General features: G+C 45.0%; 2 protein-coding genes across 11 annotated transcripts; one reads left to right on the top strand and one right to left on the bottom strand.

The window, feature by feature from the left end:
* Nucleotides 1-29,199: 29,199 nt before the first annotated feature.
* On the top strand, nucleotides 29,200-50,629 carry Noct (nocturnin). The gene is made up of 3 exons (XM_021158077.3): nucleotides 29,200-30,014; nucleotides 46,569-46,838; nucleotides 48,463-50,629. Exons 1-3 carry the CDS (start codon nucleotides 29,831-29,833, stop codon nucleotides 49,296-49,298), a joined length of 1,290 nt encoding a protein of 429 aa, XP_021013736.1. The 5' UTR covers nucleotides 29,200-29,830; the 3' UTR covers nucleotides 49,299-50,629.
* A 3,357-nt stretch (nucleotides 50,630-53,986) lies between these two features.
* Elf2 (E74 like ETS transcription factor 2) lies at nucleotides 53,987-137,852 on the bottom strand. 10 transcript variants are annotated; one of them, XM_029474865.2, is made up of 11 exons: nucleotides 137,626-137,852; nucleotides 122,463-122,549; nucleotides 119,724-119,953; nucleotides 118,796-118,859; nucleotides 106,439-106,604; nucleotides 65,775-65,888; nucleotides 63,903-64,076; nucleotides 60,036-60,122; nucleotides 58,157-58,349; nucleotides 56,165-56,515; nucleotides 53,987-55,736 (listed from the first exon to the last, which is right to left on the bottom strand). In XM_029474865.2, exons 3-11 carry the CDS (start codon nucleotides 119,741-119,743, stop codon nucleotides 55,118-55,120), a joined length of 1,788 nt encoding a protein of 595 aa, XP_029330725.1. In that variant the 5' UTR covers nucleotides 119,744-119,953; nucleotides 122,463-122,549; nucleotides 137,626-137,852; the 3' UTR covers nucleotides 53,987-55,117. The 10 variants fall into 10 exon arrangements, with proteins under 10 accessions (XP_029330725.1, XP_029330729.1, XP_085692030.1 ...); XM_029474869.2 differs by having other exon boundaries at nucleotides 63,903-64,040; XM_085835904.1 differs by lacking the exon at nucleotides 137,626-137,852 and adding an exon at nucleotides 123,943-123,963.
* Nucleotides 137,853-144,179: the final 6,327 nt, after the last annotated feature.

Raw genomic sequence — 144,179 nt, 5'->3', positions numbered from 1 at the left:
CAACCCTCCTGCTTTGGACTCACAGGGGCTGTGGTTACAGGTGCACATGAAAACTCTCAGCTTGGAAATAGGTTTTCCCCCACCCCGGGGAAGAGGAGGCTGGGATTTCATTTTGTTGTTGTTGTAATTGTTATTGTGTGGGAGCTGTACTTATTGTTCTGAGACAGGATTTCATGTCGTTTACGCTGGCCTGAACCTCACAGCGGCTCTCCTTCCGCAGCTCCCGGGAGGAGGGGGGGCTGGAAATGCCCGAGAGTGCCATGAGACACCCAGCTTTTGAAATAGCTCCTCACACCAGCTCCCTTCCACTTCCTCTCAGGCCCCGGCCTTTAGGTTAAATCACAGTACAAAAATTACATCATGACCTTTTTTTTTTTTTAACATTTCCAAACTCTGCTTTGTCGTTTGCATAGAAATCCAAAAATAAATGTAACCCACAAACAGTTTTCAGAACAGCCATCAAGTTCCGATCTGCTGATGCCATTAATTATAAGTGAGTCAGAGGCAGGAGGAGGTTCAACAGCAGAGCCTTTTTAAGGAAAATGGAATCCTTTTCGTTCCAGAAATTCTGTGGAGGAATTCCCCCCTGCATTTCTGACTGGTCATCTCCTGGGGAATTCTCTGTAACTGGAAATGATCCCGGAAAACCAGGAACAGCTGCATTGTAGGTACTGATGGCCTCTACAGTCCCCAGCTGCACCCAGCTCTCCACCGGGCCAATCAGGGGCTCCCAGAGGGGAGGCTGGTCCAAGGCAAACATCATGGGGCCCTGGCTTCCATTTTCAGAGGGCCTGTGTTAATCACCAGTAAAGCACACTGCGTTTTCTACAGAAAGGATGTTACTGAAAACAATTAGTCTTGATTTGTTTTTTCTTTTTGCTGCTTCTAACCAATAGCCAAAAGGTTGACAACCAATTTAAATATACCCACTTCACTGGGAAAATACCCAAAGGCACCTGTATAGAGTTTGGATCTCAGTGGGTCAGAACATGAACTGCACCTCCAGAGAACCCAGTTTGCCAGCAGCGCCCACAACGGATGCCCTATAAGGGCCTATGACTCCATGGGAGCCAACACCTCTGGGTTCTGTGAGCACTTGTATTCATACTTAAAATAAATAAATACATCTTTGGAATCAAGGCTTAGTAACTCCACACACAACGCCTGGCCTGGTATGTTTCCTGAAATATGCTCCGACGAGACAGAGGCTCCATAGTCTTTTCTCAGAAAAATAGAGAAATTGTCAATAATCAAGTCTAAGCCACACTGGGGAGGCAGAGGCCGGCAAATACCTGAGAGTTCAAGGCCTCCTAAAGGGACAGTCATTTAACTGTGGACTTGTGACTAGCCCCTCCCCCCATAACAGCCCACACATCCCCTTGTGTTGTTCCTATTCAGGAACCTTGTGTGTGGTGAGAGTCACCATCTCCTCTAACTTTTCATCTGCTCCTTAGCATTTCCCGTGTTCTAGGCACAGCCCTCCAGCTCCAACCGGGAATGAGCAAGCTTGGATGTCTTCCCATTCCAAAGGGAACAAAGCCACAGATTCCATTACACTGCAGTTCCTCTGGGTGGCAGAGGGATAGAAGTGCTAAGTGAGCCCAGGAGAGGATGTGTGTTAGCTGTCTAGACCAGGCTGGCCTTAAACTCACAGAGACCCACCTGCCTCTGCCCCCCAAGTGCTGGGATTGCAAGTGTATACCCAGCAGCATCCACAGTTTGCAAAGGCTAGCCCTTCTCTAAGCCAGCAATGCACGACCTGGACTAGTCTGAGAAGAAACGGAAGAGAAGGAAAGAAAGGGGGAACAGGAAAACCCCCCAAATTCCAGTGAACTTTTGTCCTAAGGAATGGTTTCCTTCTGCCAGCAGAAATGAGGGTGGACAATCTAATTGAATTCAATTAAGAGAAGCATCGACATTTCGGCACTTTGGCACATTCACATTTGGGCATGTGTATGTGTCAGGGGAGGGGAGGGGAGGACAGAGAGGGAGAGACATTCCACAATAAAATAAAAACAATGACAGGGAAATTAACTGCTTCTGTTGATTTTTCCGAGACAGGGTTTCTCTGTGTGGCCTTGGCTGTCCTGGAACTCACTCTGTAGACAAGGCTGGCCTTGAACTCAGAAATCTGCCTGCCTTTGCCTCCCAAGTGCTGGGATTAAAGGCGTGTGCCACCACTGCCTGGCTGATTCTGTTTTTTGAAACAAAGCCTCTCTGTGTAGCCCTTGAGTTCTCACCCCTCTTCCTCTGCCTCCTGGAACTGAGATTACAACAGCACCACCCCCAGCTTGCTCTTTTCTTCTTCCTAACTATTCCACACAGAGATGCTTTTCTTTCATTAACAGGAAACAGAGTTGTGAGGAGAACGTCATGTGGTTTCTTATCATCCCTGGCTCTTTGCTGTGTTTCTCTTTTTCCCACAGTGATTACACCGAGGTTCAGGAGCGCACCAGCGCACAGGACTCCTTCAAACCCAGTTTCCGGGATGGAAGCTTAGCGCAGTGGTGGAACCCTTGCCTCCAGATACAAAGCCTTGAATTGATCCCTGGAGTCGCGCAAGAAAAGGAGGGGAGGGGAAGGGAGGAGGAGCAGGAGAAGGAAGAGACGTGAGAGGAAGATTCAGCTCCGTTGCTGCCCAAGCCTTCTTGTCCCTTTCTGATACTGTGATAAAACACTCAGGAAAAAAAAAAAAAAAACCTCACCCCCCAGGACCCACAGAGTGGAGAGAACTAAATCCCACAGTTGTCTTCTGATCTCCCTGTGCGCGCGCATGCGCACACAGACACACACACACACACACACACACATCACCCTTAAAACACTGTTTTTGAAACATCTGCCTTAGTGGTCCTTCTCCGGTCCCTTCAGTTCTTCATCCTAAACAACCACTAATCTCTTTCCTGTCTCTGTGGGCTTGCTGATTTGAGACGTTTCCTTTAAATAGACGTTCGTGATGTTTTCAAGCCTCATTCACATTATAACACCTATCAGGCACTTCATTCTCTGTGGATGGCTTAATAACGCTCTATTGCAAGGATAGAGCACATTTCCCCTTCACTAATCCACAGACATTTGACTCGTTTCTGTTTCTGTGAGCAGCCATGTCCACATTTTGTATGGATTATAGGTTTTGTTTCTCATGGGTAATTGCCTAGGGTTAGAATTGCTAGATCATCTCTGTTAGGTTTCTAATTTTATTTGTAATTATGCTATGCTGGGTGGGTGCAGATATGCAGGTGAGTGCCGTGCCAGAGGAGGCCAGAAGAGGGCATCAGTTCTCCTGGGCCTACAGTTACAGGCAGTTGTAATCTCCTTGCTGACCATGGGTGCTGGGAATTAAACTGGGGTCCCCTCCAAGGGCAGTACACCCTCTTAACCCCTGAGTCACCTCTTCTAGCACTCGTGTATGGTACTTAGACTCCCTATGTCAGCCCCATTCCCTTATCCACTCTCTAATGACTATGTGTGTGCTCATTTCTGAAGCCAGCTAATTTCTCACCCAGTAATGTCTGAATTCCATACAAGCAATGGAGTTTCCACCCTAAGCTAAGCTAAGCTAAGTTTCCACCCTAAGCTTCTCTTGTGCTGCCCTGGAAACCGCTAGTGTGCCAAAGCTGGCTGCTCTGTCCTGGAAAACAGGTTTGGTCACCGAGAAAGCAGGGAAGGTGGGTGCCCTCACGTCACCCACAATCCCACACAAAAGGGAGCAAATGTCAGTGTCAGTCCACCCTCCCTCCTGCCTCTCTCTAAGGAAGGGTATTCAACCCAAACTCTGTCCCCGGGAAGAAAACAGAATTTTGCTTTTTTTTTTTTTTTTTTTTTTAGACAGAGTCTCAAGTGCTAATGCAGAACTCCATATATATGTGGGGGGGGGGGTGCGGGGGAGCGGGGGAGGGTGACCTTGAAGTTCTGCTTCTGACTGCCAAGTGCTGGGATTCAAACCCACGTTGTCATGCATGCTAGGAAGGGGCTCTAACCACTGGGCTACATCCTCGGCTCCCAAAAGAGCCAAGGGTTTGGTTTTGTTTTAAAGGAGGGGGAGCTCAGAATCACAGAACCGGCGACTCAGAGCTTGACAGACGTGTAAAATTAGAACTACCTACAGAGTGGCGTTAGTTTACCGTTTATGAGACCACACCGAGCTACGGCAATCATAAAGACGGGAAGGAATCCACACCTTCTGGCCACAGCCAAGGTGATCTGGTTGGAAACAAAGCAAACAAAAGTTCTCAATACAGCCTGTGCTGAGGTAAGAGAGCTGTGAGTAACCTGACCCTTGCATCTGCAGGGCCCAGAGCACCTCCTCCTCCAGCAGCCAATGCAGAAAGGCCAAAGTCACATATAGTACTAAAGGCTCCGGGCTGGACTGAGCTCTGGTCGATAGAAAATGCCATCAATGCGTAGTCGAGCAAGAGGGAACGATTGACTTGTATATCTGACAAGGCAGGGAGTGAGGTGTGTATTTCAATCGTGTCCGAGGAACATTTTACCAGCTCCGGCAGCCCCTGTGTGATCGGAAATAGATTCTGCTAGGTGGACTAGCTCACTCCCAGAATCCTTAGATGTCTGAGAAATAGGGTGTCAGGGGAGCAGAAACGCCCAGAGAGGGGTGTTATGAAGCTTGAGTTAGGAGAGAGATTCATGTTGCAGCGTTATAGAACAAAATACTCTGAGGTTCACAAGACAGGGGCCTGTCTGCCTTACTGGGAGTTTGTAACCTACAGACAAAACGAACATAGTAACAAGGAGTTTGACATTAGAAGCCGAGCATAGCTACCCTATCTGAAGAAACCAAGGTTGTACCTATTGTGGTACAAGAGCACAGACTGGCTGGGGACTCGCCAGCCTCATGGTCTGCACTATCAGATGGGCGAGCCCATCCCTAGGTTCTGAAGCCTCTCGCTCTGGCTAACCAACAATATTCTGGAGAAATCACTGAACATGCTATTTTAAGACTGAGACGGGGCTCGGGAGAGCGCTGACCTAGCATGCACGAAGCCCTGTGTTCCACTCCAAGCACTGAATAAACCAGGTGTGGTGGTGAACACGTGAAGTCCCAGCTCTCAGGAGGCAGAAGCAGGGGATCAGATCTCCACGGTCCTCCTCAGCTATGGAGAAAGGCGGGAAGGATGGAGGGAGAGAGGGAGGGAACGAAGGAAGAAGAGAGGGAGAGAAATGCCGTTTTAAAAAGAAAATACTCTTTAGAAAGAGTATTTCTGGGGATGGACGCAGATGTGGCATTTCATTCCCGAGTACGAAATCCATGAAATGTTCCATCTTTACCTTGGAGAAGGTTCAAGGTAAACTAACTGTGCTGACTCAGACCTGGCTCAGTTTTGAGAGTGACAGTCTCGTCCACAGCGGGCTGCCTATGGTGGCTTTGGGCTAACACTTGAGGGGGAAATTCAATTTTGCTCTCACTATGTTTCCCTGGGGAAGGTGTTGGAAGCTGAACCTAGGGCCTTGTACAAGCAAGCATCCACTGTGACAGGAAGCCTCACTTGAAACCCACTCAAGTTAGCATTTACTGTCTGGCTCCCAGTATGCTCAGCAGAAGTTGGGGGCATCTTGTATCTATAGGGCATGGCTCCATCTCCCTTCCCCATATGAGCTTCAAGACTTCTGTTTAATCCTCAGTCTGCTCAGCTCTGGTCCTCAGACCAACCACCCTCTGGCATCCTCCCTCCCACGCTGCGGTAGCTTTCGGCCTTTCGGTGAGTTCTTTATCAAAGCTACAGGGATAATAAATTGCATCCCAGCTCTGTAGTTCCTTGGTATTGGGCATCATATGTTCAGGGATAGGCTTCACGCCACCTCCTTATTCTGAGCCCTATAATTTGACCATCTAGATGACCAAGTAGGCCCTGCCTTTAGGCAGGTGCTGCCTGCCCCTTTGCCCTGTCCTAGGTTGCCCTTGCCTCTTGGCCAGCTGCCTGGATCTTGGCGGAGGTTGATATAGGGCCACTCTGAGTACTGGCAATCTAAGGGTACATGAGTCCACTGGGCAGCTGGCCTCTGACCTTGTGCTTCTGGGTCTCAGTTGCACCACTTGGATTTTTCTGACCTCTATCCTTCTTCCAGCCCCAGATGGAACATTCTGAAGAGAAGGAAAATCTTAGGGCTCTCCAGAAGAGCCAACCAATAGGAGGAGACACAGGGGGATCTCTGACGAGATTTACCAAGAGGTGTCAGCTTTCCAGCTGTGGAGAGTAATATGCCCACAATGTGCTGCCTCCAAGGTGGAGACCCAGGAACGCCAGCCCTGTGGTTTCAGTCCAAACTTAGGGAGGGATTGGAAGGGAGGAAAAGGAAGGGGAGGAGAGAAGAGCACAAGGGGAGAGGGGGAAGCAGTCTAACCATGTAGGGGCATCTAGAATATAAACATAAAACTCCCTTTCATGCCTCCTCAGACCTTATAGAAGTGGGACTCATCACTCTTGTATCAGAAGGGGACATAGTTAACAGCTCATAGTGGTTCTGTGTACATGTACATGCAGAAGTGTTTTGAATGCTGTAATGTGTGTGTGTGTGTGTGTGTGTTTACATAGATTTGTATATATTGTGCTTGTGTATTTGAATACGAGAGGGCCATAGAACAAGTGTGGCAATCGGAGGACAACTTATAGAAGTCAGTTCTCTCCACCCTCTCTGTGGCTCTGAGAATTGAACTCGGGTTATCAAGCTCCAAGCTGAGCTGTCTCACCAGTCCTTTTTCATATATTTTATTGTGTATATTGGATTACATACAGTGTTGTTCTTGAGGTGGCTTGCTGTTAAACCAGGAGCCCGTATGCCAGGGATCCAGGCACAGCCTTGTCCCCTTCAGCAGCACAGTGATGCTGAGGTCTCATCGGTGCAGCCTTGTTTAGGCTCCTGTCCCTGCAAACATGTTGCAGTGAGGACCACGTGCACTGCGCACATGCTGCCGGATGGGTAGGTGTGCATGCTGGTGGGTCTGTACTATAAAGTCACCGTCCCCCAGCTAGCCCATCACACCTACTGTGCTCTCTGGAAGATTTCACCCAGTCACTTTCCCTACACTACTACAAGCAGGAGGGCTCCCAGCACTGAATGCGAGAATACATTTTTTATTTTATATGGGGGAAATTTGTGAACGAATTTCCCTATTGTGGAGCAACCACTGGGGTCTTGCCTTTTTATGCAGCATAGTCATTCTTAGGGAGAGCTCCGGGCAGAGACAGCATTATGTAATGGTGAGAACCTGCCACCACAAGTCAGTATCTGGCCATGTAAGTCCAGAAGATCATCTAAGCCACCTTTGCACGCTTACTAATGACGTAGGAGCTGTTTTGAAATGCCCCACAGTGACCCTTCCAATTGAACTTAGTTCTTATACTTCAGTTCCACATCAAGTTTTTGCTAAGTGTCAAACAGTATTAACTAATCCACTTCCATATAAATGGGTGATGAAAATTAATCTTTTCACTAAAAACAATAATTTTTTATCTCAAATCTAATTTTTTAAGCACAATTACTTTGCAGCACATCTCAATTAGTATAATTCAAAAACAGGGGTTTCTTTTTCCCCCTGTAAACCAACTGGAATATAAATGAATAATTTTTAAATGTGCCTGGCGGTGATGGCATGTGTCTTTAATTCCAGCGCACCAGAGGCAGGGTCAGGCTGATCTCTGTGAGTTCCAAGCCAGCGTGGTCTACAGAGTGATATTACATGTTTGTGCTAAGATTTTTTTTTAACTTTTTAACTTTTTATTTATTTGTATGCATGCTGGTGTTTGCCTGCAAAGATGTCTGTGCAGTACCCATGTGTGCAGTGCCCAAAGAGGCCAGAAGAGGGCGTCTGATCCCTGAAACTGCAGTAACAGATGGCTGTGAGCTGCCCTGTGGGTGCTGGGCATCCAGCCTGGGTCCCCTGCTTTAACAACTGACCCATCTTTCTAGCCCCCATGAAATTTTTTAAGCTTAGGGGAATAAGAGCCTGTGTTGTTCCAGTCCCCACTATCGATAAAGATTCACTTGTGTGGCTCTCGTAAGAAAGCAAGCACTTTGCAGACTCGTGGAAACTCAAAAGCTCCCTTAGCTGCAGGACTAGGTGGAGGCTCTGGCTCCGCTGCTAGCACCATGATGTTTCTAAGGCCACCGACGCCGCCGCTGCATCAGTTTCAGAAGCCTGTCTGCTGCCGCCATATGTCAGTCACCATAAAAGTTCCCGGTTTCCCTAGAGACGGCCGCAACTGCTGACCACCTGTGCTGCTTATCACAGCACAGTTTCACAAGTCATCATTGAGCCGTCAAGCTCTGTATTTTTAATTAAAAATTAACCACAGTGCTGAGCCACCAGATAATTCGTTCCATCTATTACCGATAGACCTCCACGCTGAATGGTGACGAGTAATCCTTTCTCCTCAAACGCTAATCGCAAGCGATATCCTGACAAAATAACTTAGTTTTGGTGTTGGGGTTTTGTTTTGGTTTTGGGGTGTTTTTTTTTTTTTGGTTTTGGGAGGAGGGGGGTTGGTTTGTCTTTTTGAAACAGGGTCTCGTTTAGCCCACAATAACCTCAGGTTCATTATGTAGTTGAAACTTCGAATCCTCCTACCTCAGCCTTCTGGGTGCTCCGATTACAGATGCGCACTACTGTAGTTATTTGGTTTGTGTAGTATTGGGATGGAATTCAGTACCCACTGCACAATAGGGAAGTTCTACCAGCTGAGTTACATCCATCCCCAGTCCAGGGTTTTCATAGGTTAGTTGGTTGGTTGGTTGGCTGGTAGGTTAGTTGGTTGGTTAGTTGGTTGGTTTGGTTAGTTGATTAGTTGGTTAGTTTAGTTTGGTTAGTGGTACTGAGGATTGAACCACATGCTAGCAAAGTGCTCTACCACTGAGCTTAAATTGTTTTACATTGAAACAGGGTTTCACTGAGTTGCCTAGGCTAGCCCTGATCTCTCTTTGTAGCCCATACAGGCAATGAATTTATAATTCTCCTGCCTCTGCCTCCAGAGGAACTGGAATTACATACCTGTGCTAGGCCTAGTTCTGCTTTTAAAAGATTTGTTTCAACTTTCATATTCTCCTAAGTCAATGACTACTAGCTGGCAAAAAAAAAAAAAAAAAACAATCAGTGGTTCAAAAGTCAATATGCATAGCATGGTGTCACATGCCTTTAATTCCAGCACTTGGGAGGCAGAGGCAAGTGAATTTCTGTGAGTTCAAGGCCAGCCTGGTCTACAGAGCGAGTTCCAGGACAACCAGGGTTGCTACACAGAGAACCCTAGTCTTGAAAAACCAAAAACAAACAAAAAGGCAATATGGAAAATCTGGTGTGGTAACCCACCCTTATATTCTGACTCCTCTGGAGGTAGAGGCAGGAGACTCAAGAGTTCAAGTCCAGCAGAGGATACACACCTAGTTTGAGTCCAGCCTGGGTTACATGAGACCCTGTCTCAGAGCAAAACATAAAAACCAAAAATATCAATATGGAGCCTTTGCACAGTGACCCAAACCTGTAGTCAGTATACACAAGCTGAGACGGGGGAATCTCAAGTTTGAAGTCACGAGTCTGTGCCATAAAACAAGGACTTTTCTCAAGTAAAGAGATGAATCCAATAAAAATTTTAGTAAAAGAAACTTGGAGATTGATGAGTATGGTGGCAGGCACCTACCAGTGATCACCAGCATGGTGGCAGGTGACATCCACCTGTGATCACTGAGTATGGTGGCAGGTGACATCCATCTGCTAAATGCAATTGGGTGAGCGGGCACAAGGCTCTGCTGACCAAAATCTCAACTGCCCATTCGGTGGTCTTCTTCTTATACCCAAGTAGTCTCACTTGAGACAAACCATGGGCATCAGGCAAATTCCAGTTTCATGGGGGAGGGTTGGGCCGTGTGTCCTAGCAACTCAGGCAGCCAACAGGAATGCTTCCTGCGCAAAAAAGGTCATAGCCCGGAGCTCTGGTTAGAGCCGTGCAGGATCTTATTGCTGTTCTCAGTTATTTCCCCATAATCTCTCCCTAGCGGTCCAGCTGACGATAGCCTAGAATATTTGAGCACAGTAATTTGCGAGATTTATGGAAAACAATTTCTCAGGAATGTGCTCTCAATTTTCACTGGGCAAATCCCTCTTTCCCCTGTAAGTGCTGGAGCATATGGGACAGGTAAATGTCTTAATGGGTAGCATAAAAGTAACATTTTTTTTCCTGGCCCTCGTGGGTGACTCGAATGTAGGGCTTCCGATTCTGTTTTTCACTAGAACAAAATGTTCAGTGCATGGGGAAGGGGTGGGGAGCCCACCCTTCAACCTGGCTGTCCACACAGCTCAGTCACGGCTGCATCATTTCGCAGACTCGAGTCACTGCTTTCTGGTACATCCATCCTTGGGGGAAACAAAGTTTTATTAAATTTCTCTCCCGCAGGTCTTGGTCTCCTACCTGTCTCCTGTATTATAGACACTGGACATGTGCCTTTCTAAGACCTAACACAATAAGATGAAAATAGCCAAAGGCAGCGTCTCTAGGCCTGGGAAGGAAAGATTAATGATAGAAACAAACAAAAATGGGAAGTTACAGAGGATCAGAGCACAGGTAAACACTTTCTGAATGGATGCACATGGAACCTGCCTGCTCCTTAATTACATCTGTTATATATTTTTTGGCTTTTTCATGACACGAAGGAACTAAGCCATCATCTTGGAATCAGCCAGCGAGCAGCTTGAAGACAAAACACAGGCCATCCGTGTATTCATTTGGCCATATCTACTTATTAAGATGCTACTGTGTTTTACTCAAACCATGCATGCCTTGTGTCTTGTTTTTGTTCCTGGAGACAGCGCTGACCTTCAACTCACCACATACCCGGGAATGACCTGGAACCCCTGATCCTCCTGCCTCCACTCCCACCACTCCTAGCAACTGGCCCATTCTTAGCTTTGAGTAAACAATCCTTAAGTAGGATTAGATGGCCTTCTGTTCTCTCTTGACACTGAGCAAAGCACTTGTCATAGCACAATCAACCCTCAGCGCGTCTGTCTTCTTAATCACAGAATTGGAGACGGACACAGGGATTGGCATCGTTCTCCCCCGCCCCAGGGTTCCCCACCTAGCCCTGCTGCTTACTGCACGAGGAACAGCATGCCTTCAGTAAAATAATCCAGCCTCACGTGACTGGCGGCGTGAGCGCCAGTGTGAGGTCTGTGCCGAGCATCAACAGGAAAGACTGGACCTGTGTGCACAACAGTGAAGTTAAAATAACACCTCCCCAGCGCCCCTCTCCCTCTCATTTTGAGACAGGGTCTCATGTAACTCAAGCTAGCCTCAAACTTAGTATAGAGCGAATGACGACTTTAACGTCTGATCCTGCTGCCTGCTCCTCCCGAGCCGTGTTGACAAGCATGTGCCACCACCTCTAGCTTCACGCAGTGCTGAGGATGGAACCCAAGACATCACGCATGCTCTGCCAGCATCCTGCCAACAGAGCTATAGCCACAGCCCAGTGTCTGTCTTCTAAGGGTGAAATAAGGGACTCCTTAGAAACTGCCCTTAGGGCCAGCTCGATGGACTCAGCAGAAAAGAGCACTTGCTGCCAAGCCTGAAAACCTGTGCTCAACCCCGGGGATCCAGCCGTTGGAAGGAGAAAACCAGCTAACCAGGTCCAGCAAGTTATCCTCTGACTGCCATATAAGAACTGTGGCATGCACACAGTAAAAGACATTTTTAGCTGCTTATCATGCTGGCATGATGGCTGTCGGCTGCAATCCTAGTACTCTGAAGACAGCGGCTAAGGAAACTCAAATCCAAGGCCTGTGTGGACTACAGAGTGAATTCAAGGCCGGTCTAGACTACTTAGCGAGACAACCTTGGTTAAATAAGACCCTAGTTCCTTCACATGCCTCTTCTTACCCCAGTTGCCATGAGATTTGACGCCCCACCCCGCCATGGCATGTTCCTGCCATTTTATGCTCAAAGCAACAGGGCTCAGGTGAAGAGTGCCTGCCTAGCCAGCGTGAGGCCTTAAGTTTGAGCCTAGTGAGAGACAGTCAGAGAGTTGCCGTGGATGGCCTCGGTGCTGTTTGCATTTTGATGCTTCTTCTGCTTCCTCAAGAGGGGCTTCCCCACTCCTCAGGTGGTTTCCTGTGAATCTTCTCCCCATTGTAACTGGTCAAATAAAGACCAGAGCCTGTGGCTGGGCAGTGGGAGGGGAAGGTGGAACTGGAGGTTTTAGAGAGGGAGGAGAGAGGCAGAGGAGGAAGATGGAGCAGGGCCAGGTGGCCCAGAGAAGCCACGAGTAACAAGGGCTCTCATGGCTGAGTAATAGAGTTGTATAGTGGGAAATCTGCCCGATCTAGGTGTGCAGCTTATAAATATTGGAACTGAGTTGTGTGGGTTTTATGCATGGGCTTATTAGGGTTGGAGATTTCCTACAGCAGAGAGTTCTTCTGGCCTAGCTGTGAGCAGTCTCCGAGGACAGCAACTAGGAACATTTCACGGCTCCAATGTGTGGGGAGTCATCAGCGTGCCATCAGCGTGATTTCTGAAACAGAGGCATGGACAGAGAGCATCAGCCTGGAGTCAGACACAACAGGTTTGCATATTGGTTCTGACGCTCGCCACGTTTAAGTTTCCCTGCCCATTGACTTACGCAATCTCTACCTGTCCGTTGACTGACGCAGTCTCTACTGCTCAGGAATGTTGTGGAAAATTAACCCAAAGTAAGATGCAAATCAGTAAAGAGAGAATTGCTCTGTGACAGATGCTCAGCAGCTATGAACTCCATTCCTATCGGTTCTCACCTGTTGGGGCTTGCTGCGGTCAAAGACATTTCCACAGCGAGTGTGAGCGCACACACCTGTAATCTTAACACTTGAGAGGGAGAAGCAGGAAGGTGACCCTGAGTTGAGGCAACCAGGATATTTAATAAGTTCCAGGAGAGCCTAGGCTCAAAGGAAGGCTCTGTCTCAAAAAGGATGGGAGAGGCTGGATAACTGGCTCGGTGACTTGCCGCTCTTCCAGAGGGAGTTGAGTTCCCAGTATCCATAGCCACACTGCCTAATTCCACATCCAACACCCTCTCTTGCCTCTGTGGGCACCTGCACATAGATGTCACGTGCGCACATGCACACACACACACACACACAAATAAAAATAAATCCTTTTTCAAAGGGAAAGCTCTGCTTCATACTTAATGAATTATTAAACCCCCAAGCTAGCAGTGAGAGGACTCTTTCTGAGCCACTGGGTAGGGAGAGTTTAGAGGCCATCGTCCTTATTCTTGGCTGCCCATCAGAACTAGGAAGATGGGTGCTGTGACTGTAGCCTAGTGAGGAGGGCACCTGCCCAGCATACCAGAAACCCCTGGTTCAAACCGAGCACTGACTAGAACCAGAAAGTGGAAGCACGGGGCCCTTAATGTAACCCCTGCCACTCCAGAGGAGTCCATCTTCCCACTTGGCCTTAGCTGGCTAGAGGCCCAGCTAGGAGGGTTCCATTGGACCCTGTCTCAGAACAAGGGCAGAGAAGTTAGAGCCTAGGTAATACATCCCATGGTTGACCACACACACCCTGGCCACATGTCATGGAAAAGCCAAGTTGGAACTGTGCTGGAAACCATGAGTTCACAATGTCAAATGATGCTACCCAGGCTACTGGGGGAGAAAAGGCACTAGTGGCCTTCCTCAACTGTTAACTTTACAAACTCTACAGTACTGTCCTACCAGGCAAAATACATCGACATGCTCAGTAGTAGCATGGTTGTTGTGGAATGACAAGCCTCTCTTCACAGTACTGTAAATTCACACAAAAGTTCATGGTTAGGAAGGTCATGGGACCCGGGAGTCGGGGGCGTGGGGGAGGTGCAGGGGACACAGCACAACTTAATTCTGTTGTGTGGCTAAACTGACATAGTGTCGAACCACCCTGTAAATCTATCTTTATGGCCACAGACATAGACCATTGTGGAAGAAGGGATGGGATGATTGTAAGAACCGAAGACAAAGACCACAAATGCCGTTTCCTGGGTAGCATGCAGCAGTACAGCCGTGAGTTCTCAACAACTGCAGACGACTGCACCAAGCCTATGCAGGGATGGGTTCAGCAGCAGCCAAGCAGGGATGAAGCAGGGAGCCTGAGGCAGCCCCAGCCCTCACTGCCCAACTGTTTCCTAGAGGAAGATTCAGGAAAAGAGGGAGTCTCCGCCTTCAATCTTGTACCCACTGGAGTCCTCCTGGTTCCAAAGAACAGTCCACATCCAGTGGTTACAGGGTTGGCTGTGTCACACCCCAAACGCCATGAATCTAGAAAGGGCCCAGGTGAAGGGGAAGGAGTGAAAGGGTTAGGAGAGAGATGAGAGAAGGCAGAATGTATTACATACATGAATGAAACTGTCGAACGGCTTAATTTAAAAGAAAAAAAAAGAAGAAAAGAGGGTAGTATGGGTAGGGTGAGACAATATATTTGAAAAATATATCCTCGCATGAAAATGGCCCAGGTATTTTTTTTTAATTAGGGAAAAAAGGCTTTTCTCTAATAAGTGTTTAAAATACATTTTTGTTGTTGTTGTTTTGTTTCATTTGTTTTGTTTTTTGTTGTTGGTTTTTTTTAACTTTTCAAGAAAGGGTTTCTCAAAACCCTGTTCTGGAACTCTGTAGCTCAGACTCGCCTCAAACTCTGCCTGCCTCTGTCTTCCGAGTGCTGGGATTAAAGGCGTACAATGGCTACCACTCTGCTAACATAAATATTTTGCTAAATATTAGCTAAAAGGTTCTCAATACGCCTACCTGTTTTGTTTTGTTTTGTTTTGAGCAACAGAAATGGGCCAGTGGCCTTTTGCCTTTCGGTTTTTAATGTGTGTGTGTGTGTGTGTGTCCATGGAAGCTAGAGGTGTCTGATCCCCTAGGGTTGGACTTATAGGTGGTTTCCAGCAGTTGTGAGCCACCTGAGATGGGTGCTGGGAACTGAATACTATGAGAGCATCAGACACACTCCGGTGCTGGACCATCTCATCCCTCCAGCCATGCGAAGCCAACAGGCTTCCCATCACCACCTGAACCTTCCTCTACAGCCTCCTGCTGTTTTCTGCGAGACTGAAACCGGCCCTAACTAAAGAAATAAATGTGAATGTGAGATGGTTATCAGCCGTGTTCAGAGGCACGGCTGATTTCAGCTTGTTTCCGTGTTTGTCTAAATCTAAGCGGCGTGAACGAGTTTTAGAGCTCCTTTTCATTTCGATTTATTCCCTCCCTGCCAGCTCCTGGAACCCTGTAGCTACCAGGCAGCTGGGAGACAGACAGCCTTCCAACCTAGAAGCTACTCTGCTTGGGAAATACAAGTGAGAAAGAACTGGTATTTGCTGGGTGCAAAAACCTTGTGCTAAGCACTGCAGTTTTCAATTTAATTCTCTTGGCGTGCTACGTTCTCTCCGCCTGGCTTTCCAGATGAAGGAATGAGAGCTCACACCCGTTCGTCAGCCCTCCAAGGCTCAGCCAGCATCAGCTCTGCCCCTCTCGGGCTGCCATAAAAACATCTCTTCAGGATGTCTTTTCTTTTTTTTTTTTTTTTTTTTTTTTTTTTTTGGTTTTTTCGAGACAGGGTTTCTCTGTATAGCCCTGGTTGTCCTGGAACTCACTTTGTAGACCAGGCTGGCCTCGAACTCAGAAATCTGCCTGCCTCTGCCTCCCGAGTGCTGGGATTAAAGGTGTGTGCCATCACACCTGGCTTTTTTTTTTTTTTCATGATGTCTTTTCAACCCTCCTAATTAAATAAAGTTTATCTCGTGTGCCAACCTCTTGTCTAAAGTACCTGACTCTAGCTCTCCTGGATTCTCCCAAGGGAAACCATGTAATTGACTTGGTCCGGGTGCCTGACCTAACCGCTCACACTAGCCAGGCATGGTAGGTGGCACATCCCTTGGATTCCAACACTTGTGAGGCAGAGGCGGGGGGGGGGGGGGGGGGGGGGGGGGGGGAGGGGTGTCTCTGAGAGTTTAAAGCCAGCCTGGTCTACATAGTGAGTTCCAAGACATCCAGGGCTACATTGTGAGACTCTGTCTTTAAAAAACATAATAATAATAATAATAATAATAATAATAATAATAATAATAATAATAATAATAAACTACTTACAAGAAAATTTGCTATTTGCAAATAGCAGGTCCCCTTGACACATTTAGAAGACCTGCCCAGTAACACCTGTGGTGAAATGACACCCTTCCTGAACCTCAGGGGTGGGGCTGGGGTCAGGGAGAACGAGAACAAAGACTGCTGGACAATTCAAGGTACTGCCAAGAAGTTATGAGGGCAAAGCAAGCAGGCTTGATCTGTTGGGGTTTTTTGTTGCTGTTGTTGTTAATTGAATGTTTTACTTTGCGATAACTGTAGACTTACAGACCTTTGTAAGACTATTACAAAGAAAAAAGGAAATACTACAGAGTGATCCCAGGGACCTTTTGCCCAGTTTCCCCTCCCGTGGTAATTTCTTGCAAAACGATACCACAGAGGAGCGGGTAGATGACTCAATGTATAAAGTGCTTGCTTGCTCCACAGACAAGAGGACCTGCGAACCGACTCCTCAGCACCTCTGCAGAAAGTCAGCGGGATACACCTAAGCCCCAGTGCCAGGGCAGCAGTAACGGGTGACTCCCAGGGCATGCTGGGCTGCCTGTTCAGCTAACAGGCCAGCTTCAGGTTCAGAGAAAGAGCCTGCCTCAAAACAGGAGGTGGAGAGCACAGAGGAATGTGGAGGTTTGTATATGCCTGACACAGGGAGTGGCACTCTTAAGAGGTGTGGCCTTATTGGAGTAGGTGTGGCCTTGTTGGAGGAAGTGTGTCACTGTGGGGGTGGGCTTTGAGACCTTCCTCCTAGCCACATGGGAGACAGCCTTCTCCTGTCTGCCTTTGACCAAGATGTAGAACTTTTGGCTCCTCCCACTTCTGCCTGGACACTGCCATACTCTACCACCTTGATGATAATGGAGTGAACCTCTGAACCAGTAAGCCAGCCCCAATTAAATATTGTCCTTTATAAGACTTGTCTTGGTCATGGTGTTTCTTCACAGCAATGCAAACCCTATCTAAGACAAAGAACATACTTCAAGTTAACCTGTAGCCTGTACATATGCACTCAGATGAGAGCCCACCTCATGTATGTGTATACATACACACACACACACACACACACACACACACACACACACACGTAGCCTCCCCCAGCCTGAAGTGGGCTGGTACAGACCTTATAGCCACAGAGGTGGGGCCACCTGCGGTGCAGCTTTCCGACTTGGCTGGCTTCTTTTGAAGTGTCAACTGCCCTGAGATTCTGCTACCTGCAGAATCTGAAGCTGAACCTGTCTTCCTGAGACATTCCTGAATAAACAACAGCCTGGCGACCAAGTGCTCATGGCATGGCTGCACCAAGGATGGACTGGGGAGGGGAGGGGCACAGATATGGGCCTTCCTCCCTTATAAGCACAGTCTCTTACTAAACTCTCGGGCCTTGATCAGAGAAAAATTTGTCTTGACTTCATCATTCTTTTCTCACAGTCTAGTCTCTTTCAGCCCCAGCCTGCCTTCCAGAAATACCTGGTTCATGTAGGCCGTGGGCCGGCCTCCTACTACACACACACACACACACACACACACACACACACACACCAAAAAAACCAAAATTAAACAATAATTAATACCAAGAAACTAAAGATGGCTCAGCAATTAAGAGCACTGGATGCTCTTGCAGAGGATGTCAGGTACCTACATGGCAGCTCACAGCTACAAGTCCCAGGGGAACCAATGTCATCATGCAGCCTCCTTGGGTATCAAATACACATGGGATACACAGACACACATATAGGCCAATCACCCATACACAAAAGTCAAAGATTTGAAGTTACCACCCAAACCAGCCTACCAGTATGGACTACATGAGACCCTGTGGGGGAAAAACTGGTAAGGGTGGGGCAGGCATGGTAGTGAGGCTATCATAGACTTCAGGTTGGGACTTTGCACCAACAAACAAAAGTAAAGACAGAGAGGAAGAAATGCATATGAGATTGGACACAGTGACAGGGAGACATAGGACACTGGCATTTGAGCCAGTCTTGCTATGTAGACCTGGTCTGAAGTTCACACTGAAGGCTGAGTGGTGGGATTGCAAGAGCCACCACACCCAGCTTTCTTCTTTTATAATGTTTCCTGTTACCTAATTCTATGTCAGCTTCCACTACAGAGCAAATCTGAGGCCAACTGGGTTACTTGTGACTATTAAAACAAACAAACAAACATAACCATTGTTGTCATTGTAACAAAACCCCTAACAGAAGCAGTTCGTGGCAGGGTCCTGCGTATTTGGAGGATATCATGACTCAGAAATAAGAGGACATCTGTAGCAAACACAGAAGTGGATGCTCACAGTCAGCTATTGGATGGATCACAGGGCCCCCAATGGAGGAGCTAGAGAAAGCACCCAAGGAGCTAAAGGGATCTGTAACCCTATAGGTGGAACAACATTATTAACTATCCAGTACCCCAGAGCTCTTGACTCTAGCTGCATATGTATCAAAAGATGGCCTAGTCGGCCATCACTGGAAAGAGAGGCCCACTGGACTTGCAAACTTTATATGCTCCAGTACAGGGGAACGCCAGGGCCAAAAAGTGGGAGTGGGTGGGTAGGGGAGTGGGGGGGGGGAGTGTATTGGGGACTTTCTGGATAGCATTGGAAATGTAAATGAGCAAAATGCCTAATTAAAAAAAAAATAAGAGGACATCTGGCTCTTATCTGATCAACATGAAAAATGGCAATAAATAAATAAATAAGTAAATTTCAACTTCTCCGGGCAGTGGTGGCAAATGTGTTTAATCCTAGCACTTGGGAGGCAGAGGCAGGCAGATCTCTAAGTTTGAGGCCAGCCTGGTCTACAGAGTGAGTTCCAGGACAACCAGCGCTACACAGAGAAACTCTGTCTCGAAAAAACAAAAACAAAAAAAAAAAGTTTCAAAAAAAAAGAAAAAAAAAAATAAGAAAATTCAACTTCTCCTTGTCATGAGCTAATGCAAGAACTTGAGTATCTATTACTGATTGAAAGAAAACAATAAAAGATGCTTTTTTTATCTATTGTATTTGCATCTGTGTAAGCCCTGTTATTCCACAAAAGCCAAAAAGAAATCAGCAATGAAAGCTGAAAATACCCAGTCCACATAGGGTGTGCGAGCAGAACTGTACGATTCCAGGAGGCCCAAGTGAGCGCCCAAGTGAGCGCCTCTATTGAAAAACAACTCAGCAGAAACTTCTGCCCTATGCCCTCTAGACCCTGGCCTAACAACTCGTCCCTTGGTGTTTTCATCAGTCTCAAAATACCACGATATCTATCTTCCCCTTTCAAAATCTAAATAAAAGGAAAGAGTACAAAACAGAGCTGACCGGGGCTAACCAGAGAGAAGGAAGGAAGGGAGGAGACAGACTTTAGGCAGCAGTGTCGTTCTAGGAGAGCTCAGAAAGACTGTTCCACCATGGGGTGGGGGCAAGGTATGTCACGCCACTGGTAGAATGCTTTCGTAGCAGGCGTGAAGATGAACCTAGGCTTCATCTTATAAGGGAATCCTGCATTTAGAAGGTAGAGGCAGGAGGATTGTAAAGTCCATGTAGACTTTAGCTACAGAGCAAATCTGAGGCCAACTGGGTTAGTTGTGACTCTATCAGAAAAAAGAAAAACCCACAAGGGAGTTCTCTGGCCTACTTTGCTCCTTGGAAGAAGCTCATGTCTGGAAAGGATGGCCTAACTTAGTGTGTGTGTCCCTGCCAAGCTTAGTGAGTTGGGTGGGACCAGACGAAAGGAAGCATAGCCCAGGACCCACAAGATAAACATCTTAGCAGGAGACCTCATGGCACTACCATGACAGCCCACCTAGCCGAAGGGTCTTGAAGAGAAACCTGGGACGGCCAGGAAAAAGGGGACAAAGCAACTAAACAAAGATTTCAGTATTGCTTCACTTATTTTTGTTATTTGCCTGACAGGGTTTCTCTGTGTAGCCCTGGCTGTCCTGGAGCTCGATCTGTAGACCAGGCTGGCCTGGAACTCAGAGATCTGCCTGCCTCTGCCTCCCCAGTGCTGGGATTAAAAGCATGGGCTTCCACCACCCAGTAGGTTCACTTACTAAAAGCAGAAAATCTGTAAACTGTGGCATGCACCTGTAGGCCCAGCCGTGGGGAAGTAGCCAGGTCTGGCATGGCTACTTAAGGGGAGGTGTGGCACAGTTCCTGCCTCTGGAACATTACCAGGCTCTTGAGTCCCATGGTCCCCATGTGTGCTGATGACTGCTGTTGTCCTGAAACTGATCTGCTGTCTCTTCTATTTTACTTTCAATCTCTGTTTTGGGGGGATATACTTCCCCATCACTAAGAGCTAATCACCCCATAATAAATGAAACAGATACAGTTCTTAGGAATGAGGAACGGAGGTGGTCATGAGGCTGTGGAGGACAAGAAGCAGGCCCTCCGCTTGGCCATGGGGAAGGATCTAGACAACATAACCACAGAGGCCATAAAAGCCTACATGGTCCTTTGTAGAAATAATTCATTGACAGATTTGGCCTTGAATTTGGAATCATGAGGAGATACATGTATCCTCTGGCCCAATGACTGCTACATTAATTATCCAGGGAGACCTTGGGGACATAAAGGGTAAAGAGTTAAAGTGGTCTCAGAAAGAAAAGGCATGGCTAGGAAAAAGGGAATCTATACAACAGAAGCAAATGACGGATGGGCTCGTTTTATAAGGGAAAGCCTTGATTAGGATCTAGAAATAGTATTAAAAGGAGAGTACATGAGGCCGTGGATTGCCAGGATAGAAAACGAAGATTAGAGACCTAAAAGACAATGTACGAGCATATAAAAAGCTAGTACTTTTTCTCCTAGCCATTTGAAGAATTGGAGGTGACAGTGCCGAGAGAGATATTAGAGCGAGATCCCTGGTTTAGCTTGCATACATTTTAAAACTTTGTAAGAAATTATTTTAACCCTAGTAGTCTGTCACCTTTCTGCTCTTACATGAAAACAGCCACTAAAGACTCTGGTTTGCTGTGCCAGGAAACCGCAAGAGCTGTGGCCAGCTACCCATGAAGAAGAGGCTGTGTAAAAACTAAAAGAATATGCTTTTACTTGGTGTTTAGTTTCTGGTTTAAGGAAGCAGGGGGTTGGAACTAATGATTCAGAATTCATAAAATTTTTATGTAAATATAAGAACTTCTAATAATATTATTAACAGTGTTCAGAGCCTTGATGATGAAACTTTAGTAAATAAAAGACTGGGTTCAGGTTCTCGGGTCAGGAGAAGGCTAAAGCATGAGAAGAGAGAAGGCTGAATCTTGTGCGTGCCCGACTCGCCAGCAAGAACGACACTGCAACAGGATCCTTCTGCACACGTTTATTGGGAGAGCTTGATTGCAGAGGCAAAGAGACCCCAAGCCCAGAACTGGTGCTGCTTATATAGGCCTAGGAGAGGCGTGTCTCACACCCGGATTGGTTGTGCTTGGGTTATGCTTATGACCTCATTTGCATGCCTACATCTGATTGGTTAACTTCTCTCTCATCTGATGGGTTAACTTGTCTCTCATCTGATTGGTTAACTTATCTCTCATCTGATTGGTTAACTTATCTCTCATCTGATTGGTTAATTTTGGTTAATTCTCAAAACCTCATCTTGGCAAAAAAAACTTTACTGCCTATGTATGCGTGGTGGCCAGCGGAAGCCAGCTCTACCCTGCAACGGCACATGTGGCTTCCCACAGCTGAAGAATGAGAAGAAAGGAGAAGAAGGAGGAGAAAGGATGAGACTCCTTGGGCAAGGAGAGCACTTGAACCAACAGCTTGCATCCACTGCTGTTGAATCAGCACCCAGCACCGCTCCATGCTCCCCTTTCCCATGGTATTTGGAACTCAGCACAAGTAAAATCAGGAAAACTGCCACAGGCTTAAGGCCAAGGTCGGTTGGGATCAGAGAAGATCCTGCCTCAAACAACGGAAATAAACCTCAGGACAAAATCATGCTCTCCTCAAACTGATAAGTCAAGGCTCTAACCCCACAGTATGGCTGTGTTTGAGGTAGGGCTTTTGGGTTAAAGAAAGTCCTAAGGATGGGGCCTTAGTCCACTAGAAGCCCTACAGAAGGGAAACCAGAACCCAGGGTACAGTACAGAGGTAGGATGTGTGCTTAGCCTACTCAAACAGGATTCTAGGAAAGTGCCCCTGCATCACTGAAACAAACAGAAGGAAGCTGTCCCCTCTTACCTGCTTGACCCCCAATATCCCTCATGTTTGGAAAAGAGTCCTCACCAGGAACTGAACTCTCCTCATCTTAACTCCTAGTCTGGAAAACTGGGATTTCTAGCTTCTAGAATTACAAGAAATAAATAGCAATGTTTTGGGGGAAGATGCAGTTTGGGCTTTTTTAAAAATGGAGGGTGGGGTGGGGCTGGAGAGCTAGCTCAGCAGTTAGGGGCACTGACTGCTGTACCAGAGGATCCAGGTTCAATCCCCAGCACCCACGTGGTAGCACCCAACTGTCTGTAACTCCAGGATACAACATCCTCACACAGACACATGTACAGATAAAACACCCACCGATGCACATTAAAAAATAAAACGTTTTGAAAAGGGTGTGTGCTCACAGACGTGAGCTGTTATAAAAGCTCCATAGACTTGTTATCACTTTGGAGCATGGTATTTGGGACCTCCTGAATCCATGTGCCCTGGCCATGGTCACTGATCCATGCCTACAGACTGAACCTTCTCCATAAGAAGAGTTTTTTTTCTTTCAGTGTTGATTGGAGCTTCGGTAAGCAGTAGTCAGTCCAGCTCTGAGCAGCATCCTCACCCATTGCTCCTTCTTTCGTTCTTTTCATTCACGTAGACACTTCACTGCTGCTAGCATCTAAGTTTTGATTCATGTGAATTACTCAAAGTAGGCATCCCGTTGGCATGACAGGAGGATGGGAGGTGGCAGGCCTGAGGAAGGAGATCTATTGGGAATTAAGTCCCAAACTCATCCCATCATGGGGTTCATAGACTCCCAGAGACATAGTCTCCCAGAGAGTCATCATATATCACTTCCTAAAGAGCAAGCTTGCTCCAGTGGATCCCAGTTTCTTCAGGTCCTTAATGATGTCATCCCATGCTGCATTTTATGAGAGCTTGCTTCCCCACTCCACCAATGCAAATGACCTCCATCATTCTGCCTGGGGCCAAAGAGCCAAGTTCTCCAACCCAAACCCAGAAGTAACAAGGAGCAACCCATAGCTCTTGCACACGCCCAACTCGCCAGCAAGAACGACACTGCAACAGGATCCTTCTGCACACGTTTATTGGGAAAGCTTGATTGCAGAGGCGAAGAGACCCCAAGCCCAGAACTGGTGCTGCTTATATAGGCCTAGGAGAGGCGTGTCTCACACCCAGATTGGTTGTGCTTGGGTTATGCTTACCACGTCATTTGCATGCCTACATCTGATTGGTTAACTTGTCTCTCATCTGATTGGTTAACTTGTCTCTCATCTGATTGGTTAATTCTCAAAGCCTCATCTTGGCAAAATAACTTTACTGCCTATGTATGCATGGTGGCCAGCGGTAGCCAGCGCCACCCTGCAATGGCACATGTGGCTTCCCACACATAGCAGAGGCAGATGCTGCTTAGGGCCAGGCAGCCTTCAGCCTATTTTTATTCCATAGGGGTTTGTTTTTTGTTTTGTTTTGTCACCGAAGTTGCTAACCTGACTCTACCAAATTAGACCGCTGGTGTAGCCGGGAAGTGTTTGCAAGTGGATGAAGCTGCCGCTGCCTGCTAACCTGTGAACTGAACTGCTGATTTCCAGACAACACAGACGGGAGTTGCTCCAAAGAACCTTTCTAAACAGGTCCACTTCCCCTGTATCCTTTCTTTTCCACTACCTCTGGTGGGTGGTGGGCTACAAGAGAGGTTAAAGCATTTAAGAACTATCATTAAAAATAAGATTTGAAAAAAAAATCAAATCTACAAAGAGGGGCTTTACAGAAAATCTCAGTGAAAAGCACACATCATTAATAGCAGCACCCGCCTTTCACTGAAGCATTTGGGAAGTAGAGACAGGCAACCAACAGAACACTGGGATTCCTAACTTTCCTTCAAGGTCAACTTGGTCTACATCATGAGTTCCAGGCCAGCCAAAAGCTACAGAGCAAGACCCTTCTCAACCAACAAAAAAGATTAGACAAAGAACTGCAAGAAGGGACAAAATAAATAAAAGGAGGAATCAAAACAAACAAACAGGTCGTGATTTCACCTCCCAACTTGCTTCCCAAATAGCCCAACTGAGTGAAGTTGCCCTGGGTGCTTTGCCCCTTACTAAGTAGCTCCAGCTGCTCAGGAATGCAGTGTAGGCCATGGGAGCCTCGAACTCACAGCTGGCATTAAAGGCATAGCCACTATTCCTTCCCACACCCACGCCGTGGTGGAGCTCAGAGCTCCACACTTGCTACTGAGCTACGCAACCAGCCGCCTAGAGCTTGAACTGTCTCCTATGCTACGCAACCAGCCGCCGAGAGCTTGAACTGTCTCCTATTAGTTTTCAGAGTTTGTCTTGCTAGGTGATGTTTCCAAACAGCAACTCTGAGCCAGGCTGGGGGGCACAGGCCTTTAATCCCAGCACTCTGGAAGCAGAGGCAGTCAAAACTCTTATCACCCAGAGGCTAGCCTGGTCTACGCAGACAGTTCCAGGCCATCCACAAAAGCAACTCTGAGCTCTGAAAGTACAACCTCTCTGAACTGCCCTCTAAATCTTCATGCTTTGGTCAACACCCCTTCTTAGACCCTCCATACCCTGCTGCAGAACAGAAGGCTTTGTCCAAGCTAAGCTTATGCTTCTACCCAGCTAGAGCTGCAACCCTCACACTTCTTCCCAGTTTTCCCTATGGACACTCGGCCCTCAAGCCTTATTAATGTTCGGTACTTGCAGTCCTGAAACACAAGGCCTCCTCTCCTCTTTCTGTAAGCATCCTCCCTGGTCCCTTTCCACTTCAAATGTGCCATACCAGTACATAAAGCCTCTCCAGTCACTTAGGTAGGTACTTCCTCTTCTGCTTCCATGATATCTTCTCCATCCCTTGATCCTGCACTTACCCGGTAAATAAAACCATTTGCGATAAAACACAACAAAAATATTGTATTTATGCAATGTCTCTTCTACTAGACAAATTTTGTTCAATTCATTTATGGAATACACTAACAGGGGATTATATAATATTTGTCTATTCTGTCTAAGCAAATAATTGCTGAATTGTATGTGAATGTGTGTGTGCTGCTATGGGTCAAACTTAGCCTTGCAACACATTAGAGAAGCAAGGAGTCTGCCACTCATCTACTTCCCCAGTCCTTGAATATATTTTTGAAGTACATAACTTTTAATTTCTAGCTTTCTGATTGCTTAAAGAAGTTGGTGTTTAATACTACAGTCAGAATAGCATCCTCTTTGAAACCCTTTGTTTATGGGAGGGGGTGCTGGGGTATCAAACCTAATGCCTTGTGCGTGCTAAATATTTGTTTTATATTTATATACTTTTGTTTATTTAGACAGGGTCTTGCTATGTAGTCTTGGATGGCCTGAACTTGCTAAGTAGACCAGGCTGCCTTGAAGTCACAGAGCTCTGCCTACCTCTGCCTCTTCTAGTGTTGGAATTAAAGGCATGCACCACCATGACAGATCTAAACCTTGATTACATTGTGAATTTTGTCAACCCAAAAAGACAACTCTCATCTCAAAGGAGATAAGAGATAGCTTTATTCTAGACCCAAATGTAAGTGACTGTGACACAGGAACTCAGATTTAGGTTCTCCACACTCTCCATGTTCTAATGTGGGAACAGTCAATCCAGTGAACCTTTATGGTATAAAAACAAACAAACAAACAAAAGGAATTGGAAATCAAGCCACTTTTCAAATACAATGGTAAGAATATCAGATAGGTGGATCAGAGAAAGGCAGGGAAATGGGAGGCTTTGGCTCCGATGTTATCTGAATGGCATTCTTAGCCTTTGGGCTGTGGGGTGCTAGGAATGTGTCTGTACATTTCAGAGGGCTTAATGGTCACATGAGATTAGGTCAGGAGCCTGAAAATGACAGGAGGTGATTAGCTCTGGACTTGCATCACTCCTCCCTCTGCACGCCACGGAAGCTCTGGCCAGCCAATCGGGTTTGCAGACATTTCCTGTAAACTGAGGTTCTGTCCAGGAACTTCTGCTCTCACTATGCATATTTTTGTGTGCGATGCTTGGGGTCTTGTTCATGCTTCAACAGTACTCAACTTCAGAGCATCCTTCCCAATATGTGACTATGAACAGTGACAACCACGGGACAGCTCAGTCTCTTCACTCTCGAGGTTGCTGATACAATGGCTTCTTCATGACATGGTAATATTTTCATATATGTCCATGATGTATCCCATCATATCCACTCTTTCTCTGTTGTCTCTTGCCTCCTAATAACTGCTCCTTCTCCTGCCGTGTTTGTGTGCCTCTGTGGGTTCCACTGAGCCTCAGTAGGGTTGTTTACAGTAGCAACAGTTGCTTTGTTGCTGGAGCACAGGTGAGTGCCTCACCAGGACTCTGAAGAAAATGTCACTCCCTACCCCCATGAACACCTAACTGCCTCTCTGTTCTAAAGGAGGACTAGGACCTTCAAAGCCCCTTGAGTGTTGACTCGCCCTATCTTCTGCAAATAATCTGTGAGTTGCCAAAGTCGAACAACTATGTCATTCAAGGAGAGTTCCACATGCCCTCTCCCCCCACCCCCCTCCCCCTTTTTTTGAGACAGGGTTTCTCTGTGTAGCCCTGGCTGTCCTGGAGCTTGCTCTGTAAGCCAGGTGGCCTCAAACTCGCAGATTTCTCTGCTCTGTCTCCAAAGTGCTGGGATCAAAGGCGTGTGCCACCACGCCTGGCTACTCTTTGCTCTCTATCCATCTGCTGATGTCCCCTGGATGTTGGAGGACATGCGACAGCTGTCCTGTTTATGACTGGGCACTCAAGAGTCACTTAACCTCTGTACTTTTGATTAGTTATGAGTCTCTGCAGTCACCGCTGACTACTGCAAAAAGAACCTCCTCTCAGCAAAGCTGACGGCAGCAGTAACGGGCAGGAACATTGCTATTTAGAAGGTAATTAGAAAGGCACATCATGTCCACTTATCAAAACAACGGAAGTAGCTTACCTACTGGACTCTACTTCAGGCTTTGGAACAGGTTCACAATAGCAGAAATGAATTCCCTCCTATCGGGCAGGCCTCGATGCCAATCAGAAAATGGTTGGTTACCCCTGTAACAGTCCTGACACGTCGTACCAAGAGGTTGTTGTCTGGTCAGTTGATGTCGCACATAGGGTCCCCAGCAAAGGCTGTTGATGATAAAGCTCCCCACGCGCCACCACCCCCCACTCACCCCTGCTCCAGCAGCCTATATAATACCTTGTGTGCGCTAACTGGCAGGAACCTTCCAGTCCGGTTCCAGCTGGATCCCTCCATGTTCTGTGACTAACACATATGTTGACACTTCAGGGTCTTATCATTTATTTCTGGTAGGCAGCCAATAGCAGTGGCAATTGCCTATAGTGTTTTAATGGCTTCAGGAGCTACTATATGTACAGTAGCCCATAGCTGGCACTAGGCGCTCTAATAGCCTATGGCTTGGGAGGGGAGCAGCTTTATCTACCCAGGAAACTTCCACTCAAGCTACTTTTAAACTTGTTAATTAATTCGCTCATGGAGTATCTAATTTCCTTAAGGCTGTCTCATTCATTACAAGTTCTGGTTGACCCTCTGCTGTGCTTTCTTGGCTACTAACAAACTCTGCTTGCAGGAGTCAGAAAGGGAAGGGGGGAGAGAAAATGTGGTGTGTGGTGGGGGCTGGGGGAGGGAGGGAGTCAGCATCCATTACCTAAACTGTAAACCAACTGTTGTATTTTGTTCTATCTGCAAAGCACTTGCTGCCTTCTTATGACCCTTTGCCTTGCCTAATGACTCATGGGTGATTGATTGCTGTACAGATAAGAAAACTGAGCCTCAGATGCTAATAATGACCAGCTAAGGAGTTCCTGGCCCCGATGCTGTCATCGGCTTGTCAGCTGATTCATCCGTATCCTGTGGGTGTTAGGTGTTTTAAGCCAGGTCTGGAAAGCATTTTGAATCCTTGGTGATGATACGCATTCGAAGTTTCTTTTCCATTCCCGGTTAGGGTTAGTCACTCCTTACACAACCTACCTGAGGTATTTCTTCAACTCATTCTCCCAAAGATGGACACTCCCTCCTGTTCTCTCTCCTGCTTCCCTCCCCACTCCCCCCCCCCCATTCCCTCTCCATACCCCCTTAGGTGAGAATGTGAGTCTTGGGCCTCTCAAGTGCTCTGTAAGTGCTCCACCACTGAGCAACATCCCCAGCCTTTTCCTGGAACATATGACATCCGATTAAAACACAGCTCTGACCATATCCTAGCATCCCTGCAACAGAGCTGACAAAAATAAGGGTTTTCTCAAGAGATTGTGGGTGTGTGCATCTGACTCTCAGACTATTGAAACAATGGACCCCCCAAGAAATGGGAATTTCCCTCAGGAAACTCCTGCTGGGAAAAGGAAAAGGCCTTTGCTCGAGGGGGAATTTGTCTTTCAGGAAGCGGGAATTCACACAGTTCTATCTAGTCAGATCGCTTTGACTGCTGAGATGCGCATACCCCTGGCCTTCTATTTAAACTTTAATCTCATTTTGGGATCCCAGAGAGAGGTTAACTCTTTGTCCTTCTACCCCATGTGGGCATATTAAGTACATCTCCTTTTTTCAGTTTTGTTCGTTTGTATTCATGTTGTTTTGAGGGTTTTGCTTGTTTGGTGTTCTTCTGTTTCTTTGTTTTTATTTTGTGACAGAGCTTCACTGTGTAGCTCTGTTCAATTTGGCTTTTTCAGTGGTTTATTGGATGGATAATGCTTTAAATTCGGTAACAGTCCAAATTACGTCTGGCCCATCCCAAGCAGTTGTTTTGGGTTTTTTTGTTTGTTTGGTTGGTTTTGTTTTTCCCCCTTAATTCCCTTAGCCTTCATTTTCCATAACTACAGTGCTGTCTCCCAGGTGTGACTTCCAGCCCTCCAATCAGGGCCGGGCTAGCTCCAGGGCCAATTCCACCAGTCCTTCTGGCAGGACTGACGCTCTACGCCCTGCAGTCGGTATCCGCCTCCCGTGCCTAAGGGGCGGATGCTTGTCGCAGCCGCCACACAAGTAGTCAGCGCTTCCTGGTGCCTAATCTCCATCAGCACCGCAGAGCGTGGAGCCCACAGCTCGGGGAGGACGTTCTCCCAGACACGCGCTCGCACACACTCAGCGCTGGCACCAACCCGGGATTCCCAGCCTGTGGGCGCTCCCATTGCAGCCGGCGGGAGGGGACAGAGGCTCCCGGAACGCCTCTCTAACGAATCCCGGCGGTGTCAGCCATCCCCCAGCCTCCGCCCCGTGGGAGATCTACAGTCTCTGTCACTGATCCAAGCGTTCCATTCTCGGCCGGAGCTGTCCCGGTCTGACTGCGCCCTGGTCGTGCGTGCGGATCCACCCCTCTGCAGCCGCCGCGTGGTAGCGCCCGCTCCGCCGCCGCTCGCCGGTTGCTCCCCGGCGCTAGCTCGCTCGCCTCAGTGAGCCGCCGCTGCCGCCGCCGCCGCCGTCGCCGCGTCTGCCTCCCGGCACAGCTCGCCCGGTCGGCGCCGAGGGACGAGGAGGAAGGAGCACCCCGCAGCGCAGCGGTCCCGCGCCACCCCCACCCCACCGTCGCCCGCCCAGCTCGGCCCGGCTCGTCAGCGCGGCGGCGCCCGGCATGTATCAGAGCCCGCGGCGGCTCTGCTCGGCCCTGCTGCTCAGGGACGCCCCCGGCCTGCGCCGCACGCTCGTGCCCGGCCCGCGCCGAACGCTCGCCCCGCCGGTGCTCGGATCTCGGCCCACGTCCCCGCAACTGCAGGCGGCGGCGGCCTCGGGCGCCGCGAGGTCGCGTCCCCGAACAGGTGAGCGGGAGCGCGGAATGAATGGGCGCCGCGGGCTGGTCCCCCGCGCTCGCCCCGGCGTCGCGTCGGGAGGGAGGGAACGCCGCTCAGGGGGCCTCGCTTTCCGCGTTCGTGTCTGATCCCCCTGAATCCCGGGTGGCCACAGTGACCCCAGTCGCTAACGTTGTTTCGCTTTACCCCTCACCCCCACCCCCTGATGCAGGGCGGTAACGCTTTGGTTGCAGACTGCTTGTGGACATCCTCATGAAGGGGAAAAAATATCTAAAAGTGGCATGATCTTGGGTTTGCAGGGCCTACAGGGTCTGAATCTTCTCAAAGCCCTGGTAGTAATAGCACATGTTAACTCTTTACGCTCATTAATTTATGTTTTTTTTTGGGGGGGGTCTTCCACTTCGTCTTAAATCCCAGCGTGAAAATCAACCTTTCATGAAGTCAGTTCTGTACATCATCTTGTGTTTTTTTAAGTGTCTCCTTTCTGCCTAAAAGCAGATTGCGACGGTCACAAACTACATACAAATCAAGTATGGCTTTTAAATGAGTAGTTTCTCCCTCAAATCTAGCAATTACTTCATGTAGGCACTCCTTCAGAACCAGCAATTATTCCATAGTACTTTTCTAGAAAGTGTAATTTAGTTGTTACCTCAAACTAGGTTATTGCCGTCTAACATTCGGATGCAGTAACCATCCTTATTTTACTAGAGTACATTTTGAGAGTATTGGTTGAATTTAAGGACAGAGTGCACATTAGAACATACAGGTTCCCTGTGGCTGTCTTTTGTTGCCTTTTTTTTTTTTTCCAAGACATGGACATGGCTGTCCTAGACCTTGACTATGTAGACCAGGCTGGGTTTGAATTTATAGAGATCCACCCACCTCAGCCTAGCGGATGCTGGGATTAAAGGCTTGCACGTGGCGCCAAGTTTCATTAGGCTTTCTTTAACGAGTTATCGCAGGGCGGTGGTGGCCCACGTCTTTAATCCCAGCACTTGGGAGGCAGAGGCAGGCGGATTTCTGAGTTCAAGGCCAGCCTGGTCTACAGAGTGAGTTCCAGGACAGCCAGGGCTCTTCAGAGACACCTGTCTCAAAAAGGTAGGAAGGAAGGAAAGACTTGAAAGTCCAGGGTCGTGCCCCCACCTCTGGGTCTATAGAACCTTGGTGGGTTGTGGAATAACTGTTGGAATGGATAGCATCCCAGAAACACCATTGAAACCCCTTGGGTTTATGGGTGAAAACCCATAAATGGAAGGAGGTAGGGTAGGGAAGTGGTAGACTGTGGGCTTTACCATGCAATAGACCCTAGTAGCAAAGAAAGAAATTGCAGGCCTTTTTATGGTACTTAAACTATCTTAGACAGCACAGGGTATAGGCAGGTTTCCTGTTTCTTGTAGCTTTGGGGGGAAGATAACAGTCATTGTTTCGATGCTCATTCTTATGCCGTGTCACTCACTGTAGAAGAGTCTGTAATATATTAAATTGGTGAGTCTAAGCTTTAGGTTATTCAAAGAGCTTACTTCCCATTAAGAAGTGAGATTTGGGGCTAAGGAGATGATGCAAATGGTGAAGATGCTGAAGACCTAAGTTCAGTCCACGTGATGGAAGGAGAGAAGGAAGGACTTATCCTTCAAGGTGTTGCCAGGCATCCACGTGGCCTACACACATACAACAAGCGCATGGGATTTTTAGATTTGGTTGCTCGTTGTTTTTTTTTTAAAGAGGTGAGATTTAAGCAGATGTGGTGATCCAGGCTGGAACATTTCTTTTGTTTGTTTTGAGAGTCTCAGTGTAGCCCTTGCTGTCCTGGAACCCCTCACCCAAGTGCTGGGATTCAAAGTGTAGCCTGACCAGGAGCAGATCTTGAATTCAAGGCCAGCCTGGGGTACAGGTTATGGCTCCAGTCCTGTGTTCTTTAGTGGGGGGGGGGGGTGGTTCCTCACAAAGGTCTTTGTCATTAAATGAAACACCTTTTAGTCTCATAGTGACATTTTTTGCTGTGACAAGGTGGAGGCGACCTGTAGTGATAACTCTTGGTACTTCCGGGGTTCGCAGAGACGGTGGCAGCATTCGGGACTAGACTTGAAAGGCGGAAATGCAGCTTGAGGTGCTGACGCAAACCTTTAGCCCAGCACTCGGGAGGCAGAGGTAGGCGGGTCTCTGAGTTCGAGGCCAGCCTGGTTTACAGAGTTCCAGGAAACCCTGACTTAAAGAAAAAGAGAAAATGGTTAGGTTTGAAGGTGAACCATTCAAGGAAACAAAGTGGAAAGGAAAGGTAAGAAGGACCTCTAAGGCGTTAAATGAGGGTGGAGAAGAAGCCTTTTGCAGAAGGGGCGGCATTCTCCAAAGTATCTTGGAAACGTTTAATTTCTGCTCAAGAACTCAGATTATTGAGTTTGGTAAATCAAATCGAATACCCAGGTTCCACATATGAAAAAGAAATAACAAGTCCTCAAATCCCTTTTATTTCTTCCTTCTCACTTTTTAAATAAAGATATACATATATTTTTTGAGACAGGATTTCTCTGTGTAGACCAGGCTGACCTCAAACTCAGAAATCCACCTGTCTCTGCCTCCTGAGTGCTGGGGGAAAAGGCATGCTCCACCACCGCCCTCATTTTCAAAAAAAAAAAAAAAAAAAAATTGTGTGCTTCTCGTGCCAAGGGTGTGGGAGTACCTGAGGAGGCCAGAAGAGGGCGTCAAATCCTGGGGATGTTTGTTGGGAGTGCGCCAGATGAGGGAAGGATCCAGAAGAGCAGCTGTGCTCTTGACTATTGCGCTGTCTGTAGTCCAACACCTTCCCTTTTCTTTCTTAGGGTTAAGCCTAGATCCTTGCTCATGTTAAGCAGGTGGTAGTTGTTTTTCGTTCTTTCTTTTTTTGAGAAAAGGGTCTCATGATGCCCAGGCTGGTCTTAAGCATTCTTATGTGGCTATAGATAACCTCAAACTCACTGATTCTTCTGCCTTTGCAACAAAACTAGGCCTGGGCCATCAGGCCAAGCAAGCAGATTGTCTCTAAAAAGCCCCGAACTTGTTAAAAGGCCTTAAAGGAGCTGAAAGCTGTCCCACCTCCCTTGTGAGGTTGTGAGTACCAACACAGGCATTCACAGTCTAACCTGCACCTTGCAGTTCAGTGCTCAGGGGATGCGCACCTTCAGAGTTCTCACAGACTTACCATGTGGGCTTAAAAGGGAACCTTGGTGGCCCATCTCAGCGTTTTGCTTTCCTCTCTAAAGCCAAGACAGCAGCCCACGGTAAGGCAACAGTTGCCACAGTTACAGTGCGGCAGGGATGCAGGGAGTCGTCTGTGGGCCGGGAGATGCTCCTCCTCCTCCTCGGTTAATGAAGAGTTGGCTGGATCACGGCTCTCCGCCACTGGAACACGGTGCTTTTTCTCTTGGAACAATTTTAAAGGCAAATACCAGCTCAGTAGAAAAGACATCTTTATTTGTTAGGCCCCTTAACTGTGTGAGTAAGCTGTTTATGAGAAAGAAGAAATGGGAAAGCTTGTAATTATCAGGTTTCTCCAGAATAGATGTTTATCCTTACAGAGAACTAAGAGCTATCATTCTCCTGTAGTATTCAATGGCGACAGTTAAAATGCAGAGGGGGAGTGAGAGTGGCGGTTAGGTTAGGAACCAGGGCTCCAGAATGGAAATGGATGAATGAACTTTTACAAATCTTTTGACCTTGCTTGCTTTGTCTTAATGCCAGATGGCATCTAGAAGAGATTAACACATCAACTGATAAGGCTATATCCACAAACTTTGGTGAACAGTACACTCAACCAAGTGTTACAATGTTCCATATGCTGATGACAGCAGGAGTCGAGAAGAACGAGCCAGATTGGTTTGGCCAGATTGGTTGGGGGAAAACTTTGAAGGAGTGGGAGAGACAAGGTAGTGGTGGGGCACAGAGAGCAGTGTCATTAAAAACGAACTTCTTGGTGTCAAATGCAAATTTGGAAATTTGATTTCCTCAAGAGAAACCTGATAAATATTGACAAGCAAGCGCGTCTTGCATTCCTTCAGGGGTTGGGAGTATTCTATACACTTGAGCCTGCCTTTCCAAAAGGTACTTGGGTTTGTTTTTTTTTTTTTTTTTTAAGATTTATTTATTATTATATCTAAGTACACTGTAGCTGTCTTCAGACACACCAGAAGAGGGCGTCAGATCTCATTACAGATGGTTGTGAGCCACCATGTGGTTGCTGGGATTTGAACTCAGAACCTTCAGAAGAGCAGTCGGTGCTCTTAACCACTGAGCCATCTCTCCACCACCACCACCCCCCCCCCCACTTTTAACCACCTAATTTTATGTTTATGGGTATTTTGCTTGCATATATATGTCTGTTCACCCTGTGCGTGCCCATTAGCTGAGGAAGAAAGTAGCAGCCTCCCTGGAACTGGAGTTACTGGGTGGGTGTGAGCCCTGGGGAAGAGCATGGAGTTCTCTTAACTGCTGAGCCAGCTGCTTCTTAGGACCTTTGAGGAGCCATGGGGAGGCTCTGAAAGAATGGATTTTACTTGAAGGAGAATTAGGCGGTGCCCTGGTATCTTGGGATAAGGAGGGAGATTGACAGCCACGTGTTAGGAGTTACTCTTGACCTATCAGAAGTGGCATGGCCTCAGTGGTTATCATACCTCAGGAAATACTTAGAACTTAGGAGTGATGCGCCTTGCTGGAACCATCTGGTTAGCTAAGATGTCCTGGTTATCTTTGGTTTGTGCTGTGCCGAGGATTGACCTGGGAGCCTCCCCTTGCACATGCTAGACAAGTCCTGAGGCACTGAGCGACAGCTCTAACCCTTGTATTTGTTATGTTCTGTAGTAGGGAAAACAGCCTTCCTATAGAGAGAAGAAAACTACAGGGCCTCAAGTAAGGTTTGAAGCACTCTTAGGATGAGCTCAGCGTGTCAGATGTAGCAAGGGTGTTCAGGAGGAAGAAAGATACAGGATACAGATGTCTCTAAACTTTTTCTCTTTGCGCTATCAAAAGCCGTCAGGGGCCCTCTCTGGTTTTCTGACCTTAAGTTGAGCCTGGACATTTGGTATTCTGGCATGCCCAAGTGGATGATGTAAGGAGACTCCCTTCACTTAGGGCTTTAGAAGCCTGCCCTAATTTTTTTTATTGATGCATTTCTTACACCTTCAAAAATTAGAGATTGGTATTAGATGATGAGGTTTGTGCAAAAAGGGCAGCTTTAAAGTGCTTTCACTGCACCTTGAGGATGGGAAGCCCGTGAGAGGAGGCACAGTGTTCATTTTCTCTACACAGCCCGTCTGAGGCCAGCCTGGGAGGCAGAGGACCCTGCCTCAAAAAGTCAATAATACAATAAAGCCAGGGAAAGTAGCTTAGTGGTAGAACTCTTCCTTCAGTCCCCAGTACCAGCAAGAAGTACTGTGATCACGGGTCTAGGAAGTCCCTTGCTCCTAGATAGAGTACTGACCTCTCAGTCTTCCGTGTCTCCCTTCTTATCTGCCCTTTCTACACCTACGTCCAGTGGTGGGCTTTGAACCCTGTGTCGCTTGTGCATGCTAGGTGGACACTCCCCCTGAGCTACATTCCCAATTGTCGAGGCCCTAATTTGGAAGGAGGTCTGGAAAGTGGTTGGTAGTTAGGCCTGTCTGTAGAATGAGGAAGTCGATGGAGACCACTCTCTTTGCCAAAGGTAAGGAAGGCTGCCTGTCTTCTGTGCTCTCTTTCCCTGCTCAGAAATACCCTGGAAAAAATAGCAAGATAGCACAAGCTGGTAATGCCAGCCCACCCTCCCTCTAGAGGCTGATGCCAGAGGATTTCAAGTTTGAAGCCTGCCTGGACTGCACAATGAGGTCCTGCCTCAAAAACAACAGTGGCCAAAGTGAATCAAAGGGGGAAATCTACGTAAACATGCCCAGGGAGTTTGTTCATCGTCTGCTCCTGATCTGGCCTGCCTCACTCTGGGGACAGACCTCTCCAGGCCTAAGTTGTGTACTCACTTTCTTTATAGAGCTTTATCTGATTCTGTCCTGCAAGCAGTGAGAAGGGCAGGCTGAAACTAGTGCAGCTGTTTAAAATATCTTTTTTACGTAGTTTGTTTGCTCATGTGTAGGTTGCTGGGGAGGTTATAAGAGGATCACAGGGAGCCTGAGGTTGTAAGAAACCCAACATGGGAGCCAAGAATTTGCCCTATTGATGGTATAACTTCTGGCTTTCTGATTAATTCTTTACATTAAAAAAAATTTTTTTTTAGTTTTATTTATGTATAGGAATGTTTTGTCTGTTTGTGTATGTATGTATGTATGTATGTATGTATATGTATGTGTAACACACGTGTACCTGGCATCCTAGGAAGTCAGGTGTCTGACCTTGTGGCACTGGAGTTACAGATGCCCGTGAGTCACGGCCTTGTGTGCCAGGAGCCAAACCCAGGTCCTCTGTGAGAGCAGTAGCCACTCTTAACCACAGAGGCATCTCTCCGGCCCTACGTTTTTTGGAATGTAGGTGCTTTATTCTCAAAAGATCTTAGTATGTCCCATTTTGCTATCTTGAACCAGCAGACAGAGTGACTTATGGTATGCCAGATGAATAACCAGTTTCCATTTTTAAAAGTAATTTACAATTGTACGTTAGTTGTGTTTTATTGTTTGTGACAGATCTCATCAAATAGCCCAGTGGAATTTACTGTGTAGCCTAGGCTGTCTTCAGACTCACTATGTAGTAAAGGTTGACCTTGAACCCCGTGTCATCCTGGCTTCCCTCCCAAGTGACTACAGCCATGTGCTACCACCCCCAGAAGGTTCTGGAAATCCTTGTATGAAAATTGTCTTTCCTTGTTTTTTAAGTGACAGAAAACTTGGTTGATTTCATCATATATGTGCAAACTCCCCGGGAGCCGTGGGTGAAAGCAGGTGAGGAGACAGACTTAGAGGTCTATCTTAAGGTCTCTAAGACCAGCCCCGTGTTAACTAAGCAGCCCTGTCTGGCCTGGAGCTTACCAGATGGACGAGCCCAGCCTTGGATTCACGGAGATCCACCTGCATCTGCCTTCCCGGTGCTGAGATTAAAGATACAAACCACCATTCCCAGGGACGGTTTCATTTTAATAAAGGTTAAAACATGAGTTGGCAGACTGTCTCTGAAGAGCCTCCTAGTGAGTGTTTAGGCTTTGGCCCATGTCTAACCCCTGCAGTTGCAGGTGTGTATCCACAGGTGGTAGACAGTGTATGTACTTTTTATGGACATTGAAATTTGAGGGTTTTTTTTTCACGTGTCCTGGAATATTGTTCTCAACTACTTATCAATATAGGAGAAACTAATGGTGTTTCATAGATTAGCAACCGCACAAGGCCAGGCAGGGGACCAGTAGATCTGGACCATAGTTGTGGACCCTGTTCTAGAGAACCCTGCGTTGTCAGCAGACTATTCCTTTGAGCCTTTTCGCAGCTGTAAGAACAGGTCATTTTAAAAGCAACTCGGGTCTTATTAATTCAGGGATGTGATGGCACCAGACTGCTTGTGCCGCCGGGCTTTTCCACATACCTCTTGAGAGCATTGTTCTAGAACCCAGCTTAGGGAAACAGTTGGCCGGATGATAAGCAATTGCACACGAAACATGTTAAAGTCAGTCTTAATTTGTTTGTTTTTGAGAGCGTGTACTGGTGTGTGTAAAAGGATTTCTTGAGAGATATTTTCTAATAGGGCTGTCATGACTGAAAGTATGGCTCAGCCTCTTCTGGAACATGCCCTGGCTGTCTCGCCTCGCCTCACCTCTGACTTTCTGCCTGCTCTTCATGGACTGTGGCACTGTGTCTAGGTGTTTGTATTTTTAGACACATTAGACAGAGAGTCATGACCTTCACTGGCTATCTCTGGAAATGCCACTTGGGTCATGACACTGCTTTGTACAGTCTGTGCTGTACCAGTGTGTGTGCCTTGACGGCAGTGACGTCGGCAGGTGGAGGAGGTGAAACTTGACCTCTGATGACTCCTGGCACAAAGTCTGGGCTGCTGTGTGTGCCTGGCCCCTCCCTGCAGTAGTCGGCGCTGCTGGAGGCGCTGCTGTAGCTCAGCAGTCCAGGGTGCAGGTAGCTTTCTTCAGGGCCCCAGCTACAGTCTCCTAACATCAGTATCCACATGAGGAACGGTGACTTGGGGATTGCTGGGAAAGTAATGGGAACACATAGTCTGACACTGTAACAGCCTGCTTGCTCTTTAAATGTTAGAGAGCCGCGAATCATTCAGACAGGCTAGGTACATCTGTTCAGTCTCACAGAGCTAATGTAAGCATAGTGCTAGAGATTGAACTCTGGCTCCTGCCCACACAGTGCAAGCACTTCACCACTGGACTACATAGCATTGAAACTTGCGGAACTATGTCCTCATGAGTAAAGTTAAACCGAGGGCAGCCTGCCAAACACTATGTGCTTTGCTGATAAAAATTTATTTATTTTGCCATTATGGGTAAGTGCTGTACCACCATATGTCTCCAGCCCAGTTAGCATTTTCTAAAGCACTATACATGATGCACTGTCCCTGCCCTCACCCAGGATATGGTGGTACATACTGCTAATCCCAGCACTTGGGATGTGAAAGGAGAAATGGCTCAAATAGCCAAGGACAACTAAAGTTATAAAAGTATGTCCGGTAAAGAAAAAAAAGCTAGAAGCTAGACCTAGAGGCGGGTGCTTGAACATGATTCCTTCAAAGTATACAAAGTATGCAGTCTAGTTAACATCCGCCTCTCCCCTGTCATTTTGTGTGAACTTTCACTTACTTGCCCTGCAGGTGGCCACATTTATTCAGGACCCCACACCAGTAAACCACTGAGAGAATGAGGTCATCTTAACCTTTTGAGGGAGTTGAGTGCATGGCCAGCAGATGGCAGCATTGGGCTGTTGGTCCTTGTCATGCCATGTTGGTGTACATGTCATTGTTCCAGGTTTCCCTAGGTCTAAGGTTGATCAGCTTCCAAATCTCCCTAGGTGCGTGCCTAAGACATTCCTGGATTTTGCTTATTAGTTTAGCTGGATTGTGTTGTATAAACTCAGACTGACCAGATGTGTGTTGGCGAGGTGTAGTTGCTGGATAACTAGAAGAGAGAGCGTGGTGAGGGGCTGTTTCTTCTGATTGCTGCTAGGACTGTTCGGGAACTAGGCAGCACCAGTTTGGATCTCAGCTATGAGATTGCCTCCACTGATCTATTTAGAAATATAAAGCTGCCTTATTTAAAGTCACAGTCCCAGCCAGGAGCTGTGACCGCTCAGTCCAACACTTACCTAGCAAATATAAGACCCTGGGTTTAGTCTCTAGCTCTGAAGAGAGAGGTCTAGATAAAGCTAGATATGGTCTTTTATTTAATGTAGTGTGGGGCGATGGGAGACTGGGTCTAGCTGTGTAACCCCAGCTGGCCTGAAACTGTAAAGACCAGGTCAGCCTTGAACTTGAAGCACTCTTTACAAACGGGCCCAGTGATACAAACTTCATTAAATTCTTAAGGAGGATAAGGTGGCCGGTGCCTCTCATCTCAGCACTCTGGAGGCAGCGAGAGGCTGGGGAGCTCTGAGTTTGAGGCCAGCCTGGCGTCTACAGAGCTAGTTCCAGGACACCCAAGGCTCCACGAAGAAATCCTGTCAACAAAACCCAAATTCTCTGAATTTCTTTGAGACAACCCAAGTTGTCTTTGAACTCCTATCTGGGAATACAAAGTGGGTTGCTGTCGACCTTATGGCACTGCTGGAGCGCCAGGTCTTCGGAGGAACGGTAATTAGATGATGCATCAAGACAAGACAGGTGAATGCCATCCACCTGCCTCCCTGCCGCTTCCCACCCCCTGAAAGGTATACTGGCTGGTTTGTGTGTCACCTGGACACAAGCTAAAGCCAGCCAAGAGGAAGGAGCCTCAGTTAAGGAAATGCCTCCATGAGACCCCGCTGGAAGGCATTCTCTCAACTAGTGATCCATGGGAGAGGGCCCAGCCCATGGTGGGTGGTGCCACTCCTGGGTTCTATAAGAAGCAGGCCAGTAAGCAGGATGTGACCTTCCGTGACCTCTGCACCAGCTCCTGCCTCCAGATTCAAGCCATGTTTAAGTTGCTATCGTGACCTCCTACCAATAAGACTGATCTGGAAATGTAAGCTGAATGTCTTAGTCGGGGTTTCTATTCCTGCACAAACATCATGACCAAGAAGCAAGTTGGGGAGGAAAGGGTTTATTCAGCTTACACTTCCATGCTGCTGTTCATCACCAAGGAAGTCAGGACTGGAACTCAAGCAGGTCAGAAAGCAGGAGCTGATGCAGAGGCCATGGAGGGATGTTCTTTACTGGCTTGCCTCCCCTGGCTTGCTCAGCCTGCTCTCTTATAGAACCCAAGACTACCAGCCCAGGGATGGTTCCACCCACAAGGGACCTTTCCCCCTTAATCACTAATTGAGAAAAATGCCTTACAGTTGGATCTCATGGAGGCATTTCCTCAACTGAAGCTCCTTTTTCTGTGATAACTCCAGCTGTGTCAAGTTGACACAAAACTAGCCAGTACACTGAACCCTTTCCTCCACAACTTGCTTTTTAGTCACAGCAATAGAAACCCTAACTAGGACAAAACACAAACAAAAAATTTAGGCAATGTTTAGATCTGAGTCATTTTTTATCTTTATAATAATCCTGAACTTATAAAAATCTGAGATATAGCATATAAAATGTAGTTAGATGGTAGTGTAAACTAGATAATGTAATAACAGCTGTTAGCAATAAGTATTTGTAAAATTGGTTGCTAGCTAGTTGAGAAGGTAGGAGAAAGGGCAGGATTTCTTTAGGGTTTGCATGTTGGTGAATCTCAGCCTTGCTTGTAGAGTATTGTGAAGTTTTAGGTGGTCCACACCCTCGGGTTCTATCAGGAGTGCTAGGCTTAGCACCGGGGTATAATTTTGAAGCTCCCCATGATTAAACAGTGAGCCAGGCTGGCAAATCATGGGTCTGTGATGTCAGCCGTGTTTCGGGCTAGGGATAGATAGGCTGCTCTAAGGTGCACTGTGCTTAGGTGTTAGCATTGCAAGCGATGGTGCTGCAGGGCTGCTCTCTCTGCAACAGGCTCCTTCCAGTTAGGATGCTTCTTCACTAGGCTGTTGAAAACGGGCGTTTTCCTTTCATGGTGAGCCACTTACAAGCCAGGGGAGATGTAAGGGTCCGCTGTTGTTCACTTTTGAATATCCTATATCATTCCAGAACCACATAGCACATGGCTGCGAAAGTACTTGGAGGCCAAAGGAGACAATGGCAGGGTGTGCTTTTCAGTTGAAATGAAAGCAACACCATCTGTCTGCTTGTCAGCTCTTCTCGTACCTTGGAGGGATAGCTCAGTGGTAGGGCACAGGCTTAGCATGACAAGGCCCTGTGTTCTGTAAACACAATGGTCTGTATTTCATAGCAGCCTGTGACATACTTAACCTGTATTCAGATGATAATTCTGAGATATTCTTTTTAATCTTGGAGTCTTCATTTCTCTTGAATTGAAGGTAAAATTACTGGGCTAACCCGATTTTCACTTTTTAAAATAATATACTTTTCAAAGTAGCAATGCCATTTTAAATTTGCACTGTCCATAGGTTCTTAGGGCTCCAATTGCTTTGCTATGCTTTTTTAGTATTGTGTTTAAGAGCTCTTTGCCTAACTCACAGACAAGATTTTCTCCTGCACTTTTCTTACAAGTTTAATTTTTAGCTGAACAAGGTAGCTCATTCCTGTAACAGCAGCCTTTGGGAGCCTGGTGCCGGCAGGTATGGGCTACCGTGTAAGACTTTCCCTCTCTGTTGAGTTGTTTGCTGTACTGGGCCATGGAACCCAGGGCTTTGGACATGGTGTGCTAGACATATTTCCCATCGCCGAGTTGTAGTCCCTGCCTTGATTAATTTTACTGAGATAGGGTCTCACTAAATTGCTGTGGCTGGTCTTGAACTTACTGTATTGGCTACTCAGATATACAATTCACTATCCCCCTGCTTCAGCTTGGAGAGTAATTAGGATTACAGTTCTGTGCCAGCAGGCTTTTTCTTCTTGGGTGGGCTGGGGTAGTGGCACTGCAGTTATGGTGGAGAACATGATGGGTCTGGGAACTGAAGCCAGGTCCTTTCCGAGAGCAACAAGTCAATCTAACTGATAACCAAATCTCCTAACGCCACCTAGCTCACTCCCCAGGCTGGTTGGATGTCGAGACTAGCATTAAACATGTGTGCCACATATGCCATGTGTCTCAGCTCTCAGGAATGTATGTCAGTCTGTGCACACGCACACACCCCGTCATGCATCCATGTTTGCACATCACAGGAAGGCAAGCGTGAATTCCCACTACTGCTACCTACTCATCTTACAGCATCCCTGTCGGTCTCTTCTTCCTTCCTGTTGTTTTGTTTCTTTATAAGCCAGTGGTTTTTGGATTACTAGGTCCTTCCCTCTGAGAAAGGACTTTACCTTTCAGTAGAATACAGTACGCGTGACCGCAGTTCCTCTTTTTAGCCCCTATGCTTTGTTGTTGGGGTTTTCCAGAGATAATAACCCCCTTCTCCTAGGCTGCTCTGAGAGCTGGTCATTTTCCTTGGTCAAGTACTCTTGAAGTCTCCAACTGCCAGTTCGTATTTAAATTTACATGAATCGAATTCATTCTTTATGGCTGCTTCTCTGGATTTTGATATGAAAACCATGACCAAAGCAACTTCTGAAAGAAAGTGTTTAACTGGGTTTACAGTTTCAAAGGGCTAGAGCTCATGATGGTGGAGTGGAACATCTGAGAGCTTACTGCCCAAACCCCAAACAAGAGGCAGATAGGGCATGCTGGGACGGGTGTGTGTGTGTGTGTGTGTGTGTGTGTGTGTGTGTGTGGTTGTTTGTTTGTTTAAACCTCGAAGCCCCGCCCCAGTGGCACACCCCTTCCAATAAGGCCACACTTCCCAATCCCAAGGCTTTGGATGCTATTCTCATTCAAACCTCAGCCCATGTACCCACCACCCTCTGACTGTACAGACTGCTCTAGGAGTTCCCTGTCCTGCCCTAGCAGTCACCACTCCTGCAAACTCCAGTTTCCTGTTCTGTGGTTCCTCCAGGCAACCTCACAGTCAACTGTAGAACCGGACTTCTGACACTTAGAGAAGCATCTAAGATCATCCTCTTAGGAGTCGCTCATGCTCCTTTCCACTGATAATGTACTGTTTGCACACTGAAGGGGATCGTGCTCGCTAGTTACTAAATATAGTAAGCCTATTAAATTAACAGCTATAAGCCCCACTAAACCCTGTGTCTTTCAAAATAGTTAGCTACCCATGTACATAATAAAATTCACAATGAAGCCATCCGGACTGAGTTATGTGTGGGAACTTAATTAGTCTTGTTTCTCCGTGCAAGAATGTCCACCACTGTCCTGACCTGAACTTCTGTTGCTTTCATGAATAATATTGTATGCTCTTTGTCGTCGTTGAACATCGAAATAACTTTTTCATGGTTTGTCGCCATTTTTAGTGTCTTGGGGAGGGACGCGTGTTTTGTGACTTCCTGGGGCTGTTGTACCAGAAGCCCGAGAGTGCTCCTTAGTGTTGACCCACCCGACCTCGCTCACAAACACACATCTCAAAAACATCTCAGAAACAAAATGCGCAGACTAGTTGTACAGTTTTCTCCTTTTTTAGGCAAAATTTTCTCAAAGTAACTTCTTTTATTCCCTCCTCCTCTCATACTGACACCAAAAATAAGAAATTTCTGTTGTCACTAACATTTGCTGTGTTACTAATTCCAGACCTCTCTCCCTTCATCTGTCTTCAGATGTCAGCAGTGTGGGTTCCTCATGAAGTGTCTTTACAAGCCGTCTCCCCTGGGCTTACCTTTGTGAATTTTTAGCTTTCACAAGCTGCACCTCACCCTGTCCATCTCAGTCCATTGGTGGTGGAGTACCAGGCCTTGCACATTCCAGGCAGACCTGACTCCGAGCTATCTAATTCAACAGTCACACTGTCTTTCCAAGGGCCCATCCCTCTCACATGCACAGAGTTAGCCAAGCTGGCCTTAAACTCACTTTGTATCCAGACAAACCTAGAACTCTGGATCCTGCTGCCTCAACCTCCCAAGGACCTAGGGTCGCATACTCTGTGTGGGTGTGTGTGTGTGTGTTTGTGTGTGTGTGTGTTTGTTTGTGTGTGTGTGTGACTGTCCTTCCTCTGTCCTCTGATGTTTCTCTTCTATCTGTCCGTATTGCCCTACAATGTAGTAGAGTTTCTCTTTTGTTTTTGAGACAGCGTCTCACTGTGTTACCCTGGCTGGTCTAGAAATAATTGTGTATACCAGACTAGCAAACTCAGAAATCTGTCTGCCACTTCTGCCTAAGTGCTGGGATTAATTGGATAATCAACTCTGAATTCTCTTTTGCGCTTGCTCTCCCTCTGTCCAGACTGCCCTTCAGTAGATCCGTTGGGCTGGTTTTCCAGCCTCCTGTATCTTTGAAGACCCATCCTGGACCATCACAGATAAGCAAGCGATTTCTCTGCTACCCAGATTCCTACCTCACCTCTCCTGTTTTTCTCCATTAAAGTTTTCACCAAATGTACACTCTGAGACCCTTTGGTCTTCCCACTACAAGATATGCTGCCTGGGAACAAGGGGTTGGTCTGTTTGGTCACCAGTGTGTCTACAGGAGGCTAGGGTAGTGTCTGACACACAGTGGGAATTGAAACAGTGAGATGTTGATGTGCAAATGTGGGCTGTGCTTGTATGGGTGAGGCAGGGGTTGATGGACATTACTGTGATGGACTCAGTAAGTGGTGTGTATTCACAATGAGGGTTGTATCTCTAAGTCCCTCTTTAAACTTATTTTTTGTTTTTTGTTTTTGAGATAGGGTCTCACTACATAGCTCTGGCTGCCTGGAACTTGCCATGTAGACCAGGCTGACCTGGAACTAACAGAGATTGTCTGCCACTACCTCAAGCACTGGGGTTAAAGTTTTGAGTGTTCAACCATGCCAGCCTTTTAAAAGACTTTTCTGGTTATTTTTGGCACTTTGAGGCTAGGTCTCAGGTAACTCGGCCTCTCACTCACCTTGTATGCTAGTATGTGATATGCTGGCTTTCAGGAGAAACGTCGAGAAACTGTGATGACTAAGGGACAGTTAGGAGTTGTTTTTAACATTTGTTATATGTGTTTTCTGTGTATGTGTGCATGCATGGAAGACAGAACACAGTTCCTGGGAGTCAGTCCTCTTCTATCGTGTGGATTCCGAGGATCAGACTCAGGTTGTCAGACTAGAGATGAGAGCAGGGGCTCTTCCCACTGGGCCATCCTGCCAGCCTCTGCTTTTAAGATAGAGTGTTCTCTTCACGCTGCCTTCCTTTGTGTTGTGTTTGATCTTGATGTATTCCTTGTTGAGCAGTGTAGCTTTTGTATGAATAATTTCTTTCTTTAGGCTTGACTATCTAGGTGGACAGGACCAGATTGAGTTAAGGAAAATTAACAATAAGAGGATACCTGACTACACCAATTGATTTTTGATACTCAGGGACAACTGTGACCAGCCAGGGTCACTAATTTGAACCAACTGCTTGTTATCAGCCAGCCCGATTTTTTTTTTTTTTTTTTTTTTTTTTTTTTTTTTAAATAAAGATAACTTGGTCTTTGTCTCTCAAGAGACAGTAAGTTGGGACCGGAGAGATGGCTTAGTGAACAAGAGTGCATACTTACAGAAGCCCCAGTTTCAGTTCACAGCATGTGTGTTGGACAGCTCACAAGCCACGGGGAACTGTAGCTCCAGGGGAGTCCAGACCCTCTTCTGGCCCCCTCAGTTACCTGCACACACTGGTACACTCACAACTGGAAATCGAACTCAGGACCTCTGGAAGAGCAGCCAGTGCTCTTACCCGCTGAGCCATCTCTCCAGCCTCACCCTGTACTTTTTAATGAGAATATGTTCAATACTGATCACAGGATTCTCCAAGAAACCCCACCCCTGATTGGACGTCTGAAAATGAGAGAAGTGAAGGTTAAACCCACCACTACCAGGGGGTCCCCCCAGACAACACAGCTAGGACCTTGGCTTTCTACATTCACCCTTCAAAAACCATTGGAGTGTTTGGTTCTGTTGTTGGTTTGCTGAGACAGGGTTTCTCTGTGTAGCCTTGACTGTCCTGGAATGCCCACTGTAGCCCAGGCTGGCATAGAACTCATAGAGATCTGCCTGCCTTCCTTTCCCTCTGTGGGATTAAAGGTGTGCAGCGTGCACCACCACTGCCTGGCACAAAAACCAGTTCTTTAAGATAAAAACTTGGGAGAGGAATGTGTATTTGGTTAAAGGATGCTTGTATAAGACGGGGTGGGTGTGTAAACCCAAGAGGTTATCGAGGTTACGTGAATAAGCTTAGTTTTGCAAGAGATTAGTTAGCAGCAATACTTAAATTACATGCCCGTGTAAGACGCTGGAGGCCAGAAGCTCCCATTACTCACCCACCCCTAGAGATGGCGTGATGCCCACAGGCAGTGGGGCCCTGGCTCATACCGGAGAGGGACAGTGAAGGCCCTGACTGACAGCTGGCTGTGGGGCTGTTTCTCTCCTGCAGTGAGTTCCATGGGAAACGGCACCAGTCGACTCTACAGTGCTCTCGCCAAGACCGTCAACAGCAGTGCAGCTGCTCAGCACCCGGAGTACTTGGTGTCAGCTGACCCCGAACATCTGGAGCCCATTGATCCTAAGGAACTTCTGGAGGAATGCAGGGCTGTTCTGCACACTCGGCCACCCCGGTACCAGAGGGATTTTGTGGACCTGAGGACAGATTGCTCCAGCAGCCACTCTCCCATTCGCGTCATGCAGTGGAACATCCTCGCCCAAGGTAGGCCTGGTGCTGCTGTGCCTGCGCAGTGAAGGCTGCCTTGGCTTCCTGTCTGCTGCTGTGCATTCCCAGTCACTCCTGTGTGGAGCGATGAGTTATGGGTGCTTTCCGTTCAGCACCTCGGCGGGACAACCTTAGGCATTCTGTTGCCTACAGCCTGAGTCTGTGACAGCATGTACAGGTCACAAACTGAATGAGTGGTAGGGACAGCAGTTGAGATGGCCGTGGTGACCATGTGCTGTGATGACTGCCTGGAGTCTGAGGCCAGTTTGAGCTGTGATGTGAGGCCTTGTCTCAAAACAAAACCAGAGAGGGATTCTGCTTGACCAGTCCCTAGCACTTCCTGACATTTTTATTTGTGGCAGATGGGTGGAGGTGGCATCTGCCTTTAGTCCCAACACCCGGGAGGCAGAGGAGGAGAAATCTCAAGAGTTCTAGAACAGCCAGGGCTATACAGAGAAACCTTGTCTTGGGGGAGGGGAGAATTAAAAAAAAAATTGTGGCGTTAAAGGGCCCCTTTTATTATACCTGCTGGTTTATAAACTAGGCTTATCAGTCATTTATATGTGGTAGTACCTTTTATCTAGTAGTTGAAGTGTAAGCAAAGGTATCTGCAGGTGAAGGGATGGTTCAGTGGTTAAGAGCAGAACTAACCTCCCACAGCAAACGGCTTCAGCGGATGCCCCGCCTCTGGCCTCTGTAGACACCCGCACTCAGTGCTTACTCCCGTGCCCCATAGTTAGACATAGACAGAGGGTATTTCCCTTTGGGTTTTTGTTTTTGTTTTTCATTCTGAGACAGGGTTTCTCTGTGTAGTTCTAGCTGTCCTGGAACTAGCTCTGGACCAGACTGGACTCAAACTCAGGAATCCCATAGACTCTGCCGCCGAGTGCTAGAGTTAAAGGTGTGTGTCGCCACCACCACCCCCCGACTCACCAATCTTTCTTTTTAAAAAGATTTTTCTTTATTCTTTGGCAATTTCATATACAAATACCATGTATGTTAACCTAGATCCACCCACGTCGACCCTGAGCGGCTGCGCTTTGATTCTAATCCCTGGAGAATGGTTCTGTTCATTCGTAAGGAGAGAAAGCTGCTCATTTGTCCCGTTCATTCGGAGTACTACATTTATATCCATTCACCGGGCTTTCTTATAGTCGGGGTTACAACTAGTGTTTATTTACACTGACAAGTTTTTATATCCCCAGGACTGTTAAGAACGGTTTCTCTAAACCTAAAAGCAAAAGTCATATCCTAGAATACAGCTATATGAAATATTTTTTTGTATATAAAAACCCTGCTGCTTGCTTCAGCCGATAGTGAGAGGTTATTTCCTCTGGGTGTTAGCACAGCTTAGACAGACCTGCCCCAGCATCCAAGGCAAATGTCAGACAGCCAAGCTTCCACCCACTAGAGTTCTTTTCCTTTCTTTTCTTCCCTGTTTTAACTTTTCCTTTGTAGTCAGGGGCTCAGTCTGTAGCCTTAGCTGAAGTCAGGGAGACCCACCCGTCTCAGCCTTCGCAGTACTGAAGTTTTAAGGGTGTGCACCACCACTCCAGGCTTCCCCACTGTCTTCGAGGCCGTGGTGTGTAGCAGCTGACAGGTGTCTGGCTTTCCTTTTCAGCTCTCGGAGAAGGCAAAGACAACTTTGTGCAGTGCCCCGTGGAAGCGCTCAGATGGGAAGAGAGGAAGTGCCTGATCCTGGAGGAGATCCTGGCTTACCAGCCAGACATACTGTGCCTCCAGGAAGTGGACCACTACTTCGACACCTTCCAGCCACTCCTCAGTAGACTGGGCTACCAAGGCACGTTCTTCCCCAAGCCCTGGTCACCATGTCTAGATGTGGAACACAACAACGGTCCAGATGGCTGTGCCTTATTTTTCCTCCAAAACCGATTCAAGCTTATCAGCAGCACCAATATCAGGCTGACAGCCATGACCCTAAAAACCAATCAGGTGGCCATCGCACAGACCCTGGAGTGCAAGGAGTCTGGGCGACAGTTCTGCATTGCTGTCACCCACTTAAAAGCCCGCACTGGCTGGGAGCGGTTCCGGTCAGCTCAGGGCTGTGACCTCCTCCAGAACCTGCAAAACATCACCCAGGGAGCAAAGATCCCCCTGATAGTCTGCGGGGACTTCAACGCAGAGCCAACCGAAGAGGTCTACAAACACTTTGCGTCCTCCAGCCTCAACCTCAACAGCGCCTACAAGCTGCTGAGTCCCGATGGACAGTCGGAGCCTCCTTACACAACCTGGAAGATCCGGACCTCAGGGGAGTGTCGCCACACGCTGGACTACATCTGGTACTCCAGACACGCTCTGAGCGTCACGTCCGCCCTGGATCTACTCACTGAAGAACAGATTGGGCCCAACCGGCTCCCGTCCTTCCATTACCCCTCGGACCACCTGTCCCTGGTGTGTGACTTCAGCTTTAACGAGGAGCCCCACGAGCTCTTTTAATCACAAGCGTCTTAACCAGGGATGTTTTGGGAAACTGAACTAGGATAGGAAGTTGCCTGGAAAAGGACACCCAGTTTCTGCCACACCTCTCCATCATTTCCAGCATGCCCTTGAAAAAACATTGTTCACAAACCTTTCCAGCTAAAACCTGCATTGAAAAGGTGTTTGCACTCCAGCTCGAGCTTGTTGTTCATCTGTGTACCATCCTCTACCATTTAGGGGCATTAGTAGCATAGGCTTTCTTGTTTTTTAGTTGAGGATATTATAAAAACCCAGTTTGTAAGCCCTTCAGAATTAAAGTAAGATGTAGGAAGTTTTCTAGACATCATTTCAAGTTATTTATTTGTGGGATTTTTAAATGTCAGTGGAAAAAATGCATGGTAATATTTATTTTTTTATATCTTAATGTAAAATAAAGTGGATTATCTAGCATTGTGGACATTTTAGAACCATGCAGTTACAGTCTTAATTCCTTAAAAATTAAAAATGTTTTTATTTGCTGATCTATCAGGATGTACACTAAGGAACTATTTAGCCCTGAGGGATTGGTGACTGTGTGTGTACATTCTTCACAAATAATCCCTGTTTGCTATGCCTTTGACTTATCTGTTGTGTTTTAAAGAAATTCCGTAGCATTCAGTTCTTTAGTTTCCACTGTTTAGTCACTGCTAGGTACTTGTGCCTTTTCTGTTGTGATGATGTTGGTAGACTTGTGAAGATTACTCCAATCACTTCTGGGATGTGCTTTTTATAAGTAGCTTTAGGAACAGTTCTGGAACAGTTGCTAAGAATATTAGTGAGAATCCTTATCAAGACGACAGACATGAGCCCAACATTCAGCCGAGACAAGAAAGCCCATGTCTTGGAGGCCAGCTTGGGCTATATGTCAAGACCCTTTCTTGAAAAAGCCCCAGAGACAGCCAGATGACTGGGTTCAAGTTTTCTAGAAAAATTGTAAGAGTTCTGTTGAAGCCTCTTCCAAACAAAATAACCTACCAGTGGTAAGAAGGTAAATATCTTAATGTATGAGGTTCTAAATATTACTTAAGATTAATAAATGGACTTACAAAGAGTGCTTTTAATATCTTGTCTCTTTGATCTAAAAGGAATCTGGGAGTTTGGATCTTGTAATACTATATGGTGTTACACACTGTCCATTAGTACACTGAATTTTCATCTTGACAGTTAACAGAAGTAACTACACATTGGGTGTCTTGGTCCCAAGGATGGAGCCCTCCCTCCAAAATGGCTTACCCCTGCATTCCACCCCCAGGTCAAGCTCAAGCTAGTCTCCCCACTGTACTAGAGCACTTGAGATGTTTGTGGGCCTGATGCAGACACTCGCTCACCAGGGGCCAACAGTACTTTACCACAGGCCTGACTCGGCTATGGGGGAGCGGAGAGGGGGCACAAGTTACAGCCTCAGAGGACTTGGAGTAACTGAATAGTTCAAGGCCATGCGGAGCACCAGGAAAAACAACTACCAGCAGGACATGGTAGTATCCTGGGAGAGGAGAGGCAGGGTGGTCCGGAGTTCATGGCCATTCTCAACCACAAAGCAAGTTCAAGGCCAGCCTAGGATATTTGAAAGCCAAAATATCCTGTTTTAAAAGCCAAAATAAGAGATGGCTGTTCAACAGAGATTTACAGTCAGTGGCTCAGCCATTAGTAATGTCCTTGTTTCTTGCCCCTTATCATCTTTGGCATGTTGGCTTTATCCTCCTTGTTTAACCTTTTTTTTTTTTTTTTTTAAATGATACACTTTGTAGCCCAGGCTGGCCTAGTGCTATGTAGCCCAAGATGACCTCAAATTTGCAGCAGTGCTCCTGTCTCAGTGTCCCAGGGCGAGGATGACAGTGTGAGCCTCCACGCCCAGCTTTGCCCAGCCTGATTCTCCAAGACCAGACTTGGTTCCTCTTAGCTCCTCTTCCCAACATGCCAGTTCCCAGCCTCAGAGTAGACATTCCCCACCTGAGTAAGGTTTCCAATGCCTACTATGGGAATATTTATTTGTTTTGATGCTTAACTCCCACCCAGTAAGAAAAGATGAGGTGGGGGTGGAGATGCCATAGATATGTCTCAATGAGAAAATGTATTGACGCTAGCAAAGAGACAGGTGGGCAGGATGCTATTGAATTTAAAGAAATCACAATGGTGTCATGAAATCCACTTTTATTTATTTTGGCTTTTTGGCGCACTAGCTTCCTGGAATCTCAGCACTCCAGAGTCTGAGGCAGAAAGACGATGTGTTTTCTGACAACCTGGGCTACACAGCCAGACCTTATCAGAGTGAAGGCAGGCACGCACAAGATACATACCATCAACAGGACTTGGGAGAATGGCCAGATGTGCATGATGTGTCTGAGATAATCTTACAGGTCCCTGGCAGAAGTAACAGGGTATGAGAGTTTAATGCAGCCCTTGGGAAGAGGTGTGATGTGGCAATTAGATAAAGTGAGCCAGTAAGAGTCAAAATCTAATCTGGTCCAAGGTTTGGTAAGGAAAAACCATGAGCACCTATCTGAAGAACAGCCTTCACGACGGAATCCCTTTAATAAAACATTCAGTAGTGCCTGCTTGTGCACGCGAACTAACTCCTCTCATCCCTTCTACACTGGTAAGCCCTACAGAGAAAACCTTGGTTGGAAGTCAAACCAGACCCGAGGAGAGCTATTTAGACTGAGAATAAGCCAGAGGCATGTCATGGGAAGCCAAGTTAACTTTGGGAAGCAAAGCTAAGGCACAAGATTTGATGGGGGAGGCGAGGGTGAAGGTAAGCGGGTGGAGACACGGCTCATGGGTTAGGGCTGCTCCTGCAGAGGTCTCGGGTTTGTTTGGTTCCCAGCACCTACATAGCAGCTCCAAGTTTAACTCCAGTTCCGGGAGCGCCAACTCTCCTGGCCTCCATGGGCACCTCGTACACGTGGTACACAACATCTGCAGGCACATCAAAGTAAATTAGGTGCAGAAATGTCGTATGGAATGTTTGAGAAGCCTAGGTAAAGGTGCTTGTGACTGAGCCTCATGACAGGAGAGGAACTGACTTCTGAACCTTGTCCTTCATGCATGTACACGCTATATAACTTTGAAAACATTTTCAGAATTGTGTTTGTAAACGAGGCCACTGGTGGCCTTCAATGAGCACTGCAGGTCGGCTCCCCATTGAGGAAAAAAAGTGGCCTGGTAGAAAATACTGAATGACTGTTAACTACTGGGCCAGGGAAAGAGATGCTGATGGGTAGGAGGCACCTCGTCGTGAGACACACAAGGATGGTTGCTGAAGCGAGATCCTCTGTAGCAAAGGGTCCAGCCTGGGGTCTCTGAAGCTGTACACGGCCATCTGGTGAGAATGCTGAAAAGTCACCTAAGGAGTAAACACAGAGCGTTCATCACAGTGCAAAGGCCTGGAGAGGCTGGAAATGCATCAAGCCATGGTTTTGTGGCTTTTCTCCAAAAATGCTGGACACAAGATGGAAACACGTTATACTGACTTATCATTCAGAGGGCTGAAGTCCCAAAGCTGGAGTTACATTTGCAAATCTAGATTTTACACGTTTACCTGAAAACTTTTTCTGTTGCTTTTAGAAGAGAGTTCTAATCAGCTAACTGAATGCAGAAGAAAGTATCTGCTTAAAAGTTAGCCCCTTTAGCTGTTAACCAAAGTCTGTGTATGTTCTGTGTGGCTCAGGACGCAGAGAGAGCATGGACCTTTGAAAAGGAGTTTTAGGGACTTGACCAAAAGACAATACTCAATACCTGACAATACTCAATTTTGAAAGATGAAGTATGTAAGAGGTAAATTTTGAGGGTAACTCCAAAAGTAGTAATCAAATCAACCTAGTTTTTTAAAGTATCGTTAGCTAAGCTTATGGAATGAGACCTGGAGAGACGGTTTAGCAGTGGAGTGGTAACCGCACTTCCAGAAGAGCAGGTTCAAAACGCCAAGCGCAGCTCCCAACCATCTAGTGACCTGAGCTGCGGTGGACCTGACCCCTCTCCAGCCTCCTCAGGCACCAGTACACAAGTGTACACAGCCACGCAGACAAAACACCCATACACAGAATTTTTAAAATCAGGTTAGTTTTTTAAAAAAAGGCTAGAAAGGGTACTTTTATAAAAAAATCTTTGCTGCTATAAATAGCATGTTAAAGATACAAAGGCCAAAAAATATTCAATGGTTCATCTACATTTCTAAAAAGATAGACGTCTACCATGTACAGAAGGACCTAACTACAACTGTGTGACACTTAAGAAATTTGTGACTGTCTGGTCCTTCAGTCTTCACCTGTACAGTCACCTGTACAGGCCAGGCCACAGCTCTCTACCCATAAAAGGTGTGTCGGGAAACAAACTGAATAGAAGTGACTCAGTACCTGGGAGGTGCCAGGCCAGACAGGGCCTGCACACGCCACGCACGCCGCTAGCACCAGTGCTGAAAGTGTTTCACACGTATAGGTCCATTACGAGTGGCCAACGCTGTATTTCTTACGTGGTTATAGTTATAAAGGAAGTGGGAATGTGCAGAGAGTTGTCAAATATTTCTATAATGGGACAGAGACAAAACCAGAGTAGCATTTCTTCAGGTAGTCATTAAGAAAACACCAGACTTGTGTGGCATGACTGAAACGACAGCCTGGGCTGGCTTTTGAGCATTGTGAAAAATATCACCAGAGACCAAAACCACAAGATAAAGTTCACTTCTATATTTCAGAAAACCTACTTGAATACACTTTGAAACAAGAGTACAACAAAATAGAATATACTTCAAATGTTGAATATACAAACTATTATAGTTCAAATCTGAACACTGGTACTTCCCCTCTTAAATGTCAACTAAAAAAGAAAAAGAGAAAATTAGGGAGAAAAGGAAAAAGAGTGAGAAAGGAAACAAACACCAGGCACTGGAGCTACCTGGCAAGTTCATGCGGGCCTGAATGTCGAATGACCGAAGAACTGATACTGATGTGTCTGCAGACAGCAGGGCGACTTGAGCGACGCAGGTATGGTACAGTAAAGGGCCGGAGCCAACTGTTAATGTCCTCACAATTAAGAAACCGACAGACTTAAACTACCATAGAAAATGTTACATGGGAATTCTATAACAATACTGTGCTAGGTACAAGATTTTTAAAATTTTTCTTTTAATAAAAAAGCTTTACACAAACAAGCCATTAGCTTATTTCAAGAAAGGAAACCGAAAATTAGTCTAAGGCCTTTGTTTTAAAACAGCTTAAGCTATGATATATATATATATATTCAAAATCAAAAAATAAAACAAAACAAACAAACAAAAGCGCACTAGATCTTGCTATCCTCTGTGTGAAGCTTTTGGATCCACTCAGTTCACATTCTAGATACCTGTATTAGCAGAGTCTTCACATAGCACCAGTTAAGTGAGCACTGCCCAAGCACAGTGCTAATTGCTGGTATGCATATAAAATGCATCAAGAAATGCTCTTTGTAACAATGACGTCACCCATCCCAACCCCCCCACTGAAAACTATGTAACCTCTTACAGGTGTTAGTGTTCCAACTCTTAGTGTAACGTGATAGTGTAGTGAGCTGCTTGGTCCCTTTCAGTCTTTTCTTATTGAGGGTTCAGTTGTTCTTACTTAAGAGGCAGTTTTCTGTCAGCATCTCAATGTGTAGTTCACTTCCCACTGAAACATGGGATAGGTCATTTACTTCCAGTACTTCTGATTGCTTTCTTCTATGCACAGTTGTGTGAAAATCCTCCTCTGGCTTTCTTGATGACTTCCTTGCAAACGTCTGTCAGGACAACCCTGACAGTCTGCAGTGCCCGCCCGGAGCGTGCTTATTTATTTCTCACACGTCACTAGCCCTTCGGTTTTCATAGTCACAGGAAGGGCGATAGCAGACGGCGCACTGACGACCACTACGTGGGTTACTGTCTTATTGCCATCTGCCCCCTTCTCTTCTACCAGCTGCAAAGTTTTCACATCGTGTTCCTGCTTTTTGGCTTCTGATTTACCCTCGGGCCCTTTTATGACCGCACTGATAACTCGAGGAGGAGTCTGGCCAGAAGCCTGCTGAGCAGGCACAGATAGTCTCATTACAGGTGTACCGTGGGCTATTGAAACAGGGGTAAGCGCCCTCACAGCCAGTGGGGTTCCAACAATGTTAATGCTTCCTGATCCCGTCAGGTTTGACTTTGCCTGCAGTTGACATTGTGCGAGCTGGGTGGCAGGGATGGTGATAATCTTGGCAGGCTGCATGGTGATTCTGTCTCCATTTTCAGTGGAGGCTGGCATCACAGTCGGGACTGTCTGGATGACCACTTTTGGAGAGCTGGCCGTAGCTGGACTAGTGCTGGTTATTAACGGCGTGCCTGCATTGACTGACTGAACTGCCACAGTTGAAATCTTTTGGCCCAGTGATGTCATTACCACAGGGACTTGCATTGCCACACGAACTGTCCTGGTAGATTAAAAACAAGCTGGTTATATTCAACACTAAATGGGAAAATGAGTCTCAAGTTAAATACAAACCCAAATGCCTAGAATCAGCATTCCCAACTTTTACAGTTAGTGATGGCCCTAGGGTCTCCTGCACACTGTGTTTACCACTGAGCTACGTCACCAGCTTTTTGGGGCAAGGTCTTGCTAACTTACCCTTAGGTTAGAACTCATACTCTGTAGCACAGGCAGGCCTTGAACTTACGATTCTCCTTCCTCAACCTCCACAGTCCTTAGGACTCGAGGTGTGTTCCACTATATATAGCTAAAAGTATACTTAAAGACCAGCACTTTAGAAGTGTCCCTGTAGTGCTGGCCGACAGAGTCAACATTTGTTCCAAGGAGCATTCAAACACAAACCCTCTGCTACAGCTCTTCCGTCTCCCTCACCTTGGAGCTGCTGCTGCTGACACGGGTGCAGTGGTAGTAGGCGACCTGGAGGAACCATCATGAGTAGGGGAGGTGATGTTCACAACTCTAGCCACACCCTTCTCTGCTCTGGAGCAGTTCAGGGGAGATGAGTTTTTCCCACCTCGGACGGCAGTTGCTGCCTTCAGGAGACTTTCTGCAGATAGTGACACTCGTTCTAAAGACTTGTCATCAGCAGCTGCTGCCAAGTCTTCAGGGCAGGTCTCACTCTTATCATCATCAATGACCACTATGTTTTTGGGCATGTCCTTGAACTGATATACAAGCCTCTGTCCTTCAACCTTTGCGAGAATTCCCCTTTGGTAGTAATATCTGCAAGGGAAAAAAATGACTCAATTAATCAAATGTACTATCACATCTTACCCAATAAAACCACACGTGCATGTGACAGAAACATTTACTTATTCCTGTATATTAGGGCTCCTTCCACTTGGCCTACACCTAAGATTACAGATTTGGTGACAATGAAGTTGGTGTGTCACACCACAGGACCCTGTGATGGTTGACATTGACTGCTGATTTGACAAGATCTAGAAGCACATTAGGGTTGACTAGATTCAGTTGAGGTGGGAAGAACCAAGCTATCTGTGGGCAGCACTCTTCTCAGAATCTCAAACCAAATTAAAAGGAAGGGCAAGCTAAGTAGCAGCGTTCACCGCTGTTGTCGGGCTGGGAATGAGGCAAGTCCTACCATGTGCCCTTCCCTAAGTTGCCTCTGTCACATCAGTAAGAAGTAGCTAATATAGCTGTGACCTTGATGTGTCCAAAACAGTTGTAGCACCAACAACTGAACCTAGACTCCCTATTAGGGGAAGTGCTTTATCTCCAGCACCCCAGGGTCCCTTCTTTTTTTTTTTTGGTTTTTCGAGACAGAGTTTCTCTGTGTAGCTCTGGCTGTCCTGGAACTCACTCTGTAGACCAGGCTGGCCTCGAACTCAGAAATCCACCTGCCTCTGCCTCCCAAGTGCTAGGATTAAAGGCGTGCGCCACCACCGTTTGGCCCCAGGGTCCCTTCTCTTACAGACCAGGCTAGCTTCCAACTATAGACTGACCCTCCTCCCTCCACCTCCCAAGTGATGAGATCACAGTACAGTCCACCATGGGCAGACACCTTGTTCTCTCCCTTAAGAAAAGCTTAACGTAGACAGACTACTTTATTGGTAATAGAAGCAACTCTAATTTGTTACAAAAACAACCTGACTTTATCTGGAACAACCTGACTTTACCTGGAATAATCATGGAACATGTGAATACTGACTAGTAGCTCATGCCTGAAATACCGGCATTGGGAAGCTGGGAGAATAGATGCAAGTTCAAAGCCAGCTTGTTTACACAAGCTCCAAGCCAGCCTGGGCTACATAGCAAAAACTGCCTCAAATAAACAAATACTATCATGTGGACATTGGTGATTTAATAGATTTCTCGCTCTGATCAATATCAACAAAATTTTTTTCATCTTCAAGATAAAGTCATTCACATCATTTGCAGGGACTAAAAGTCAATTAGCTCTGGAAAGTGTGTTCTTACAGATCTCACTGTAGCTCAGGCTGGCTTCAACCTCACTCTGTAAAAGAGGATGACTTTGAACTCATCCTCCTAACTTCAATTTTCACGAGTACAACTGACTCCAAGGCACGGGCACTGTACCCAGTCTGGGTGTAACTTTTCCAAGGCCTACAAGGTAAACAACTTCTATTCTGTAACAGGTGTAAATGCAGAGTCACTTCCTATAAATAAGGAAGTCCCAATGTTAAAATACTAGGCATATAGACCAAACTTCTCTTTCCCCATCTATTTCCAAGTTTTAAAAATTCTTCTAGATTATTTCAAAGTTTTCAGTTATATCACGGGATTTGTCTTTTAGCTTTTCTTTAAGCAAAACTTTAACAACTAGCAGACACTCTAAAGAGACAGGTCGGTTCTGCTTAAGAACCACCCTGTGTTCGTTCTCACCTCAACGCTCGCCCCATGGTTTCATAGTTCATATCTGGTTTGTTCTTATGCTTCCCCCAGAGCTTCGAGACAGCCTTTGAGTCCACAAGTTTGAATATGCCCTTTTCTCTCTGAGTCCATTTAATATACCTGGGACAAGTATTTTTATCTTGAAGCAGATCTAAAAGAAACTCCCACAGATAGGTTGTGTTTCCTTTAAAAACAAAGCAAAAACAATGGCAGGCATTAACTTAAAATCCACTAACATGATTAAATGCAAATAAAATATCCTCATTTACAACTATATATTTGCTACTTCTTTTTGAGACAGGTCTGACTGTGCAGCCTTTCCAGGTCTGAAACTTGCTATGTAGATCAGGCTGGCCTCAAATTCAAGCGATCCCTGCCTCCTGAGAGCTGAATTAAAAGTGTGAGCCATGCCCAGTTCTTAAGATGTAAGGCCCTAGATTCTATGCTGTCATGAGTCCTGGACCCAGGTTTCAGGTTCGGTCATGGCGGTGACACAGTGCTAGACAATGTATATTCTAGGTATCTACAAAACAGGCACTCCTACTGGCTGTGTTCCATCCTTTATCCTCTCAATCTGCACTGAAAGACAAAACCTAACACAGTAGAAATGTAAAATGACCAAGGGCAGAAGAGGAAATCAAGGTCTGAAACCAGTTCCATTCCAAATTCATAAGAAAAGAACAGTGAAATTAGAGTTTGTCCTTTTTTCCTTTCAGATATAACTAATACCAAAATTCACTGTGGAATCACTACACAGTTATCAGTAGATTTACACAATAAACATTAAAAATAGGACAAATTTAAACATATCAATAACAAGTTTAAGATTATCAGTTTGAAAACATTTACCTATTAAATAGTGATAATTTGTTTATGGGATCATCAGACACATATGCCTAGTATTACTGGAAATCATCAAACACAACAAATTAGAAAGCATAGGGGCTGGAAAGATGGTTGAGTGATTAAAAACATTGACTGCTTTTAGCAGAGGACCTGGGTTTAATTCTTAGCACTCATAACTGCTTGTAATTCCAGTGTCAGATCTTTAAAAGAAAAGAAAGAAAACAAACAAAAACAGACAAACACACCAAAAAAAATTTAAAAACTCAGCCAGGTGGTGGTTGCCTTTGATTCCAGCATTCGGGAGGCAGAGGGAGATGGAACTCTGAGTTCGAGACCAGCCTGGTCTACAGAGTGAGTTCCATCCAGGGCAGCCAGGGCTACACAGAGAAACCCTGTCTCGAGAATCAGAAAATATGTAGTAGAAGGCCAGAGTAGCTTAAATAACAGTGCCTGTTGCCAAGACTGACACTGAACGCAATCCTAACAGTTCAGAGATACTGGCTCTCAGAGCCTGACTTCCACTCCCACACAGATAGACGGATGAGTGTAGCCTCTTCTGTGTGAGGATGAGTGTCACATACACCTGTCCTCTAACACATGGTCCCAAAACAAAGGTTTGCACTGCCCTGTGGACATTACCAAATACAATGGCTATCCCATCTCTTTGAGGCATAGCTATTTTGCTAAAAGCTCCCCATAATGTTGGTCCATCCCTAATTGAGAAATACTAAGAAATGGTATTCCCATATGTACATCTACTAGAAATAATCCTGCAAAAATGTCACCTAAAAAATTTTTTAAAAGCTTACTCTCATCTCTAACCCTCCTTCTCTCTCGCCCTTCCCCCCTCTCTCCACGTAGCCATGGCCGGCCTCTCTCCCTCTTTCTACCTTCTCTCTTTCCCCCACCTTTCTACAATAAAGCTCTAAAACCTTTAAAAAAATTGTTTTTAAAAATAAAATAAAATAAAATAAAATAAAATAAAAGGGGTATTTTATTTCCAAAATGACCATGCACAAATTACCTTTGCCTTCTCTGGCTTTCTTCTTGATTCCTAACTCAGGGGAGCCATTGGAAACTGGTGACTGCTGGGCCTTTGGTTTACGGCCAACTGAAAAAATAAGATAAAGAAATCATGAACTGAAAACAGAAATAAGCAGACTCTCTAAAAAGGCATTCCTCACTAAACTAGATACTAATGTGCAGACTGAAATCCTCAGTGCCAAGGAGGTGTGGTGGTACAAACCCACGGAAAGCTAGGAAGAAGACTGAAATCAGCATGGGCCACAGAGTGAGTTTAAGGGACAGACTCCTCAGCATGGTGGGAGGTGTGGCTCAGTGGCAGGGTGAAGCGCATTCCCTCACTCAGGACTAAGAATAGATGAGAGCTGCTTGTAAAAGGAGCTGTAAACACTTCTGTAATTTTAAATAAACTGGTAAGTAGAAATGACTACTGTACAAAACAAGTCAGGAACTTCCAACTTTTCTTTATGGTCAAGGACAGCATCAATCCTCAATTTTGGACTGATGTCCTGGAGCTCACAATATAGACCAGGCTGGCCTTGCACTCAAGAGATCCCCCTGCCTCTGCCTCCCAAGAACTGGGAATAAAGGTGTGAGCCACCATCCGATGCTGTTAGAAGAACTTCCTACAAGCCTAGACAAGGAAGTTTGCTCATGTTCTCCCTCTCCTCCTCAGTCAGCAACAATCTCACGTACGTGCTGCAGAGGCTCTGATCATCTGAGGCCTCTTTGAGCTCAAATGAACACAAATATTAAATACTCGCTCACACTGGGAGCCAGAGAGTTCACTAGAATTTTAAGCAAATGTTGAAATTTCCTTGTCAACTTGCAGATACACTGTGAAGTTTTAAAAAAGAAAATAAAACAACACACTCTCCAAGTGATTATGTCTAATAAATGCTTTGGTAACTCGAGTTTGTCCCTGCTTCTCCCATGAGGCAGACAGATTAGCAAGGGGGAGTGTGAAATGCATCCCACCGCTCCTCAGTACAAACAAGGTCTGGGGGTTGGCGAGACGGACGGCTCAGCTGCCTGTGCAGTTTCCCTGGGTCCTCTGTACGCACCACAGCACACACGTCCACAGTAAAGCCATAAAGACGGACCCTGCGCTTCACACGTACAGTCACAAACCACACGGATAATGGTATTCTGACGCTGCCTCCCAAGCAGTGGTAACCACAGAACCATGTGGGTTTGTAATGTTTTACTAGTAATGGGTTTTATTACCACGCTCTCAGACATACAGCATGCTTCCGTCATAGACACTGCTCCACACGACTCTTTGTGGCCTCTTTCCAAGCCAGGCCCCTTTTCTTTCCCTGAACTGCCTCCCCTTCTACTTCCATGGTCCAGCCTGGCCTAGAATTAATTATCTTCCTGCCTCAACCACCTGAGTATTGATACCACAACCATGTCACCTTACCCATCTATAACATTTTGTTTTCTTCAATCCTGGCTCCCTAAGAGAAAACATGCTGTTTGTTTTTCTAAGTCTAGTTTATTTTGCTTGGCTCCACCCATTCTCCTGCAAACATGATTCACTTTTCGCGGCTAAACATCTGGTGTGTGTGCACACATCTCATGTGCACACATACGTATATGCACACAGACACAGATCACATTTTATTTTTCCATTCATCTCCGATAGATACCTAGACTGATTCCCTGACTGAACACACACGGAACACGCTGACTTAGATCCCTTTATGGATATGACAGGTATGGCTGGACCGCACCACTAGCTCTATCTGTAGCTTGTTGAAAGCCCTGTGATTTACATTCTACCAATAATATAGGAGTGTGTCACTCCCTACCCCACAAGGGCCATTCTCAGAAGTACTTGCTACGCTGTTTTCTGTTTGTTCAGTTGGTGGGTGTGCTGTGTTTAATTACACTCTGTGTGTGTGTGTGTGTGTGTGTGTGTATGTGTGTGTGCGCCCCAACAGTGTTACACATACATACATGTGCACACAGAATAATTTGTAGGAATTGGTCCCTCCCCCGCCCCCGTGAACCTGCACTGAACTCGGGTTGTGAAGCTTGCTGTCACTGTCAGCCTCCTTTGTGCTAGGCTCACAGGCACGAGCACCGTGCCCTCTGTGTTCCTGAGGGTATCCACTGACACAGTGAAGGGGAACAGCCATGTGTCTTCACCTGCATTTCTTGACAGCTGACAATGGTGAAATGACTCACATGTATAGATTGGCCATTTGGACTCTCGAGCCATGTCTGCTCAGGTCATTTGCCTATCGGTGAGTGATTGTATTTTTGTTTTAATTATATTTGTTCCTTGAGCCAAAGGTTTTTAGTGGGAACTGAGAAGAGCGTGCCGTGTTTTAAGACATATTTAACCTCTGTGACCTCTGTATGAGCTGTAATGGAGAAAATGCACTGAGCTGAGGGAGCGCTGTGGCTACACTTCCCACCATGACCGATCTTCTCCCTCTGTAGCTGAGAGACAAGCAAACCCTTCCTTCTGCAAGGAGCTCTGGTCACGGGGTTCATCACAGCAATAGAAAGCAACGAAACAAGATTTTAACTAAGGCTTTCCTTTCTTTCCGATTTTACTCTTGATCTCACTAGGAAAGGATGTGTGCATGGTGCCGTGGAGGAGATGTGCTGGCCCACACACTTTACCACGGAGATAAGATTTAGTGAGTGGGAATTCTCTTTACCCACTGCTATGTTTATACTGGCAATCTTAAATGTTTGTGTAATGTGCACAGGTGTTTTTTTTTTTGTCTGCATGTATATCTCTGTACCACTTTGCAAGTCTGGTGCCCAGAAGAGGGCATCAGACCCCATGAAATTGGAGTTAAAGGCAGCTGTGCTTTGGATCCCTAGAGCTGTATTTGCAGAGAGCTGTGAACAGTCATGTGGGTGCTGGGAATAGAATCTGAAGACCAACCAGTGCTCTGAACTTCTGGGCCCCCTCTCCAATCCTCACCCTTGGTCTTTTAAACATCAGGACTTTAATCCTGGCACTGGGGAGGCAGAGGCAGTTAGATCTCTATGGGAAGTCACAGGAAGGGAAAGGGAAAGGGAGAAGAAAGAGAAGAAAACAGAAAGCAGTCTGAGAAGGAGGTGGTAGCAAAGAGAAGAGGAGGGAGGGGAGGAAGGGAGGACCCATGGCCCAGGGCAAGGTTGGGGAAAGAGGAAATAACAAGGAAGAAAGCATTTGGCTTAAGAAAAGGGTTTGTAGTCTTTGTGATCCTCCAACTTCATCTTCTTCAACAACCCACCCACCTTGCATGATCCAGGGCAGGGCAAGCCTATGCCCAGGAGTAGTTGGCTAATACAAAACAGACCCCATAGTTTTTTGTGACCTTATTACCCCGTTTTTTGGTTTTGTTTTGTTTTGGTCCTCCTGGTTTTTTGTTTGCTTTGATTGTCAGGTTTTGGAAAGACAATGAAGTTGGGTTAGTAGAGAGGCAAGGAGGATCTAGGAGGAGTTGCTTGGTTTTTTAAAATATTATCCACAAAAGGAAGAAAACATAAGACCAAGAATGTTACTTGGTGTGTGTGTGTGTGTGTGTGTGTGTGTGTGTGTGTGTGTGTGTGTGTGTGTTTTAATAGGCGATTACAGTGGCAAATGTTTGCATTCATCTCAATACTGTTGAGGCCAAGGCAGGAGAATGACCAATTCAAAGACAGCCTGAGCTATATATAGACCAGACCTTACCCCCAAAATAATTTAAAAATAAAAAAGCACCAGAGGCAGGCAGGTCTCAGAGGCCAGCCTGGTCTACAGAGTGAGCTCCAGGACAGCCAAGGCCACACAGAGAAACCCTGTCTCGAAAACCAAAACCAAACCAACCAACAAAAAGGCAAGATGGGAAAGATGCATCACAAGTGACACACACTCAACCTTTTTTCTTTTTCATTGGTTCGTGGCTGTCTGGTGAAGTAGGGATAGGCGAGGCATCCATCGGCTCGGACTCTTCTGTGGACACCTCCACTACAGTCTCTGTGATGACATCCGGCCTCATCGCAGCATGGATAAACTCTGGAGTTGATATACAAGGAGGGACAAACACTTCCACTATAAAAAAAAGTTGAAAAATTAAAATTTCCTACCCCTATTATAGTTTCCTATGTGGATAGTTCAATATTAGAAGAGGTTGGGTTTACAAAAGAATTATTCAAAGCAAGAAAGGTAAGACCTTGTGCCTGAAGAAATCAAGTCACTGAATATCCCACCTATTTATAATACAAAGGTAAATAACATTAGGACAGCCATGTTGACAGCCAACCTCCTTTTCATACTTTTAGGTAGTTAAAGAAAAATGTTATGTGTGTGCACATTTTCGGCTGGCATGTACTGTGTGCCTAGTGCCTGCAAAGGCCAGAGAGGGCATCGGATCCTCTAGAACTGGAGCCACCATGTGGGTGGGTGCTGAGAACCAAACCTAGGTCCTCCACGAGAGCATGCAGTGCTCTCAACCCCTCAACTATCTCTCCAACTCCCTTTAAACTTTTAGTTAATCATAGCAACATTTTACATATTTTCACAGGAAAAATGTGAAAAGAATGGTCTTTTAGTAATTACTTTTGTTGCATACATTTGCCATTATTCATTAACTGAGGAATACAAGGACATGATATAAAATTTTAAAAATTTATAAATATATGTTCAATACAAAGTACATAGTTATATTTCATTTTAAAATACGAAAAGGGAAAATAACTTAAGTTTAGGCCATCACTAAAACAGTACATTCAGCTTGTCATCTGGTATTCTATTACATACAATAATGTTGCTTCAATTTCTATCACATATGCATGAATAATAAAAATACCACACCTTGAAGAATGCATTGGATTCCTAATCCAATTAAAAAGATGGCTGCAGGGCTGGGAAGATAGCTCAGTGTTTAAGAGCACTGGCTGCCCTTCCAGGACTGGGATACAACTCCCAGCATCCACATGGCAGCTCACAACCATCTGTAACTCCCGTCCCAGAGGATCCGATCCTTTTCTGGCACCCATGGGTATCAGGCATGCACACGGGACACAGACATGTAGGCAGGCAAAGACCTATACACATAAAATAACCTTTTAAAGATGGCTACTCTTAGCAACTTACACTACATTTCTGCACAATGAATTAAAATTAGGACAAAATCAAATTAGTACACACCACTATTAAAATCAGCCTGCCCCCAAAAAATGAATGAATAAATAAATAAATTATAAAAGCAATCTTATCTCACAAGCTAAAAGGAATATAAAATAAATTAATAAACTCCTTTTCCTCTCTACCATGGCCAGTTCCATGTAATTACTGCCTGTTTAATCAGAGTAAAGGACTGAAAAGTTTATCGGAAGCAAAGGACCCAACTTGTCCAACTCTAAAGGACTACAACTACCTACAATTTAACCAGAATCAAGAAAACAAACATGGAACATCAATACAGTACTTTTTAGACTTCAGAACCTCCGTATCAGTTCCTGGTATCAGGTGTGCATGTCTAGACCTTTAAGAACTCTAGAAATAACTCCTGTGCATTCACAGCTTACTACTCTATTCTCATTTTCTTTAATAGAACTTTCTCTCTGTGTAGCCCTAGCCGTCCTGGAACTCACTCTGTAGACCAGGCTGGCCTCAAACTCAGAAATCTGCCTGCCTCTGCCTCCCCAGTGCTGGGATTTAAAGGTGTGCACTACGCCCAGTTAACTTCTTCATTCTAATAGGAAACAATGTGACCCAACAATAGGAAAAAATGGGTAGCTCACATACCAGGACTTCTTGAATCCCTCAAGCAGGTAGGAGATTCCATATGAAGCAGGGCTTCAGCAGCTTCAATGGTCTTATCCGTACAGTGAGCATTACTGCTGTGAACTGATGCTTCCACTGTGAAAAAAAGCAAAGTTCTTAATTAAAAAATTAAAACACTAGCAATTTAAAATATATTACTGAATATGTATGAATATGTCCATGTGAACAATTCTACATAAGCCATTGACTATTTGTTAACTACTTAGTAAAATAATAATAATAAAATTAATGTCTATGTTCTGTAAAGTGAATACTGATTTTAAAAGCAACCAATAAGCCAGGACTAAGCCACACGCTTTTCATCCCAGTCCTTGCAAGGTTAAGGCAGGGAGTGGAATTGGAAGCTATTCTGGGGTTTATAGGCAGATCCTATCTCAAATCCAAAACCCCAACAAAGCTGACAAGAAGTTAGTAAGGAGTTCCCAGATCTTTTTAAAAAGGAAGACAAACAAACAAAAAAAAGAACCTTGAATTATGAAACCTGCATCCATTTTAGACCAAAATTTAAAAACTTAGGGACTCATCCACAAGGTTTAGGGAACAGGAAGAGAGGTTGGGTGAAGAACAATATAGGACAATTATGTAATCTTATGCATCGTCACTAAGAACAATGTAATAGCCAACAGAAATCAGGAAGAAACTTTTTTCTAACTAGCCTAAGGCATGACTTCAATTTCTATAGTCTCCTGTGAGTGGACAACCTCCAGACAAGGGCTATTAGTTTTACTGTCACAGCACTCACAAGTTTCCTTATAGTAAGCTTATTCTTTTCTGAGACTCAGTTCGCTAGGTTTCACACAAGTACGTATGTGGGTGGGTGGGTGGGTGGGTGCATGAAAAGCTGGGTGGTTTGTATTTCTTTTATGCTTTGCTATCAAATGACTTGTGAAAGAGTCAAGTACACAAACACAGGTTTGCACTCTCAGATCTAGCAGCTTGGGTTCTTAGTCTGCCACTAAGGCAATCCACTTACTCTCTTCTGCCTCAGTTTCCACTCCCAGAGCAGGGTATTTCCAAAGAAGCTGTGAAAATCACATACAGTTCCTGACATGAAGTGGAATTCAGTGTGATGACTGCTTGCTGTAATCCTGTAAACGTGTAAGCCCCTTTAGTTAAGGAAGCTATCTTAACCCAACTGTGGACTCACAACTGCCTTGGTTTAGTTTTGAGATGCTGGGGATCAACCCAACACCTCCCATTACTGAGCAAGTGTTCCACCTCTAAGCTAGCTAGCCACACACACACACACACACACACAGAGAGAGAGAGACAGAGAGAGACAGAGAAAGGCAAATATGCATTTCTTTTTCGGGTCAAACTAAGGACAATCCCATGACCTTAATAGGAGACACGTCAAGAATTCATTATCTTGGCTGTGCATTTATTTCACACTCTGACTTAATTATACTGATTAATCTCTATGGTTAGAAGTTCTGAAACATAAATACTAGATTTTAATTTGACTGACTTTTCTCACCATGTTCCCCTTAAGGAGCTTGTTGTGAATGTTCATAAAATTTCATAAAACCATGACAAATCCACAAGTACAGACATGAATCTTCTGGCCTGTCTTGGGAATTTTTAATTTTAAAGAGAAAAACTGTTACAGCCTCCAAATTCACCAAATGCTAAACCTCGGCCTTAGAAACGAAGTCATTTGGGGAGCATTTGTTTTAAACCTTCAGCCTGTTCTAGCACCTGTTACACACCGTCCACACTCCCAAGCAAGGTACTCCGTCTCTCCAGTTGCTCTTTCCATTTATGGAAATCTGCTCAAAGCTAACTGGATCCGGAGAGGCAGCCAAACCTCTAAGTAAATCTATCTTTAGGTGACCCTGCTTACTCTTATCTGCAGCTTCAGAGAGGCAAAGGATTCACTCAGCCCTGCTAGTTCAACTTTAAAAAACTTAGTATTAAGTGTAAAAGACACCACCATGCTTGTGACTGTTTTTCACAGGGGCCTCTATAAGACTTGAGTACACTAACAAACCCCAGAAAGCAAGTTCTCAGGTTTTAAACATCATCTTGGGAGCCATTCTCTTTAAGGCAGGATTGGTGTTGTAACTTAGCTGTTGTCTTAGGTGCTATTAATAAACTATCCTGGGTAAGCTAATTCCTTATGTAATATTATGAAGCTATATTCTAAAAACTGTACTGTACTACAATTAGCTAAAAGTATTTAAAAGTCATAGGGCAATAAAGCTACAGATTTTTAAATGTAAGTTATAAACAACAACAAAAATACTTGCCTAACAATTACATATCATGCGCCCTAAGTTCTTAAGCAGCTTGAAATGCTCTGCTTATGTTAGTACCGATGACTCTCCATTCTGGTCTGGTCTGCTTTTGTTTCTTAAGGCAGAATCTCATGTAGCCAGAATAGCCAGGAACTCTAGACACAGCAGAGAACTTGAACTATCAATCCTCCTGCCTCTGCTCCCTAAGCAAGAGATTACAAGGGTCTACTATCACACCCAATTCCAATTAGTTTTTTAAAATTTTCTTGCTTCTACTTCTTACCTCAAACTTAAGAGTCCCAAATTTAACAATTATAACCCTCAAATATTTTACTATTACTTTAAATACCCACAATTTATAAGTTGCAAACTAGAAAATCCAATACGTTAAGTACAACCAGCCAGTGTCAATTGACTATCATGGGCCCAGTGCTGTGCTACCAATTGGATCCCCTGAGTGTGAACAGCTCTCGGCCTCCTACTGCTCCAGGTTCAGAAAGTACCACCAATCCCAGTGCAGATGTAAAATAATCTCCTGTTATTCTGAAATCTAACAGCGTGTTAAAGAGCAGTGATTTCTATTTTGGGAGCTACCATGTTCATCTGCAGCTCGATGCTAAACATAACTAAAAATCTAAAAGCCAAGTGTCGGATAAATTAAAATATAATGAGAGTTTCCAAGAATATGTTGCCCATTTTATAGAAGTGAGGAGTCAACAGGTAGTTTTCTAAAACAATCTTTGGTAACAGAAACTTAATACCTTTCCATTTCTGTGATTTTAAAAACTTCAATGCTGGGCCGGTGCAATGGCTCAGCGGGTAAGAGCACCGAGTGCTCTTCTGAAGGTCCCAAGTTCAACTCCCAGTAACCACATGGTGGCTCACAACCACCAGTAGTGAGATCTGACACCCTCTTCTTGTGTGTCTGAAGTCACCTACAGTGTACTTATCTATAATAATAAATAAATCTTTGGAAAAAAAACTTCAATGCTGTCTTGTTCAGCTCAATAATTCAAACGACACTGAGAAGTGCATGTGTACAGATATGAATACCAATGTAATAGTGCACTGTGACCAAAGTGAGAGAGAGGAAGCAGCAGCATCTACAATAAGCTGCTCCTCCTTACCACTTCCTGAATAAACGCTGCATGAAATTCACGGGAGAAACTCAACAACGTGCTTTAAAAATAGAAGCAAACTAATATGTAATTGGACAGGTCTCGTTTGCTAGCAGTTTAACTCACTGGCCAAGTCTCCTTGAAAATGATTTCCATTTGACCAGGCCATCAATAAACGTGGCCTGTGCGCCATTTCCTGTAGATGAATATGCCCACTCCACGTCCCTCTCCATTCAGCTGGTATTTGGATGTGCACTGCTGCAGACTCACTCAACAGCTGTTACAAAATACCAAACTTGGTAATTAAGTCTGACAAGAGGCATACCTCCCAGCTTTGCAAAGAGAACGCTGGCAATGGATCTAGCTCTTAGCAGCGCTCTCAAGTCAGAAATAAACTTTACTAGCAATGGAGTTTGAGAGCAATGGAAAAATGAGAAATACTTCATTAGGTGTCAGTGGTTTCCCCTAAACACAGCACCGTAAACGAGTACTTCCTAGGTCACCACTCAAGTTCTACACTGACTAACGACATCCTCTAATGCCTCCAGACAGGGTAGTGACAGAGACCCAAACCACTGCAGTAAAGAAGGGGGACTGGGGTCTTTCATCTTCACATCTGTCTTCCTTGACCATCAACCAATACTGCTTTATAAAACATAAGAAGGCAATTAAAATAACTTTCTAATCCAAAGTTAGCCAATTAAGTATATGCCATAATTTTAAATTCTCTTAGCCATATTTAAAAAGTACAAAAGGGATATTAATGGCCTTAAAAGGGGAAGAGGTCTGCCATCCTGAAATTAGTATCTTTTGTTTAACCTAACATATCCAAAATACTGCCATGCCAGCATGTAATCAATATAAAAACTTTCAAAATTGAAATTCCCAGTCAAATCTCAAAAACTCAATACCCACAGGTGGCTAGCAACTGTATCAAATGACAGCCAAAACAGAAAACACTTCTGCATTCAAATTACTGAGACTCTCAAAAAGACTTTGAATATGTTATCTACAGATAGTTGTTGTATTAGTAAACTAACACTTAGCTAGGTACAGTTACTTTATGCCTGAAGTCCCAATTTTCAGAAGTTTTAGGTTAGACAGCATGGGCTAGCTAGCACAAGGCCTTGCCTCAATAAAAACAATCTTTTTTTTTTTAACTTTAAAAATATTTACTCATTTACAATACACATGTTACTTAAACATGCATAAAAGAGAAATAACTAGAATAATCCAGCAGCTTAAAAAGTGTTCATGCTATACATGCATGCACGTATGTACTAGAGATAGGTGTTTAAAGGGATTGAACCTAGGGCCTCGTATACAGTAGGCAAGCAGTATACCACTAAGCTATATCCTCAGCCCTGTTTTATTTTTTATTTCAGATAGGGTATCATTAAGCTTGCCCAGGCTGGCTTTGAATTCACTCCATAGCCTATATAAGCCATGAATTTGCAATAAGCCTGCCTTAGTCTCAGAGTACCTGGGATGACAGACCTGTGCCACTAAACACAGCATGTTTAACATACCCTGGGACTCTTTTTAAATGTTTGCTTCTGTGCACTGGTAAGATTGAAAGGCAAATAACTAATATTCTGAAAAACGGGTTGACTTCTTAAGATTCCCCTGAAAGCCTCCTGGAGTCTCAAGATCCGTGTGCTGCCTGCCTTTCTCTGCCATTATTTCTTCCTAAAGAAAACTGCTTTATGTTTAATTATTGATTGACTTTATGCCCTGACACTACTTTGTAACTTGCTGACATAGAAATCTGAGTTCATATTGCAATGTACTGTTCATTTCTTTTACAATGAATTTTTTCCTATACTAGAGATTATATACAGAGCCTTACCACTAAGTCATACAATTCATCCCCATATATGTTTCTTCCTCTGTGTGTGTGTGTGTGTGTGTGAGAGAGAGAGAGAGAGAGAGAGAGAGAGAGAGAGAGAGAGATGGGGTTTCTCTGTGTAACCCTGGCTGTCCTGGAACTCTCTGTAGATCAGGCTGGCTTTGAATTCACAGAGATCTGCCTGTGAATTTATTTCAGGAGTTCTAGGGTTAAAGGCACACACCACCATACTATTCCATGTAATTCTACCTTTTGATTGTTTTCAAGAGCAACACAATCGCACCCATATCTGAAATTCTGAACTGCTGGAGTATGCATATGCAGAAATTCCAAGTACCACAAGTACTACAGATACAGATAGAGTACCACAGATACAGACAGAGTACCACGGATACAGATAGAGTACCACAGATACAGACAGAGTACCACGGATACAGATAGAGTACCACAGATACAGACAGAGTACCACGGATACAGAGAGAGTACCACAGATACAGACAGAGTACCACGGATACAGAGAGAGTACCACAGATACAGATAGAGTACCACAGATACAGACAGAGTACCACAGATACAGATAGAGTACCACAGATACAGACAGAGTACCACGGATACAGAGAGAGTACCACAGATACAGACAGAGTACCACAGATACAGACAGAGTACCACGGATACAGACAGAGTACCACAGATACAGACAGAGTACCACGGATACAGAGAGAGTACCACAGATACAGACAGAGTACCACGGATACAGAGAGAGTACCACAGATACAGACAGAGTACCACGGATACAGAGAGAGTACCACAGATACAGACAGAGTACCACAGATACAGACAGAGTACCACGGATACAGAGAGAGTACCACAGATACAGACAGAGTACCACGGATACAGAGAGAGTACCACAGATACAGACAGAGTACCACGGATACAGAGAGAGTACCACAGATACAGATAGAGTACCACAGATACAGACAGAGTACCACGGATACAGAGAGAGTACCACAGATACAGACAGAGTACCACGGATACAGAGAGAGTACCACAGATACAGACAGAGTACCACGGATACAGAGAGAGTACCACAGATACAGATTGTTTTGTCAACCACACGACTTGTGCTGTTTTGGGAAGATGCCTCAGTTGGTAAAAGTGCTTACCTTGCAAGCAGGACGATCTCAATTAGATACCTAGCACCCAAATAAAGAGCTGGGTCCTCAAGTCCCAGTACCCTGCTAGTTGGCAGGCAACTGTAACAGTAATAGTAAGGAGGCAGAGACAGAAGGATCTATCTCAGGACAGCCAATCTAGCTGAATCTGTAGGCTAAATGAGAAATTCTGTCTCAAAGAAATAAGGCAAGGAAGATATTTAACATCACATGCATTCACACATAGAGACTATCCTGTATTTCCAGAGAAAATTTTCCTCTTCTCAAAAGAAAAAAAAAAAGATTGTCAGCACTCAGAAGCCAGAGGCAAGTGGATCTGTGTGAGTTCGAGGCCAGCCTGACCTACAAAGCAAGTTCCAGGACAGCCAGAGCTACATAATGAGGCCCATCTTAAGGGGAAAAAAAAGGAAAAGGAGGGAGAGAGGAGAGGAGAGAAAAGAAAAGGAGAAGTGGTCAAGGATTGTACACTTAAGAAATCAGATGTTTTAAACTGAAAAATCTTCCCTCAAATCCAGACATGTACACATAATGTTCACATACATTATTAGGAAAGTAACAATGTCAGACATTTATTAACACACACACACACCAGAACTAAGCCTCAACTATTATATTTTATCAAATACATATAAGTTTTCAAAGGTTGTCTAAAGCAATTAAGCTCTATGGCATACTCATATGAATTTCTTTCTTATATTTTAACCTCTGCATTAAATGTGTTGAGACACTTGTAATTTTAGAGCTTTAAATGTCCTTAGAAATTACCTGGTCATATGCTAAAGAGGTTAAGTGGTTAAGTTAAGGTTAACTAGGACAAAGTATTATCAATAACTAATTAGAAAACTTCAGTCCTTGATTCCATGGTTCCTTAAGCTAGTTTGTGAGTAGGTAGTCCTGGCAAGTCTGCCTGCCTCTGCCTCCTCAGTGCTGGGATAAAGGCTGGCATCACCATGTCCCACCCAAATGCAACTTTAGTAAGAATAATAAGTCTTGACTACAAAATTTTGAATCTTAAGATGATACTGATTTGTTATAAAGAAGTTATTTCATCCTTCACTCAAACTCCTAATACCTTAAATATTAATAACTAAAGGACTACATATATATGATACTAAGTTATAAAGAGAGAAAAGCAATATATCCTGTCGTGATATAGCAATGGCACCACCCGATGATCTACAGTTGCTTAGAAACAAGTGATACTAACATCACTTAATTCAAAGCTTATTTATTCTCTAAGTTGTTCCCAAGTGTCACTCATTTTACACAATCCTCAGGTAATTACTGCAATCATTACAGCTACTTTTTCACTTGCACATTATTTTTCATCTGCTTGCTTGTATCTGATGACTTCTCTCAAGTAGATAAAGAGATCATTACATCCACTTTCTAAGAAACTGCAGGCACTGGGGTTAGGATGCAGCTCAGATGGCTGAGTGCATGGTGAATCCCTAAGCACCACATAAACTGGGAGTGGTAGTACATACCTCTAATACTAGCATTCAGGTGGTGGAGCAAGGAGCACAAGTTCAAGGCCAGCCTCAACTATATGAAAAGTCTGAGGCCAGTCTGAGGTACATGAGACTTGTCTCAAAAACATAAACAGAGAAAAGAATTGAAATTATTACTCTCCCTTTCCCATTAAAAATTATAACAATAAAAACTATAGAGTCTTAATTTTTTAATTCGTATTTTTTTCTCCAGCTTTTAACTTACTGAACTAGCTTTAAGTATATCAGCATATCCTTAAATTTTCTTCAAAGAGCCTGAAAGATTCTTTGGATTACATGAACAAGAAAGAAGAAATAACAGCATGTAGAGCTCTTTCATTGCACACTGTGACTTTAAAAAACATTATAAGATTTCTGTAAGCAGCTCTCGAAAATCAAGTAGATTTGGAAAATGGCATCTAAAGTCTTAGAAACCCCGTGTCAGAGGGGGTGTAGCCCTGAGGTAAAGCATCCTGCCCAGCATGCTGGAGGCCTGGTTCAGATCCTCAGCCCTAGAAGCAAGAATGCCTATAAAAAGGTAGGAACACTAACTTCCAATGTGCACTCCCAGCGCATTATCTACAGGCCACATTCAGTTTTAGTGGTAGTTCCAATAGCTCAGGCAGAGAAAAGAAACCTTTCACTTGTGAAGTTAAGTCCTCTTATTCTACAGTGTTTCTCAAGGTTCTCACTGCAGAAACTGCAATGGTTCTCTCATAAGTATTCACATGCATTGGAAATAACATCTTTAGGCTTATTAAGCTTTTGTCTAAGTATTTATGAGCACCATATGTGTGTCCATGGTGTTTAGAAGAGGGGTTGTATCCCCTGAAACTGTAGTTACAGGTGGTTGTGAACGTGGGTGCTGAGAACTGCACCCAGGACCTCTGCAAGAGCCACTCTGCAAGAGCAACAAGTGGTCTTAACCGAGGAGCATCTCTCCTGCCCCAAAATAGTATCTCTTTAACTATACACACTCGACACTCAAAACACCACTAACCCAACATAAAACTGTACACTAATTCATAGTGATCAATGGACTGACTATAGCAAGGACCCAAGTTCCATTATGTTCCTCTCCTTCAGTAAAAGTCCCTATTCAAAAAGGCATTTAAACGCTGCTCAATAAATTGTGATTTCCCTACTTTTGAAATGTGTAAAATATGCCACAGCCTAAACACACTATTCACCGTTATGTTATATAGCACATGCAGTTCTATCAGTCCAGATTTTATTTATATTTAAAGTTCCGTTAAATTTAGAGATAAACATAATTTTTCTTCCAAATCGAACTGCTTTGTCCACCAAACTACCAATTTCAAGATCCCTAAAAACAATAGGTGCAAAAAGACTGTTCTGATCCTTTACAGCACTACCGTTTGGTTACAATTTCTCATCTTCCAATCCGACATCGATGGAGATGTGAAACAGAACGAGAGGAGGGACCGCATGCGCTTATAATTTCGGTAAGCAACAGTGTTCGAGCAGTGCCACATCGACCCGAGGCCCTCGCTGCGCTGTCTGCTAGCAAGTAAAGCTGCTTTTTCTATGTAACTTAAGTCCGTGCCCTTCCGCTGCAGCAGTGGCGCAGCACATCCCCCACCCCCGCGGCCACTTCCGTGTTTACACTCCTCTTCCCTCCAATTCCATGCGTACATTGTCAGCTTCACTCCCGCCCAATCTTCATTGGCCCGGCTCGGGCCCGTGGTCCCGCCCCCAGAAATCAACGTTCTTATTTGGAACAGCTCAGGGCGCAGATTGGAACCTCGGGCCTGTCAATCGCGCGCGTTCTGTCCTCTCCCAGGCGCTTCCGCTATGGTGGGAGGTTTGGGGGAGGGGAAAGGGGGCAATGCCGAGCCGAGACTTCCCCGGGGCCAGGACGCCCTCCCGCCCGCCCCGCTCCCCGCTTTCATCTTACTGTGGACCAAAATAAACGTCCCCCTGCGCTGTCCCGCAGCCCCGGGCCGGCTGCGCGGAATACACCCGGTGTCCTTCCCGTCCCCCCTTCAGTCACCCGCCCCACGAGGGAAGGAAGGGCAGCAGCCCGGTTCCCCCACGGCCGCCGTTAGCCGCGGCGGGGAGGTGCCGGGTCGGCGGCGTCCCGCTCGGCACCGGGAAGTGGCCTCGGGACCGTTACTCGGGCGCCGCTCCGGGAGGGACGAGGCGGGAGGCCGGGCGGGCGCGTTTTGGCGGGTAGCGCCCGGGGGGCCGCGGCGTCCATGCGGAAGTGGCGGCTGTAGGAAGTAAGAGGCCAGGGCGGCGGGCGGCCAGCGCCCCCGGCCGCGGGCAGGGGCGGCCCTCTCGGCCGGACAGCGTGGCAGGCGGCGGGGACAACAGCTCCGCTCACTTCCTGGTTCCCCGGCAACTGGGGCGAAGCGCGCAACTCGCCCGCGCCGACTCCCCAACTTAGCCGCGGCTCCGCGCCCGGCCCCCGCCGCTGCCGCTGCTGCCGCCGCGCCGCCGCCGCGCTCCCCGGAGCGGCAGCCCGGATCCGAGGCAGGTTACTCTCCAAGGTGATCACTTCCTGATTTGTCGCCTCCATTACTTCATTCACTCCCCCCTCTCCGCGGCCGCCCGGCTGCCGGAGACGGACACCGGACCCGGGGCGCTGACCGCCCCGGGGGACGCTCCCCGCCCGCCGGGCGCCCCCTCGCCCGCTGCACCGATGCACCGGAGAAAAGTTCCCCTGTGCTTACCGGCCCGGATGAGCAGATCCAGCTGGTTCGTGGGTCCCTCATGCAGAGACGTCGCCATGTTTATCCCGGGGCTGGAACTGCTGCTTCACATTGACTTACACCCTGAGCGGCGGCGACAGGGGAGAAGGCGGAACCCGCGGCCGGAGACACACGCCGTGCGGGCGGCACACACTCACGCACTCGCACACACTCCGACGCCCGGATCCTTGCGCGTCCTCCGACAGGAAGCGGCGGCCGGCCCGCCTCCCGCCGCCGGGCTCAGCAGCCCCACCACCTAACGGCAGGGGCGGCGGCGGCCCCGGCTGGCAACGCGATCCTTCCGCCCCGCGCCCAGACAGGAAGTCAGTCCCGGGCGCCGGCAGCCGGCGGCCGCACGGACACCTGAGGCTGGGGAGCCGCAGGCCGCCCTCGGGGACGCGGGCCTCGCCTCGGCAGGAAGAGGCGCGCTTCACGTTCTGCGGAAGCGAAGTCTGCATATGTCCCCTCTGGAAAAGAGCCATGAATCAAATTTTTCTTCCTAGAAAAGACCTCATGCCTAGTCCCGCAGCTGTACACGGAGGTGGCTTTTTAACTTGGGCTGGCCTTCCCGGCGCTTATGCAACATACAATCAGTTCAGTCGAAAGAACTGCACTTTAAAAAACTTGTACCTAGAAAATATTCTAGAAACATCACTAAGGAAGTCAGGAGTCTCCAACTACTTCAAAAACCGACTTGGTCCTGTCTTCTCGACAGAAGTCAGAGTACACTAGACAGGTAATTAGTAAACAGAAAAGAGCCGCCGGGCAGCCTCGGGGAGACTGGACTAGAGTCGCTGGGTTTGCTGGTCATGAAATTCGTGTGCCCTCTCTTTTATTTGCTTGACTTGGACAAATGAACGTATTCGTTCATAGCTCAAAGATATCTTCAGACAGCTTTTAAAAAATCGTTTACCTTGAAACTGGCCTTACAAATACACACTGTAACAGGAAAGGATAATAATGGCCAATTAGTGGCTATAAATTAGTGGAAATACAGGGAATAAGACCTAATTAAATGCCTTGCCTGTTTCAGAATATCTTAACATAAAAACTGAAATAAAATGTTATTCCGAAGTTATTCGACACATGTTTTATGTAAAATGCACTTCCAATACATTTTATTCCTCGTTCAATAAAAGTTGCTGAATAAAAAATAGTCATCTGTAATGGTAGGGTTACAGATTTTATCTCAATTAACTGCATATAAATAAAGTTTGACAGTAATATAACATGATATGGTTTTATAAGTTTACCCACCACCATTAGATGGGTGTACTTAAAACTGCCAAGCATAGGACAAAAGGGGTCAGCTAACTGATAGCTCTTATTTTTTTTCTACTATCGTTTTGAAATAAGAATCTCCCATTGACAGGCAGCATCTTTTACCAGTTTCTGTATCAAGAAAGATAAGGAATGCCAAAGGGTAATTGGATGGCTGTAGGCAGATCAATGAAACTGATAACAAATCAGAATTTCTGCTCCAGTAGCACATTTTCCATGTATTCTATTTAGTAAGGAAATGGAAACCGAAGGGGTGTGTGTGGTGTGTAGGTGGTGTGTAGGTGACAAGTCAATGGCTTAAGGACAATAAAACTGATTTCTCAATATAGGACCAGCTTGAAGTCTGACAACTTAGCTTACTGCATTTTAGGTATCTCAGAGGCAATGTGTATGTGTATAAGCTTGTGTGTGTGTGTATGTGTGTGTGCGTGTGTGTATGTGTATGTGCTTTGCTGAATAGGCAATGTGTATGTGTATAAGCTTGTGTGTGTATGTGTGTGTGCGTGTGTGTATGTGTATGTGCTTTGCTGAATGTAGACCCTGATTATCTGCATCAGTGTCTGACTTACATTTAAGCACCTAGAGAATAGAAGCTACATATATCCTTGCATAATAATTTATATACATAATATATATGTACAGAGAAAATCATGCAAAAAAATACTGGAAAACACAGTATCTCTGTACATTTAGAACATATGAAAGCACAATGCCTCCAATCGTAAGGCAAGTCTACCCTGCCTTAAAAACAGGCTTTCGAAAGCCAACACTTTACTGCGAATAATAAGTAGAATGGCCTGCTACTAGAATGTATACAGGTACAAACTGGCAATATGGCATTTATCAAGAATCTAATATATATCTTTATGAATACACAAACACATTTGCATTTTTTCAAGTCTCCATAATCAAACAGTTATAAGCAGAATTTAACTAAGTATAAATACACAGGCTTTTATAATATATACCTTAAAATAAACTCATTCTGCTGATAAAACTATAGAAAGACAATACTGTATAAAAATTACTTATAAGTCCTGGCAGAGAAGAGAAACCAAGCAATCCTGCTCACCAAAATAAAAGCCTGTGTGCTAAGTACTTCCTTTACTTTTTTTATGTATTCTGTCTACATCCCCATACAGCAGATATTACTGTTCTATTCACTGAGTGCTGCAGGAGCTCAGGGTCCTTGCTTAAATAACTACAAAAGGGTCAGAATTTGAACCCAAATACCAAATAGTCTTAACCTCTCGCCAGGAACAAGAGTAACATCCTACTTCTGTCATAAAATTTTCTCATTACAGCTTCTTTTTTATAGCTCCTCCTCGAGGATATGTAGCTTAATCCTGCTCTCCCTGGACAAACAGAATAAAGCTGAAGTGACTGGGACAGGACCCTAGAAGGAGGACACTGTCAGCTCCAAGCCTGCAAAGCCAGACAGTGGGCAGGAATAAAGGGACTCAGGATCCTACCAGCACTGTGTGCAGCACCGAGAGCTGTCTGGGAGACAGCTCTAAGCCAGTCTTGAAATGAAAACCCAACTGACAAGACTGCAGCCTCAAGACCCTGAACCAGGACCACACATCAGAGCCACACACCTCAAAATCTGTGTGGGGTAGTTAAATAGTTGATATTGTTTCATTCACATTCTTTCATTAGATAAATGAATGGCATTACACTACATATACGTTTTTCATTAAGGAGCTACACTCAATCCTTGTTAATGTAATTAAATACATGCTTTGTTAAAAAAAAAAATTAAGACAGGGTTTCTTTTTGTAGCCTTGGCTATCCTGGAACTAGCTCTGTAGACAAGACAGCCATTGCCTCCTGAATGCTGGTATTAAAGGTATGAGCCACCACCCGGCTGCTTTATAAATTCTGCAACGCATCTCAGTGCATATATTTACCCAACTGTATTTACCAAATTTCTCTATTAGACAAGTTGTTCCTGCTTTAAATTTTGAATGATCTTTTTGCTGTTTTAAACTATGACTGTGTATATGTAGCATGTGCACATGAGTGCAGGTGCTCAAAGAGTTGGGAGTTACAGGTGGGTGTGAACCGCCTGCTGTAGTTGCTGGGAACTGAACCTGGGTTCTGCCAAAGAGCAGTGTGCTCTTACCTGCTGAGCCACCTCTCCAGCCCAGTCCCCTTTCTCTAAGAGGTTTGTCATTTGTTTTCCAGTGGTGCTGATTGAACCTAGAGCCTCACACACGCTAAGAGAACTCTCTGCCACTGAGCTAATACTGTGCTAAGTAAGACTCACACTCCTGCCTCCACTGGAATTACAGGCATAAAGGGGGCAGGGGTGTCAAATTTGGGGACTTTTTCCTCAAGAGTCTTTCACTTTTTTACTATGGAGACCAGGTCCTGTCAGTAGTCTGGAGCTGGCTGGGTACATGAAACTGTCTTTTCTGGTCTGTAGAAGGGTAACATAGTCGGATTACAACACATATGTTTCAGGTTTCTTCTGCCAGGCTGTTACTTAACATATAACTCAAATTGGTCATCCTAGAAATTTTCAAATTTTGATGTCTAATTATACTTATTTTCCCACACAAGACATTAAATAATATTTGAGATAAGTAAATTACAGAAGAACTAAGAAACAAATATTTAGGAGCTAGCAAAGACGGCTCAGTTGATAAAGATAAGAACTGGGTCTATACACTTGCCTGTGTGTTGCACACACACATAAATTTTAAATTTAAAGAAATATTCAGAAGTTAATTATAAAATTCAAAACATCCAACTATATGTAACATCTAAAACAAAACTGAGCAGTCAGGAAAAGTCTTAAAAAATAATCAATAAGCTGAAGTGTGTCACTGTGTGCACAGTTAACCCCAGCACTGAAGGACTGAAACAGGCAGATCTTTGTGAGTTTAAGGCCAACCTGCTCTACACAATGAGCTCCAGGACAGCCAGGGGTACATATAGAGATGCTATCTCAAAAGCAAAAACAAAACAAAACAGAACAAAAACAAAAACAAACTAAGCATTCAAGTCAAAAAGATGGAAAAACTGAGTTTAAAAAAAAAGAGAGAAAAAAGAGGAAGGAAGCAATAAGAGCAAGTAAAATGACATAATGCAGCTGCAAACAGGAAGTTCATAAAGCCAAGAGGGATTCTGGGCTCAGCAAGAATCATCATAAGAGAAAATAAAATATAATATGTACTGATTATACATATATATGTGTCATAATATATACATATCTGGATATTAAAGTCAGAATACTGAGTTGATACCCACTATCCAATAACATGCTTTAGGAAACTTTATGCTAATAAACATGGCACGTGAATCACTAGAAAATATCCATGTGCTTTAGCTGAAATGGTAAACTTCAAGAAAACAGTAAAAAAAAAAAAAACAACTTAAAATATTGTCAAAAATCTCCAGACTTGAGTACCTTTTTAGATACTACACAATTCTCATCAATTTTAATTAACATTCAATTCTTCCTGAAAACAGGGCAAAGTAATAAGTGCGAGCCGCCTGTATTTTTTGAGGCCAGTGTAATCTTATTCTAAAACTACTTAAGGACAGTGTAAGAAGATAAAGCATGCATGAATATTCGTACAAAATGGAAAGAGCTTCCGAAGGCAAACCAAAGAACAAGGATGAGTAACGTTCCCTCTAACTGCAGTGAGGTCTGCCGTGACCATGTCCGTAGAGGGAAACGTGCCTTAGCGCAAGGACCATGGGCCACAACTGAAGTAACTGGTTAGGTGTATGCTAAGCAACGTGCAAGCCTATTAACAATAGTGCTTACTATAAACTATCTGCATCTAAGACATCTAATAGCATTTAATCAGGGTATAAAGGTATATAATTGGGTATAAACATAAAAAAGTTCCCTAATCAAATTAAATTGGATGTTTACATAGGAGCTAGACACAAAGTATATATACAAAAGATAAGGAATAAATCCCTTAAGCATAAAACAATTGCAATTGTACAATCTCTATTTATCCTTATGCATCTGTGTGTTTGCGTATATAATATACACACATGTAGAGCACATATATATGCTTTAGTAAATAGTCCGTCTCTACTCCTTATTTTCCACATGGATGTCTATTATAACTAGATGTGGACATACATGTTCTGTTTCTAGACCCTCAGTGTATCTTGCAAAATTATTTCCCTGCAGTACACTTTAATTTTTTTTCACATTTTCTCCTCCCTTTCTCTCACGTTAATGTATTGATTGGTCTTGGCTTGGTTTTTGAAGACAGGGTTTCTCTGAGGAGCCCTATCCACCTGCCTCTGCCTCCTGAATGCTGGGATTCAAGGTGTACACAACCACCTCAGCACCTCTTTCGTTTTAAACACTTGACTCTGTATGTATGGGGGTCTGCTTCTAGGCTCAGCTCTGTTCTACAGATCTTGTGATAACATTTCATCACTGTAGCCAAGAAGGAAATAATTTTGCAAGATATATGTCACCTGACTTACTTTTTTAAGAAAACAAGCTTTAATTATTTTGTTTTTAAATTTTAGGTGTATGGATGGGTGTTTTGTTTGAATGTGAGTCTACATCACACGCATGCCTGATATCCACAGACCCCAGAAGAGGGTGCTGGATCCCCTGCAACTGGAATTACAAATGGTTGAGGACCACCATGTGGATGGGGCCCTGGTCCACAGAAAGGGCAGCTAGTGCTCTTACCTGCTGAGCCATCTCTCCAGGCCCTCTCTTGTCTCTGACAGAGGAACTCTCTAGCTCTAGCTTTGAAAGTGCTGTAGCCTCCCAGGCACTGAGATTGTTGGCACACCTCACCCACCATCCATGCCTGTATTTTATATTTTCCCCAGCTCCTCCCTCCCTCTCCTCTCCTTCTGGAGCTTAAATGCAGAGCATTGTATACTAAGCTCACACCCTTCCTCCTGCCCAGAAATCATTCTCTGAGGACAGAAGACAAGGGCACAGGCCCTTCCTCTTTGCAGAATTGTCTAGAGCAGTGGTTCTTAACCTTCTAACACCGTGACACTTTAATACAGTTCCTCATGTTGTGGTGACCCTCAACCATAAAGTTATTTCTGTTGCTCCTTCCTTCATAGCTGTAATTTTACTGTTATGAATCATACTGTAAATATTTATGGAGACAGAGGTTCACCAAAAGTGTCACTACCCACAAGTTGAGAACCACTGGCCTAGACCTGAAAGATCTTTCCTTTAAAGGGAGCTTGTCAAATTCTGCCAAAAGCAAATCCTCCTGGTTTTGACAAGAAGGAAACTGGGTTTTACAGTATGCTGGAAAAGGAAGACTGGGTTTATCATGCTTAGTTCTCTTATGTATCTTCAGATTAAACAAATAACTCAGATCTACTTAGATTTACAACGCGTGAGACATTACTGTAGTAAACAGGCCGCATGCTATGCTGTCAGATTTATTCCTAGGTACTTAATGGAGATTGTTCTATTTGGCTTGGATTTTACTGTGAGATTATATTTCATTTTCTTAGTGATTACTGCTGTTGTATACAGCAACCCTTATACTTTTTCTTTTCTGTGTGATGGACCTCCGTAGCAACTTTCATGGTAGATATGAGTAACTCAGTGCCTAGCTCAACGGTCAGAAACGTCACCCAGCAACTGATGGACACGGATGAAGAGAGCCACAGCCAAACACTAGGCCAAGCCAAGAGGACCCTGCAGAAGAGGGAGGGGAAGGACTACAGGAGCCAGAGGCATTGATAACACAAGAACACAGCCAGCAGCAGAATCAACTATGCAGGGCTCAGGTGGGCTCACAGACTGAGGCAACAATCATGGACCCTGTACTGGTCTGAGCCAGGTCACAACCACTTGGTGTTCTTATGGGAGTGAGGGGCGTGGCTCTAGCCTGCTCTTGGAATCCTTTTCCTCCTGCTGGGTTGCCTCATCCAGCCGTGACAGGAGGGGTTCGTGCCTAGCCTTACTATAACGTGTTATGCCATGTTCAGTTGATATCCCTGGGAGGCCTGCTCTTTCTGTTTTTAAGAAGGATGGCTGAGAAGCCTGCTCTTTTTTTGAAAATAGCAGGAGAAATAGAGGAGTGGATCTGGACTGGAGGGCGGTGGGACCAGGAGTTGTGGGAGGAGGGAAACTGCAGTTGGGATTTAATGTATGAGAAAAATTTAAAAAAAAAAAAAAAAAGAAGTATATATGACAGTCTCTTAGATTTCAAATACTAACCCATTTTCAAAGAATGACATTTGTTTTAATTTAATGACATTTGTTTCATATAAAGATACATTTGTATCTACATGGTACTAGCAATTGAACTAGGAGCTTTGTGCATACAAGGGAAGTAGTTTACTGCTGAGACATACTCTCAACCCTGTCTATTCTCATCATTAAAGACTGTCCCTCCTGTACTGGCTACTTTTAACATCAAGTTAACATAGGTCAAGAAGAGAGACCAACTGAGAAAATGCCCCCACCAGACTGTCCTATAAGACAGTTTCTTAATTGGTGATTGGTGTGGGAGGGCCCAGATCGTTGCAGGCAGTGCCACCGATGGGTGGGTGGTCCTGGGATTGTAAGGAAACAAGCTAAGCAATAGGAAGCAAGCAGCACTCACTGTGCTTCAGTCCCTGCCCTGCCTGAGTCCTTGTCCTGCCTTCCCTCAGTGATGGACATTACCTGTACTGTAGAGGACATAAGCCCTTTCCTACACAAGTTGCTTTTGGTCACGGTCAAGGTGTTGTATCACAGCAAAATAAACTCCCTTTGCATTATTGCATTAGCTAGGACCTCCAGTAACAATGACATGTAAAGATATTGCCTGACAAATGATATTTACTCTAAGTAAGTGGTATTTACTGTATTGAATATGGGCCATCATACTCAATTTTCTGTACATTTTTAGTACTACCCCTTATGAGGTTTCAAGTCTGTATCAGCAGTAGACGATACATTTTAACAAATGTGTGTTCGATCCATTGAAACTGTCACGTGGTAGTTGTCCTTCAGTCTAAGCACAGTGATTTCATCACTAACAGTTCTTCTAACACCATAACCGCCCTGCAACGTTACTGTGAATTCACTGTATTTTTACATGGACTTCACCTGCCAGTCTTCACTTGGAATAAATGAAGCTATGATCATGGAAGAGTGTCACCAAATTTTTATGTTTCTTTCTATTACACTTTGAATGTTTTATTTCGGGGAGAGACAGGCACATGCCACCGCACATGTGTGGAGGTCAGAGAAAAACTGGGGGGAATCAGCCCCCTCCTCGAGTCTGAGGGTTTTGGGGAATGAACACAGGATGTCAGACTTGACGGCATGTGCTTTTACCCACTGACATCTCACAGCCCTGATTACACTTTAAACATTCCCAGCAGGTATTCTCTTATTTGTCAATACTTCATACATATATAAACTGCATTCTAATTACATGTCCTTCCCACTCCTATTAAGCTGCCTCCTCCTTAGAAATGCCTTTCCCACAATAACGATGTTTTATTTTGTGAACCACTGAATTTATCCAGGGCCATCTGTGTGATCCTGAGGTTGGAACTTTCCACTGGAGGACGGTGGGCTCACCAATAGGCTCACAACTAAAAGCAGACTCTCCCCTCCTAGAACGTTTCGGCATCCAGCAGTCCAGCAGGGAAGGGTAGGGCGCCACCCCCATCCACAGCTGCCTGGTGGCAGGACTGGTCCTGTACAGTTCCTCGGGCAGGTAACTGATCTTCCAGAGTTCAAGACAGAACAGCTGCGCCAGGCCCACGGTGGCATTCTGCACACAGCCCTTCTCCTTATTTTCCAGCTCTTGAGTTCTTCCCACTTCTCGTTCCGAGGTGTTTTCTGAGCCTTGGAGGTGGTGATGGAAATGTCCTGTTTAGGGCTGAACATTCATCCATCCTTTATTCTCAGCACCTAGGGCAGCTGTGGGGCTCTAAGTTCACAGCAGAGAGGAGCTTCTGTCACTAAGAGTAAGTGAGCATTTGTCCGTGGCCGTGAGCCTAGATGCTCATAAGGCACTTTGAGCCAATATCAGTTGAAACAGCAGTACTAAGTCTGCCACTAGGGCCTGTAACTTCCCAGCCATGTGTTTCTGATGAGGTTTAAAGTTCCATACACGGGTTTCCTCCTGCATTTCCAGCCTCAGATCCCAAGCAGAGACGGTGAACACACTTTTCTAGCAGGTTGGTTTGGAAATTCACAGTCCTGGACATCATCCAGGCTGCCAGGAGTGGTGCAAGTGCCGTTACCTCCACAGTCTTTATTTTTCAAATATTTAAAGACTCTTTCTTTCTTTCTTTCTTTCTTTCTTTCTTTCTTTCTTTTTCTTCCTTCCTTCCTTCCTTCCTTCCTTCCTTCCTTTCCTCCCTCCCTCCCTCCCTCCCTCCCTCCCTCCCTCCCTCCCTCCCTTCCTCTCTTTTTTCTCTTTCACTCTTGCATTGTTACATTGTTTTGGTTTTTTCTTAGTTTGTCTGTTTGTTTTTCAAGAAAGGGTTTCTCTGTGTAGCCCTGGCTGTCCTGGAACTTGCTCTGTAGACCAGGCTGACCCTGAACTCAACATCTGCCTCTGCCTCGACATGTGCTGCCACCACCAGCGAGATTCTTTTTTTTTTTAATTCACCTGTGTGTGTGTGAGTATACGCTGTATGCATGTAGATTTCTTTCAAGGGTGTCAGATCTCCTAGAGCAGGGGTTACAGGCAACCATGAGCCACATGATATGGAACCATGCTGGCAACTGGGCTCAGGCCCTCTGGGAAAGCAGGAAGTGCTGCTAACCATTCGACCATCTCTGTAGCCTCCCCCAATACTATTATTTAACTATGGCAACTGTTTTACACCTTGGTTTTTCATTTCTGCCTCACAGCTATGTTGTTAAATACTCATAAGTTAATTTCAGAACTCCTCACCCAGGTGTTAAGAGCCCCCTTGTCTCAATCCAAGATATTCACCCTAAACTCTTTTTATCACTGTCATTCCCCTCAGTTATTATTTTTTGAGATATTTATCCATTTTATAAATTTTATTTTGTTTTTAAAAATCTATTAGGTTTCTACCTGTTTCTATGTTTGACCTAATTTGCTGAGTCTATTATAAAGAACAGATGTGTTTAAGACCACCTATCATTTTCCACATTTGTTGGATAAAAATTAACTTATTCTCTGATCTCACCCCCAGTTTAGTATTTTGCAAGCCATATTCTTGGTTTTGTTTGGTTTTGATTTGATTGTGTCCCATAGCCCACACACTGGCCCAAACTCTTGAGCATCTCGCCTCAACCTCCGGATGGTAGGGACTACAGGCACATGCGACCTTGAAGCTACAACTTGTCTTACTCACACTGCTTGACACAATCCCTTCCAGCCTTCTACCCCCACCTACTGCAGCAGCTAAAGAACGCAAACTTCAACTGCACAACTTGTCAGTCTCTACATAAGCCACACAACTCTCACTGCTCTCTCCTGGCTCATGATGTCTTCTCAATAAACAAACAAGCAAAAAAATAGCCTACTGTAACTTTATGGAGCAAATCATGAAAATTCAATCAAATATATGCAAACATAATATAGCTGGGTAAAAGTTCACGAGTCCATGAACTCACTGAGTCAGCTGTTCCCTCTGAATCCAGTGACTTCCAATCCTTGAGTTCACCACCTATAAACTGAAACTCGTTGAGGGGATAGCATTGGTACTGACCATGGCAGCCCTCTTCCTTGGAACAACTGTTTACTGGCTGTTAGAATGACATTATGCAGGTGCTCAGAGTGGAGAAAGCTGCTCAGAACACTGCTGTCTCATAAGGAACTCGAGCGGCAGTGAGGTTTGTTGGTTAAAACAAGATCTCACTCTGTAGCCTGGGCTGGTCTTGAACTCACAATCCTTCTGCCTCAGCCTCCCAAGTACTGGGATTACAGGTTCCCCCATGGATGTCATTACTGACGGAGAGGGAGTCTTAGAGCCAATGCATTTGGTGGTGAACTCAAGGATTGGAAGAGCAGAGTAGCTCGTGCCTGTAATCCACACTTGAGAAGTGAAAGGGAGGCAAGGTGAGAAGTTTAAACAATCCTCTACTACATTGAGAGTCTGAGGCTAGCCTGAGCTACCTGAGGCCCTAGCTCAGAAAGAACAAAAAGAAAAACAAAAAGCTGTAATTGTTTCCCATCTGCTACTCCAGACAACAAAGGCCTATAAAAGCACAAAAGCACCACCAGATGGCACCAAACCACAGCCAGACTGAATCAATTTGGCTAACTTACAGCCAGCGACTTGCAGAGCCAATGCACACAACCTTTCTCACTCCCAAAATCTCACTCACAGTCTCCACATTTTTCTTTCTCCTCTGCACAAAACCATCCAATTTACACTATCTTCACATTTCCAAAAAGTCCAAACCATTTCTCGTGGTTTGAATTTTTGGGAAGTATTTACTACCTAGTTTATCTCAAAGCTGTCGATGCTAACCTGTAAGGAAAAATGTCAAAGGAGGAAATGAAAGATGGAAGGCATTCTGTTCTAGGAGCAGATTATGTTGGGGCTAAGAAATGGCTCAACCATGAAGGGCAATCCCTGCTCCTCCAAAGGACCCCACTTTGGTTCCCAGCACACACATCAGGTGACTCACAGCCATCTGTATGCACCTCCAGCTCCCGGAGATCCAGTGCCCTCTTCTGGCCTCCAAAGTAACCTTCACCATGTGACTTACACTCATACACATGAAATCAATACTTAAAAACAAACAAACAAACAAAAAACCTAGAGTATATCATGACCTAGTAGAACCTTTTAAAGACTTGCTTTTTTAATTTGTGTGTGTGTATATAAATACATAAATTATTTCATGTGTGTGAGATGTGTTTAGCCTGCTTGTGTCTGTGCACCACCTTTCAAGTAGTGGGTGTGGAGGTCAAAGGCGGCAGTGGATGTCCTGAAACTGGAGTTAAGATGTTTGAGCCACCATCCAAGGGCTGACTCAAACCTGGGTCTGCTGGAGGAACCATCAAGGATCTTAATCACTGGGCAATCTCTGCAGCCCAACACCCAACAGAACTTAATAGAAGCAGTTAAAAGTCAGTATGTGTGTTTGTGTGTTGAGAGGGAATGTGATACTACAAGTCTTCACAGGTGCTTGAAGGTGGGCTCTTGAGCCTGCTAACTCTGAGCTGAAATACCTGCTTCTACACTCAGAAGTTATTCAGCATGGTGGTGTTGAGAGTAAATTATGTTAATATATAAAATCCTCAGAACTACTCCTAGCAATATAATAATGAAACTTTGTATATATTTTGTTATGGCTTTTTGTTATTATTTTTGTTGTTGCTTTTCAGTTTTGTTTGCCCTTATTACTTTTAAATATATGAAAGGAGGCAAATTTCAGTGTCTTCAGTTCCTAAAGTAATTCCAGGCAATAGTGACACATAATCCCACAACTTGGAAGGCAGAAGCCAAGGCAAGAAGGAACCTGACAAAAAGCAACACAACAACAACAAAACCCCAGGTTGGCTTAGCTGTAGAATGCTTGAACTGCATTTGATGGGGCCTGAGTTTAACTCCCAGTCAGCACTGCACAGAACAATAATAATCATTGACTGAACTTCACATTATGTGCAATTAGAACTCACCCTAATGATCTAAAGGGAGAAAGGGGAAAGAAAGGATGGAGAAAGGTAGGAACACCTTTACACACACACACACACACACACACACACACACACACACTGATGGCATGTAGGACGTTAGCTTATCCGATGTTGACTTACTAGCTTCTCTGTCCCTAAAGCAATTACCTGTCATCCATGTCCTTAACAGTGAAATGTATTCATTTTTCTCTTTCTTTTTTTTAAGACCTTTGTTCCCCTGTCTCTTTATGTAGCCCTGGCTGTCCTGGAACTCAATCTGTAGACCAGGCTAGCCTCAGTCTCATGGAGATTCACCTGTCTCCCAAATGCTCCCATTAAAGGCCTGCACACCATGCCTGGCTTTAATGACAAAGTTTAATGTGGCCTACACTAAGATTAAGCATCTCAACTGTAAGGGGACAGGACAAGGCATTTGGTCTCCACTGCTTGAGAACAAGGACCCACCAGCCTACTTCAGTCTGTTTCTAAATATTATGTGAAGAAGACTGTCCGTTGTTACATAATCTGATTTATGATAAAAAGCTTCGAAGTATGATGAGCTTACACGTTCTCTATATCAAGTCCCCAAAGGCAGAAACTGCTCATCCTGTCTGTCACTGCAGCCCACGCGTTAAGCAGTACCTGGCTTTATCACTTCTTTGCATGTATTTATTGCATATTGGAAAGGCGCCCATGCCACAGTCCAAGTGTGGGGGTCAGAAGACAACGTTCAGGGGCAGTCCTCTCCTTCTGTCATGTGAGCTCTGGGGATCAAGCTCACATCTGCAAGTGCGGGGTCAAGCACCTTTAGTCCCCAAGCTATCACAGCAGCTCTTACTCAAGAATCAAGGTTAGTAATGCATTGTTATTCTTTCCAGGACACAAAAGAACTGTAGTATCTTTTACACACACCCCATTACTATAGTAGTTGTATCAGAGTAAGGAAGTACAAAAATTACTGCGTTCCCAGCAGTCAAGGGAGATTATGAAAACATGTCCTGTGACCAACAACATGGGTACCACTTAGACTTATTAGACTGAAAATTGTCAAGCCAAGCCACAGACCCATTAAACCAGAAACGTACCCACCAGGTATGATGGTGACCAACTGTGGCCCAATGTACCAGAAAGGCTGAGGCAGGAGGACCATTTGACCTCACAAGTTAGTAGCCAGCCTAAGTAACAAATATAACAAGACCTCATCTTAAAAAAACAAAAATTCTATCCTAGCAGTGTGTATTTTTACAAGCCCTTCAACTAATTCTAATATGTGCTCAGATTTGAAAAGCAATGGTTTTAAAAAAAAAATGTTCTGTCATACAGATAGGGGGGAAAAACAATATAAGATTCAATGAAACTAAATGACATGAAAAACTAGCACAATACATGAGAGGTTGGTTTTTTTTCACCACTTAAAGCAGAGCCGGGAGCTTTAGTGTTGTCGCTGTAGTGTAGAACACTTGCTTAGATGTGTGAGACCCTCAGTGTAATGCCGGGGGGGGGGGGGCTGGAAAGACGGTTGAAGGGGCACAACCACTTGCCATACAAGTATGACTCTCTGAGTCTGCCTCCCAGAACCCGCCGCAGGAGAGAACTGACTCCTGAAAGTTGTCCTCTGACCTCTACACTTGCTTCATGGCACACGCTTGCTCACATACAGAAAGACAACAGTAATGAAGGGCTTTTAAAGGAAAGAAGAGGGCAGAAGGATGGTTTAGGCAGGGGTAAAGGTGCGGACCACCAAGCCCTGGACCCACATGGTGAAAGGGAAGAACTGACACCTACAGGTTGTCCTCTTTGACAAACCGCATGGAGTGTGTGTGTGTGTGTGTGTGTGTGTGTGTGTATGAGAGAGAGAGAGAGAGAGAACACACCTGGATCAGGCATCATAAGGTTGAATTTAATGTGTAATTAATATATGACACAGTTAAACTTAGTACATACCACATTTTAATGTTTTTTATGCCTATGACATATTTTTAATGATTATCTTATATGTATGAGTATTCTGCCTGCATGTTTGTCTGTGCACCACATTCAATGTGTGCAGTGCCCTGGCGGTCAGAAGACCACATTGGATCTCCTGACACTGAAGTTACAGATGGCTGCGAGCCACCATGTGGGAGCTGGGAATCCAACACTGATCCTTTGGAAGGGTATAGCCAATCAATATTGCTGAGCCACCTCTTCAGCACCTACCGGACATATTAGTTATTAGTGAGAAAAAAAGAATAGAAGCACAGTAGAATGCAGAGCACCTTCCTAAAGCTTCAGCCTTCACTACAGTCCTCCCTCATGTTGTGGTGACCCTGACCATAAAGTTCTATTTGTTGCTACTTCATAACTGTAAGTTCGCTGCTGCTATGAATCATAATATAAATATCTGCTTTACTCTGCTCTCAGGCAACCTCAGGGAAAGGGTTAAACCCCACAGGTTGAGAAACTCTGGTGTAGAGGAAGAGAGCCTGATGAAATGTTCAGGGGCAGTTAAAATAACAAAGCCAGCCAGTGACTGGGCAGATAGAGGCACTTAAGACAAAGCCTGAGAACTGGAGTTTGATCTCCCAGATTTCCAGATGGAAAGAGAGTCCTCTAACCTCTACACATCCACCATGGCGGGGCATGCGCACACCCACAAGTAAATATAAAAAAATTAACAAATACACGGGTGAGAATTAAGAACAACACTTCACTGGCTTGTAAATGAAGTTCAACATGTCTTTTATTGTTGTAGTTTTTGTTTTTTGAAACAGGGTTTCTCTGTGTAGCTCTGGCTATCCCGGAACTCGCTCTGTAGACCAGGCTAACCTCAAACCCTCTGCCTCCCGAGTGCTGGGGCTAACGGTGTGTATCACCACATCCAGCTTACCTGTGACTTTCTGAGCAATATTACATGCGTATTTTTACACTATGCTGCATTTGCTATAGATATCCCAAAGTAGAAGTTAGAGTGAGCACTACTTTGTAATGACCGCCATAAAACAGAACCTATGCAGGAGTTAGAGGCCTATGAACTACACAGTGAGTTCCAGGCCAGACTGAGACAGGTAGTCAAGGTCCTGACTCAAAATTACATACATCCATGCATACATGCATGCATGCATGCACACACACACACACACACACACACACACACACACACATACACACACACACACAAACTAACTAGTAAGCATGCCCCCAACTCCAGGACAGGGTGAGAGAGAGGAGGTGCAGCAAACTCAGAGAGGATGGCATGGACGCTGCCCTGAAAACAAGCTTGGCTTTTTTAAAGAGCAGACTGTCAGGCGCAGACAACCGCTTGCTAAGGAAGGTCCCAGAAGACTCTTGAATGAGTTCGATGGAATATTCATACTCACTCTTCTGAACATTCCAGCAGACATAGAGGGCCACGCAGACATAGAGGGCCACACAGGCATAGAGGGCCACGCAGGCAGGCATGCTTCACACCAGTACTCACAGCTACTTCAATAACACGGATGCAATGACTGAAAACGGTTGCATCACGGCAACTCGTCTTTATTCAAAGAAAAGCTTTAGCAGAAAACATCTTGTGTGGGTACTGGCACTTGCCAACCAGCACTTAAGGAGATTGCCTTAATTATTGTCTATTGCCGTGATGAGATGCTGCAACCAAGACAAGATTGTATAGTTTCAGAGGGTAAGAAAGAGTCCATGACCATCACTGTGGGGAGCATGGTGGCAGACATGGCCCTAGGACAGCTGATTCTGTCTCACATCTTGAGACAGAATCACGTGGCAGAGAGACTCAGAATGACAGGAGTCATTTGAAACCTCAAAACACCCCCAGTGACACACCTTCTCCAACAAAGCCACACCTTCTAATCCTCCCTGAGAAGTTCCACCACCTGGGTACCAAGTATTTGAATATATGAGCCTCCTGGGGCCCTTCTCATTCCCAGCACGGTAGCGGGGAGCATCCCAAACAAGCCTTTCATGTGCAGGCAAACACACAACCGCTGAGATACATCTGCTGCCAGTGCTGTTATCCTTTCTAGTGAGCACTGTACACACCCACCACTTCAAAAGTTTGAAAAACTTACAGTCAGAGAAATGCCACTTTAATAATGGAAGGAAAAAGTATCCCAAGCCAGTAATAAAACTAATTCTGCAAGTGCCAAAATAAAATGAAGCTTTAAACCATCAACTTAGAATATACTTAAGTCCTAATCTTAGCCCCAAAGGGGGCCTCACACAGCATGTGTGGCCCAGCATCTGTTATGAGCAAAGACAGACATATGTAAGGCAGATGCCAGGAACATCTGCATACGCCAGCAAAGAAAGCTAGCATGCAGTTAAGCGTGAATGCTGGGATAACTGGCCCTTCATTTTCATAGAAGAGCGTCCTAGTTGGGAGAAAGAATACACATGAGGCATGCTAGTTCACAACTCTATTGTATGAAGTTATCATTTTAAACAGGATACCACAAGTCCCTATTCATTTTGGTATTTCCCTGCTTCAAGTTATTATTTTATCACATATATGATACATATATTAGATAGATAGATAGATAGATAGATAGATAGATATCCCTATTAAAAAATGACCTGAGTGAACAATGTCAGGTGTCTCATCTAGCTTCCTGTATTGTTTAGCAAGCATTCTTCTTAACATGCATGCACACTGCTTAGCATGCGTCTTATCAGTGACTTCAAGCTGATGAGTGCATGGTTCTTGTACTAAATCACGTTTTTTATTCCCCATCCTTGTAAGAAACTACAAGTAATTTAGTAAGAACTAAAAGCTCACTTCTTTTTGGCAACTAAATGACCATGTAGGATTTCACACTAGTGCAGCAGTGACCCCACCCCCATGGTTACTATGGGAACCATGATGCAAGAGTAATCAGGAGAGTACAGGAGACGTACAATCCTGCCAAGGTTTACAACACCCATAACAACTCAGTGGGCATGTGTTGATATTTTTGTCCATGTTTTAAATTTTGTACATTGCTTTTTTTTTTTTTTTAATTCCATCATATGCCAGGCAGTGGTGGCACACACCTTTAATCCCAGCACGCAGGAATCAGAGGCAGACTAATCTCTGTAAATTTGAGGCCAGCCTGGTCTACAGAGCTAGTTCTGAGACAGCCAAGATTACACAAAGAAACCCTGTCTCTCACAAACAAAGCAAAACAAAACAAAAAAACCAAAGCAAAACAAAAATCCATCATAAACATTTTTACATATTTTATTGTATAGGTCCTTCCTTAAGCATAACCTTTCCATATAGCATTCTATACTATATAGCATTGTAGCATGTAGTATGACATGAGGCCCCAAACACTGTCTCTCCATGCCAGTAACGCCTAAAGTGTTGAAAAGTAGGGAAAATGTTTCAAGACAACTTTTATGTATAGATATCAAAACCAAAAGGAAAACATTAACTTGGGCTTCCTAGCCCAAAGGATTAGAATAATGTTCCTACATAGTCCCTCCAATTCAACAAAGAGAGTGCGCTCCTTCAGGCCAGACACTGTGTATCATGCAGGTCACAGTAAGAACCACACTCTACCGACCGTGCACGTGGAGGACAGCGAGGGCACTGACTCCTCCCCTTCTGCATGAGCACCACTCTAGGTGCCAGCTCCTTCCTCCGCAGGAAAGGACGCCTACCCAACTATGCATCTTAATTGCTACAACTTTTACCTCAACTCAGAGTGGACGGTAGAAAGTGTTTTGTTTATTACTATAAACATTTTGGAAACAACTACATCTGCATGAGGTGTTTTAATTGGCTTAAAACTTACAGACACTTCTTTACTTCCCTTTAATAAAGCTAAGGACCTGGACACAAAGCTTCCAACGCCTTTTCCTCCCCTCCCCTTCCTCCCCACACTGGATCTCCTCTGGCAACTCAGAGAAGCTGTTCCCCCAGACCTTTCCATTTCTACCTGGCTGGCTGGTTACTCCAAACCCTTCACAAACAGCTTTCTCAGAGAGGCATTCTCTGTGGGATTCCCATGTTCTCTATTACCATATATGGCATAAATTTGTTTAATCTTCTCTACAAAGCTGAAGGCCTACTGAGAGCAAAGGCTCTTGTTAGCCACATGAAAAGTCAGCTCTGACCTGGCACCCAGCAGGCCCTCAGTGAGTGCAGGCAGATCACTAAATAGATGCCTGGCCCTGCCTCCAAAGTATGTTTGGTAATACATTCTTAGCTATAACCCAGGACCCTGAAACCTTCCCTCCTCCGCCATGCCTGGAAAGCTCTGAGTTGGTCAGATAGACGATGAAAGGGAAGAGGCAGGGCCAAAGCATTAACAACATTAGGGACTACAGTTAATAAAATTGGCTTGTATTAGAGATGGTTATGAAAAAGCAGATTTTATCTTCTCTTGTCACAGAACCAGACATGTTTATTATTCCTGCCCACAGTGCATGTGTCAATAGCATCGTGTTGTAAACCCTAAAAATGAGGCAATAGATTTTAGAGCATAGATCATTATATTAAGGCCTCTCCTCAGCTAAATTAGTAACATTTGTAATAGATATACTGTTATCTAGCAAAATTTAAGTATTTTAAGAGTTTTGTCTTCATGAACACTTCATTTTGTATCTGTGTATGATGTATGTATGTATGTATGTATGTATGCATGCATGCATGTATGTATGTATGCATGCACATTCACTTGTGTGCATGGGTACCACACAGTGTGTGTGGAGTCAGAAGACAACTTCAGATGTTGGTCCTCATCTTCCATGCTGTTTTGGAGACAGATTCTCTACTGTAGACTTCTCCAGCCCCCAACCCCCCTTAAACTAGCCTGTCTCCTTCAACTGTCTGTCTTTTTTCTTCTTACTTTTTCTTTCTTTTTTTGGTTTCAAGACAAGGTTTCTCTATGTAGCCCTGGCTGTCCTAGAACTTGCTCTGTAGACAGGTTGGTCAAACTCACAGAGCTCTGCTTGCCTCTGCCTCCCGAGTGCTGGGATGAAAGGCGTGCCACCACTGCCCGGTGCTAGTGTTTCTTTTTTAAAAAACTGAAGGAAAAAAAAAGGGAAAGAAAAAATCTTAAGTACAAAAGAACTAATATTATAGTTTCTAAAACCAACAAAAATCCTTACCGCCGGGCGTGGTGGCGCACCCCGTTAATCCCAGCACTCGGGAGGGAGAGGCAGGTGGATTTCTGAGTTGGAGGCCAGCCTGGTCTACAAAGTGAGTTCCAGGACAGTCAGGGATATACAGAAAAACCCTGTCTTAAAAAAACAAAACAAAACAAAAATATCCTTCCTAGTGACCTCTTGTTAACGTATTTTTCATCTTCTCTTATCAAACACGTGTTTGAGAGGCAGTGATGGCCTACACCTTTGCGCCCAGTACACGGGAGGCAGTGATGATGGATTTCTGGGTTCGAGGCCAGCCTGCTCTGAGTTGCAGGACAGCCAGGGCTACACAGGGAAACCCTGACTCAAGAAACAAACACAAACAAACAAACAAACAAACAAACAAACCCCCAGCAACTGAAACACTGATGTTTAGATAAATAGTACCTTAAATGGTTCGTTTTTATTTCTGCTTACCAATTGGCAGAACAACTACTTGCTTTAGGCCATTTTTTTACTTTGTGTGTGCCTATAGCGTACACACACTTGTACTTGGGTACTCAAAGTCTAGACAAAGGCTTTGGGTTATCTGGAGCTGGAGTTACAGGCAGTTGTAAGCATCTGGATGTGGGAGCTGGGTACTAAATTCAGGTCTTTGCAAGGTCAGCAGCCGTCCTAACCACAGAGCATCTCCAGCCCATCTTTCTTGTTTTTAAGGCAGACTCTAACTACACAGTTTTTGGTAACCTTTAACTAAGGGTCCTCCTGCCTCAACCTCACAAATGCTGGGAGTGGAAGCATCACACTCAGCAAACGCTTGGGGTTTTAGAATCTTGTCTTGAGAGGCAGTGACGAAGTCTGGAAGCTAAGTAAGCTCACATAAGGACTCTCCACTGCAGCCCTCTCCTCTATAGCCCTCTACACTGCATCTCTCCACATCACTGCAGCCCTCCATACTGCGGCACTCCACACTGCAGCCCTCTCCACTGCGGCCATCCACACTGCAGCCCTCTACACTGCAGCCCTCTCCTCTATAGCCCTCCACACTACATCTCTCCACATCACTGCAGCCCTCTTCACTGCAGCCCTCCATACTGCGGCACTCCACACTGCAGCCCTCTCCTCTATAGCCCTCCACACTACATCTCTCTACATCACTGCAGCCCTCTTCGCTGCAGCCCTCCATACTGCGGCACTCCACACTGCAGCCCTCTACACTGCAGCCCTCTCCTCTATAGCCCTCTACACTACATCTCTCCACATCACTGCAGCCCTCCATACTGCGGCACTCCACACTGCAGCCCTCTACACTGCAGCCCTCTCCTCTATAGCCCTCTACACTGCATCTCTTCACATCTCTACAGCCCTCTTCACTGCAGCCCTCCATACTGCGGCACTCCACACTGCAGCCCTCTACACTGCAGCCCTCTACACTGCAGCCATCCACACTGCAGCCCTCTACACTGCAGTCCTCTCTGCTGCGGCCCTCCAGACTGTGGCCCTCCACACTGCAGCCCTCCACACTGCAGCCCTCCACACTGCAGCCCATCCCCATTTATCACAGACTAGATATTTTAATGTCTAATTCCAAGTAAATGGAAATTGGATATTTGGAGAAGATTCATAATTATAAAATATCACATTTCAATAATTCTATGACGCAGGTTTTCACACTTTGCCGTCTCTGAATTGCCATCTCTGTGCCTTATAATTGATGGTTTCTCACTGTGTGTAAATTGGAAGCATCTTCTTCCTCTACTGGTAAAAAAAGTCATGGTTTTTAACTACTGATGGCCTCTCAGACTAAATGAAACATAGATATTAAAATATTAAAGCTCTTCTCCAATAATGCCTTCTAGACAACTTAGTCACAGTAAAATTATAATTCAGTTCATTCCAGAAAGAAAACTCAATTAACTTTTAGATTTATGTTTTACCAACCCCAAGAAAGCAGACAATTGAAAGGAAACATTTTAAAGGACTTAGAAAACATCTGTATTGGAAGAACATGGAAACAACAGAAGGGAGAGAGGAGGCCTCAGACCATGCTGGAACTTACCCACAGGGGTAGTTACAAGGCAAAGTGAGGGGACAACACGGGAAGAAAACCACTCAGGTGAAAAAAATGCTACTTTATCATTTCTTCTTAAGGAGGAATTTTTGTCATTCTTTAAACACAAATATGATAAAGTAGATGAAATAACTGTAACAATAACACCGTAACATTCTTAATAAATTAAAAGCCGACCTACCAGCATTGTCTTCCTTCTGGCTCAATCTGTCTCACCTTCAGGGAATCCTAGGACTGGGGCTCCTTGCCAGGTCCCCAGTTTCTCAAGTCGATCTTCTACCTCCCTGTGGCAACAATATTTTCTAATTAAAAGAGTCCTTTTGTGCCACAGGGAGGATTTCTGATGGTATAACAAATACGGAATTTACCACAGCTCATCATTAAGTCAGACTCGGCCTAAGTCTTCAAGACAGAAATCCGGCTTCTGGTATTTCAATAAAGAAATCTGACTTTATTTTTTCAAACTGTGCTTATAAACCTTTACTTTCATTTATTAAAAAGTAACCATTGGTTTCTTATTAAATTACACAAAAAAGTTTATTCTTCTAAATTTCAACTAATCTTTAAATACAAATTTTTGTTGCCCACTAAAACAGTATTTATATATTTGTTGTACATTTATGAGTGTGTATGTGAGAATGCGTGTGTCAGGACAAGTTATGGAAGTCAGAGGTTGTTAACCTTCAAGGTTCTATTCTTTCACTCCGCCATGTAGGGTCGTTAGGCTTGTGGTGGCAAGCACCTTTACCCACTGAGCCATCGTGCCAGCCCATAAAAACAGATTTTTTTTTAAAAGCTTCTTGGTAACTAAGTACGACGATAACTTTTAATGCCTTGGTGGCTGAATACAAAGCAAGGTGTCGCCTCGCCTACTCAAAGGAGAGGTGCAAGAGCCTTTAAAAGACTAGAAAGATCTACCAGTGATGCATTCCAAGAACAACTAGAAGAAAATAACACAACAACTTCACACAGCAGCGCTCTGCCGATCATGGCAGCACAGGGAATTGCTCCAGCTACATGGGAAGCTGGGGCAGAAGGACTGACTGCTGGAACCCGTGGTTTGGAGCCAATCTGGGCAGCATAAGACATATCAAATAATAATATAAATTTTAAAAGATTAATCTATGCCAATACTAAAACTATATTATTTAGATCCTTAAAAGTAGCAATCTGTCTCACTGATGGTGATGACTTTCAGTTTGCTTATTCTTTGTAATGCTTCCTAATTTTTCCATTGCTCTTACTGTAAAAAAAAATAGATATAATCAATTATTAAAAATCAATGGTATATATATGACCACATTCAGGTATTTTTGGATGACTTTCAAAATTCTGAGTAACATTAGGTCATTCAACAAAGAAATACTGAAGACTTTATATAAACTTTTATATATAAATATATATTATTCTCCCTTTTTCTTTCTTCATTTTCTTGTCTGAAACTGGGTCTGGTTCCATGTAGTCCAGGTTGGACTCAGTCACCATCCTCCTGCCTCAGTTTCCCCAGTCTTGAGACTGCAGGTAAGTTTCACCACACCTGGCCATAAAATGGTTCTTCACTAAGATAAAAAACTTAGTGCTTTGTAGTTCCTGACTACCTTTCATATGTTCAAACAACACACGCAAAATCCACCACACACACAGACACACACACACACACACAAAAATCCACCACACACAATTTCAAGGTTACTTTTATCCTTACTATGAAGGAAAAGGACATCTGCAAGAACCACATAAAAAGTAACTCTCCAGAGAGCATGATGGGAGGTCAGAGAGTGATTAATGTTGACAGTAACAACTGTACAAAGTCTCGGGTACAGGGGGCTAGAACAGAGTGCTAAGCAGATTACAGGTGATAAAATGGAAGAGGAAGCTCAGTGTGTTTTGAAAAGTCCTTCTGAAAGGCAGGAAGGAAGAGAGCAGGGAGAATAGTTTCCACAAAGGACGCACTTTTAGATGACCCAAGGGCCACTGAGCTTGGCAGAAGACTGACCTTTGAAATCTAGCAAACAAAGAGCAGTACAGTGGCTGACAAGCAAAGTGAGCTGTAGTCGGTTGGCTGTCCAGTGCAGTGAGCTGGAGGCTGACTGACAAGTGCAGTGAGCTGGAGGCTGGCTGACAAGTGCAGTGAGCTGGAGGCTGGCTGACAAGTGCAGTGAGCTGGAGGCTGGCTGACAAGTGCAGTGAGCTGGAGGCTGGCTGACAAGTGCAGTGAGCTGGAGGCTGGCTGACAAGTGCAGTGAGCTGGAGGCTGGCTGACAAGTGCAGTGAGCTGGAGGCTGACTGACAAGTGCAGTGAGCTGGAGGCTGACTGACAAGTGCAGTGAGCTGGAGGCTGGCTGACAAGTGCAGTGAGCTGGAGGCTGGCTGACAAGTGCAGTGAGCTGGAGGCTGGCTGACAAGTGCAGTGAGCTGGAGGCTGGCTGACAAGTGCAGTGAGCTGGAGGCTGGCTGACAAATGCTATAGACTGACACGTGCAATGAGCCAAGGAAGAATGACAAGGAAAAATGCTTGCTCAAGTATGTGTTTCTTTGGTATTATCTTTTTCTTTTCTTCTTTAATGTGGAAATGAAAGGAAATACAACAGATGTAAGCTAAGTTAAGTGTTCTGGCTGAATACACTTGCAGACATACAAAAGGCTGCTAATGAAGCCAACGGAAGACTTGTTCAAGAACTGTCCTGTAAGTGCTTCCTTCGTCCGTACAGTCCTAAATTCCGATTTTATAACAGTGAAACACTGAAAAGTTTAAGCACTGCCAACAGAGTGATGTGGAGGAAAACTGAAGGCAGAAGCAGGTAAGCAAAGGTGGACTCCTTCCTGCCAGAGAAAGATACTTAAACTCTGTCACCCAGGACACCCTCCCGTATTTGCTTTTAGAATGCTTCATGCTTTTCAAATTACAAACATTTCTAAAAGTAATTGTTTAATTGTATGTCCTTTTCTCATCCACGCCCATGGGAGGATTCTGCCACACTTCCTCCCTCGGCCTAACTAACTGGTTCCCATGGCTTCAGTAAGGATAATTCCCAAACCTGTCTCTACCCTTTGGTCACTGGGCTGCAGTTACACTAGGCATCTTCCATCCATCCTGGCTCTTTTCCACCCCAGGAGAGCAGTTGCATTAAAGGGGCTCACACAGCTTCTAACTGGGTTTGTTCAGTGGAGAGACTAGGCAGGGACTAGAAAAGAGTAGAGTAAGACTAGGAGACTTAACCTGCCCCCCTCACTGTGGCACTGACATCCAACCAGGTGCATCCTTGACCAAGGTCCCAGCTTTTGCCAAGGGGATTCCTTTTCCAGGGCAGTGGCTTCCTGTTTGAGTTAGTTGTATAGGTGGGCCCTCCCCTGAGCCCGGGAGCCCGGGAGCCAATAGAAACAGCTCTGCTGTAGAGAGCTGAACACTATCCTCCTCTTCCATGCTATGCTTTCTTTTACTAAGGCTTCCCATAAGTTAGCCATTTTCTTTGTGATAAAACCCTGGTTACTCCTGTATCCATCTGTAAATATCTACAACTTCTTCTTAGATACCTTACCTCAACTCAAAATCAAACCTGACCATTAAGATCATCTGCTTCTTTTTATTATTATTATCATTTTTTTTTTAGATCATCTGCTTCTTAAAACCATCTTTCCTTCATCTCTCCAGGATGTCACCATCTCTAACTGTGCTGTGTAGCCCCTCCCTTGTCCGGGATCAGGTTACACTTGACTGGGATGCTGTGTATGGAGCCCACTCTTTCTATGGCCACTACTTCAGTTTCTCAAGTCACCCTTCAAGTCACAACAGCCAGCCTTCGAGCCTCTTCCACTACAATTTCTATCAAACGGCATTTGTTTATTTTCGTATGGTACTTGAGATTGAACATAAGACCTTGCACATAATAGATGAGCACTTTACCACTAGGCTCCATGTCAGCCTATATTCAGAATTCATCCTGTATCAGAGATGTGAGGTCCACCAATGGTTGTGCTTCCTCCTACCAGCCTGTGAGTCTTGTGGCGCCTTTATCTGCTTAATTTCTAACTCTTGACATTCAATAAAACTTACTTCATATCTATATATTTAAAAATAAGCATTAAAAATCTCTGTAGAGACTCCAATAAGCGCCTCCCTCTCATCACGCCCACATGTCAGCAGACTGTGCTGTGGAAGTGTGTGGCTCTGGGAGTTATTTCAAGCCCCCAGAGACAAGCCCACCCGCCCTCCAGAGCTGCTCCACGGCTGCTCCGAAAGACTCTTTATCATTACTAATCTTTAGTGCCTCACAGCTGCCTGTGATAAAATTAGATGAATATACCTCTTTTAAAAGTTTTACAGTTCTCAGTTTTTTCTACAACATTTAAGAGGATATTAGTATCATCACTAAGCTCAGAGAGAAAAATGGAAATTTTTAAAAGAAAGATAAGCAAAATAAACCAAAATTACGATCAAAAGGGGAGTCCTGTTACATACAAAGTAATGAAGGGCCATGAACCCACCCACTCCAACCTACTTAACAGTGAGGATAATGTTTCTGTCACAGACATGTAAGGGTATAGAGGAATAAAAGAAGAAAAACTTCAATGTGACCACCAGAGATGAAATAACAAGTTAAATTAACTATGATTTTAAGCTGATAAAATATTAATCATAAGCCAGGTGTAGCGGCACACGACTCTAATCCCGAGACCCAGGAGGCAGAGGCAGTAGGATCTCTGCAACCTGGAGGCGAGGTAGTCTTCTAAGACAGCCAGGGCTACACTAAGAGATTCTGTCTCAAAACACACACACACACACACACACACACACACAGACAGAGAATGAATTATAGTTTAAAAGAAGTCTAGAAAAACGTTTACAAGGAAATCCTATTCTATACATTTTTTTTACTTGTCTGTGTTCATGATGTGTGTGTGCATAGCTCCTGTGCCGTGGTGCACATCTGGATGTCAGAGAACAGCTGTGTGGAGCCAGTTCTTTCCTTCCAGCTCATCACAGACCCTGAGGATCAAACAGACTGCCAGGCTTGTAAGGCAAGCCCCAATACCCCCTGAGCCAACTCAGCAGCCCTTATTCTATAGTCTTAATTCCCCCAAGTCACCAAATAAAAACTGAGACCTTGTGATCCTTTCCATTTCTTCTCAGTCAGTTTCTTTTAAAACATCCACATGTTTAGAGTTTCGGTTACAAGCTTTTAATACTGTAAGAAATGACCCTCCCATTCCAATCCACCAGCAAACTGAAACAGACTCAGCTAAGCCATGGCCACCCTTACCCATCTGTCTATGCTCTGTAAGAAGTATAATCCACTTAAAGTGTATGGGTCTTTTAAAAAGAAACAAACTCAAGCTCAGATTTTCTAATATAAAAAAACTAAGCCAGGCAGTGGTGGTGCACACCTTTAATCCCAGCACTTGGGAGGCAGAAGCAGGTGGATTTCTGAGTTAGAGGCCAGCCTGTTCTACAGAACGAGTTTCAGGACAGCCAGGGCTACACAGAGAAACCCTGTCTTGAAAAACAAAAGCAAACAAACAAACAAAACAACAACAAAAAGTATTTGTGGGAACATGCTGTGTGCATAAAACAAAAAATAACCTATGACCACTAAAAATCCTTGTGAAGTCATTAAAACTCATGATCAAGAAAGCAAATGAGGCCTGGAGAGATGGCTCAGTGGTTAAGAGCACTGACTGCTCTTCCAGGGGTCCTGAGTTCAATTCCCAGCAACCACATGATGGTTCACAACCATCTGTCATGAGATCCACTGTCCTCTTCTGGTGTGTCTGAAGCTACAGTGAGTGTACTCATATAAATAAAATTATAAAAATTTAAAAAGCAAATGAACATGTAAACTGAAGTTCTGAGGAACCTTTACCATGTTAGAGTAATATAAGTGATCTGCCTAACATTTCCTTCTACTGTCTAAGTAAATTGATCTAAAGGGCAGTGTTGAGAGCAAGCAGGATACAGTAGACCATGGGTACCATCCCTGCTCTCAGGAGACAAAAGCAACACGCCTGTTCCAAGTTCAAGGCCTGCCAAGGGGGCCAGGGAGAACTTCAAAATAAGATGGTGTTAAGTTTTAAAACACAACTTGTGGAAAATAATTGCAAGAGCAACTGTTTTTCCTCCATGCCTGGTATCCTGAGCCCGGGCTGGCCTTTAGATCCACAGCCCCGAGAGTGTCAGCCTCGGGGGTAGTCAGGTTACACATGTGCACCACAGCCGGCCCAGCTCCAAGCCTCCTCTTCAACACCACAGCCATTCATTCACATCTGTCCTGCGAAGGGGATGAATCAGCACCCTCAGGACTCCTTAACTGGGTTACACTCATTTCTCATGCAAAATTACTTTAAATGAAGGGATTGAAATGAATGAAGAATTTATTATCAATTACACAGTAACATTTGTCAACCTGCTCTGGCACCCTGATGTGTCTACTTGTGTGAATCCTATATGGTCGTTTCATTTTTAAAAGTTTGCAACTTGATGCACAAATCAATCATTCAAGGAAACCTTGGGCCTAGAGAGGTGACTTAAGGTGCTGCCTGTTCCTCCACAAGACCCAGGTTCAAGTCCCAGCACTCACATAACCATCTGTAATGCGGGAAACTGTCAGTTTCAGGGATGCCCACTTCTAGATTCTGCAGGCAAGACAGTCTACACATAAAATTGATAATACACTAATAATAATGACTTAATTTTTAAGGAAGAAAAGGCATCCCTGGACCTTCCTTCAGCCTGGAACACGCTCAAAAAGAAGCATGCCATCCCCTAGAACAAGGCACCCCTCCACGCCCACCACTGAGTCTTTAGGAAGTGCCTGGGTCCCTGTCATCAGATGAACCAGTCTGCACTTCCCTGGAGCCTTGCTGACACATCATCCTTGCTTGGAAGAACAAGAGCTCCTAATCTCTAAGCTCAATCAAAGAGTGGAACTGACAGCTAGCAGTAGTTAAGAGGGAACCACTGGGGCCCCAGAACCAAAAGACATCAGACACTCAAAAGGTAATTGGGAAAGTTTGCTACCCTTGTAGAAATACATGTAAATATTCAAGCCTGTTAGAAGTCTCAATATGTAAAAGCACTAATGAACAACTAAGTTCCTTCTGTGGGACTCACATAATACAAGGAAAGAAGAATTAATTCCCACAAGCTGTCTTCTGAACTACACATACACATGCGCGCGCGCACACACACACACACAAGAAGGAAGGAAGGAATTTCACTAGGACTGCAAACCAATAAGAATTTTTCCAAAACATTACCAGACTATGATTTTTTTGTTGTTGTTTGCTACTATTTAAGTCACTAAAATGATTTAGGGAAATTTTTCATGGTCATGGCAAAACCAAAAGGATTTCCTTAAGAATTACACCCACTAATTCCCAAATGCACACATAGCTGATGAAATACATACTAATGGGAACACCAGGATGTCTAAGAAGACAGAAAAGGAAGAGGAATCTGACAGGCAAAGATGCTTCAAAAACAAAACAAAACAAAACAAAACAAAACAAAACAAAACAAAACGGTACTGCTCCAGCAATGCTGATTCAAAGAAGGGCTAAACCAGTTAGAAGAGAATACTACCCTCATTTTTTTTATTAGGAAATATCACTCTTGTATACTAACCTACTGATTTTATAAGTAAATAACTAGTGAATATCTGTAGTTAAACAAAAACAAAAACCAACAACTTTTAAGGCTGTTGTATAGTGAAGAATTATAACATAGGACTCTCCTATACTTATATAAACTCGCTTTAAACAAAGATTTTTACACCAATGTCCATCCTATGCTAACTGGCATTTTATAATAGGTTCTTCAGTATAAGATCCCCCACCAATAAATAGTAATACAGAAGCTTACAAAACAACTTATGGGGCTGGAGAGATGGCTCAGCAGTTAAGAGTGCTGGCTGCTCTTCCAGAGGACCTGGGTTGGTTTCCCAGCACCCATGCAGACATACATGCAGGCAAAACACCTTTACCCATAAAATAGATGACTGGTTAAAAGATAGGAGTTATAGGTAACAAGGACTCTCTGCAGTGTCTTACCTGTTTCTGAATTCTCCGTCTCAACTTCCTGTTCTTCCGCCACATCCTGCATCATATAAGTCTCGTCGTCATAGACCAGCACCTGGGCAGCATAGCCCTGCTCTACCCTCGCACTGGGAACCGACTCCACAATCACTGCCGGGAAGTCAGGGACGGTGTCACCTCCCTACAAAAGCAAAGGGGAAGAACAATCAAGTTTTTGTTGGACAATTCTGGATTTAGTTGTGAATCGGCTTCACACAATGTCATTCAGTCCACACAGTGTCCTTCATGTGTTTCATATATACATGGATGTATAAAACAAATAAATGGAGAGGCTAGCTGGGATAGTCTTTTACAGTCTTAAGAGACAAATGAAGTAATCAAGGCTCGTGAGTTAAGAGCTAAATTGAAAGCATGCATACTTCACTTTCTTGTGAAAGCTCACTAAAAAAGGTAAGAGACTTCGTTTTAAGTCTTACACTAAGGAACAAAGATGCTGCAACAAACAAAAAGAGCCAAGAACAACAAACCCTAAATTGAAAGCATGCATACTTCACTTTCTTGTGAAAGCTCACTAAAAAAGGTAAGAGACTTCGTTTTAAGTCTTACACTAAGGAACAAAGATGCTGCAACAAACAAAAAGAGCCAAGAACAACAAACCCCGGGAAGAAGGAAAGGTGTGTATCAGATGGGTTAGCAGATGCAAGAAAGCCAAATCACAGCAAGTCAAGAGTGGAGACGCAGCATACTTCGCAGTGGTGAGGCCACAGAGCAGGCTGGACAGATGGCTCAGTAGTTAAGAGCACTGACTGCTCTTCCAGAGGTCCTGAGTTCAATTCCCAGCAACCACAGGATGGCTCACAACCATCTATAATGGATCTGATGCCCTCTTCTGGTGTGTCTAAAGACAGCTACAGTGTACTCATATGCATAAAATAAGTAAATAAATCTTAAAAAAAAAACAACAACAACAATAACAACAAAAAACAGAGCATTCACAGAAGCTGGAAAAAGCACCCGAGTATAAAATATGTTTCAGACAGGAAGCTTTTGTTCCAGGATCAAACTCCCAGCCTTGAGCCATTAAAAAATCAGACACATAAACTTAACAAAGAGTTTAAGGTACAAGCGACAACCCAACACAAGAGGAATCTTCCAGACGCTGAGACAATTTCCAGGATGTCTGCTGTGCCTGAACTTAAAAATCAACAGGTCAGGACTACATCAATCTTGACTGTCAACGTGACTGGATTGGGGGACATGTAAAAGACTGTTAGTAAGTCTCATCCCTAGCTGCATCTGTGACCGTGTTTCCAGAAACAGTTTGATCATCAGGGCTCTGGCACAGAAAATGGCTTAACCCACAGGTAGATTCAAACTTTGAATAGACTACAGAGGAAAGGTGAGACTTGGGAAGTAGGACGTAATCAGAGGAAGGAGGTCGCTGGAGGGAGGCGCACACCCTTGAATAGTGAAAATATCCGGGGTCTGGAGAGATGGCTCAGCAGTTAAACACACTGACTGTTCTTCCAGAAGTCCTGAGTTCAATTCCCAGCGACCACCAGTAATGGAATCCAACGCCCCCTTCTGGTGAATCTGAAGAGAGCAACTGTGTACTTACATACATAAAATAAAATAAATCTTTTTAAAAAAAGAAAGGAAATATCCATTGACTAATAATTTCCTATCTGGGATAGGACAGAATATGAGTCCAGCTTTTTAACTGAACTCTTAAAGACAGGAGAGAGAAAGGGTGCCGTCTGCACTCCCAGCCGAACCTTACAGCCACAGCAACATCCCCTAAGCATCCATACTGAGGGAGTATGGACCAGTAAGGCCTCCTGAGTCCTCTATTCACCAGCAAGAGACAGCAACGCACTAAGCAGCGCTGGGCTCACACTGACCCAAGCACTGGTTATTTATAGACGGGCGTTAGAATTACTTCCTTCCTCTGCAATTTTACAGTACTTTTTTCTTTCAGAGAACAGGCTCTTGGTTCAGCAGTTAAGAGCACTGCTCTTCCAGAGGTCCTGAGTTCAATTCCCAGCAACCACATGATGGCTCACAATCATCTGTAATGGGATCTGATGCCCTCTTCTGGTGTGTCTGTCTAAAGACTGCGACAGACAACAGGCTCACTTCGTTCATTGCCCAGGCTGGTCTCAAACACCTGAACTTAAGCAATCTTCCTCCAAATAGCTAGGACTACAGGTACATACATGCCACGGTCCCAACTATACTGTATTTTAGAAGCAAATTTAGCATCAGATGGCTTTATACTGTGAACTTGCCATCAACTCACCCTAGAGAACAGAAGAAAAGTTCATGAATGTCACGGCACAAAAATACTCAAGGATACAGTTCTGCGCATTCTCTCTGTCCACACACTCTTCTCCTGTCAGGGCTAGAACCAGCCCCATCCTCTCAAATCCTGCCTAGGTTATTTAATAGGCCCTTTCTTGGACGATTGGGGAGGGACCTTAAATGTTTTTATATTAAAATTTTAGATAAAAGCTAAGTTCTCACATATCCTTACTTTTTATACTTCTCTAAAAGCTACTCTAGTGGGGCGCGCAAGTACACTCAGCACTCAGGAGGCATAGGCAGACAGGTCCCGAGGAGCTCCAGACCCTCCTGGCCTACACAGGAAGTTCCAGGACAGCCGGGTAGGGCTTCTCTAGGCACCACACGATGGCCTTGAGCTAACTATGTGGCCCAGATGACTTCTGTTAAATCAGGAATGTGCTGGAGCTGAATGAACTACAGGAGGATTTCTGGTGGTCAGAGAGCAGCCAGCTCTCCTCCGGAACTTGTGAAGCTGCCAAAGGAGTCCTTCCCCTGATGTCTGGCAGAGGCAGACTCGAGGCTACTTGTGGTTGCATATCAAAGCCGTGTGCGAGGCATCCAGGACTCTGCAGTCCCTACTCACAGACTGCCTGTGCACTTCAAAGTCCATGCTGGGCTCCTGGCCCTTCCCTCCTTATAACCTGCTCTCTCCTCCTGCCACCCTCTCTCCAGCTCTCCTCACCTGCTCGCCCCTTGCTGGGCTCTAGGCTCCAGCGCTCTCCTGGTCTCCCTCCTGCTGTTCTGTGCTCTCTGCTATCGCTATCACTCGCTGTCTCTACTATTCACACACACACACACACACACACACACACACACACACACACACACACACACACCACCCCCACCCCGCAGCGATTCTCTCTCCTGCTCTTCCGACTCCCAAGCCCTGGCCACGTCCAGTCTGCTTCCTTTTCTCTCTGCTCCATTCTCTGAGTTTCCTCTGGAAGCTTGCTCACAATAAATAAAAACCTTACCGGTTGGAGCCCTCACAGAGGCAGTTTCTTTACCCAGCCCCTCACAGATAACCTCAACTTTGTAGCAATCCACTCCTGCCTCGCTACCTCAAGTGCTGGGATTACAGATGAGTTCCTGCATGTCTGGATTGCAATTTTGAAACCTCAAATCTCATACAAATAGTACTCAACAAGCCTGAAAAGTCTACTCCGCTGAGTCAAGTTACTTTACCTCATACACAAAAACTCACACATGCACAGAGACATACAAACATGGAAAAAAATTTTACATAAATCTTTTAAGCCAAGCGGTGGTGGCACATGCGTTTGATCCCAGCACTCAGGAGGCAGAGGCAGGCAGATATCTGAGTTTGAGGCCAGCCTGGTCTACACAATAAGTCCCAGGACAGCCAAGGGGACACAGAGAAACCCTGTCTTAAAATAAACAAACAAAATAAATCTTTAATAGAGCCAAGCACAACATACAATAGGGCACCTAGACTAACATGTAGTCCTGTCTATGTTGCCCCCTCTTGCTTTTTCAGGTCAGGGTCTGTCCGTGCAGGCCAGCGTGACCTCTGCCTCCTGAGAGCTGGGATTAAAGGCGCACACCTCCACTGTGGGCTCTTAAACATCAACCATCCACTCCTCCTTTCTATCTCCCTCCCTCCTCTCCTTACCTCCACCTTCCGGTTTACCCTCTGACTCCTCCCACTAAACCCTCACCATTCCTCTTAGCTTCACTTTCCGCTTTCACCCTCCCTAGGCAGCCCCCACCCCACCCCACCCCGCCCCCAGCAGCACCTCTCTCCATCCAATCCTGTGCTCAGCTTCCCTTTCAAATACCACACGTGAAACACTAACATCGTGAATTAACTTATCAGCATCTCCCCCTGATCTCACATTTTGTTTTCCTCTAAATCTGTCTTTTATATTTAGATAAGTTACAATAATATCTCCTAGGTCTTTAAACTTAGCTATGCCCAAAGCAGGGATCACAGGAGGAAATAAGTGGCTGGCTGCTTTCTCTCTACATCAGCAGGGCTGGTCTGGAGGTCTCCTCTGTAGGGGAACCTTGTCACAGCCCATTCAAAACCATCTATGCCACTTCTTCCTTTGCACAAAAAGCCTTAATAATGATCCTGTCCTGTTAAAAGGTCAAAACACAAAACGACGAACTCCACATTGTTATGGGTTGAATTATGTCTTAAAGTGTAGGTGTTTTTACCCATATCGGCTGTGACTGCGACCTTATTTGGAAATGGCTCATTGTAGAGATATACAGATTAAGGTATGATCACTAGGACTAGCCATAGCCCAATCTCACCAGTCCTTACAGGAGAGGACAATTGGGACACACAGGTGGGGGTAGAGAGGAGCCCGCTTAAAGACACAGGGGCATAAGGTGGACGGACTCCCCCTGCTCTCAGAAGACAGCTTACCAACGCTGGGATTTCAAAATTCTAGATTCTAGAACCGAAAGATTTAAGTTTGTTTTGTGAAGCCACTCATTATGGGATTTTTTTTTTTTTTACTACAGCCTCATCCAATAAATAAATAAATAACAAGCCACTTTTACCAGCTTCTTCCCCACATGACTGCATACAAGCCATGTGCGTGTGACTTAGCTCCCAATATAACCCTTCCCGTGAAGTTACGCATGTCTCCTGTAGCCTCCACAGCTGGCCAGATCCTTTCCCTCTACTAAAGGCTTTTCCATTTTTAATCCCCGAAAAGGACAATTCTATTCAAAGTCCTCCTGACACAAGCTGTTTGCCTAACATCGGTGCTGTCTACATAGGGCATTCTATTATAAGTATACGTCGGCTGGACACTGAGATTGTTAGACAGCAAACGTCACACCTTAAGTCCTCAAAGACATCACATCACATAATGCAGAATCTGGGTACCTACATTCGTCACTCTGTCACTCAATTAGACATCACTTTCAAACATGGGTGCTTCCTTCTACAAACTAACTTTGCCTTCATTGTTTGGAATTAAAAATGTGTATTAAGGGCTGAGCCCCACTAGAAACAGCTTTTTCAATAAATAATACAATTGCAGGGTTCACAGTGTGATCAAATATCCTGCAACATCCCTCAAATTAGAAACCCACCAAAGCAAACGTTTTTAAAAGCCACTCCAAGAATCAAGCTGCCATTACTTGAACCCACAGAGGATACACTGAGGGAAGCCACAGACTTCTTCAGAGGATAAAGAATAGTAAGGCAGGCGAAGGTGCCCTATTGAAATAGGAAGAAGGGCTTTGGAGGGGTGGGGGTGGCTCAGTGGTTAGGAAGGCTTGCGGTGTAATCTTTTTGTTTTTATTTTTGGTTTTTCAAGACAAGGTCTCCTAGAACTCAGAGATGCACCTGCCTCTGTCTCCGGAGGGCTGGGATTAAAGGGGTGTGTGCCACCACCACCCAGCTGCCTTTAAACTCCTTAATAAACTATTGAACAGCAGTTGGTTTGAGACAGCCTCACTCTGTGACCCAGAACTAATGGTCCTCTTGCCTCAGCTTCCCAAGAGGTATGATTGCAGGCATGTGTTTCTATTGTTTTTACACATGCTTGCTTTTTATTTATTTTGTGTACATGTGGTACATTTAATATCAATAAAACTAGGTTTAACTAGCCAGGCAGTAGTACACACCTTTAATCCCAGAACTTTGGAAGCAGAGGAAGGTAGATCTTTGAGTTCAAGGCCACCCTAGTCTACATAGTTCAAGGCTAGCCCACCAGAGATATGTAGGTAGATTCTGTTTCAAGCAAGCAAACAAAAAATTGCATCTATCTAAGCACATTAGGAGAGCTACAGCACATGTTAAGTGTTTACAACAAACTTTACTCTTCAAAAAACATTTTATATTCACCACACACTAACCATTTCTCCAGGCCTTTTCATTTTGCATAAAACCAAGTTTCCAAATGGAATCATTAATTTCTGCCTAAAAAATTACTTAAAATTTTTATAGTTCATATATATTTATGATAAATTCTTTCAGCCTTTGTCTCAGGTGGAAAACTCATTTTAAAATTGTGTGTGTGTGTGTGTGTGTGTGTGTGTGTGCGTGTGTCTGACACAATCTGCAGGAGTTGGTTCTTTCCATTTTATGGGTTCCAGGAATCGGACACAGTTCATCAGGTTTGGGATCCGCTGAGCAAACCCACCAAGCTACTAAATATGTAACTATAAACAGGAGTTTTACCCTCTCAGCATTTTTTCTTTTTTTGAAGAATTGACTTTATGTGTAAGTGGGTTTTTCCTGCATGTTTTCATGTGGCTATGTGTGTGCCTGGCATCCTGAGATGCCATCCCGGGACAGCTCTAGATCCTGTGGAACTGTAGCTACAGACGGTTGTGAGCCACAACACAGGTGCTAAGACAAGCTGATCTTGAACTCAGAGATCTGCTTGCCTTTGCCTCCAAAGTGCTGGGATTAAAGGTGTGTACCACTACTGCCCGGATTGTATCCAAGTCATTTTAAAGGCCTTGTTCTATCTAACCCCTGAGGGTTTCTCCAGCACTTTAAAGATACTGTCGTCCGCTGACCTGTAAGGCTTCAACTCAAATGTCTGGCACACTTGTCTTCACTTTGCCTGTGATTCGCCTCTGGCTACTCTTAAGAGTCTTTCTCTGAATCTGGCTTTGAGCAATTTTATTATGATATCCTTGCTACCTAATTTCTGGTTTGTCTTACATAGTATTTAAAATTATTACATCTATAGGTTTAGTTATCAAATTTACAAAATGGATGGTTGTTGCTTCTTCACATCTTATTTTTCTGTTGCACTCTGCTCACCCTGAGAGCTAGGCAGGAAGCCAGGGAGGCATGCTCACCTCCACTCCCAGCACAAAAGGATGGTGAGCTCGAGGTGGCCCCGCACGCATGCCACACAGGACACCAGCTCAGGAATGAGATGTGTCGGCAGAGACAGAACCTGCCATGGTACCACATTAAAACAAGCTAGGATGGCAGCAGCGGACAGCGGACGGCTGCTGCTTTCTGCCCTTCCTCTGTGTTTGTTAAGGAGCGTCCTTCCCACTGCTGACCTCAGACTCTGGTGCCTTACTTCTACAGCAACTGGACCACCATTTAACAAGCTCCTCACGTGGTGCACGTCAGTGCTGCATGCTTCATAAAGCTTACGTAAAATTCCCACTAACAGATGGTACATCTCACTTGCTTTCTTGCCTTAATTAAGAGTACTACAGTGAACAGTTATGTATCGATCACTTTTTCAGGTAGAGGGCAGGGGGCAACACCAGGGATCTTGCCCAGGGTCCTCACACCTATACCTCTACTCTCTTGAACCAGTTTTTAAGGTTAAAGTCCAACTATCCTTAATTCTAGAGCTAATTTAGCCCTGCTATGTAAGACATGACCCTTATGGGTTTATTTTATTTTTAAATAAGATTTATTTATTTATTTACTTATTTACATGAGTGCTCAATCTGCATGGACCCCTGCACGCCTCATTACAGATGGTTGTGAGCCACCACGTGGTCGTTGGGAAGTGAACTCAGGACCTGGCTGACTAGAATGCCAGTATCTCCCACTTTTTTTTTTTTTTTTATTTAAAGATTTATTTATATGTAAGTACACTGTAGCTCTCCTCAGACACTCCAGAAGAGGGTGCCAGATCTCATGACGGATGGTTGTGAGCCACCATGTGGTTGCTGGGATTTGAACTCAGGACCTTCGGAAGAGCAGTCAGGTGCTCTTACCCACTGAGCCATCTCACCAACCCCATCTAGAAACTTCTATTCAGTTGAAAAAAAAAAATGACGTAACCACACACTAACCATAACTTGTAGCCCAGGTGTGAATGCTCTCACCATGAGTAAGTGCAAACTCTCAGCATGGCAACAGACCTGGGAAGACAGGATGCGGATGGCTCTCATTCACAGCACTCCTGGCATCCTGAAGAAAGAAGCCAACTGCAGACAACTAAGTCTTTTTTCTCCATAGAATAACCTTTCTATTCCTGCCTCACAGCACTATAGAGTGCAGAGTAAATGCCACACATTCTCCTTATAAATCCTGATTTACATTTCTAAAGCTAAGATGCCCCGGGCTCAAGAGTTGGCTCCATGATTAAGAGCACTTGTTGTTCCTGCAAAGGACCCTGGTTCGATTCCCAGCACCTACATGACAGCTCAACTGCCTGCGACTCTAGTCGCTAGGGACTGGATGCCTCCTTCTAGTGTCTGCACGCACACAGCGGACATATATACATGCAAACTGACAAACCATTCCTACACAGAACTAAAAACCTCAGCCGGAGCTGAGGGTGTGGCTCAGTTCCCAAGAATACAGCAAGCCCTGAGTTCGATCCCCAGCTCCACACGAAGAGTGGTACACACCTTTATCCCAGCACGCGGAGGCAGGAGAGTCAGGAGGTTCAAATCATTCTTGGCTACACACTGAGATCAAGGCCAGACTGATCTACATGGGAACCTGTCTCAAAAATAAAAGCTAGCATACTGTATTCCAGTATGTGCAAATAGCTGCCTAGGTGATACTTTTCAGTGTGTGTGTGTCTGTCTGTCTGTGAACTATTACATAACATTTTTATAACTTTTTAAATTACATTTATTTACTTATATGGGGAGGCCAGAAGACAGCTTGCCAGAGTCAATCTCATTCTTCCACCACGTGTGTCCTGGGCACACAAGTCTTGAGGCCTGATGAAAGAGGTGTTACAAGCCAGGCCATCTTGGCAGCTCTGTTCACACTTTGTGTTAGCAGCAACAAACAATCATTTCACTTCAAAGAATTGAGACTTCTTCGTGTTACCAGCCGTGAAGAACAGCTGAGTGGGCTGACCCCATCCCCAGCACTGACCCTCCCGCTTTCCAGGGGAAGTGCGCTTCTTTGTTAAAGTCTTTTCTTTTTCTCTTAAGGTAGTGTCTCAATATTGTCTGTTCAAGCCATCGCTTGCTTTGCTTGGTTGGGCTGGGTTGAGCTTTGTCCCAGAGTTTCTCCATGTAGTCCAGGCTATCCTAGAACTAGCAGTGTAGACCAGGCTGGCCTCAAACTCAGAAACCCACCTGCCTCTGCCTCCCGAGCATGCGCCACCATGCAGAGCTACTTGTTTCCTTTTTAGTTTTTGAGATGATGTCTCCTTAAGTAGCCAAAGCTGGATTTGAACTCATGAGCCTCCTGTCTCTACCTCCCCAGTGCTAGTGTTACAGATGTGCATCACCACACCTGACTATTAAACTCTCGCTAGACAGTTAGCATTAAAGAAAATGTCCCAATACTTAACAACTAAATAGGATTATGGATATATATATTATACATCTAAAGAAAGATTTTACCAAAACTGGATATGGAATTTCATAAAATCTCATTTCACTAAGAATTTGTTCTCAAGGCTGAAGAAATTGCTTGGTAGTTAAGATCACATGTGGCCTCTACAGAAGACACTTCCCAGCACCCAAAAGGTGGTTCACAGCCACCTGTAATGGAGTTCCAAGGGGTTCCCTGCCTCTTCTGATTGATGGTACACACACATACATGCAGGCAAAACACTCACGCACATAAAATATATTCATAAATCTTTAATAAGGAATCTTCTCGCAGAAGGGTCCTTGTTGAAAGCCCAGGACATTCACTGGGGGCTGGAGGGCTCAGCAGTTAAGAGCACTGACTGCTCTTCCAGAGGTCCTGAGTTCAATTCCCAAAAACCACATGGTGGCTCACAACCATCTGTAATGGGATCCAATGCCCTCTTCTGGTGTGTCTGAAGATAGCAACAGTGAACTCATGTAAATAAAATAAGTAATATTAATAATTTTCTTAACCCTGAACTTTCCCCTCGTATTTGGTAACTGATATTAAGTACATCAGATCTTACTACATCATTATATTTGTCTTCAAAATGTCTTTTACATCTACACTCATCAGCATCTGCCGTTTACTTTGGGTTTTTTTTTTTTTTTGGTTGGTTGGTTGGTTGTTGGGTTTTTTTGTTGTTGTTGTTGTTTTGGTTTTGGTTTTGTTTTGTTTTGTTTTGTTTGAGACAGGGTTTCTCTATATAGCCCTGGCTGTCCTGGAACTCACTTTGTAGACCAGGCTGGCCTTGAACTCAGAAATCCACCTGCCTCTGCCTCCCAAGTGCTGGGATTAAAGGCGTGCTCCACCACCGCCCGGCTTGTATCACTTTTATAATCAAGAAAAACATTGCTTTTAGTTAACTAGTCGTCTTAGTCAGGGTTTCTATTCCTGCACAAACATCATGACCAAGAAGCAAGTTGGGGAGGAAAGGGTTTATTCGGCTTACACTTCCATACTGCTGTTCACCACCAAAGGAAGTCAGGACTGGAACTCAAGCAGGTCAGAAAGCAGGAGCTGATGTAGAGGCCATGGAGGGATGTTCTTTACTGGCTTGCCTCCCCTGGCTTGCTCAGCCTACTCTCTTATAGAACCCAAGACTACCAGCCCAGGGATGGTCCCACCCACAAGGGGCCTTTCCCCCTTGATCACTAATTGAGAATGCCTTACAGTTGGATCTCATGGAGGCATTTCCTCAACTGAAGCTCCTTTCTCTGTGATAACTCCAGCTGTGTCAAATTGACACAAAAATAGCCAGTACACTAGTGTTCTAACTTTTACATGTTTATAGTCAGCCTGTGTGTGTGTGTGTGTGTGTGTGTGTGTGTGTGAAAGAGAGAGAGAGAGAGAGAGAAAGAGAGGTCAGAGGACACTGGATGGAGAGGGTTCTCTCTTCCCTCTACCTGAGTTCTCAACTCTCAGGCTTACAGATCAATGTCTCCGCCTGTTAAGCAATCTCTGGCCCTGCCCTTTTCTTTAACTCCATAGATTTTTGCTTGCATGAGTGTCTGGGCATCACATGCTTGCCTGGTGCCACAGGTCAGAGGAGGGTGTTGGTCCCTGGAACTAGAGTTACAGAGGGTTGTGAGCTGTCATGTAGGTGCTGGTTACCAAACCTGGGTCCTCTTCAAGGGCAAGTGCTTTTACCTGGTGAGCCAGCTCTGGCACTATGTTTTAAATCTCAGCTTTTCCTCTGACTCAGGGGTCATGATTATAAAGGTTCGTGGCACTGCCATCCTCAGCTATAACTATTCCCTATACAGGAAGCACATTACTGAAGAGCAGCTCGCAGGCAAAACTCCACCTCTGCATTGTCTTCAGATTACCCTTGGAACATCAAGTATTTCCAAAACTAGTGGCTCTTTTCTCTTCCTAGAATTCTTTCCACTTACATGTCATTTCTCTCTTAACAACCCTAAACTGTCACCTCTTCAGAGAATCCTGAGTATCAGTTAACCACTTTCTCCAGTCAGCTCTGCCCCAAAACATTTTTAACTGCTCCCGTGAAGTCCTTTAACCTCGGTGCCTATAAAGTACTTGACCCATATTGAGTAGCTGACCTCTGTTAAAAGAACAAATGAGCCGAGCGTGGTGGCGCACGCCTTTAATCCCAGCACTCGGGAGGCAGAGGCAGGCGGATTTCTGAGTTCGAGGCCAGCCTGGTCTACAAAGTTAGTTCCAGGACAGCCAGGGCTATATAGAAAAACCCTGTCTCGAAAAACAAAAAAAAAAAAAAAAAAAAAGAACAAATGAATGGATTGGGATTGGAACAGGAAGTTGTCCCCACACGGGTGCCACAGCACCTTAAGTACCTACTAAGCACGCTGCCACCTTCTGACCTCCTCCCATAGATTATCACTATCCTATTGCACCACATAAATCATTAGTCAGGAACAACTTGGTAAATGCATTATCTAAAACTGTCTCCCTCCGTGATAAGTTCTGAGCAGGAATCCTCGTGATTCCCTGTAAGGGAGGAGAAGAAATAAATCCTAATGATCCTCTTGTCCTCCATACTGTTACCTTTATAATCAACAGGGCATAAATGTACTCCGTAAATACACTGTTCACGGCAGCTCTCCTCACGTAGTAAAACACCAACACTGCAAAGCTATAGAGCCCAGGAAAGTAACTTGACAGAGAAGCAGCATCTGCCAATCAGCATCCAGGATCCCTGGCAGCTCATCTCCAGGGAATACAGAAGGGGAATCTTAAAGAAAGAAGAAGTTGACCTGGGAGGGATGTTCTGCCGTGGTGGCTTCTTCCAATGGACTCTGCACGCGTTTTAGAGGCAGTCTTTAAATGCAAAGGGAACACGGAGGAGTTAGCAAACCCACTGGACAAAAGAAAAGTACATCCCAGAAGTCTGCCCCAGCAGATGGGTCTCAGAGGCTGAAAAGACAGCAAGCAAGCAAGAACCATCAGGACCCCAGAACACAGCCCTGAGTCCTCCCTGTCCTCAGGCATGCCACTGTGCCATTCTCCTGACACCAACCCCAGGGACAGCAGCATCTTTCACAGAGAGACTTCCAAGGTTTCTCCAAGCAAACATCTGCATGCAGCACGTGACAGTTCTCAGTCTCTAAGGAGCGGGGACCAGAAACCCTCTTTCCTTCTCCTACCTCTCACTCTTCGGTGCTTTCTTTCGGGAACAAGAAAATGACCAAATACGCAAGAGTCAAAATCCTACTGGCAGAAAATTTCAAAACTTCATTTTCTACCTATACAAATAACTGCACATATTAGATTAAAAATCTGACAGATCAATCCTGAATTGGACATAACAGAATAACTAAGAAATAAAAATGACAAGGAAAGCTTCTAACTTCAGACAACTGCAGTTTGGGTATTTACACACAATGAGTGTATCTCTCATTCTCTATAGTCTAAGGAAATGGATACTCTCAGAAACTTAAGCTGGCCCTAAGCTAGTGTGCCCTCGCTCCTCCCAGCCCTCTCTAACACACACATCTCACATCACTCAGTGGAGCACCTTTCTCACCCATCACTAAGTTACATGCAAACACATCCATGACCACTACAAGTTTATGCACGGTACACGTCCACTCTTGAGTACCTGTTTCCCTCATTCATCTCAAGACAGACTCATGTACTGATTTCTACTAACAAAACAGAGATGAGATATATTAAATGCCTGACCTCTTGATTTTCTCCTCCATTGCTAGGAAGCTCCAGAGCAGAGCCTCCGCTGTCAACCACCGCCGATGCCATTGCGCGTACCCTGAGGAAGTCTCAAATGCTGGGAAGCAATGGAACTAAGGCTCACAGATGATTGCCAGGATTGTAGGCTTCATTTTCATGGTTTAATTCAATAGAGACGGAGTAGACATCCAGAAGTCCAGTCTTCTAAAGGTGATTAACCAGAGGGTCTAAAAAGAGAGAAAATGAGGAATTGTTGAAGATATATAGGAAAGATATAAAGCAATCAGTACTCAACAGTTTAATTAAACAGGATATAGGCTTCTACCTGTGTCAAGAGACAGTCAATAACTCTACCTAAGAACTGAATATTCAAATTCATTAACTTATTGAATAACATTTTACCAAGCTATTGTGTATAGGTATTGTTAGGGAAGACATTATGTTACAACTTCCTTGGAGACTGATCATCAGTTAAGAGCACAGGCTGCTCTTCCAAAGGACCCAGTATCAGTTCCCAGCACCCACATGGCAGCTCACAACTGTCTGTAACTCCAGTTCCAGTGGATCCAGCGCCCTCTTCAGGCACACACATGGTGCACAGACATACATGCAGGCAAAACGCCCATACACATATTATTTTAATATTTTAAAAATATTATAACTTCCTTCTTTTATAGAGATGCAATATTATACCTGGAATATTTTAACAAATTTTTAAAATCTGGGCTGGAGAGAGACAGCTCACTGGCTAAAGAGTACTGAGCTCAGCAGGGCAGTGGTGGCACAGTGCCTTTGATCTCAACACTTGGGAGGCAGAGGCGGATGGCTCTCTATACGTTCAAGGCCAACCTGATCTACAGAGCAAGTTCCAGGACAGCCAAGGCTACACAGAGAGACCCTGTCTTGAATAACAAAAACAAAGAGTACTGAGTTCCCAGCACCCACGCTCAGGCTGCTCCAGGGAATCCAATGCCCTCTTCCCCCTTCTGCTGGTACCTGTGTTCACACCAAATACTAACACACAGACATACACATACACAGGATTAAAAATAAATCTTTTAAAAATTATTTTAAAACTCTTTTAAGCAAATAAAACTTGGAGTGTGGGGCTTATGCAATGAGTGGCAGCTTCTACTGACAGAGCCATCTCTCAGCCCCTCCCAAAGGCAGCCTCCTCTTCCTCTTCTTCCTCCTCTCCCTCCTCCTCCTCCTCCCCCTTCTTCTTCTTAAAATTTTGTTTATTTTTATTTCATGTGCATTGATATTTTGCCTGCATCTATGTCTGTGCAAGGGGGTCGGATCCCTGAGCTACCATGTGGGTGCTGGGAATTAAACCAGGGTCCTCTGGAAGAGCAGCCAGTGCTCTTAATTACCGAGCCATCTCTCCAGCCCTCACTCTCCTTCTTATAAAGATGAGTATCAAAATATGTTTCAAATGGACGTAATTCTTTTTTTATTAGATATTTTCTTCATTTACATTCCAAATGTAATTTTTATTAGATATTTTCATTTACATTCATTTACAGTCCTAGTTTCCTCTCCGAAAGCCCCCTTATACCCTCCCCACCCTGCTCCCCAACCCACTCACTCCTGCTTCCTGGCCCTGGGCATTCCCCTGTACTGGGGCATATAATCTTCGCAATACCAAGGGCCTCTCCTCCCATTGATGGCCGACTAGGCCATCTTCTGCTACAGTATATGCAACTAGAGACACAGCTCTGGGGGGTACTGGTTAGTTCATGCTGTTGATCCTCCTATAGGGTTGCAGCTCCTTGAGTACTTTCTCTAGCTCCTTCATTGGGGGCCCTGTGTTCCATCCAATAGATGGCTGTGAGCACTGAATGTAATCCTTAAGTTGCTTTTTATTGGACTCTGTGTTATGTTTTTCATACACAGAAAATACAACGTTTTCTGAGAGGATTTTTTTTAATGTCAAAATTAAAGAATGCAGAAACTTTAAAAACATTTAAAGAAATCGATACTCCAAGTAATTTACTCCATTAATCTTATACTCAATACTAACTTTGACCACGGCATCATATAGTATGGAATAAATATTAAGTCACTTCTGTAAGCATTTTCTGTGAAATGAAGTATCTGGAAAAGGTAGAAACTTCATCTCACTACCTAAGAATGATCTAATACTCTTATTTATTTATCTATCTCTGTTTTATGTGCAATGGTGTTTTGCCTGCATGTTATGTCCTTGTAAGGGTCTGAGAACTTGCAGACAGCTGTGAGCACCATGTAGGTGCTAGGAATTGAACCCAGATCCTCTAGAAGAGCAGTCAGTGCTTTTAACCATTGAGCCATCTCTCCAGCCCCATAAATCAAATACTTTTAAGTCTCCTTTTGCATATTTTTAAAAACAATTTGTTATTTACTGTGCATATGTATGTGTGCCTGAGTGTATGTATAGGTACCATATATGTACAAATACATGCAGTGTCCAGAAGAGGGAGCTAGATTCCCTGGAACTGGAGTATAGGCAGTTGCCAGCTGTGGAAGGTGGGTGCTAGGAACCAAACCCAGGTCCTCTGAAAGAGCAGAAGGCCTCTTAGCCACTGGACTATCTTTCCAGCCCCTTCTTTTACAGATTAGAAAGTTAAATAGGAAGTGTTTAAATCATCAGAAAATTGAAGAAAAAATCCACAATCCCATCACATCAAACCTCCCTGTTACTATAAGTATTCTAAAATCGAAAACATATTAAAAACAGAAATAAACTTGACTTACAGTTTGAATGTTAAGTAGTCTAAGCATCCTTCACTGTTTTCACAACTCCCAAGAGCTAAACTCTAAACCAGCAGTTCTCTGGAACTACTAATGGGAAGGAAAAAAGACAGTATTAACACAACTCTATTTAAAAAAATTATTTGCCCTAATTAGATATGACTCAGACAGTAAATACTTAATAAAATAAATCATCTCCAAAGGCTGATGGCACAATTCACACAAATGTGGAATCGTTGTTTCTAGATGACCAAGGAATCAAAAACTTTACAATCAATGATGCAATTTTAAGTTACCACTAAGTGATAATTATTAAGTAAGGTCATACCCTATATTATGGAGTACACACTACAATCAACCAATAGGCTTCTTTTATTTTTATGTTTAAAAGGCAGAGGAGGATTCATCCCCTGAAACTGGAGTCACAGAAGGTCATGTGGAAACACGTGTGCGCTGGAGTCAAAGAGCAGGTAATGCTCTTAAGTGCTGAACTATCTCTGCAGCCCCAACCGAAAGGTTCCCAAGTGCTGGTAATCTAACTCCTTGTGGTGGCTAGCTGTTGTTTTTTTGTTTGTTTTTTTTAAACTTTATTTATTTTTAATGTGGAAGTGCTCTGTCTGTATGTATACCTACAAACCAGAAGACGACATGAGATCTCTTTTTTTATAGATGCCTGTGAGCCACCAAGTGGTTGCTGGTAATTGAACTCAAGACCTCTGAAAGAGGAGCCAGGGCTCCTAACCTCTGAGCCATCTCACCAGCCTGTGCTGGCTAGTTTTCTGTCAACTTGACAAAAGCTATAGTCACTGTAGATGAATTGCCTCAATAAGATCTTGGCAGGCTTTTAGGGGATTTTCTTACTTAGTTGATTGACAGGGGAGAGCCCAGCCCCTTGTGGGTGGGACCATCCCTGGGCAGGTGGTGGGGGTTCTATTAGAAAGCAGACTGAGCAAACTATGGGAAGCAAGCCAGTAAGCAGCACTCCTCCAGGCAGCTGCATCAGCTCCTGCCTCCAGCTTCCTGCTCTGTTTGAATTCCTCACTTCCTTCAGGACAAACAGCAATAGGGAAGTGTAAGCCAAATAAACCCATTCCTCCCCAGCTCGATTTTTGGTCATGGTGTTCTATCACAGCTACAGAAACCCTAACTAAGACACTCCCCTTCCGAAGTATAAAGATTGAAAAAATAAAACTAAGGTTGGGTGTGCTGACACACACCTTTAATCTACCAAGAGCCAGAGTCAGTTAGTTTCAGGATCAGCCAGGACTGTGTACCTCAGACCGACAGTCAGTCAGACCGACAGACAGACAGACAGAGGCTAAGGGTGAATATGGTGGCACATGCCTTTAATCCAAGCAGCCAGGAACAGTCTGCTCTACACAGCTCAGACCCTGTCTCAAAAGCAGTAAAAAATAAATAAATAAATAAATAAATAATAAAAAAATTCAGTAAAGTCAATGAGCCCCATGTAAACTGAACTCACGGAGAATCACACAGTAACACACACACTATAGTGGTGATACTTTAAAAAAAACTGCAGGCAGGGCTGGACAGATGGCTTAGCGTTGCTGAGAGCGCTCACTGCTCCTGTTACAGGACCGAGGCTTAGTCTCCGACACCTACATGGCGACTCACAAGCATCTGTCATTACAGTCTCAGGGATCCAACACCATCTTCTGGCCTCATCCGGCATTACACATATACATACTGCTGCATATACGCACAGGCAAACACTGAAGACATCTAAATTTAAAAATAAGAAATCCTTCTTTAAAAGTCAAAGACAAAGAGACCTGGAAGCAAGAGAAAATTGCTTTGTCACATGAGCAAGCCTCAACAGGAAACACGTCATCCGTATTTGGTGGTCAGAAGACTGGCAAATATATTCAAAGAACAAAAAAAACCCAAAAACAAAAAACCGAAACCATCAACAAAGAACCCTATGTTCTGCAGAGCTGGCCTTCAAAAGCAGAGGTAGGAAAACATCCTCAGAAAAGTCTGAAGAGCTCATTACTCGTAAGCAGAGCCAGGCTTCAGGGAATAGTTGGATGAGCCCAACAAGACAGAGAGGGAGGCCGGCCCTGGACGCCAAGCTCTGGGAGGAAACCAAGGGCAGGCAGGATTCAGAGGGCACGCCCAGGCGGCAGGGAAGTGTTGCTGCAAATGGGTTTTGCTCACTTTCCTTTTTCTCTGTGCTTTAAAAAGACTAACAAACTTGCTCAAAACACTTTTTGTCTAAAAGCCAATCTATTAATATAAATTTGGTTTAACTACACATTTTATTTATTTTATCTAATGAGGACATCGTTTTAAAGATTAGTCTATTTGGGCGAACACATGCATGAAGGCGTACGTCTTGTGACATCTGAAAGAGACGGAGGACCATAAAGGAGTTTTTGTTTTTCTGGCCCTGGGGATGAACGCAGGGCTCTGTGCGTGCACGGCAAGTCGCCGAGCTCCATCACCAGTCCAGAGGTAGTTTTACAGGATTAAATTAGTGTTCAAACAGAGTTGTTACTGCAGGTTGGTAAGTGTAATTCCAATACCAAACAAAGAAAATAGCTATAGGATATATAATAGGAAATGAGAAATCTGATTCTACTAAAAAGAAAAAAAAAATTCAATTTCATGCAAGAAGGAAACAATACAAGAAAAATGAAAGCCAAAAATCCTGGTGCTGTATAGGAAATATGTAAGAAAGTTACCAAAGTATCTTTTTCTTGTTCGTCACTACTGTCCTGTTGGTTAAAGACTCAATGAGCACAGAGACAGTGAAGCCTAAGCCGACATGGCTGCCAGCATTTACCAGCAGAACTAAAGATGAACCTGCCACCTGGCGCTCAGCCTCCTAACCTTTCACACGGACTCAGACTCTGGAACGGCAGGCACAGTCAGGAAGTGTACATCGGCAACGCACCAGTTACTGCACTAAAAGTTAAAGCTTTATACATGCTGGCGGTCGATTTTTAGATAAACTTTACGGAAGAAATGTCCAGTAGGAAACTTACTTTTCCATATCGTTTATATGACCAAATATCATTTACATAAAATCCTAAGCACAACATTTATCCAAACTCTTATTTACAAGAACAACACATCCTGGGCTGGCAAGATGGCTCAGTAGTTAAGAGCACTGACTTCTCCGTCCTGAGTTCAAATCCCGGCAACCACATGGTGGCTCACAACCATCCATAGTGAGATCTGATGCCCTCATCTGGTGTGTCTGAAGACAGCTACATTGTACTTACATATAATAATAAATAAATCTAAAAAAAGAAAAAGAAAGCCAGGCGTGGTGGCTCATGCCTTTAATCCCAGCACTCGGGAGGCAGAGGCAGGTGGATTTCTGAGTTCCAGGCCAGCCTGGTCTACAAAGTGAGTTCCAGGACAGCCAGGACTATACAGAGAAACCCTGTCTCGAAAAACCAAAAAAAAAAAAAGAAAGAAAAAAAGAAGAAAAGGAAAAGAGAAAAAGAAAAACAGATCCTGCTGTAAGTTAATTCTCTGTCCAGGAATGAAAGCACTACACTGCCTTTCCTGTGGCTTTCTGCACACCTGGAAAAAAGAAACAGACAGATGTTCCTTCTGGCCAGCTGACCTCTGACCTCTCACTTCTCTCCTACCTGGGCTTGCTGAACACACCAGCACACACGTACTCACACCAGGGACCACACACTGCCTTCACACCACTGCTCCACAGCCTCCAGTCCCCACCGCACGGCCAGCAGGATGGACAGCATCCTTCAGGACACAGTTCCTTCCCCTCCCCCTTCAGCCAGTGCTCCCTGCGCAAAGCACACTTCATCAGTACATGGGCCTCCAAGCCTTCCCTACCTAAAATCTCAGTTTTATTCAGTTGCTGTATTTATCACTCTCTAAAACTACCTTGTTTGGGTTCTTAATGCCTGCCTGTCTCCTCTCCCAAAATATAAGAGCCAGGAGAGCAGTAAAATAACAGCTACCGTGTCTGCTGTGTCTTCCAAAAAACTAAAATACTAATAAAGGATTATTTTATTTTTAATTAATTACTTCGGTGTGCACTTTCTGGGTGGAAGCAAGCATCCGTGAGCAGATAACGGAGGAGGCAAGAAAGGGGGGCTAGACCTCCAGCACCTAACAAGGGCACGGCCGGGAAGACTTCATAATACTTTATGACCATTGCAACTCCTATACTGTCCTGTCAGCTGCCTCAATCTACTGTCCCTCTGGCTTGTTGTTCCTACCTGCGGCACCTAACGCAGCCCCTAACACAGCACCTAACAATGTGAACGAGTGTTTGTGCACTCATGCACGCCGGCCCACAAAGGCGTCAGATCCCTTGAAACCAGAGCTAATGACTGCGAGCCACCATGCGGATGCTGAGAACTAAGCCTAGGTCCACTGCAAGAGCCACAAATGCTCTTAGCAGCGGAGCCTTCCCTCCAGGTCCCTGGCAGATCTTTTACATAGATACTGAGTCCTGGGCGAAGGACATGTCTCATCTGCCATGTCTGACAGCTGGGTCCCACCCCTCGGACCTGCACGCCAGAACAGGAGAAGCGATGCCCACAAGTTGTTCTCTGGTCTCCACACCAGTGCACATGTGTTCAATATAAATAAATGTAACTAAAACTTCAGTTGATATTATATATATATGTATATATATATCCTATCTATCAATAACCATTAGTTAATTAAAGTTGCAAATTCTTTAAATAAAATCTGTTATATAAAATTCAGTGTTCAAAAGTAATATACTACTGTGCATATCTTGAAATACAAGTACTGAGTAGGATCTTAAATAAAATGTTTTGCCATTCAGTAAGTGATTTAGCTATGATATTATATGTAAAGTTTAGAGGCCAGTGAGAAGGCTCGGAGAGTTAAGACTGAGCCTTCAGTTCAATCCTCAGCACCCAAATGGCAAGAGGATTGGCCCATGCCAGGGACGGTAAACTCAGGAGGCAGAGGCAGGCGGGTTGCTGTGAGTTCAAAGCCAGCCTAACCTGGTCACTATAGCAAGTTCCAGGCCAGCCAGGACTACATAGTAAGACCCTGATTCAAAGGAGAAAGGGAAGAAGGAGAGAAAAAGAAAATAAGTAAAATTCAGGTTCGTTTCCAAATTAATAAAACCTATGTTTAAGTAATCAAGACAGAGTAAGGCAGTTATGAATCAAAATTGGACAATCTCAATGAAAGTGTCAAAGTTGCAGAAATGAACGAAATAAAAATTATAATGTTAAAAGCAGTAAAATTAAAAATCTATGCGGGCATGGTAGATGCACGTCTTTAATTTCAGCACTCAGGAAGCAGAAGCAGACAGATCTCTGTGAGTTCGAGGCCAGTCCTGGTCCTGTTAGTTCCAGGACATCCAGGGCTACACAGAGAAGCCCTGTCTCAAAAACAAACAAACAAGCAAACAAAACAAAACAAAACAATGTCATCAGCGAAGGAGCCGGACAGATGTCTCGGGAATTGAGAGCAATCGTTGCTCTTGCAAGGACCCAGGTTAGGTTCCCAGCACCCACATGGTGGCTCACAGCCATCTGATCCAACACCCTCTTCTGACCCCCGCAGGCACTGCCATGTCCGTCACGATGCACATATATGCACAAAGGCAAAAGACACACACATAAAATAAAATAAATTAAAAAAAAAACTCACTAACAAAGCTCAACACATTTGAATGCCACACTTAACAAACTTGAAAATTCATGCCTAGAAATCAGTTATCCTACAGAACAGGTCAGGGAGAGGTAAGATATTTCAAGAAATAATCATGGGGGGGGGGGGGGTGGAGAGATGGCTCAGCAGTTAAGAGCACCTGCTGCTCTTGCAGCAGACCTGGGTTCAGTTCCTGGCACCCACAACTATCCAGTCCCAGGGGATGCAGCACTGTCTTCCGCCTTCTGAGGGCACCAGGCACACAAATAGTACATCTTTCACACAGATATATCAGGCAAAACACTAATACACATAAATTAAATCTAAAACTAATTGGGAAAAAAAATCAAGATTTATGAAGTTGCCGGGCGTGGTGGCGCACGCCTTTAGTCCCAGCACTCGGGAGGCAGAGGCAGGCGGATTTCTGAGTTCGAGGCCAGCCTGGTCTACAAAGTGAGTGCCAGGACAGCCAGGGCTACACAGAGAAACCCTGTCTCGAAAAACCCAAAAAAAAAAAAAAAAAAAAAAGATTTATGAAGTTAGCCAGGGACTGTGTGGTACATTACTGTAATCCCAGCCCTCCAGCTAGATTAAGGTTAGTTAAGGCCTAAGGGTTAAGACACTTGTCGTCGGGCAGTGGTGGTGCACGCCAGGGCTACACAGAGAAACCCTGTCTGGAAAAAAAAAAAAAAAACCCACTTGTTGCCAAGATCTCAGTTCAGTCTCCAAATAGTCCAAGGAGAGAACCACCCCACCAGGTATACTCTTAATTCTAGAATTTAGGAGGTAGGGGCATACAAATCTCTGTGAGTTCGAGGCCAGCCTGATCTTCAGAGTGAATTCCAAGACAGCCAGGGCTATACAGAGAGACCCTGTCTGGAAAAAAAACACACACACACACACAAAAACATACATTCGTGAAATGATGTTAGCCATTGAGAATGCAGGGTGAGTAAAGTGGTTTGGTGTGGCTTGCTGTGAAAGTGTCGTGACCTGGGTTCAGTCCCAGGAACACATGTAAAGATAGAAGGAGAGAACCAGCCCCACAGAGTGGCCTCCGGTCCCCACATGCACACAATAGCATGCTTGCACCCACAACATACACTACAGGGGCTGGAGGGATGGCTCCGTGGCTAAGAGCACGGACTGATCTCCCAGAGGGCTAGGTTCAATCCCCAGCAACTCACAACTGTCTCTAACTCCAGTCTCATGGGATCTGACACCCTCACACAGAAATACATTCAGGCAAAACACCAAGGGACATAAAAATAAGTCTTTTTAAGAAAGAAAGAAAGACAAGACACAATAATAAAAGACTGGGACTGGTATAAATACAGGGCAAAGTTATGGTACACAATAAATATAATTATTATATATAGATACTCTTAAGCATTTTAAAGACTAAATGAATACAATATACAAAAAAGAAAAAGAGATCCATACTAGACACATCATAATAAACCTGTTAAAAGTCAAAAACAACATCTTTCAAAGCAGAAAAGTAACTTATGAGAAACGAGGGGAGACCAGACCGAGGCAGGCGGAATATTAAAGGTCCTGGGAGGAGAGAAACACCTGAGCTCCAGGGGCTCTGGGCCCAGCAAAGCTACTCCTCCAAACTGAAGGAAAACACAAAGATCGCAGAAAACCAAATGCCTAGAGAGCTGCCCTCCAAGCAACCCTCCCGCAGCTCCTTCAGGCTGAACAACTCACACCCTTAAAGAAATGCAGGCAAGGAAACAGATAAACCCACACAAAGAAATAAAAATGTAGCGAGTGTAAAATGCTCTTTTAGAAGACACAAGACTGCAAAAAGAAAACGGAAGTCCCAAAGTGAGCCACAAGAGCCGGGCCGGCAGCACCTGACTGCCTGCTCAGCTGCTTGGGAGGCTGACTTAAGGGTCACATGCAATAGTTCCGGGCTAGCACAGTACGGTCCCATGTCCAGACAACAAAGAGGAAATAAATGCAGAAGACTGAACTGCTGTACCCTGACTGCTACTAACAGGCAGGATGGGAGGCGTGTGGCTGGGCTGAAGCCCAGTTTCTATGTTACAAGGAAGTTGTTCGTGATCTGAAATAGATTTAATAAATTAAAAACGGGATTCTGCTGGGTATGCTGACACATATGTGAAGTCCCAGCATTCAGCACAATGAGGCAGGAGGATTGTGCTGTATTCAAAGCCAGCCTGAGCTACACAGTGAGCAACAGGCCAGGAAGGAGACCCTATCTTTAAAAAAATAAATAAATAAATAAATAACAGGAAAAGAGAGTTCCAATAGCACACTGGGAAGTCTGTTAGGTATAAAAGAGGCAGCAGAGAGTAAGCGAATTATTTTTAATGGAACATAGGAAAAGTAGTAAAACTGCAGGCATAAATCTCTCAGTGACTACGCTAGGAGCACATGAGACCCTGTAATCAAAAGCCAGTTGTGGCATTTTCTTACAGAGAGCATTTAACTAGATGCTGTTTACAAGATGTGCTTCACATCAATACAACAAACAGGCTGAAAGTAAAAGCACACACAAAAAGCTGCTGTTAAAATTGTGACCATGAGGAGAAAGAAAAGGATACTTTTAATGATGAAAAGACTGAGTCAGCAGATAGCTCCCCAGAGCCTGACAACCTGACTTCAACCCAGGACCCGCACGGAGTCAGACCAGCCTGTCCTGGGATCACATGTGCTCTAAAGCATAGGTGTGCACACAGACCTCGTCATTGTAGGAGGGCCTGCCCACCTTGCATGGTCCATTTCTCAGGCAGGTAGTTCTAGACAGGATAAAAAAAAAAAAACTTTCCAGGGGCTAGAGAGAGCTCAGTAGATACAGTAAAAGCTGTTCTTGTTAGGCCACGGGGGGGGGGGGGGGGGGGGCCGCCACACCGCACCATGCCACGCCCCATATCAAGCCTTTAGTCCCAGCACTCCCACTCAGGAAGCAGAGGCAGACAGATCTCTGAGTTTGAGGCCAGCCTGGCCTTCAAAGCTACTTCCAAGACAGCAAAGGCTACAGAGAAAAACCCCGGTAGACAAAGATAGATAAATAATAAACAAACAAATAAATAAATAAGGAGGACCTAAGTTTAGTTCCCAGAACCTATGTCAAGTGACTTCCAACTGCCTACAACACCAACTCCAGGGGACACAGAGGAGGGGGACACGGAGGGGTGGAGGGAGCGGATGGGGAGGGGGAGGGCAGGCAAACTTAAAAGTAAAATCTTAAAAGAAACCAAATCTTAAAAGAAACCAAGCTAAGTAGGAGCCAGCCAAAGGACAAGCTAGTAAGCAGCAGTCCTCCAGGGTTTCTGCTGTAAGCCCCTGCCTTGGCTTCCCTCCTTGATGAATTGGTAGTGAGTAAGACCAAGCCTGAAATTAATTACCAAAGAGAAAATCCAGGCCAGACACTTTCACTGGTAAATTCTATCAAAGGTACTTAAAGAGTCACACCAATCCTTCACGAACCTCACAGAAAACGGGAGGCAAAAACCACTCAACACAGCCGGGTGTGGTGGCGCACGCCTTTAATCCCAGCACTCGGGAGGCAGAGACAGGCGGATTTCTGAGTTCGAGGCCAGCCTGGTCTACAGAGTGAGCTCCAGGACAGCCAGGGCTACACAGAGAAACCTTGTCTCGAAAAACCAAAAAAAAAAAAAAAAAAAAAAAAAAAAAAACCACTCAACACATCCCTCAGAGTTAGTGAGTACCACTTCAGTCCTTAAACACAGGGCGCACCACTTCTTCTTTTGGCTAAGAATAGATTAAATCAAAATACGTATAACAAGAAAAGAAATATAAGCCAATATCCCTTATAAATACAGACATGAAATAAGTCAAATACCACTAAAGCAAAATGAATCAACATATAATTGTTGGCTCTGAGCAAGAAGAGTTTATATCCTGGAAGCCTGCTTCATACCTGAAGTCAAATGACATAACACGGCATATTACTGGAATAACGGACAAACCATATGGCCATCTCATAATGACCGATCATACTGATTTGTGTAGGACTGAAGGACTTCCCAGGATGCAAGACTTTCGATGCTAAACAAGGCAGTCCCAGGTAAAGAGTCACCGCTGGTGATGACAAGAGACATGGAAAGAGCATGTGGAGGTCCAGTACTCACACGGGATTAAAAACAACACAACTGCTAGCCCCATCTGTGAAAACACTGTACCTGATGATAAAAAGGTCAATGGACTCTTTCCTCCTTCCTACCAACCTGGAGGGCAGCAGGCAGCCTCTCGCCCGCTTCTAATCAGCCTTTATTTCCTGGTGGTTCTACTCAAGGAAGGAAAGAAATGTATTCTTATAAAAACAATGCAAAGCCAACTCCCTTACAGGATATATGGTGCTGTGTATAAAAACTACTACAGGATTCACCCAAAATACTGTAAGAATAATTATTTCAGTGAGATAAAAGTATACAATATAAATCTGGAAGAAGAAAAGAATAGAAAGCAGCTTCTATATACCAGCCACAAAGCTGTCACATCTTAAGAAAACCCTATCTATGGACTGTGAGATGGCTCAGGAGTAAGGCACTTCCTGTCAAGCCTGACTCCCTAAGGTCCAGCCCTAGGACCAGAATGGGGAAAAGACAGAACTCACTCCCAAAGGTTGTTCTCTGGCCTTCACACCTACAGAGTACATCACAGCATGTGCACATGCATTAAGAAAATAAACAAATAAAAAGAAAAAAAAACTGAAAATTCCATTCACAGTATCATCATGAAGAATAAAGTACTCACAAAATAAACTATAACTTTGATATACTCATATAAATGAGTTAGTCAATGAGCCTTTAAAAATAAATTCATATGGACATTGGTGGCAGACATTGGTGGCACACCCCTTTAATCCCAGTGCTCAAGAGGCAAAGGCAGGGGGCTGGAGAGATGGCTCAGTGGTTAAGAGCACTGACTGTTCTTCCAAAGGTCTTGAGTTCAATTCCCAGCAACCACATGGTGGCTCATAACCATCTGTAATAGGATCCGATGCCCTCTTCTGGTGTGTCTGGAGACAGCAACAATATACTCACATATATAAAATAAATAAATAAATCTTTTTTAAAAAGCAGAGGCAGGGGCTGGTGAGATGGCTCAGTGGGTAAGAGCACCCGACTGCTCTTCCAAAGGTCAGGAGTTCAAATCCCAGCAACCACATGATGGCTCACAACCATCTGTAACGAGATCTGACTCCCTCTTCTGGAGTGTCTGAGGACAGCTACAGTGTACTTACATATAATAAATAAATAAATAAATCTTAAAAAAAAAAAAAAAAAGCAGAAGCAGGCAGATCTCTGAGTTCAAGTCCAGCCTGCTCTCTACAGAGTAAATTCCAGGACAGCCAGGGCTACACATAAAAACCTTGTCTCAAAAATATAAAGTAAACTAAAGTAAAATTAAGGAAATTCTGCTATTTGCAACATGGATGAACACTGAGAACCTTATGCTACGTGGATAGGGCAGACACAGAAAGCAGGTACACTTAGATGAGTTGCTGGAAAGAGCCAAACCCAGAGATCAGAGAACAGCATCTCCAGGAGCATACAAGAGGCGCAGCTGTCCATCAGCAGACAAAATGTACAATAGATGTACAAACAGAATAAATTCTTAAGATTTGCTATGTCACATTTGACCATAGAAACAATACTATATTATATACCTAAATACAGCTTCTTTTTTAAAGTATAAGGTTTATTCACTGAAGAACTTAAATTTTAAATGAATATTGAAGATCAGTAATTCTCATGTTCAATGTGGTACAATAGGAATTCACCACAAATTAATGTCTTGATTCAAAATAATCTTTACCAAAATTCAAGAGGCCTTTTTTCAGATGCATAGTCTAGCTCTAAAATTATCTGTAAATAATAAAAAAAAGTTGACTAAAAGAGATAAATGAGCCGGGCGTGGTGGCGCACGCCTTTAATCCCAACACTTGGGAGGCAGAGTCAGGCGGATATCTGAGTTTGAGGCCAGCCCGGTCTACAAAGTGAGTTCCAGGTAAACCAGGACTACACAGAGAAACCCTGTCTGGAAAAACCAAAAAAAAAAAAAAGAGAGAGAGAGAGAGAGAGAGAGAGAGAGAGAGAGAGAGAGAAATGAACAGGCTGTGAGTCTAACTCTGTGGTGGAGTTCTTCCTTAGCATGTCTAACTAAGGCCATAAGGAGAGGGCCATTGCAGTTACTGACTATATGAAAAGATAACATGATGAATCATGAGAAACTTCAGTGACCACGCCAGTTCCTATCCACTAACTAACACGACCGCCTCAAGTGAAAATAACAGCCAGAAGTGAGCGTTGACGCGGGCATGAAGAAAACTAGGCTCCTCCAGTACAAGGCTGAGAAGATACAATATGGGATTCCCACATTGAGAAACAGTTTGGAAGTTTCTCTGAAAGTTAAACATATGATACAGTAAATCATATTTCCATGTGCTTACACCCACCAAGAGAAAACCACACATCCACATAAGGACTTGCAATCAAACCTTCAAGGTCTATCATTTTGAACTGTCTGAAACTGGAAACAATTCAAATATCTATCATAGCTGGTCGGCTGGCATAGCCATAAAATACTACTTACCAGAAATAAAGTCCTGATACATGCTACAATGTAGAAAAGAATCTTTAAAGTATGCTAAGTGAAAGATGTCAAACTTTAAAAATATGTGCATTATGATTCCATGATGCACAATAACCAGAGGAAGCAAACACAGGGAAATGAAACAAAATGGCTATTGCCTAGGGCTGGGCCTTCAGGGAGGGACAGTTAATTAGCCACAAACAGGTTACGGCAAATTTTAGGAGTGGATAGAAAAAAAGTATTATAAAGCAAGCCTGGGATAGTCTCAACCCCATCCATTTGTTTATAAATACTGGATTAGAGTCCTGAGAACAAAACCCTAAGTTTCCTAGGTCTTGTAACGCAGCGAGGCTTGTGAATGGGAAGAGTGCCCAGGCACATCCAGGCACATTCTGCTTTAAAAGGTAAACACAGAGGAGATGAAAAAGAAGAAAAAAAAAAAATACTGGATTAGCCAGGCAGTGGTAGTGCAGACTTCAATCCCAGCACTCAGGAGGCAGAGGCAGGCAGATCTCTGTGAGTTCAAGGCCAGCCTGGTCTACAGAGTAAGTTCCAGGACAGCAAGGGCTACACAGAGAAACCCTGTCTCGGGAAAAAAACAAAAAAACAAAAGACTGGATTATATACTCAAAATGGAGGAACTATTTTTAATATCATGCCAAAAGGCTGATTTCTTTAAAAATATCACTCCAAGGAGAAATGAAAGCACATCCACACAAAAACTTGCATACAAATATTACAATAGCCAGGGGTGGAAGCTCAGATCCCTACTAACCGAGGACTGGATAAAAATAAGGAAGCCTATCCATAGAGGAGCATTACTCAGCAAAATAATAACAGCAATGTACTGATACATGCCACAACATGCACAAACTTTAAAAAACATTATGCTATGCAAAAGAGGCAATCACAAAAGCCTCCATACTGTACACTTGTACTTACATGAAATACCCAGAACAGGAAAATCCATAAGGGATACAAAGGTCCAGAAAGATGAGAGACAAGTGAGTAATGGCTAACTGGTATGGGCGCTGGGTGGTTAGTGTCTCCGCTGGCAGTACTGGGAACTGAACTCAGAGCCTCCCTCATGCAAAGCAAGCACTGTGCCACTGGGCTACACTGCAGACCCATATGATCTTTTTTTAGGGGTTAAAAACATGCTTTAAAATTGAGTTCAGTAACTGTGCAGCTCTGTGACTAAGCCTTAAAAATTGAGCTTGTACACTTATAACTGAATGGCATGTGGTTAGTATCTCAATAATGCTGCAACCTCTCCCCATGCAGATCCATTCACCACCACCACCACCACCACCCCGCCCCCAAAAAAGATACACACAACCTGTGAACAGGTTAAAACCATCAACCCTGATTTGGTAAACTCACCATTGAAGAAATTCGGGATTTAAAAAAAAAAAAAATCCCCAAAGTTTTCAACTCTGTCGAAACATTTTGCAACTATTTATGTCTGTGAGAATAATCCAAGTAATCAAGTATAAAGAGGATAACACTGCCAGGGCGATGGTGCCATGCACCTTGAAACCCAGGCACTCCGGGGGCGGGGGCGGGGAGGGGGGAGCTGCAGGCTGATCTCTGAGTTCGAGGCCAGCCTGGTCTACAGTGCAAGTTCCAGAACAACAAAGGCTACACTGAGATTCTACCCTGTCTCGACAAGCAAAAACCAAGCAAACAACCAGCAACAACAAAGGATAACGTTAAATATTGAGATTTTAAATGTTGAAGACACATCAGACTTCAACTTCTTGTATTTACTGGATGTATCAACTACAGCCACATTGAACGAACTCCGTAAACTGCACTGCCTTCTATAAATCGTATTCCTAAATCCCTTTAAACATAATTCAACAGTTCCCAGTCTCATACGAAGTCATTCAACACTCTGAAGAAACTGTAACCCACAAATATACAATCTTATCTCAGTAGGGCCCGGATGGACATTGTCCACTCGAGAAAGTGAGCAGTTTGCCTCTCAACAGAGACTTAGAGAAAAAACAAAAGCAAAAGTCTTGAGCTCAGAGGCGCAGTTTTTATTATACTTTCTCACTGTCGGATTAAAGCATAAACCACAGAGAACACGAGAAAGATGTCCCAGGGTTACAATGACGCGTCCCCCATCTTCTTGATAGTGTACTAAGAACTTAAAGAAAGGGTATACAGTTGAGAACGTGGTTCCCGTAAGGACAGTCCACCAAGTTGGCCCGTGGGTTATTTTTCCGTCCTTTGCTGACAGAGTCAAAATGTCCCACTAGAGTCTTGAGTGGGTCCGGCCGCCGCGCGCAGCGCCGCTGAGGCAGAATCGGTACCGAGGCGCGCGGGGCGCCCACGACACTCTCCGCGAGATGCCCTAAAGGCCAGCACTGCCGGCGGGGGACTCGGGAGGAGACACTGGACCTAGGCGCTTCCAAGAGCCCCAGGGTTTTTTGTTGTTTTGTTGCAAACACAGATTGTGATCGCAGCCTGGCTCCCCGGGGGACCAGGAGAAGGCGGCGACGGAGGGCCGGCGGAGAGTGAGAATAAAAGAACGGCGGAGTACAACCTGTCGTGCCCGCCCGGGCGGCAGGGAGCAGGCCCGACGGCGACGGAAACTGCCGCCCGGGACGCGCTGCCCCGGCAGCCCGGCCGCCGCGCGATGACTGGCGCCGCGAGGTAAACAGCGCGCGCCGCGGTCCCTCGGCGCCACGACCGTTGCCCCGGGCCGCTCCGGTGCGGGCTCCCGCCCTGCCCCCAGCTCCGCCGGTGTCACCGCCCCAGCCTCCGGAAAGCCCCTCCGCCGCCGCCCGAGCAAACAACACAGGCGCGGGGCGGGGGCGCCCGGGAGGAGGCGACACTCGGGACGGCCGGGCTAGCTCGCCGCGCCCTCCCTCTCCCTCTCGCTCGCTCCCGCCGGCCTCCGCCGTCCCCGCGCTCTTACCTGCTCTCCCTCCACGTCGCCGAGTCCCTTGCCCTTCCCCTCAGGGCCGCAGACCGGCCGAGACGCCGCAGCCGCCCGCCGTTGGCCCGGCGTCCTGCGGGAAGCCGAGGGGGCCTCCCCGGGCCACCGCGCGAGCCGCTCCGCACCACAGGACGAGACAAAACCGCGCTGCACCCCCCGCGCGCGCCACCCTACAGATCCCCCCCCAACCGCCGAGGCGACGGCGGCGACACAGCCGGGCGCGGGGAAGCTGCGGCCGGCCCCCGCCCTCCGCACCCGCCTCGGCTCCTCCCCCTCGGCCTCCTGCCGCCGCCACCAGGACACTGGAGTCCGCCTCCCCCACCCGGCCGCTCCGCGCGCTCCTCCCTCCCCGCGCGCCGCCGGGGGAGGCGACACCGCCAGTCACCGCAGCGCCTGTCAAACCGGGCCGGCTATTTATACTCCCCACCGCCCTCGGGCCCCCCGCAGCCCGCCTCCTGCGCTCTCGAATCCCGCCCTCTCCTCCGCGCCCAACTTCGCCCGAACCCGCCTGCTCAGGTGGAGACGCTCGCCACTCGTCCCGCTCCGCGTCCCCGGGGCTTCCCCACTCCCCCACGTCGCGCGCTGCACTGCGCTGCGGACGCGGGACCAGCGCGTGGGGACGGCGGGGCCGCGCGTGCACCTGCAGCCCGGCCGGGACGACACGCGCACCTCTTGGGCCACTCTCAGGTCTTTGCTGTCACCCTTCATCCCCCCCCTTCCAACTCCGGACTCCCCTCCCAAGACCTCCAGGGACCGCTCTGCACTCGTAGACTAAGCATTAGGGAAGTGAGCGATTGCAAAATAAAACTCTTGTCAGCCCGGATGTTCAGAGTCCCCGCGCGTCTCCCGGGCTCCGCGGATGGTGGCGGCGCTGGCGGGCAGGAGCGCGCGGCCCGCCCCACCCGGCCACTGACGCACGTGGCGCCCCGCCCCGCCCGTTTCGCGGCCCGGGGCGCCGCCCGCTCCGCCTCCCAGCTCGTCCACCCTGGACCCCGCCCCGTTCCCAGAAATTACCACCGCCCAACGGCCCGGCTGCGCGGCGGTTGGTGCCCGCGGTGGCCGGCGGGCGGGCGGCCCAGCGCGCAGCTGCGGAGCGCGGCGGGCGGCCCCCGTTCGGGGGGGTCCCGGGGAGCCGCGACCGCCCGCCCCAGTCTTTGTCGCTTCTAGTCCCGTCCGCCTCCGAGAAGTAACTCAAGTCCCGAGATCTTCAGGGCCAGGGTGAAGGAGCGCGTGTGTGTGGAGGAAGAGTATCTTGTTCCAAGTGTCCACGAATTGGGGAAAAAAAGGGGGCGAAGCCAGCGGGAGCTGCAGGCTTCTGGTTTGCACACTTTCACACAAAGGGGAGCCTCTGAGCAGGGCACTCTCACGCGCCTTCCAGGGCACAAAAGCCAATGACACGGTGCCCGGGATGTCCTGCGTTTGCAGCGGCTCGCTAATGGTCTTTCTTAGGCGCAGTTATGCATGCCTAGGTCTCTTCCCCCAACCACCACCACCATTCCCCGCCGCCGCGGATTGTATTTGTTTCTTTAACAAAGAGCATCGGCTGTCCCGGTGCGCGCGGGGGCCGATCCTGCTGGGCTCTGACTCCAGCAGGCTCCCTGGGGGAGCCCCGGCACTCGGAACAGCATACACCGGGTTAATTTCTGGGCTCCAGCCTGACTGTTTTTGATGTACTACAACCAGTTTTTACAAGAACGAAATACTGAGCGGTGTGATGGTTGTGAAGATGAACGTGGGAACCGTGGAAATGACCCTAGAATGGAGCTCAAATGTGAAAGGCATGCCAGAGGTTGCTCTGTTGTTTTAAGTCCCTGCCGAACACTAGAATTTAGCCTCAGTTTTAAAAGCTGTTACTGCCTAGTTGGGTGCTTCTTTCTTTAAAAAAAAAAAAAACAAAAAAAAAAAAAAAAACGTTTTCACTCTGAAATGTATTAGAAATTTGCATTAGCCCAGTGGCTAATAAACGATCCTCTTAACTTCGGGTTGGCATCACTCTGAACTACAAAAATGAAGTCTTGATAACTTTAAGACCTTAATACGTACATAACAGAGTACTGCACGCACAGCATCCGTTATAGAGGATGGTGTTTATCTCCTGTTTATTATAAATGATTACTTACGAGAGCCACTGCCCGCTTTGACACTTTCTGAGTAAGAATACTGAGTCTCTCCGGTGGCAGGAGTTTGCTTTCTTTAGTTAGAGACAAATGTTACAATGGGGAAATTCCTATTCCTGTTAGCTACTTTGAGAAGGAATGTTTTGCCACATTTCCCATCCAGGGTAAGATGGAAAGTCCCAGGCGAAGAACTTACTGTTCTCTCGGCTTTTTCACTGTTCTAAGCATGCTTGCACTTTGAAATGTAGGTCTGAGTTAAAGAGACAGCTCAGCAGCTGAACAGTACCTACTGATGTACTGATGCAGAGGACTTGGGTTTGGTTCCCAGCACCCAAATTAGGGCTCACAACCATCATCGGTAGCTCCAGTTCCAGGGCATCCAGTGTCCTTTTATTCTGGCCTCTGTGGGTACACGGCATGCCTAGAAACACATGTAGGCAAAATGCTCATACACATAAAATAATAAAACTGATTTAAAAATAAAAGAAAAAGAAAATGTAGAACTGAGAGGTTGGAGAAATGGCTCAGGAGATCAGTGGCTGCTCTTCCAGAGGTCCTGAGTTCAATTCTCAGCAACCACAGCCATGTCTAATGCAATTCAAAGCCCTCTTCTAATGTGTAGGCAATGACAGTGTACTCACATACATAAAATAAATCTTAAAAGAAAAATTTAATGTAGATCTGTCATAACTCGAGTAAGAACATTTCTGCACCCTGTTGATGTTAGATTCTGATAACTGTATTTGCTTCTGGGCAAAACAACATGAACAGAAGTTATGGTGTAAAGATCCTGAAGGTCCTGGCCTCAAGAGGTACTGCATGTTTCTGCTTGCCTCTCTAGCACTCCTGCCTTAAACAATTCGAAGAACATGTCTGGAGAGTCAGCTGGTCCAAGACAGATGACACACGCACACTGGGAACTGCCAGGAGCCATTCCTAGCTTTATAGTTGGGGACCTGGATGTTGTGCAACAGTTTCCTCTGAGATTGAAACATTGCATTCTTCAGGGAAGCTCCTTAAGTAAGAAGAGAACTCAAAGGGCTGGTGAGATGGCTCAGTTGGTAAGAGCACCCAACTGCTCTTCCGAAGGTCCGGAGTTCAAATCCCACCAACCACATGGTGGCTCACAACCATCCATAATGAGATCTGACTCCCTCTTCTGGAATGTCTGAAGACAGCTACAGTGTACTTACATATAATAAATTTAAAAAAATAAATAATAAAAAAAAAAGAGAACTCAAAAGAACTCCAGGAAGTCCCTAAAACTGACCATATTCACTAGGCTCCTCCCTGCCCTGTAAGCAATAAAAGCTGAGAATCCGTCTCAGAAATGCAAAGCCAAACAGCAAAGAAGACTCTGCTACCAGCCCAGTGGCCTAGAAGAAACAAAAAGCAACTGAACTACCTGGAAGAGGGCTAGATCAACTGAAGCACCAGCTTAGGACAATCTACAACCTTTTGAGCTGCCCGCAGGCTGTGCAGTGTTTTCCAAGTTCCCAGCTTTCCCAAGCTGTCACCCATGCTGAGTGGGGTCTTGGTGATGCAGCTGTCTTTGAGTTATTTCCTCCGCTTCCATAAGGAACCCCTTAGCTGTACTCCTATAAGTAACCTCAATAAAACTCATTGGTGCACCAAGATGGACTTTGGCGGTATCTGTACTTGGTCTGTGTGGGTCATCTGACTGGGCTGAACAGATGGATGTGTGTGTTGAGTCTCCCCAGAAAAAGTTTTGTTTGTTCGCAACATTATAGAATGTAAGAGTTTGTTTGTTTGGGTGAGGGAGTTTTCCTGGTTGTGCATCTTAGACTGACCTCCAACATGAGATTCTCCTGCCTCAGCACTGAGGCCTGAGATTATATGTATGCCCAGCAACGTTATTGCTTTGTGCTCTGCAGTTTGGGTATATTTGCTTCCCAGATGAAGAGCTCTGCTCTCGTGGTGTTAGCCAACACTGTGCAGAGTGAGAGTTTCTGAGAGAGCTCTTTGGAAGCAGGCCTTCAGAAGACATATTGATCCCTTGTAGAGGGAAGCCTAGTAAGAAACCAGAAAGCAGCCGGGCATGGTGGCACATGCCTTTATTCCCAGCACTCGGGAGGCAGAGGCAGGCGGATTTCTGAGTTCGAGGCCAACCTGGTCTACAAAGTGAGTGCCAGGACAGCCAGGACTACACAGAGAAACCCTGTCTCGAAAAACCAAAAAAAAAAAAAAAAAAAGAAAGAAAGAAACCAGAAAGCTTTACCACAAAGTATCTTAAAGACTCCAGGGTCAGGGGGAAAGGTCATCTGATGAAGCTAGAAATCCTAGCAGCAAGCTCAGGATCATGTAACAGGTATCTGTGTTATAATTGCATTGCTTTTTATTTTTTGTATCATACAACTCATTTAATAATTATACATATGATCCATTAATATATTTTTTTGTTTTTATTTTATTAGGTATTTTCTTTATATACATTTCAAATTTTCAAATGCTATCCCCAAAGTTCCCTATACCCACCCCGCCCTGCTCCCCTACCCACCCACTCCCACTTTTTGGCCCTGGCGTTCCCTTGTACCAAGGCATATAAAGTTTGCAATACCAAGGGGCCTCTCTTCCCAGTGATGGCCGACTAGGCCATCTTCTGCTACATATGCAGCTGGAGACACGAGCTCTGAGGGTACTGGTTAGTTCATATTGTTGTTCCACCTATAGGGTTGCAGACCCCTTTAGCTCCTTGGGTGCTTTCTCTAGCTTCTCCATTGGGGGCCCTGTGTCCCATCTTAATGATGACTGTGAGCATCCACATTAATATATTGCTATCATTTTTCAAATAGTATAAAATAAATATCTTAAGAATGCAACTCTGGGGCTGGAGAGATGGCTCAGCCACTGAGAGCACTGACTGCTCTTCCAGAGGTCGTGAATTCAAATCCCAGCAACCACATGGTGGCTCACAACCATCTGTAACAGGATCTGATGCCCTCGTCTGGTGTGTCTGAAGACAGCAACAGTGTATTCACACATAAAAATAAATTTTAAAATGTTAAAAAATAAAAATAATCCAACTCTAGCCGGGTGGTGGTGGCGCACACATTTAATCCCAGCACTTGGGAGGCAGAGGCAGGCGGATTTCTGGGTTCGAGGCCAGCCTGGTCTACAAAGTGAGTTCCAGGACAGCCAGTGCTATACAGAGAAACCCTGTCTCGAGAAAAAAAAAAAAAAAAAAGAGGAAGAAGCAGGTAGATCTCTGAGTTCAAGGCCAGCCTGATCTACAGAGTGAGTTTAAGGACAGCCAAGGCTATACAGAGAAACCCTGTCTCAAAGGGAAAAGAAAAATCCAAGCCTAAGCATGCTTTTAATCCTAGCACTGGGGTGGCAGAGGCAAGCAGATTTCTGTGAGTTAGGAGGTCAGCCTGTCTACTTAGAGAACTGTAGGCCAGCCAAGGTGAGACCCTGTCTAACACAAAAAAAATCAGGCACGGTGGCATGTAATTCTAACGCAGGTAAAGACTTAGTCTAGGGCTCCTGAGGACAACCATCTGAGGTTGGCCTCTCTGGCTCAATGTGCACAAACACCAAAAAAGAAAGTTAAATCCAAGTCCCTCTATCCTTAACCTTTCTTACCTTCCCAGTCATTCCATACCTCTCCTTGTTCACAAATACCCATAACCCAGCTATAACTGGTGGGTCCTCTGCAAGAGGAAAAAGTGCTCTTAACCAAGGAGCCATCTCTCCAGCCTCACTCAGGTATCAGGTGTTTTCTATACACATATATACATGTGCCTATATGAAGGCAAATTAGATATACATGAGATTATATAATGTGTGTTGGTAGAATATTTTTATACATCTTTTCTCTGTTTATTTCCCCTCTGTTGTCTTTAATTACACAGAAAGTGTTTTAAAATTTTAGCCTGTCTTCCGTTGGACAAGCTGAGCAAAGGGAGAGGCTTGCCTGGTTTGACATCAGAGAGTTAAATAGGAGAACTCCACAGAGCCCATTATGGGAGGTGGCAGTGACAATTGCCATGAAAACACAAGAGGAAACCAAATCCTCAGGGCTGGCCAGGCAATCGTTCCTTCTGCTAACCAGGATATTTGCCTTTGAAGGACCAAAGTTACTCTTAACTAAATAAAGCTGTATTTCTTATAACCTATCAGTTGTCTAAGAACAGGGAATAAGCTACTCTGACCCAGCCTAGGGCCAGGATCGTGAGTGGCCAAACCAGTGTCTAAATTCATGTAAGACTCATCTCATATTCATGGGTGGCATATTCATGATTGCCAATGACTATATGAGATCAATCAGAAAAACAAAAACAAACAAACAAAAAAACAAAAACAAAAATGAAAATTCTTCTTTGGTCCTTCTTAAACAAGTAGTTCTGAGCAACCATCCAAATGAATTCTGGTGCTGACCTACCTTGTCTCTCTGTG

Source organism: Mus caroli, unplaced genomic scaffold (assembly GCF_978045245.1).
Source record: "Mus caroli unplaced genomic scaffold, Mus_caroli_1 scaffold_3, whole genome shotgun sequence".
Classification (NCBI taxonomy): Eukaryota; Metazoa; Chordata; class Mammalia; order Rodentia; family Muridae; genus Mus; species Mus caroli.
This window is presented reverse-complemented; position numbering and strand designations above follow the sequence as displayed.

Excerpts from the sequence above, each read along its gene's own strand:
- Noct (XM_021158077.3), top strand. The coding sequence starts at position 29,831 with ATGTATCAGAGCCCGCGGCGGCTCTGCTCGGCCCTGCTGCTCAGGGAC. Across the intron at positions 30,015-46,568 it reads GAGGTCGCGTCCCCGAACAG|TGAGTTCCATGGGAAACGGC; the intron begins GTGAGCGGGAGC and ends TCTCTCCTGCAG. Across the intron at positions 46,839-48,462 it reads GTGGAACATCCTCGCCCAAG|CTCTCGGAGAAGGCAAAGAC; the intron begins GTAGGCCTGGTG and ends TTTCCTTTTCAG.
- Elf2 (XM_029474865.2), bottom strand. The coding sequence starts at position 119,743 with ATGGAGGAGAAAATCAAGAG. Across the intron at positions 118,860-119,723 it reads ATGGAGGAGAAAATCAAGAG|ACTGCCTCTAAAACGCGTGC; the intron begins GTCAGGCATTTA and ends TTGCATTTAAAG. Across the intron at positions 106,605-118,795 it reads CGGCAGAACATCCCTCCCAG|GGAGGTGACACCGTCCCTGA; the intron begins GTCAACTTCTTC and ends TTGCTTTTGTAG.